This window comes from Aethalodelphis obliquidens, unplaced genomic scaffold (assembly GCF_003676395.1).
Source record: "Aethalodelphis obliquidens isolate GAN/ISIS:26980383/991018 unplaced genomic scaffold, ASM367639v1 scaffold42, whole genome shotgun sequence".
Lineage (NCBI taxonomy): Eukaryota > Metazoa > Chordata > Mammalia > Artiodactyla > Delphinidae > Aethalodelphis > Aethalodelphis obliquidens.
Window position 1 is genome coordinate 13,897,325 of NW_020837986.1, and position 141,460 is coordinate 14,038,784.

Below are 141,460 nucleotides of genomic sequence, written 5' to 3' on the forward strand. Positions count from 1 at the left end.
TTTTTTTTTTGCGGCACGCGGGCCTCTCACTGTTGTGGCCTCTCCCGTTGCGGAGCACAGGCTCCGGACGCGCAGGCTCAGCGGCCATGGCTCACGAGCCCAGCTGCTCCGCGGCATGTGGGAGCCTCCCGGACCGGGGCACGAACGCGTGTCCCCTGCATCGGCAGGCGGACTCTCAACCGCTGCGCCACCAGGGAAGCCCTGTTTATCTATTTTATATACAGTAGTGTGTATCCTCCTTGTCCTTTGTAAATGACACTCAAAGTATCCCTTAGCACACTGACTCTCTACTGAATAAGGGCTTATTCATTCATCTTCAAAAAGCAAATTCAAATTTTGGGATTAACAGATACACACTACTATATATAAAATAGATAGACAACAAGGACCTACTGTATAGTACTGGGAACTATATTCAATAACTTGTAATAACCTACAATGGAAAAGAATCTGAAAAAGTTATATACATAACTGAATCACCTTGCTATACACCTGAATCACGGTAAATCAACAATACTTCAATTAAAAAATAATAATAATTTTTTTTTTTAAAAATCGAATTCACTCCTTCAGTCTTCTCACTTTTGTTAAGGGTTTCCTTCAGCCTGGAGGTCAGGCCCATCCTCCCCTATTCCTCTGAGGGCATATCGCTGAGACTTAGCCTGCATGTCCCCCACACTGTGAGGCACAGTGGATTGTGAATGCCTAGCTTCAACAAAACACTCCCTTATCCCTGGCAAGAGTAGCTCTGGCCCTGAGCCCTGCCCCTCCTCAGGGGGTGGGGTGGGAATCTGTAGGCACAAGAGGAACTGCCCACCCAGAGTCTGTGCCCTCCCTTTCCAGACCATTCTCTGAAACCCCAGAATTCCCTTCCAAAATACCTCTAAGCTCAATTAGAACCTTCGTGGCCTCAACCCTGGGTTCATCTCAGCTGAGGGCAGGTTGCACTGCCTGATGCACCCCTTACAGACCTGAGGCTTAGGTCTGTATTGCAAGAGACAGCTGGATGTGGCGGTTGGGGTGTCCACTCATACGTGCTGGGTCCCTCACTGATGGGATAGGAGGTAGCTGGACTGGGGTTGGATGCAGGATCCAGGGGGCAGCCCTCGCTGGGCCAACACACCCTGGCACAGACCTCCAAGGGTCCTGGAATTCTAATTCGAACCTGGCTTTTCCAGGTTGTTGTGAAAGTAGATCCGTCAAGGAGGAGAAGATAACATATTTCATTTAACACCTTAGACTGATGATGGATGTATCACTTCTAACTACAGAGACGTGTGGTATATGGGCCTCCAGCTGAACTCTTGTCCTGGGCACTGCAAATGCCCCTGTTTGGTTGTACCATTTCTTAGCTCAGACAAGAAATGTAAGCTCTCTGGGACTGTTTCCTTACCAGAAAAATGTGTTTAATGGTAACTGCCTTATCAGGGCTGATGAGAAAATGAAATAAAAATTCATGTAAAGGGCTTGGCAGAGTGCCAGACCCTCAGTAAACAGTAGCTCTCATCGTTAGTTTTTCCTTTTTGTCCTCTGGCTATCATCTCCCATGATTTTCTATATGACATCCGAACTGGTCTCTTTTGTAAGATTTCCACACTGCTCCTCCCTTCTCACCCACATAAGGATAACCCCCTATTCCCTCCACCTAGTCAAATCCTACTCTGTCTTAACAATTAAGGTAATAGCTGCTGGTGACTGCAGTTTACTGTGTTTCAGGCATCGTATTAAGAGGTTGACATGCATTATCTCAACTCAGTTCTGACACCAACACAACGAGGTGGGTACTGTTTATCATTCCCCAAATACAAGGACACTGGTATCTGGAGAGTTGAAGCACTGTCATCTGGGGCCATTGGGAATGTGAACCCGGTCTTACTACAGAGATAGGTCTCCCAAATGCCTAGTCCCGATCCTGTTTGCCGCCTCCTCCGTCCTTCCAGTGTGCCGGCGAGACCTCTCTCCTTCAAGCCCCCATACTGAAGGCTGTCATACCCCGTCAGGTCTGTCTGCGGACTTTCGGCCTCAAAGGGCGGGCACTTGTCTCAAGCCACGTTGCCCACATCAGGGATCCTCCCTCCTTCTCTCCTCTTTCTTCCTCCCTTCCTCCCTCCCACTAAGTATCTCGTTCCTACTCTGTGCTAGGCTTTGTGTTAGTTCACATGCAAAATGTTACCAATGGAGAGGTCAAGGGAGGATGGAATTATATGTCATTTTTCTCTTTCGTCTTTAACGCCTTTCTGTTTGTCTGATTTTTTTCCAGTGAGCACGCAGGCCAGGTTTCTCGAACCCAGTTCAGATGCTGCTTTGCTAGGTTGGTTTGGTCGGAGGAAAGCCCTGTCCCCTTAACTCCCAGCCCCCACGCCTCCTCCACCAGCCCTCAAATCCAGGCCGCCCATCCCCCCTCCGGAAGGGGGGAGTTGGGAACGAACGCCGAAATCTGAGTGGCTCTTTCAAGCCTCCGTTGCCGTGGAAACCGGCAGCACAGGCCTTGGCGGTCCTTTACACCATCCTCCAGCGACGCAACCAATGGGCTATGAGCTCCATCCCAGGCGTCCCCGCCCCACAGCTGCCCGGCAGCCCACCAATGGGTAGGGCCCTAAGCTTAGAGTCCTGCCTTCCGCTCAGTGACACCGCCAGTGAGCTTCGGTCCTGCTCTCCCTCCAGCTTCAATGAAGCAACAAGACTCGATTTTTCAAAAAAAGGAATTCTCCAAATTAGAAGGAACTAGCAGTAAAGCCTCTGTCAGTTGCAGCCTGAATAATCTTTGGCTGGTATTTTATTTAAGACAGCAAAACTGTTCCAATTAGACAACAATATATGTCGTTCTCTACTAAAAAAATTTTAGGCAATGAAAATTTAGGCAAAGGGGTTGATATCTGCTCTACGTGGATTTCTTTCAATATAGGTATTTTCATTTAATTTTAAATGATCAAGAAGCTAGTCATCTTTCTTTGTTTGTATTTCAAATGCATACAAAAGAAAGACGCTGAGTCATTGAGACATTGACCTAAGCAATTGGTAGCTGACTTTTATTGGACAAAACATATTAAAACTATAGGATAAATGAATATTTTTCTTAATCCATTGAAGAAGTTCCATTTTTAAGGCAGACTATGTAATTGCTTTAACACTCTACAGTCTAAATAAACTAAATGTGTTTTTAAAATCCTGCCATCTTTTTAAAAATGAACTTTATTTTTTAGAACAGTTTTAGATTTACAGAAAAATTGCAAAGATAATACAAAGTTCCTATATCCCCCACCCATCCTGTTTCCTCTATTATCAACATCTTACCTTAATATGGTGCATTCGTTACCATTAATAGTTTATTCTGATTTCCTTAGTGTTTACTTAATGTCCTTTTTCTATCCCGGGATTCCATCCGGGATGCCACATTGCATTTATCTCATGTCTCCTAGATTCTTCTTGGCTGTGGCAGTTTCTCAGACATCAACAGGACTGATCACTGTTGGTGTTGACCTTGATCACCTGGCTGAGGTAGTACCTGTCAGGTTTCTCCTCTGTAAAGCTGCTCTTCTTTTACCCCTTTTCGTGTTCTCCTCTTTGGAAGGAAGTAACTATGCTTAGCCCACACTTAAGGAGTGGGGAGTAATGTTCTATCCCCTTGAGGGTGGAGTATCTGTGTAAGTTATTTGGAGTTTTTCTGCACTGAAGATGTGTTTCTTTTCCTCTATTTATTTAGTCATTTATTTACATCAATGGACTCATAGATACTTATTTCATACTTTCAGTTATAATCCAGTACTGCTTAATTTTGTTACTCAAATTGGTCCAGATTTGGCCTTTGGCAGGCAGCTCTTTTAGTTGCCTCCTGTGTCCCTTTGACATATTCCCTTCTTTGTGTGTCTTTTGTTGTTCTTGAGCACTTCCTTACCTTCTGGCACTATATGTTGCCCCAGACTCATCTTGTATATCCCCTGCCCCAGTCCTAGAATTAGCTGTTTCTCAAAAGTCCAGATTCCTCCTATTTCAACTAACAGAACAAAGAAATATATGTGCATATGCTAACCTGTGTACATAAACATATCTAAGAATATTTCTGTATGTAACCATCTGCATCTATATTAAACTAAAGGTAAGGTCCTATTTATATTTCCAGCTCTAATCCATTACCACATGAATCACTCTAGCCTCCTCCCCTTGCTCATCAGTAAATTCCCACTCCACCGAGAAACCTGGCTCCCACCATTCACCAGTAAAAATGTATAGCAGCATCAGCATTGTTAACCCATACCCCTGTGGGAAACGTTATCAACTTTATGTACACTTTCTTTTGCTTTTAGTTTTACAGACCCCGCTCGTTTCTAAAGTTGCTTAAGTCAAGCTCCTTTCCCCCACCGCCTTTAATGAGGCTGTTTCATACATTTGTAATACAGTTTGTTTTGTCGCATTCTTCATTCCATTTTGGGATCCTCCCCAGTCATAAATGATTTTTTAATTTTTCATGCATTAAGATTTGCTCTTTCTAATGTATAGTTCTATGGGTTTTGACAAATGCATAAGGTCTTGTTTCCACCATTATAATATACAGAAGAGTTTCACTGTCCTGAAAAGTCCCCTGTGCTTCACCTATTCAACCCTCTCCCCACCCCAAACCCTGACAACCATTAGATCTTTTTGTTGTCTCTATAGTTTTGCCTTTTTGTACATTTTCTTTTAAAGAGAATACACACAATAGAGTACTTTTGTTGTTGCTCTTGTTACAAGTCATTGACTTTTTTTTTTTTAATTTATTTTTTTGGGCGGTGCCACGCAGCATGTGGGATCTCTCTTCCCCCACCAGGGATCGAACCAGCACTCCCTGCAGTGCAAGCGCAGAGTCTTAGCCAGTGGACTGCCAGGGAAGTCCCACAACTCATTGACTCTTTACCATGCTCCATGTCCTGAAATATGCTCTCCCAATTTGCAGATGAGAAAACCGAGGCAAATCAGTTGAAGTAACTCCCTAAAAACTCATGACATTGAACAAAGTTTGACTTCAAATCCTGAGTGCTTTGATTGTTTAAAGTCCCAGTATTTCCATGCTTGACTTCTGAGTCACCTATGGGAGTCCTCTATATTTAGCCAATAAGGTGGGAATGACTTATTTCCCAGTTTCCCCAGGCAGTCCCAGTTTATTACTGTTGTTCCAGCATAATTATTAATAGTGTCCCCTTTCATGATAAAGAATAGGGTCACCTCCAAAGGAAAAGTCTAATGAATTTCAGAGTCAGGTTGTGGGAATTGTACTCTAGGAAATGTGGAGATGTACCGATGGGGTGTGATGTGAGACACCAGATGGAACCCACTGTCCAGGTAAAATCAGTTCCTCCATCTAGTCACCGTCCCCTTCCTTCCCCCAGTCTGATTATTCCCCAATTCCATCAGCCCTGCTGGTGCTGCTAAAATACCCCTGATGCTGTCCTCTTCTCCCCATGAACATGCCTCCAGTTCTGGCCTCTCCTTGCTGCCCTGTGCTTCTCTGAGTCTCAAGCTACATCTTATGGACTGGCAACCCAGAATTCCGTCAGGATCTTTAAGACTTTGGGATTTCACAGAGAAGTTTAAAAAAACTCCTCTTACCCCTGAAAAAAACTATTCATTTGAAAATTTGGAGATGGACAAAAATTGCCAACTTTTTATTTTGCCAAGTAAGGATGAGGAAAACCTCCATCTTCTCTATTAGTACTGCCTCTTAGAAATATAATGCAAGCAAAGTAAAAAAAAAAAAAAAAAAAAAAAAAATTAAATAAGAGAAACAGGTGAAACTAATTTTAACATATTTTATTTAACCCAATATATCCAAAACGTTACAATCTCAAAACTATTAATGCGATATTTTAATTTTTTTTGCTAAGTATTTGAAAACCAGTGAGAATTTTGCACTGTAGCACATTTCAATTTGCAGTAGCCATACTTAAGTGCTCACGAGCTCCATGTGCAGTTCTATACCATTATTCAGTAAAAGAGCCCTGTAATGTACACACACACACACACACACACACACACACACACACACACACACACGATCATAATCTTTGAATTTTTCAAAGAAGACATTTAGATGAATCAAGAAATGAATTACCTTGTTCTTATTGCTCTCCCTCTTTATTATGAATGTCTTTGAGGACCGTGCTGGTTCAAAGACTGATGTTTTAGAGCTAGACACAGTTGGGGTGGGTGGAGTTGCATGATGGTGTCTGTGACAGCCACGCCCACACCCAATTTGGCTCCTTCCTCCCTTCACTGAACAGGTATTGAGAGTCTGTGTTGTGCCAAGGTCTGCTAAGTGCTGGGGAGAGTGGAAATTAGGTGGGTCCTTTGATCCCATGGAGCTTCTGCTCTGCTGTGGTGTACCAAGTGGGGCTCTGCAGGCAATGAAAGGGTGTATTGTCTGCGGAGAATTTGAGAACAATAAAACTGATTGAACATCTCTCTGCATTTTATTATTACCATGTGCCCGCCATTCTAAACCATGTCAGTGTAAGACACTCCTCTCTGAAAATCAAGTTGTTGGTCTACCTTGAGTCCTAATGATATATTTGTAAGCTTCGAATCAGCATATTTTAATCACTTGTACACTAATAAACATAATCGCCTACAAGGAAGATAATTCAGAGCACTCCCAGCTATACATTCAGCCCCTAACACACACCAAGCCAGACACAGCTACACGCGTTAGTTTTGAGAATAAGTTCGTAACAGTCCAGAATTGTTCAAGCTCGCTTCCTGAGTACTTGTGTCTCCAGCCCCTTTGGTACAACATATGGCTGTGTTTAAACAATAGATTCAAAATAAACAATGATAGCACAGTGATTAGGAAGCTGAAGAACCAGAACTTGAGTTGCTTCAATTCTGTCATTCTATGTGACCACTTGAAGCTGTTGTATTTAAAATTTAACACAGTGAAACAAAGAGTGAACGGCCAAGCGTGGTAACTGCAAATTTTATTATTTAGTAAAATAGTATATATAATATTATTATTATTTAGTAAAATTGTGTTTTACCGAATTTGAAATATATTTTTTATAGATTAATTTAATTTAATTAATTAATTTATTTATTGGCTGCGTTGGGTCTTCTGTTGCTGTGCCCCGTCTTTCTCTAGTTGCCACGAGCTGCGGGTGGCGGGGGCTACTATTCGTTGCGGTGAGCGGGCTTCTCATTGCGGTGGCTTCTCTTGTTGTGGAGCATGGGCTCTAGGCGCGCAGGCTTCAGTAGTTGTGGCACACCGGCTTCAGTAGTTGTGGCTCGCGGGTTCTAGAGCGCGGGCTCAGTAGTTGTGGCGCATGGGCTTAGTTGCTCCGCGGCACATGGGATCTTCCCGGACCAGGGCTCGAACCCATGTTCCCTGCACTGGCAGGCGGATTCTTAACCATTGCGCCACCAGGGAAGCCCCTAGAATCATATATTTAATATTAAAATCGATTCTTATATTTAAAGTGATTTCTTATTTGTTTTTAAACTGTAATGTAATTAATGGAATGGAATGGAATTATTATTGCAACAGACCACTGTGTGGGTGTGTTTTTTTCTTTTATTTTTCAAAGAAATATAGTAATATAATTGAAAAGTATGGATCAAATGCTCTTTTCCTTTTTTGTACTGTAATATTTATTTTTACCGACATGATTATGTATACAAAGTTCAATAAAAGAGTATTGTCACCATCTGCATTTCTTTTCTGGCCATTATCATTAGTATTATTCATTGTATTTCATGACTGCTGCTGAAAATAATGTCATTTAAGGGAGCCATCTGTTCTGAGTGTCAAATGAGCTAGGCAGGTCACTGTGCACTGAAGAAAAGGAACATGGGGTCAGGAGAGCTCTAAGGAGGCAGACAGAGGCAGGAGTGCTGGAAAGGGTGAGGGAATGGACTTCACAACACCCTGTGTGGGGAGGCTTGGTTTGTTCCACAAACTGAAATGAGACTTTTGTGACTAGAGAGTGGATCAAGACTGAGAAATTGGGAGAGGAGGTCAGATAGGTGAGCAGGGGTCAGACCAAGCTTGGCCTAGTGGGTCAGGTGAAAGTCTGGTGTTTATCTTGAGAGTAATGGGGAAACCACTGGTGGGTTTTAACAAGGGAAGACGCACGATCAGATTTTTGACTGAAAGACACCATCACTCTGGCTTCAGGGAGGAGAATGGAATGGAAGGAGATATGGTGGGTTCAGGGACCAGAAAGGAGGCTGGGCAGGTACCCAGATAAGAGATGATGGTGGCCTGGACCAGTGGGGCAGCAGTGGTCAGCATCTCTCCAAGAACCTTACCATCTATCTACCACAGTCTGGATTGAACAGCTCAGTGGTCAGCCCAGCCTTGAACTCCTGTGGCCTGAAAGGTTTAGACTCTGGGGCACCCATCTGAAAGGACTCAGGATAGCCTGTGTGCACTGATAAATATCACATCCCAGTGGCAGACTGGAGTTTTGGGTTTTGGGTTCCAAAATTTCACTTCCTTCTCTGGGCTCCCGGAGGAATTTGAGCACACTTACGATAGAGCACTGACTTTCATTTAATAAATAATTATTGAGCACCCACTGTGTGCCAGGCACTCTCCTAGGGACAGAGCAGGAAAAAAACCAGACAAAAATCTCTGCCCTCTTTGAGCTGGCATTCCAGTGGAGGGGAGATGGGCAAAAAACAAGTGAACAAATAAAATAATTGCGGAATGTGGTGAGTGCTATGAAGCAAATAGAAAGGGTGATGAGTTAGAAGAATGCAAGCAAAAATTAAGATACCTAACAATGCAAAACTTTGGACAGGATATAGACGAAGGGGATCTCTTCTGTGTTGCTTGTGGAAAAGTAAATTGATACAACTTGGAAGTTTCGAATCAGCTTATAAAAGTTAGCACTCACATATCCTCAGATGCAGCTACCACACTTCCCATAAAATACCTGGGAGACCTTCTTGCACTTGAGCACCAGGAACACATTTAGGATTGTTAACAGGAACACTGCTCATAAGAGCAAAAACCTGGCGATAATACAAATGTCCAGGGACAGGACACTAGATAGAAAAATTGTGGTACATTCCTGCAGTGGAAAATGAATGAACCCCACACGGGTGCAATAATTTAGATGAATTTTGCCACTATAATATTGAGTGAGAAAGTAAATACCAGAGTATTACATACAGCATGATACCCTTTTTTAAAGCTAGAGGCAAGGGAATATATTTTGTTGGGGTTTTTTTTAATGTTTATTTATTCATTTGGCTGCACTGGGTCTTAGCTGCGGGATCTTTGTTGCTGCATGCAGGATCTAGTTCCCTGACCAGGGATCAAACCCAGGCTTCCTGCATTGGGACCACAGAGTATTAATTACTGGACCACCAGGGAAGTCCCAATGAAAATATTCTAAAATTGATTGTGGTGATGGTTGCACAGCTCCCTTAATATGTCATTGAATTTTATACTTTAAATGAATGAATACTCTGGTATTTCAATAAAGCTGCTAAGCTTTTTATAAGTGTAAAGGAAGACTCAGGATAGACATTACATCAGGTGAGGGAAAGCAGGGGATGGGATGGGAGAGAAGTTCATAGGGAAAGGTGGGTTATTATCCATGTTCCAGTTCCTGTGTTGGGTTGCTGATTTCACTGGTTTGTTTTCGTTTTTTTGTTTTTCTTTTTGTAGTATGCGGGCCTCTCACTGTTGTGGCCTCTCCCGTTGCGGAGCACAGGCTCCGGACGCACAGGTTCAGTGGCCATGGCTCACGGGCCCAGCCGCTCCCGCGGCATGTGGGATCTTCCCGGACCGGGGCACGAACCCGTGTCCCCTGCATCGGCAGGCGGACTCTCAACCACTGTGCCACCAGGGAAGCCCTGATTTCACTGGTTTTTACTATATTATATATAAATAAATATATACAAACATGAACTGAACCAATCATGGACAATGATAACAATGTCACAGACCAACAATTCTGTGTACCTGAGATGCAGGGGAATGTGGGTGGGTGGCAGCAGAGAGTGGTCAGGGCAGGCGTCTCTGGAGAGTCCATGTTAACTGAGGCTAGAATGAGATGGACCAGCCATGTGGGGATGGGGGTGAAGAGTTTACCAGGCTGAGGTGACAGCATGTACAAAGGCCCTGAGGTGGTTCGAAGCCTTCTGTGTTTGAGGAATATCCAGGAGGCCAGTACTTCAAACTCTAATATAGTAATGGCAGCAGCTACAGGGCCACAGTAAGACCTTTGAGAGGCCCTAAGCACTGAAAAGACGGCAGTGCCCATCCTATGTAATTTAAAATAAGACAAATATTAAGTAGGAAAAGTGTAAAAGTGTTAGAAAAAATTTTTAAAGCTTTTATTTTTCCCAGGATCACTACTTTGATGCCTTTTTTTCTTATTATGTTGGTGTTTCTAGGTTGGTGGTGCCCTGAGTCTCTGATAACTAATATATGTTGTGCATTTACTAGATGTCAGGGATGTGTCTACATCCATTATCCCATTTAATCTGTAAAATAACCATATGAGGAAGAAACTGCTTTTTCCTATTTTAAGGACACGCAAAAAGAGGCACCCGGAATATGAATACAGAAATTCTGACTCCACTGAGCAATGAACCGTACAAGCTACCGTTGTTAAGATTCAAACTCGGGGGTCTCCAGATCTCAGCGTCCAATAAGTAAACGGAGAAACCATTTGGTCGGGAGCGGAGCCTTCTCCTTCCGAGTGCCCTGTGCCTTTAAGAGTCGCCCCCTCCCGCCGGCGAAGATCCAATTTCCCTCCCGGGCACCCAGAGCAATCACCCCGCCCCCAGCGTCTGCGGAGCCGCACGCAGGTCCTCCCTCCCCCACCCCACACCCTCCGGCTGGGCTCTCCGCACCCGCCCGCCCAGGGGTGGGTGAGGTCTACAGCCTGAGACACGCACCTTCCAATCCGGATACTGCCCACTATGCCCCAGCAGAATGCTACCATAGAGACCCCCATCCCGACCCCTCCCAGCTCCTGATTCCGTGGAGGGACGCTTCAGCGCCCCCACCCATCGCCCGGGCCCACTGCGCGGTGAAGGTGACCTCCCCCAAGGGGCAGCACACGCCCAGCAATGCCCGAGCCGGCTCACACGTGGTGAGATGGGAGCGCGCAGCCCCTCCCCGCCACGCGCCTCGAGCGTGCGCCTCGGACCCGCCCCTTGGCCTGGCTCCGCCCCCGTGCCCGCGCACGCTTCTCCAGACCCGGGAGGGGCATCGCTCCCTAGTCTGGCACCAGGCTGGTCTAGGTGTGGCGTGGGACCTGGGAATGGGGCACCCACGCATCTTCGAACCTCGCCTGAGACGTGTGAAAAACGGAGAGTTCGTCCTACTCAGGACCCTCGGCTGGTTAGGCGAGGTGCCCCGGCCCCTTCGTGCGCTGAGGGAAGAGAGCTGGGACCGCGAGCCTAGGATTCGAGCCCTAATCTGCAGATATTTGGTGTTTCCTACCTGGAAAGTGGGCGTCATGTGCCCTTCTTTCTCAGGTCCCTCGTGGTGCCTCAAAAGAGAAGAAAAATATAAAAGGGATTCGGTTCATTGGGCCCATAAACATTTGTTGAGCGCCTATATGGCTGGATACTAGGCAGGGGCTACATCAATGATACGATGAGGTTTTTGTCCCCTTAAGGAGCTTTCCTGAGCCTAGGTCTCCTCACCTTCAGTTCTGGGGCGGCTAAAAAAGACGCCCCCGAAAGAGGAGGGAGCGGAGGTCCTACCTGGCGGCAGGTGTCACTGAGTAAGCTAAAATTTCAAAGGCAACGCGGGGCGGGGACAGGCTTTCTGGAGCCAGAAGGGAAGCACGCTCGGCGTCCACCCCCCGCCCCCCACTCTCCCGCTAGTCCCCAGCCTAAGAAAAGAAACCGACTTCATCCGACACCCCCAATCCCAGCCACAAGACCGCCCAGCCCCGCAGCGCGAGCCCCGCCCCACTTCGGCAGCCAGCGATTGGGAGATGCAAATACCAGGTTCTCTGCCCAGCAACGGGTGACGCGGCGCCCGAGCGCGAGGCGTGGCCCGGCCGCAGCCCAAGCGGGCACCTCGGTGTTTACACGGGGCGGCCCCGCGCGCGCCGCAGCGGCCCGCAGACGGAGAGGGGGAGGGGTGGCGCGCGCGCCGGCGGGGCCGCGCGGGGAGAAAGACACTGGAAGGCGGCGGGGCGGAGAGAGGCGCGCGCGGGCCGCGGCCGAGCAGGAGGCTGCAAGGAGAGCCCGCGGGGGTCCTGGGAGTGCAGTTCCTCAGCCCCCGCAAAACAATGTGTGGCGTGCTGCGGGGTGCAACTTGCCGGAGGCGGCGGGGGCGCGCCGAACCCGCCTGAGACCGCGCCGCTGACCTTCTCCCCCCGCCGTCCGTTGGGCCCGAGCGCCCAGCTTCTCGCTCCCCAGCTCGCGGGGGCCGGGCCGAGCTGCAGGGCGGGGCCGCCCCTCCGTCGCTGCTGCCTCCTCCCCCACCCCCAGCCGCTGAGGATGCGGACGGCCCCCGGCGGCGTCTAGCGGCCCCGGGCCCAGGCGCGATGGTGCAGCAGAGGGGCGCGAGGGCCAAGCGGGACGGCGGGCCGCCGCCCCCGGGGCCCGGGCCGGCCGAGGAGGGGGCGCGTGAGCCCGGCTGGTGCAAGACCCCGAGCGGCCACATTAAGAGACCGATGAACGCGTTCATGGTGTGGTCGCAGCACGAACGGCGGAAGATCATGGACCAGTGGCCCGACATGCACAACGCCGAGATCTCCAAGCGCCTGGGCCGCCGCTGGCAGCTGCTGCAGGACTCGGAGAAGATCCCGTTCGTGCGGGAGGCGGAGCGGCTGCGCCTCAAGCACATGGCGGATTACCCGGACTACAAGTACCGGCCGCGCAAAAAGAGCAAGGGGGCGCCCGCCAAGGCGCGGCCCCGCCCCCCCGGCGGCGGCGGCAGCCGGCTCAAGCCCGGGTCGCAGCTGCCTAGCCGCGGGGGCCGCCGAGCGGCTGGAGGGCCTTTGGGGGGCGGCGCGGCGGCGCCCGAGGACGACGACGAGGACGACGACGAGGAGCTGCTGGAAGTGCGCCTGGTCGAGACCCCTGGGCGGGAGCTGTGGAGGATGGTCCCGGCGGGGCGGGCCGCCCGGGGACAAGCGGAGCGTTCCCAGGGGCCGTCGGGCGAGGGGGCGGCTGTCACCGCCGCCTCCCCGACTCCGTCGGAGGACGAGGAGCCGGAGGAAGAGGAGGAGGAGGCGGCGGCGACGGAGGAAGGCGAAGAGGAGACGGTGGCGTCGGGGGAGGAGCCGCTGGGCTTTCTGTCCAGACTGCCCCCCGGTCCTGCCGGCCTAGACTGCAGCGCCCTGGACCGCGACCCAGACCTGCCGCCCCCCTCGGGCACGTCGCACTTCGAGTTCCCGGACTACTGCACCCCCGAGGTTACCGAGATGATCGCAGGGGACTGGCGCCCGTCTAGCATCGCCGACCTGGTTTTCACCTACTGAGCCCACCGTCAGCGGGGCGCGCACGCCCCCTAAACCAGCTGTTTACATACAGGAATCAGGTATTGGGGCCCCTCGGAGGCCGAGGCTGGCATCCCATCTCCCGCACAGCCTCCCCCCTCCTAGACGTGCCCAACCCCCTTCAAATCCAGACATGCCCTTCCCCCGCAGACACACCCCAAGGCAGCCCAACCCCCACCCTTTCTCCGACATCCAAGCCCCTCCCCATCTTACCCCCTCCCGCACAGCCACCAGCAGCCAGCCCCCCCTCCGATACACCTCCCGTCCTCTCCAAGAGACCTGTACCCCTCCCCCATTTTGCACACGCCCTTCCTCACGGCCGGAGGACACGCCCCTGCCCTTGCTCCGGACTCCCTCCGCCTTAGCCTGGCCCGCCTCCTGTCTTGTTTGGGGGGGCGCTGCAGCTGGGCGGCCCCGCGCCCTCCTCCCTTGCCCCTCCCTCCCAGGGAGGGGGAGGGGCCCGTTCCTTTTCCCCGGGAACACTGGGATCCGCCCCCTTCTCGCGCATGCTTAATGCTTCTTGGGAGGAGGGAGCTGGTCCCAGTCGAACCTCACGCCCCTGTCAGATCCAGGAAGAAGGGGGGCGGATATAGAGCGATCCTGAGAAATCTTTTGATCCAGGAGCCACGGCTTCCGTTCAACCCGACGGGGCGTCACTGCCTTAAATGGGAGGAGCACTCGGAAGGGGGAGAAAGAGACTAGCCGGCCCGGAAGGGTTGGTGTGGAGCTTGGAACTCCCAAGTGGCATAGCCCCTTTTCCCTTACGGGATCGCCCAACCCACGTGCACCCACCCCTCACCGACTGCATGACTGCCTCTACAGCTTGTTTTGGTTCCAAGAAGCCTACCTTTCTTTCCCCCACCTGGGAATTGGGGGCAGGGTCTTTCTCTGGAAATCCTTCAGGAGAGAAAAAGAAAACTCAGAACCAAGACACGTAACAGTTTGTTTGGGGACAGGGTCCTTATGCTTCACACGCCCCCCCCCCAAGTGCCCTTATCACCTCAGGGCACACTCTCAGCCTGGGCTCCTTCCTAAGCCCACCGCCCCTTCCTGTCATCCAGGTCCCTCTGCCTACAGTATTCAGTGGGAGAAACTGAGACACGTTGGTACTAGGGGGTTGAGACTGAGGCGTAATAGCAGATGAAGTGGCAAGAAGAGCCCCACTTTTCAGCAGCTGGCTTCAGAGAGACCATCGACTGGGCCAGTGAGACTGAAGGGAGGGTCAGAGTAGTCTTGGGCCGTTTGCGCCTAGCGCTGCTGCATCCAGTTCGGGTGCCCTCGGAAACCCTGCCCCTGATGCTGTTACCCCTGTTACTCCAGCTCCCCGCTCAAGCCCCGCCCCTCCGGCCTCCCCACGCCCCATTTGCCCTCACTACCTGTATCTCACCGGCGTGTGTTCACCCTCCTGGGTGTGCACACACTCTCATTCACACACACAAATCTCAGGAACAAACGGTCCCAGAGTCCTCCGGGACCCCTGCCCAGGGTCTCTGCAGGTCTCTGCCCCACGCGTTCCCGTCGCTGACAAAGCCACCAGCTGCCTCCTTTAAGCTTGGTGCTCCGGCTCTGGGCCTTTTTGCGCGCGCTCTCTTTCTCTCTTTTTCTCTCTCTCTCTTTTTTTTTTTTTTTTTAAGAAAAACAACAACAAAAAAGACAATGAAAAATCCCAGAAAACGTCATGTGAGTGAAGAGATGTCACTGTCTGTGGTCTTGGAGAACTAGTCTCATAGCTGAGGGGAGGGGGCACTGGCACCCACAGCAGGACTTCTGCCAGGACTGAATAAAGTGTATTTGCCCCATCTCGCCCTGTGCTTCTACATGTCTTTGCCTTTCCTCAACCCTCCCCAAACAGTTTGGCAGATTCAAGTCCATGTGACTTAGCACCATGCAGGAAGAGCTGGGGGTTCCAGGGCAAGGAGGCACCTGGCCCCTCTAGGCCTCTCTGCTCCCTCTATCTCAGGACTCCTGGTCTTCATTAAGGATGGCAGACTCATCCCTGCAGAGGCCAGGCAGGTGACATGAATGAGAGAGTCTGGGTGGACACTGGCTTCATGACCCACTTCAAAGGGAGCAACTGCTCACTTCCTGCCGGTTGTGACCCTGTGGGAATGCAGCCCACTGTGGCCAGGGGGCTAGATTTTTCAAGAGAAGATGGCAATCTGGATGTTTCTGTGAACATCTCAATTTCAAAATGAAAGCTGAGTGAAATATTTTTAAATCCTTGTGGACCAAGTGAAACACGTGTGCAGGCACACCTAGCCCAAGGGGGCCAGTTTGACCCTGCCCTTAAGATTAAGAATCAGGGTTGAGCCTGGTACCACCACTGAGCACCTGTGTGACCTTGAGCATGTTAACTTCACCCTGACTCTTCTTTCCACATGTGTAACGCAGGGATGATAATACCTGCTTCACAGGGTAAAATGAAGTTCGAGGTGAGAAGCATTTAACGTGGTCCTCCATAAATTGTGTTATTCCATTGTCCAGAGGAGGAAACTTAGGGTCAAGGTGCAGAAGCAACTTGTAAAGGGGCTTCAAGCAGCCAAGGTCAGGGCCCCAAATTTTGGTTTCCGTCTCCTGGTGAAGTGTTACTTCAGGGTACTTGCCTCTCCCTCCCTGTTTGAATCTGCAGATGGTGTTAGGCTGGCGGTTCAGGGTGTGGAGTAGTGGGGTTCGTCCCCATGCCTAGCACGTAACTGGCCCCCAGTGTAGATGTTTTGAATGACTGAAGAACAGCAGCAGAAGCCACAGTGATTCCTGCCCATGAGATTCTTACCAGTGTGTTTTGGGAACTGAGATGAAGGCTTTTCAAAACTTTGTCCCCCTACACCTGTCCGCCTAATTCTTCCTCTACCAGATTCAATGAATTCCTAAGGTTGGACAAAGCCTGTTTCCCCAGTAAGAACCAAGGCCAAGTGTGCAAGTCTCATTCACAGAGGGTATTTGGGGACTGGGATACCCATAGATGCTTTAAAAGAGGACTAAAGCAGGTTTGGGAGGGCTGGGCACCTATAGAAAGGGGGCTTGGGGCCTCAGGAGTTACAGTGAGCGCTTCCTCTTGGCCTCTGATTGGAAGCGAGATTGACCACAAATCAAAACAAAACCTTTAAGAAAGAAAAGGTGGAAGAGAGCCACTTCACCCAGGGCAGCCTGCATCTGGTGTCCGAATGAGCACAGGTGTAAAAGCCTGCCACTTCAGTGCAAGGTGGGACAGACACAGGGAGTACCTGCCCCCCACCCCACCAGGTCCTCACCCCAGGGCCCCTCCAGGGTGGCTGAGGCTTTGCCTGGTCAGCAGCGCAGTTTGGCTTCCTGAACCCAATTCTGTCTCCTCCCTCTTCTTTTCACAGGTGTTTATCCCTAATAAATATCTTGCACCCCAAACTCAGTCTCCGTGTCTGCTTCTGGACAACCCATTCTGCAGCGGATGGTGGAAGGGGCTGGACAAAGGGAAGGGGATCACTGGCCCAGCAGTTGCAGCTGGGCACCTCTGATACCCACTCCCTCAGGAGGAGTCTCGTTTCCACCAACACTGCCAGCCCCAACCTCGGGGCTGCACGCTTTCCACCCTTTCCAGTCGGCCTCAATTAGAAACTCCGGCCTCAGCCCACAAGTCACTCAGGGCCCTCTGCTGACGCCATTCTCATTCGCAGTCCCTCCCCTGGCCTAAGCTGGAGAGAAAGGCTAAAAGTCTGTGTTTGCCCTTCACGATGCCCTGGGAGGGAGAGGGCAGGGGGCGTGTAAAACGCCAGGCCCGAGACGGTGCTAGAGTACTGCGGCCCTTGGGCAAGCGCCTCCCTTCGTAGGCCTTAGTTTCCCCCGGGTGATGTGGGGGAGGAGGAAATACGAATAGAAGTGAGACCATTTATTGCTATTTTGTTTCCTTCCATTTCTGAAGGAAATGGATTCTGACCTGTGAAAGGTGGGGGCGAGACCTGCTTATGTGGACTTTGGGGACGCCTAGTGGCTGAGAGGAGTAGGAAGCATTGCGGGCGCGCGGTGGAGAGGTTGCAGGGTGTGTCCCACTCTAATCCCCCTCCATTCATGCTCTCGGATTCATCTCTGGGTCAGGTTCCTGGCCGGGGCTATTTGAGCTATCTTGGTTCCAGGGCTTTAAAAACGCCTATACGCTGATGTATTGGCCATCTATTCCTATGTAATGAAACGCCACAAAGTTAACCGCTTAAAGCAGCATGCATTTATTATTTCATAATCTCTGTGGGCCCAGAGTCCAGGCATGCCCAGCAGAGAATCCTGGGTTCTTTGCTCAGGATCTCTCAAAGCTGCAGTCACGCTGTTGTCTGGGCTGCATTCCTTTCTGGAGCTCAGTGTCCTCTTGCAGAATCACGGGGTGGCGGGCTGAACTCAGTTCCTTGTGGTTAAAGGACTGAGGCCCCCATTTTCTTCCTGGCTGTCAGCTGGTACCACTCTGGATTCCTAAAAGCCACTCAGTTATTTTCTTCACAGGCCCTCTATCAGTGTGGAGGCTTATTTTGTCAAGGAGCAGCAGGAGAATCTTTCTGCACCTTCAAGTCACTTGGCTCAAGGAAGGCTTTCTTTTAAAGGGCTCACCCAGGGAAATGGTCCTTTTGATTCACTAAATATCAACTAATTTAATCACATTTACCTTGATCACATTTATGAAGTCCCTTCACCCTTGCCGATAATGTAAGCTAATCACAAGAGTGACATCCATCATGCTCCCGGGTCTTACCCACACAGAGAGGAAGAGGTTATGTTGGGCACGCACACCAGGGAGTGGGAATCTTGGGGGCCATCTTAGAATTCTGCTTATCATAGCCGTAGCTTCTTAAGCTTATAGCTCCATCCCGACACTGCCAGACTCATTATGTTTAGCCGCCTTCTTGTCGTCTTCACTGGGATATCTAATTGGCACCTGAAACTTGGCATGTCTAAAAATGAAGTGTGTTTCCCCAATCCTCCCAAGCCTGCTCCCCCACCCACATCTTCACTTCTTCACATATTACTTTAGTTGGCCTTTCAAGGCCAGCAAACTTGACTCTTCTTTTCCTCATAGCTTCATATCCCTTATAGCCTATTGGTTCTATCTTCAAAATGTGTCCTGTGTCCTATCACCTCTCACCTTTTCCATGGCCACCCTCCTGGTCCTGGCCCCCATCATCTCTTGCCCAGTATCCTTTACCTCGCTGAATTCAGCCACCTCGCTGAATTCCTTGCTTTCTCCTTTGCCCCATTCAGTCTTGTTACCCACAGAGCAGCCAGAGGAATGTGTTTAAGCTATAAATCAGACCATATACCGTCTCTGCTCGAAACTCTCCAATGGCCCCCATCTCATTCAGACTAAAAGCAAAAGTCCTCAACAAGGCCTGTGAAACCCTGTGTGATCTGGCATGTGGCCCACCCTGGGACTCATCCTTGCTACTTTGTCCTTCTCTCACCATGCTCCAGCCACCCTGGCTTCCTTGCTGTTCCTCAAAACTGCCAAGCACACACCCACTACAGGCCCTTTGCACATGCTGTTCATTCTGCTTGAAATGCTTTTCTCCCAGGCTTGCTCTCTCACTTCCTTCAGGTCTCAGCTCCAGTGTCACTAACTCAAAAAGTCTTCCCTGACAGTTCATATAAAGTATCACCTCCCCTTACGCTATCCCCTTACTTTGCTTTATTTTTCATAATAGCATTTATCACTATCTGGCATTTATCATATAAAGTTTTATTTTGTATGTATCTCTCCAATTAGTATGTAAGCTTCATGAGGAAGGAATGGCCTCTGCACTGGGCTCCATGCCTTAGCTCATTCAATCACTCATTTGCTCACCAATGCAACAAACATTTATTAAGGGCCTGCTTTGCCACGCTCTGTGCTAGGTGCTGGGTGTACAAAGGTGAAAAAAAACAGACATGGTCCATCCTCACTGAATCCTCAGGTCTGGGGAGCAGAAAGACCCATAAACACAGGGGTGGAAATACATTGATGGAGATGGACAGTGGGGCTGGGGGGACACAGAGGAGGCCCTTAATCCAGACATGGAGCAGGGTGTGGTCAGGTCACCTCCTGGAGGAGGTGATGTTTAAGCTGTGACTGAGACCTCAGTGCATTGTTGTGGTTTTAGGACACGGCTACAAGTTCTTTGACATTCCTCCCATAAATTTCCTCCCTCTTGAATCTGGGCTGGTCTTCGTGATCTACTTGTAACTACTAGAATGCAGGAATGAGGCTGTAGGTTTCCAAGGCTAGGTCACACTGAACCACCCTAAGAAGTCCAACAACCCTAAGACTGTCACATGATCAAGAAACCCCAAAACACGTGGAGGGACCACACGCAGGTGCTCCAGGTAATACAGGCACTGCCAAGGCTCCAGACACGTGAGTGAAGAAGCCTTCAGAGGATTCCATCCCCTAGTCATTCAAGTCTTCCCAGGTGAGGCTCGGCCACCATGGAACGGAGACAAACTGCCCCCTCTTGCGCTGCCTGAATTCCTGACCCACAGAGTCCATGAGCAAAATGAAATGACAGTTATTTGCACTATTCAGTTTTGGGGACAGTTTGTTATGCAGCAATTAAAACTAGAATAGTAGGATGAGGCAGGTACGGGGGAAGGATGAAGCTTTCCAGACACCAGTGAGAGCAAGTGGGAAACTCGGCAAGAGAGGCTGACATGGAAGGAAGTCGGTTGTGGCTGGAGGGGTTGGGAGGAGAGAGGAGATAGACTGGCAAGAGCCTGAAGGGCCTTGAAGGCATTTAGACTTTATCCTGGGTCTCCAGACTGCAGCTCAAGGGATCATCTGAACACATAAATCTGACCACTGCTGCAAACTTTTCAGTGGTTCCCTATCACCTTCAGGATAAAGTCTAAAGTTCGTGGCCTGGCATTCAAGGCTCTTTGCGGTTGACTACTGTCTTATAGACTCTTCTTCAGCTATCAGCTCTACCCAGTGAAAATGCCCTATCGTGCCATTTGTCTTTGCTCTTCTTGAGAAATTGGAGGGACTTTGGGCTAATCACTTTGCCTTTTGAGGACTCAGTTTCCCCATCTGTACAGTTAGGTGGTTGGGCTAGAAGTGTTTAAGAGCATATCCAGCCTGGCTTTCCAGAAGCCTATGGAACCTGCCTGTCTAGCTTCTTCCAGGTTGCCTAGCAATGAACATCAATACTCTCCCCCTTCCTCAGAGGTTTCTTAGCAACCCAATTTCTCACCCTCAATTGTTTTCAGGGTTTCCTACTAACTAAATGAATGTCAAGTTCTGCTTTTTCTCCTCCAAAAAAATCTGAGACCAAGGAATCTCTTTGGAGACCTGGATACAAACCCAGAATGGCAAGAAGCCTGGGTTTGAGTCAGTGGATGATTTGCTGTAACACTTAAAGAAGCTACCTGACATCTCTGGCTTTTATTTCAGATTATGAATACCTATCAGGCACTTTCCCTGTTCTCTTGTGTGTGTTTGAGTCAACTACTAAATTTATTCACTCTTTCAACAGATCTTTACTGAGTGCCTACTCTGTGCCAGGCACTGTCCTAAGAACTGGGAATTCATCAATGAGCAAAACAGACATAATCCCTGCCTTCATGGAGCTTACACTCCAGTGGATGGAAACACACAATCAAGAAACTGATAAATCTATACAATAATGTCATGTAATGAAGGTGGTAAAGTATGAGGAGAGGCTACTATTTCAGACGAGGTGGTTGCATCAGTCAAGAGAGGCTAGGAAAGCCAGGAGAGGAAGGGCAGAAAAACCCTAGCTTCTCCCTTTTTCCCACCCACCTCTGCCTCCCATTGGCTGAGCTCAGCTGGAGGCCAGCTGGCAAGGGAGGCTGTGAAATGCAGCCTCCAGGGGTCAGCTCTCCAGAGCAGGGAAAGAACAAGGAATGGACTGGAAGACAAAAAGGTCCAGAGCTGCCTTGTGACCCTTGGGAGGTCCACAGGTTTTTTCAGTTCACTTCCTGCCTATAAGCTGTTGGGGACCCTAGGATCTTTTTTTTTTTTTTTTTAACATTTTGATATTTTAACAAAAATTGTGGTAAGATATACATAACATAAAATTTACCATCTTAATCATTTTTTAGGTGTACTGCTCAGTGGCATTAAGTAGCCACATTGTTGAGTAACCACCACCACTGTCAAAACTAAAACTCTCTGCTCAGGAATCCGATAACTGCCCATTTACCCCTCTCTCCAGCCCCAGGCAACCACCATTCTCCTTTCCGAATCTATGAATTTGACTACGTACCTCATATAAGTGGAATCATACAGTATTTGTCTTTTTGTGACTGGTTTACTTCACTTAACAAAATGTCCTCAAGGTTCATCCATGTTGTAGCATGTGTCAGAACTTTCTTCTTTTTTAAGACTGAATAATATTCCATTGTATGCATATACCACATTTTGTTTATCCATTCATTCGTGGACAGGCACGTGGGTTGCTTCCTCCTTTTGGCTACTGCTATGAACGGGTGTGCAAATACCCCTTCAAGACACCCTGCTTTCAGTTCTTTTAGGCATATATCCAGAAGTGGAGTTGCTAGATCATAGGGTAATTCTATTTTTAATTTTCAAATTATTGCCATACCGTTTTCCATAGCAGCTACACCACTTTACATTCTCACCAACATTGCATAAGGGTTCCAGTTCCTCCACATCCTCGCCAACCCTTGTCATTTTCTGGTTTTGCTTTTGTTTTTTTTTTGATAGTAGCCATGCTAATGGATATAGGTTCCTAGGATTATTTTGGGATTTGAACAGTCATGGGCTTTTTATCCCAGGCTTGTGATTTTTTTCGGCAGACAGTTAACTCAAAAACTTAGGCTTCAGGACTTCCCTGGTGGTCCAGTGGTGAAGAATCTGCCTTATAATGCGGGGGACGCGGGTTCGATTCCTGGCCAGGGAACTAAGATCCCACATGCCGCGGGGCAGCTAAGCCCATGTGCCACAACTACAGAGCCCACGGACCCTGGAGTCTGCACGCCACAACTAGAGAGAAGTCCTCACACCGCATCGAAAGATTCCCGCATGCCTCAATGAAGATGCTGCATGCCATAACTAAAAACCTGACACAGCCAAAAATAAATAAAAATAAATAAATAATAAATAAATCTTAAAAAAAAAAAACCACTTAGGCTTCTTATCCATTTGACGATAGCCAGTTTCATGTACAAAACCATACCCACAGTATGTTTCAACACATAGTCCTTAGGTTTGCTTTGTTTCTCTTTCTTACCCCAAAGAGCTCTTTTTTTTTGGAGGGGGGCTTGTGTGGGGTTTTTAAAAAATATTTATTTATTTATTTGTTTATTTTGGCTGCGCTGGGTCTTAGTTGCAGCACGTGCAATCTTTTAGTGGCAGCATGCAGGATTTTTAGTTGTGGAATGCGGACTCTTAGTTGTGGCATGCATGTGGGATTTAGTTTCCCAACCAGGGATTGAACACAGGCCCTCTGCGTTGGGAGTGCGGAGCCTTACCCACTGGCTCACCAGGGAAGTCTGTATGTGTTTGGATTTTTTTAAATTTAATTTTTAGTTTTTATTGGAGTAGCAGTGTTTGCGGTACGCGGGCCTCTCACTGCTGTGGCCTCTCCTGTTGCGGAGCACAGGCTCCGGGCGCGCAGACTCAGAGGCCGTGGCTCACGGGCCCAGCCGCTCCGCGGCATGTGGGATCTTCCCAGACCGGGGCACGAACCCACGTCCCCTGCATCGGCAGGCGAACTCTCAACCACTGCGCCACCAGGAAAGCCCTGTGTGTATCTTTTTTATTGGAGTAGCAGTGATATACAATGTTTGTGAGAATCTTTTTCACTTATACATATACATATATATATATATTCATCTTAGGATTCTTTTCTTATATAGGTTATTACAGACTGTTGAGTAGACCTCCCTTGTTATACAGTAGTTCCTTGTTGATTACCTATTTTACTTTATTTTATTTATTCTTATTGGAGTATAGTTGCTTTACAATAGTGTGTTTATACTGTACAACAAAGTGAATCAGCTATATGTGTACATATATCCCCTCTTTTTTGGATTTCCTGCTCATTTAGGTCACCACAGAGCACTGAGTAGAGTTCCCTGTGCTATACAGTAGGTTCATTAGTTATCTGCTTCATACATAGTGTCAATCCCAATCTCCCAGTTCATCCCACCCCCACCCCCCCAACCCCTTGGTATCCATACGTTTGTTCTCTACGTCTGTGTCTCTGTTTCCAAAGAGCTCTCTTGATTGAATGGCAGCTCTCAGGAATAATTAGGTGGTAAAGCCACACCCTTTATATGATCTTGGCCCTCAACCATGTTGTCCATCGGAGAAGTTTTACAGAGTATGTTCATCCAAACACTTTTAAAATTCAATCTCTTAAAAAAAAAAAAGAAAAATTCAATCTCTTACTCTAATTAACTTTAGTCCAAGATACTTTAATCAACAGAGAAGTTTTTTTAAATGGGTGAGAAGGCCCTTAACTTAATCTATGCCCTGAAACATTTTAATGAATTAATAGATTCTACTGTGCTCAACACCTCTTTAAAGCTCATTTCTTTCCATTTGGGGTCTAGAAGCATTAGAATTTTCCAACTCTGCAAGAATCTAAATTTCTGAACTCTGTTTCCTTTTATTTCTGCTTGCAAATCAGCCTATTCTCTTCTTTTTTTAAAAATAGATGGCACTTTCTCTTATATAAATTTATTTATTTATTCAATTATTTAATTTCTGGCTGCATTGGGTCTTCACTGCTGCATGTGGGTTTCCTCTAGTTGCTGAGACTGGAGGCTACTCTTTGTTGCGGCACGAGGGCTTCTCATTGTGGTGGCTTCTCTTGTTGCAGAGCACAGGCTCTAGGCGCACGGGCTTCAGTAGTTGTGGCACGCGGGCTCAGCAGCTGTGGCACGTGGGCTCAGTAGTTGTGGTTCATGGGCTCTAGAGTGCAGGCTCAGTAGTTGTGGTGTATGGGCTTAGTTGCTCCGCGGCATGTGGGATCTTCCTGGACGAAGGCTCGAACCCGTGTCCCCTGCATTGGCAGGCGGATTCTTAACCACTGCTCCACCAGGGAAGCCCAGCCCATTCTCTTCTGAGCTCATCTCACTCTTGAATATTCAAATAAATGCAGCCAAAGGCACCCCTGTAGTCAGCTTCCCAAGTTACTGCAGTAAAAGTGTTACTAAATGTTTTGGTTCTGTAGAACAAGGATTGCCAGCTCCCCCGCCTGTGGCCCCAACCACTAAGGCAGTGACACACAGTTTGGTTTTGGTAAGTACCCTACTTCTGGTACCAATTTCTTAATCAGTCAGAATAGGCTGGACTATGACATAGTAACAAATTAACTCTGAAATATCAGCAGGTTGACATAGTAAAGGCTTATTTTTTACTTAAACATATTCTGATATTGTGACTCTCCAAAGCAGCTTTCTCCACTGAGACTCAGCAATCCCGTCTACCTCCATCTTCTGATGCTACCATGTCAACATGTAGCCTCCACAATCGTCACGGCAGGAGGAAAGATAACTGGAGGGTCATGCACCAGCTCTTAAATGGTCTAGCGGTTCTAAAACACGGCCCCCACATTATTTAACATTTCTCCTACTGAGAGTGGGGATATGTCTCCTCTTCTTAAATCTGGCCTCTGTGACTGAAAGAATACAGTAGAAGTGACACTGAGCCACCTTCTAGACTCTAGCCTTGAGAAACTTGCAGCTCTCACCTCTTCTTTCCTGGAATACTCATTCTTGGGATCCAGCCACCAGGCTGCAAGGAAGCTGGAGAAACTGTGCAAAGTCCTACAAGGAGAAGAACTGAGGCCCCCGGTCCTCAGACACAGGTGAGCTCCCACCTGGCAGCCATTACCAGCTTGCCAGCAATGTCAGCAAGCCATCCTGGGAGTGGCTCTTTCCAGCCCCCAGTCAAGTCACCCCAGGCGATGCTAAGTGGTGCAGACTTCCCACTGAGGCCTGCCAGTTGCAGATTTGTGAGCAAAATAATGATCATTGTTGTTTTAAGTCACTAAGTTTTGGGTTGGTTTGTTATATAATAACAACCAGAACAAATGCTTTGGCCCAGAAGTGACATGCATCACTCACTCTGCTCATGGCTCATTGGCCAGAACAAATCCTATGGCTTTGTCTAACCTCCAGTGTGAAGCACATAGAAATTTGGTGAGCAGTGTATGTCTCTATCACAGTGATGCAATAAAACCTCTTTGATAAGGTGACATATGGGCAGAGATCTGAATAAAGCCAGAAACTAGCTATACAGATATCTAGAGAAAAGAAAGAGAGGCAGAGAAGCAAACACGTGCAAAGGCTCCAAAGCCTTGAGGTAGGAGTTTGCCCACTGTGCTGTGTTCATTCAAAGAAAAGCAAGGGGGCCAGTGTGGCTGGAGTCCAGCAAGTGAGGGAAAGGAAGAGATGAGATCAAGGAGGGAAGTAAGGTTGTGGGGGAAGGGCAATTAGAGGCCACAGTAAGGACTGGTTTAGCATACCTACTGCTGCATAGCGAACAATCTCACAACGTATACCTTATAACAACACCATTTTATTGTCTTGCAAGATTCTGTGGGTTTATGGGATTCAGTGGGATGGGTCTTCTGTTCATGTGATGTCACCTGGGGGCTCAAGTGGGCTGGAACATTCAAGATGACTCACTCACATGATGCTGCCCAATACAATAGCTGGTGCTAGCCGTGAGCCGCAAGTTTGGCTGGGGCTGTCGACTGGAGCATCTACATGTGGCCTCTCCGTGTGTCCCGGGCTGCTTCTGCATGGGGACTGGGGTCCAAGAGAGAGAATTCCACAAGTGAGTGTTCCACAGTGCGGGGAAAGCTGGTCCTCTTGAAAGCCAGGTCCAGAGCTGGCAGAGCATTACTTTCACCCCATTCTATTGGTTAAAGCCGTTGCTGGGTCAGCTCAGATGAGGAGGAGCAGAGTGACAAAGAGTGTGTGGCCATCTTTTTTTTTTTTTTTTTTTTTTTTTTTGCGGTACGCGGGTCTCTCATTGCTGTGGCCTCTCCCGTTGCGGAGCACAGGCTCCGGACGGGCAGGCTCAGCGGCCATGGCTCACGAGCCTAGCCGCTCCGCGGCATGTGGGATCTTCCCGGACCAGGGTGCGAACCCGTGTCCCCTGCATCGGCAAGCGGACTCTCAACCACTGCGCCACCAGGGAAGTCCCTTGTGGCCATCTTTAACCCACCAGTCTTTCCCTTTTACCTGGAGTAAGATGAGATGCCATGGAGGGTTTTGAGCAGAGGAATGAGAGAATCTGACTCACAGTTTAAAGGATCATCGTGGCTGCCATGTAGAGAAGAGACCACTAGGGGCAGGGCAAAAGCACTGGGGGGATGGGGATGGATGTGGGGGTCTGAGATGGCAGTAGTCATGCCCAAAGTAGGGCCCTGGCAACAAGATTTGTACCACTGACACTTGGTTGACCAATATGGTGACCCCCTAGTCACATGTGGCTATTTCAAATTAAATTTAGAGTAATTAAAATTATATAAAATTTAGAATTCGGTTCCTTAGTTGCAATAGCCACATTTCTTTCTTTTTCTTTTCTTTTCTTTTTTTTTTTTTGGCCACGCTGTGTGGCATGAGGGATCCTAGTTCCCCGACCAGGGATTGAACCCGTGCCCCCTACATTGGGAGCCCAGAGTCTTAACCACTGGACCCCCAGGGAAGTCCCTCTAGCCACATTTCAAATGCTTAATAGCCAAATGTGGCGAGTGGCGCCAGTATAGGCAACGCAGATATAGAACACTTCCATCTTTGCAGAAACTTCTATTGGATGGTACTGGCTTAGACCTCATCTCTTACGAGTTTGCACATCTAAAATCTTTAACTACAGGATCCCACATTCTGACCTCAGACTACCTTCCTTCCCATCCACTTATTTTTAGACTGCATTGAGCTCTTCAGTCTGGATTCCCTGAGTCTTCTCCAGATCCATCTGCTCCCCTCCTGGGCTGCCTTGGCATCCTTCCCCAACAAGCCAGGATCCATCGTGAGGTCCATCATGGGAACTGCTCTCTCCCTTGCTCTCTGCATCACCCATCACCCTCTCCTCTGCCTCACCAGGAGCTGGGGTACCAGAAGCCTTCTTCTTCTCTCCCAGGTCTCCTGACACTGCCAAAAAAAAATCACAGCTATGCAGACCCCTGTCTCCACAGATCATGGCCTCAGAGCCATCAGAGCAAATTCAGCTTCTGTCACATTGTGGCAGGCCTTGGGCAAGTGACTTACCTTCCCAAACCCAGGGTTTGTCATCTGTAAAATGGGGATTATCAGAGCTCCTATCTCATAAGATTATTGAGAAGTCAAATTATCCTGGCACATAATAAATTCTCAATAAGTGATATCCATCACCATCCTCATCATCATTATTACTGAGTGTTCCAAAGCTTTACCACTCTTTAAAAAATTATGGTAAAATATACGTAACATGAAATTGATCATTAGCAACATTTGGTACATTCATAATGTTATGCAACTATCACCCCCATCTAGTGCTGGAACACCTTCATCACCCCAAAAGGAAGCCCGTTAAGCCGTCACTCCCCATTCCTCCCTTAACGCAGCCCCGGGAACTGCTAGTCTGCCTTCTGTCTTTATGGATTTTCTGAGTCTGGGTATTTCATATATATGGAATCATAGAATATGTGGCCTTTGTGTCTGCTTCACCACCCTTTGAAAGGGTGTTGAACTAAAACCTTTCTATTTTGGTGGTCAAATGCTCTACCCTGGAGCTATACCCCCCCTAAACCTTCCTCTTTCTTAATTGATAATGCTTCTTGTTTTCCTCAAGAACATTCAATTTAATACGTTTTCTGTCACTCAACTTCCTACCCTCCTCACCCATAAACAATAAAAATAGTAGTAACAATAATAGTAGTAACGATGACAATAGTGAATTGAGTTCTTATTCTGTTCCGGGTGCTTTGCTAAGTGTTTTATATACACACCTCATTTCACTCTTATAACCCCTTTGAGACACAATTGCTGATATTATCTCCATTTTACAGTTAGGGAAACTGAGGCTCAGAGCATTGACGTCATGTAAGCACAGAGTGGCAGAACCAGGGATTCAAATCTGGATCTGTCTAACTCCAGAGTTCAGCTCACAAACACCAACCTGCATCTCTTCTTGGTGGCCCTCCTCCTCTCCTTGCCCGGGTCTCAGAGGGTACTGGATCCTTCCTATGCTGCTGGCTCAATGCCAGACCATCTACCTATACATTTGACCTCATCCCTTCCCATCACCTCCCCAACCTCAGCCATCCCCTCTCTCATATCATCGGAGCTGAAGCTGATTCTCACAGATGTGGAGTAGAATCATCTGGTTGCTTCTCTGTTCACTTGTCTGATGCTGGAACTGGGATGACTCAAAGGCCAAGCTCAGTTGGGAGGGTGGTGACTTCTGTGGGTTCTCCATGTCATTTTGGCTTTCTTTTAGCATGGCAGCCTCAAGGCAGGCAGACTTCTTGCATTAGCACCTCAGGTCTCCAAGAGCTAGAGTTCCAGGAGGAGTGCCTGTCCTTTTATGTCCTGGCCTCGGAAGTCAGAGCATCACTTCCACCATACTCTGTTGGTTGAAGCAGTCTTCAGCTCACCCGAGATACGAAAAGAGGGTACCTAGATCCCACCTTGCTGCAGGAGAAGTGCTAAGGAATTTGCAGCCATGTTTTAAAACTGCTGCAGGTTGTTTCCAATCTTTTGCTGTTCCTGCACTTCATTTTACCCCCCTCCCCCGCAACAACTCTTGAATCCATTCATTTCTGTGCAAGCCCACTAGGCCAAGACATCGTCATCTCTGACATGGAGTCTCCTTACGGATTTCTTTCCTACCTCGCTTGGGCTTTTTATCCTGTTCTTCCCAGGGATCGACAGCCAGAGGGATCTTTTCAGAGTGCAGATCAGATCACACCCCTCCCCTCTTTACAACGCTTCCATGGCTCCCTACTACTCTTGGGTTGAAGTCCAGACTCCTTACCTTGGCTTGTGAGGCCCTGAAGGGTCTCACATCTGCCTGCCTCTTCAGGTTCATCTCCTGTCACATGGGAGGACTTCAGTCTTGAGCTCTAGGAATTCCTCTCTCCCTCTCTCTCTCTCTCTCTCTCTCACACACACACACACACACACACAGTTAAATGGGTGTAGTACATATATAGCACTTAGAGAAGTACTTTGCTCACACTCAGCATCATATATTCGCTGTTTTTATTAGTCTGTGTTCAGTAGATGTTTATTGAGCTGCCTGCTCAATGCCAAGGGCCCTGTGAGGCTCGGGGGTACAACAGTGAAGGAACAGGATGTGTCTCCACCTTGCAGAGTTTATGCATCCCTGTGTCCCCGGCCCACAGCCCAAGGAGAGACGGAACGGACACTCAGGGCATGAAAGCCCGTGTGCACAATGGTGCCTGAAGAAGCTTGGAGAGGTGTGGTGACTTTGCCAAGCCCATAGAGTGAACGTGGGACAAAGCCAAGGCTGTGGGTGGGCACACGACAAGGAATGAGGTAGACTCAGCTGCCTGGCAAGGGCTGGCTCTCCAGGGAGATGGGCCAGAGGACACACTGTCCAGGACGGAGCTAGGGGTAGGTTGGGAGAGAGAACAAGGGAGGATCCTTCCAGAAGGGAAAGGACTTGTCTCTCCCAGCAGCTTCTCTCCAACCCCAGCTCCCTTCTCAAGATAAGGGGCGCTGATCCTCAGCAAGGGGTAGGGGCTCGAAGAGGGAGAGAATGGAGAGAGGATGGGGGACTCAGTGAGAGTGTGAGGACTGCAGTCAGATAAGGGGCTCCTGATGGAGGCAGGAGGGGACTTCCTGGTAGGGACCCGGCGGGAGAGAGGTGGGGCTCAACGAGAGAGCCAGGAGTCTGTGAAGAGGATGGGGGCGCAGCCAGTAGGTGAGCGTTTGTACATTGGGGTGAGGGCTTCATGAGGGGGATGGAGGCCCAGAGAGGAACAGAGGATACAGTGCAGAAATGAAGGCTCAATGAAGTCAAGGGTCTTCAGTCAGGGGGTTGGGAGATTGAGGGAGTGATGGGACAGTCAGACGAGGAGTTTGAGGGACTGCATGAGGGGGTGGGGTCGAGGGATATGATGGGGTCCCCGCGAGGGGCCTGGGGTCTCAGAGAGAGAAGAGAACTCTTGGAAGGGGACCAGGGCTCGCAATCCTGCAGGGGTCCGAAATCTGCAGAGCCAGCCCTCAGGGCGCGCCGGCGCCCCCCCACCCGTGTCACCCCCGCCCCCCAACTGCGGCGCAGGCGCCAACACAACCTGCTTCTGCTCTGCTCGCGTTCCCGCTCCCGCTCGGCGGAGACTGCGGACGGAGAGGTGAGCTCAGCCCTGCCCCACGCTCGGCCCGACCCCCACCCCGCCTCCTCCCAGGATCTGGAGAACCCCCACCCCTGCCGCATCCCCAGCCCGGCCGTGTCCCGCCTCGGGCGGGACGGCGGCGCCCCAGCCCTGGTGTGCCTCGGGCTTTGCGAGGTAGGGTCTCGGGGAAGTAGCAGGGGCAGAGGTCTCGCCAGCCCAAAGCCCGGAGACACTTCAGGGTTGGTAGGCTGGGAGGAGGCCTCAGAGGACAAGACCCCACCCACCTCTGCAGAAAACCCATTCCCGCCCCTCTTTGCCTCAGTTTCCCTCTAGGGGAAAGGATGCACTTAATCTCAACTGGGGAACTGGTGGTCGGCTCAGAAACAGTGTGCGGTGGGGGCGGGGGAAGTTGGCCTGATTTCTCTGGCCTCACCCCCCAAGACAGCGTCCCTTCCGCCTGAGCTACGCTGGACGCTGCAGTGCGCGGGTCCGGGGGTCTGGGAAGGAGAACTGAGAGAGGCCCCATAAATACGAGAGATTCCACCCATCTTCGGGCCCTCGTGGCTGTCACCGCTCGCCTCCTCGCCGCAGCCTCCACCCCTCGGACCCAGTAGCTCCGTCCTCTTCCCTCTCCCTTCTCACGGAGCTCCTCCCCCATCCCGCCTAAGGACAGCTCCCCAGCAGTTCCTTGGCAACCCTGGTCCTGGGCTCTCAGCATCCTCTCCCACCCTCCCCCAGACCGCCAGTCCGCCTCCCGGCAACCCTAAAAGGAGGGGGAGGGACCCGGTCGAGGGGGAGGCAGCGTCAAGGTCACCTTCCCGCTCCGATGCCAGCAGGATCGGGTGATGTATATTTGGAGGAGAGGGACAGTGAGCTGCACGAGAGGAGGAGCTAACCCTGGCCTATAATCCCTGAGCTCCCTCCCCGCCCCGTCCCCTAGGATCTTCGGTTAATGGTCTTTGCACTGATGCCCACCGCCCCGCCGGCCGGGATGAGGAAGCTGAAATCTCCTGGGGCGGTGCCCGCTCTGGCCACACCTTCTGCAGAGCCCCACCCCTCCCCCTCCCCTATTCCCTCGAGCGCCGGCTCTTCACCTCACCACTCGCCCTCTTCTTTCTGTCTTTGGCTTTTGATCTCTGCCTTTCCCCATTGTATGTCAGTGGGGGTGGGGGGTGTTGTCTCTTACCCCTTTTCCCTTCTTTCCCCTGAGTTTTGGGTGAGGGCTGTGGAGAGCTGTGATTTATAGACAGGCTTTAACGCAGCACTTCTGTGTGCTGGTGTGGGTCCATAGAACCACCTCCAACACACACTGTGGCTGTGTGTGTGTGTGTGTGTGTGTGTGTGTGTGGTGTGTCTGAGTGTCTGTGTCTTTGTGCTGTGTGTCTAGCTCTGTGTGTCTCTGTGTGGTATATGTGTGCCTGTCTGTATATGTCTGTGGTGTTGTGTGTGTGTATGTACATCTATCCGTGTATGTCTCTGGTGTGTGTGTGTGTTTCTCTGTGCTGTGTGTTTGTGTGCTGGTGAGTCTTTCTCCACAGGGATTTGAGGATCACATCTGGAAATGAGAGGGGACTAGAAATTTGTCTTATCCTTCAGTGTAAGCACATTGCTTCATTTTGTTTGAAACTGCTCAGAGGGACTGAGGGCCATCATGGCATGGGGGGGAGCCCAGTCCTTCCCCAGCAACCCCCACCCCCTTTGCTTTTAGTCCTAAGGATGTTTGGATACACAAGGACCTTCCATTCCCTAGGCCTCAGTGTCTCCATTTGTGAAAAGAAAAGTCCTTAGATAGGTTTCTTTAGAAATCTAATGTTGAGCCTAAGAACACCTAAGCCTGAGGACCCCTGACTTTCACCTTCTGTGGAGTCAAGATTCCTTGGGACTTGGAGATTGTTGCCTTCTGAGGGGCAGCCCTGGGGAGGGATCTTTTAGGACCTTGCAGCTTGGGGAGCTCCACCCGATTGGACGAGTGTCAACCGTGACACTTTCAGCCCAGAATACCTTGAAAGGCGGGAAATTAAGGGGAAGAGATTTGGAGAGGAGATGGGGATAAGAAGCTCTCACTCTAGACATGGGGCTCTAGAAGTTCAGGATAAAATAATAATGAAGAAATTACAGTAATAATAGTCACAGAAGCTATCATTTCTTGGCACCGGACACAAAACTGTATAAAGCAGGTATGATTATCAGCTGTGTTTTACAGATGAGGAAACTGAGGCTTAGAGAGGTGAAAGCACTTGTCTGACATCACACAGCCGGGAAGTGGTGATCCTGGATTCCAATCCAGACAGTCCCGGCTCCAGAACCCACAGTTCCAGCCACTGGGTGGCCTCCACAGGAAACATGCAAATTTATTGCCACCTACGAAGGCTGTGGGCTAAGCACTCAGTGCCTTGGCCCATTCGCACTCTACTCAGACCAGGATTCCAGAAGGACAGGCTCTGCTGTGAGTGTGAGCTCTCTAAAATGGGTGGAGAGGTGAACGTAGCACAAAGATTCCGGGGGCCTTGGAGAGTCACCATGGGCAACCCTCACTGCCCCCTCCCTCTGTCCACTGCACCTGGCCTACCCCACAGGAACCCAGGATGCCAAGCTGCGAGCGTCCCTGTGGCTGCAGCCGAGGCCCCAACGTGGAAGATGGCAAGTGGTATGGGGTCCGCTCCTATCTGCACCTCTTCTACGAGGACTGTGCAGGTACCCCCCTCAGCGATGACCCTGAGGGGCCTCCTGTACTGTGCCGTCACCGACGTTGGCCCTCACTGTGCTGGAAGGTAAGGTGGAAGGAGGAGCAATTCCTGTGATTTCCTGTGGTTTCAGGGAGGAGGTGGGATCAGTGGATAGAAAGAAAAGGGGCTGCGTAGCAATTAGGGGTCTTGCATGTTCAAACAAGAGGAAACCCAACTCAAATGAGTTTCAACAATAAAGGGAAAATATTGCTCATTTTATGGAAGAGACCAGAGGTTGGGGGCCTTCAGGCAAAGTTCGCTCCAGCAGTTCAAAGCATCACACTGAGGATTCAAGATTTCCTTCAGGCTCCCCATGGTACCCCCATCCTTGCAGCCCATTAGTTTGAGGCTCTCCCCATGTGTTCTCCAAACGACTGCTCCCAAGCTGACCCTCAGTCTCTCACTCCACACCTTCCAAGGGAAATCAGAATTTCAACCAGTATTTCTTTCAGAAAAGAAACAATGCTTTTCACTTCCAGAAGTCCTGGCAAGTATTGCATTGGCTCTGACTGGGTCACTTGCCCAGCCCTGAGCTAATTACTGTGGCCAGAGAGATGGTATATGCTGACTGGCAGGAAGAAGGGTTCACCTCACTTAAATCTTCCTGTGGCTTCCCAAAGATCTACTGGGGGACTGTTGCCAGGACAGTAGAAAATGTGAGAGAAACGAACAGTCAATGTCCATACCAGCCATGGAGGGTGGTCAGTTAGGGAGCACCATGTGAGTAAAGGCATGGAAGTGGCAGTGAGCTGGGTCCCTACAATGCTCTTTGATAAATACTATAGGAAGCCTGAGACAGAGGGTCCCTCCTCTCTGCTTTCAAAAGTCTTCGCTCTAGTGGGAAGGCGAGGTGCCAACCTGCACAGAGAATGCACAGCCTCAGGCCAGGTGTGCAGAGGATGGCAGGAGAGGAAATGCCCTCAGTGTCTGGGGTGATCAGGGAAGACTTCCAGGAGAAAGTACGTATTTTAAGTTTTTGAGCATCTTCTTATTGCCAAGCAGTGTGCTAGGATCTTGGGGACACAGAATTTAAGACGATGTGGTCCCTGTCTTTGAGGAGCTCCTAGCTGTGGTTCATTTAGTCATTCTGCAAACATTCGCTCAGCTACTGCTGGATACCAGCACCGTGCTAGGCATGGAAGACACCTTGGGAGCCAAAACAGGCAGTCTCTAATCTCATGGCTTTCCCAGCTCTCAGTCCAGTGTAGCAGGCAGACAGACATCACTTACATAGTAACCAAGGTACACGTCCAGGTGTGCACCAAGGTGAGTGCACTGAAGAGCAAATGGGCACAGCGTTTGCATGAGTGCAGAGCTGGGGACTTGACCCAGTCCAGGGGCATCCTGGAAGGCTTCCCTGAGGAGGTGAGGTTTGAGATGCATGTGATCTGAGGGATGTGTAGAAGTTAACCCGACAGAGGAATAGAGGTAGAGGGTAGATGGGACAGGGGGATAAGATGGGACCCAAATGATGATTCAGGGGGACTCAAGGCTGGCAGAAGAAGTCCACTGCCAGGTGGGAGCTGAAAGGGAAATTAATTCAGAGGCCTCAAGATTTCAAATAGAACGTGATAGTTTGTGCCCTTGTCAATTAGACCTAACAGGTGTGTCTATGATCCCATCTTTTAAGGTTGGACCAAGGGGTTACCTTTAAGTCCAGTTGGGATCCAAGGTGATCCCTTGGCCTGGGGCCCCAGCTGACCCTGACTGCCTCCCAATCTGTCTGCTTCTCTCCAGATCAGCTTATCCTCAGGTACCCTGCTTCTGCTACTGGGTTTGGCAGCCCTGACCACTGGCTATGCAGTGCCCCCCAAGTTGGAGGGCATCGGAGAGGGCGAGTTCCTGGTGTTGGATCAGCGGGCAGCCGACTACAACAAGGCCCTGGGCACCTGCCGCCTGGCTGGCACAGTGCTCTGCGGGGCAGCCGGGATCTTGCTGGCCATCTGCATGTTCTGGGCCACGACTGGCTGGCTGAGCCAGGACCCCAAGGCAGAACCCTTGGACACTGAAACCGATGGCCACATGGAGGTCTTCGGGGATGAGCTGGAGCAGCAGTTGTCCCCCATTTTCCATGACACCAGTGGCCGGTCTTGGTTCTCACCACCCGCCAGCCACTTTGGGCAATCCTCTGTGCAGACCATCCAGCCCAAGAGGGACTTTTGAGCCACCCTCACGGCCAGAGGAGGAGCCAGGCCTGGGGTCTGGACCCTTCCTCCGCCCCACCGCATCCCACCTTCCCATTGTCTCCCTAACTTCTCCCTTTCAATGGGGCCCCTTCCATCTAAGCCCCCAGAAAGCCCAACTCCAGGTCAGAAAGTCTGGAGCTCACATCTCTGTGTCCCCTTCCCAGGGGTAGGGCTCTAAGTCCTCCAAGATGCCAGCCTTCCCCGAGTCACCCCAAAACTTCCCACCCATTCCTCCTTTCCAAAGCCATTCAGGGGCAGAAAACTCCCTCAACCTATCCCCGCTCTTTCCTCTGTATGACCTTGGGCAAGCCCCTTACCCTTTCAGACCATCAGTTCCTGTCTCTGCACTAATGAAGGGTTTAGACCAGATTCTAGAGTTCCATGACTTTCTTTTTCTCCCCAGGATATAAGTATGGTAATAGGCATATCTTTGCCTATGCCTTTGGTAATAGGCATATCTTTGCCTTTCCATAGGCAAAGATAAGGGGAGGGGTAGTGGGGTCATTCTTATCCACTGACCCCTCCCTCTGTCAGCTGCACCAGGAGGCCTCAGGATGGGTCCAAGATGCTCACTTGGACCAGGATGGTGCAAAAACATTTCCTCCTTACAGTATGTTTTCTATACATCTTGGCATCAGAGCCCCCAGTCCACCCCATCCTGAACGATTACTAACCCCAGTTTACAGATGAGGTGGCGGAGGGAGGCTGACAGTCTGCAGGAACTCGGACCCACGTCTGTAGACTCCTGGAACAGATCTTGTTCCACAGTGGGAGCAGGACCCCACACCTTCCTGGCTTCCAGGGGACCCGCAGGGGTGGCACAGGTTCGGCCCAGAGAGACTAGCTGATGCCTAAAGGACCCAGGTGGCTCAGAAGATACTTTGGACATGCATTTAAATGGTCTCTAAGAGCCAGGGGGCAGGAGTACTGGGATGTATTTGCCCCTCCGAGTCCACCCACCTAGAAACCATCACCCACAGGTCCTGACCTCACCCTGTACAAATGTGCCCTCCTGGAGGCACCAACCCCTCCATCCTTCAGGCTCCCCAGCCAGATGCATCATCTCTGTTCTCTACCACTAGGGGGAGCTCCAAGACAGCTGGAGAGAGATGCCCAAGGCTCATGCCTCTACCCTCCCCCTTTAGTCTCAAGGTGGGGGGTGGGGTGGGGGGGGCAGCCCTCCTGGGAGGGTCCTCAGTCCTCCTCCACAAAGCAGGCCCTACTGCCCCTCCCCATTCTGCACCCTTCCACCGCCCCGCCCCCACCCCTTGCCTTTCAATAAACAGCTGGGATGGATACTGACTTTGCTTCTCTTCTCCCTGACCACCAGGGCCTGGGGAGGGAAGAAAGAAACTGCTGTGAGCACCTACTGTGTGCTGGGCACTTAAATCCATTATTTCTCGTTTGCGCCTCACGATAATCCTTTGAGAAAGTGGATGATTTGAGAAAGTGGATCATTTTACAGATGAGATGAGAAATTTCTCAGCCATCTTGACAAATTTCTGTCTCCATCCCTGAGAGGGATGTGAGGAGGGGGTTCTGAGGGCCGGAGCTGGAGCCAAAGGTGGGATCTTTTCCAGGAAGATAAGAACAGGTAACCTCCACTAGCACTCACTGGGGGCCAGGCCTTGTTCTCAGGGCCTCACAGACATGAGCTCGGTGAACCTTCACAACCACCTAGGTGGGGACTGTTATTCCCAAATCTCACTCCCAGGCTCCAGATTTCCACCTGAATTCACCTACATGTTGAATCTCAACTCAACTTTGCTGAACTGTTCTCCTTTCCACCCCTCCCCTTCCAGACCTGCCCCTCCTATGCTGCCCACTCCTGAGAGAGTGGCAGCTCCGCCCAAAGCCTTGAAGTCATCCTTGACTCCTCTCTTTCCTCACAGCCTGAATCCAAGCCACCAGCCAGTCCTGTCAATTCACCCTTGGAAATGCACCCGCCATCAGTGCTTCTCGCCATCCTCAAGGCCAGCTCCCTGGCTCTCATCTGGATTATCGCACAAGCTTCTCCCCGGTCTCCCGGCACCTTGCTTCTGTGCGCACACATGCACGCACACACACACACACACACAGACTCTAATCTTTACAGAGCAGTAGCAGAGATCCTGGATGACATAGGTTAGACAGTGTCCCCTCTCTGCTTGGAACCCTCCCGTGGCTCCCACCTTACCCAGAGTAAAAGCCAAAATCCTCCCTGTGGCCTACAAGGCCTGACGTGATCTGCTGACACCCTTCTCCCACTTTCTTCCCCTGTGGCCTCGGCTCCCACCACTCTCCCCGCTCCTGTCTCCTCTCCAGCCAGACCGGCCTCCTGGCTGTTCCTTCAGCATCAAGCACAGCTCCCGCCTGAAGCCTTTGCCTAGCCGTTCCCTGCTGGTGTGTTCTTCCTGAGTTCAGCACCTGGTCAATCCCCCCACTTCCTTCAAGTCTTTGTGCAAATGTCACCTTCTCAGTGGGGCCTTCCCTGAGCAGCCTATTTTTGGGGGGGGCTGTGGGATCTTATTTCCCTGACCAGGGATCGAACTTGGGCTCTCCACAGTGAGAGCAAGGAGTCCTAACCATTGGACCACCAGGGAATTCCTGCTGAGCAGCCTATCTTAGAAGGTGACTGTGCCCCCATTCCCTGTTCCCTGTGTACTTTGGGTTGGGTTTTTTTTAACTTTTTATTTTATATTGGAGTACAGTTGATGAACAATGTTGTGTTAGTTTCAGATGTACAACAAAGTGATTCAGTTATACATATACATGTATCGATTCTTTTTCAAATTCTTTTCCCAATTAGGTTGTTACAGAATATTGAGCAGAGTTCCGTGTGCTATACAGTAGGTCCTTGTTGGTTATCCACTTTAAATCTAGTAGTGTGTACATGTCAATCCCAAACTCCCTAACTCTCCCTCCCCCCCACCCTTCTCTCGGTAAATATAAGTTCCTTCTCTAAGTCTGTGAGTCTGTTTCTGCTTTGTAAATAAGTTCATTTGTATCCATTTTTTTTAGATTCCGCATATAAGCAATATCGTATTTCTCTTGCTCTGTCTGACTTACTTCACTCAGTATGACAATCTCTAGGTCCATCCATGTTGCTGCAAATGGCATTATTTCATCCTTTTTAATGGCTGAATAACATTCTACTTTGGTTTTTTGCTTTCCTATAGCATTTACCACTTTTCAAATACCAGATCATTTACTTATGTGTTATAGCATCATTTGTTACCTGTCTACCCTTGCCACAGTACGTGCTCCACAAGGGCAAGGATCTTTGCTTGCTTTGTTTACTGACATATCCCAAGTGCCTACAACAGTGCCTGCCACGTAGTAGATGCTCGATAGAAATGTGTTGAATAAATCAACCCTAATTTTATAGACGAGGACAGTGAGACTCAGAGACATTAAGCCATTTGCCCAAGGTCAGCAAGTAAATGCATAGCTGGGATTCAAATGCAGCTTGGGCCCCCTGCACTATGTTGCCTCTTGGTTTGAAGGCCCAGAGCTGGGGTCACAATATTAAGTGCCCACAAATGTATCCAGATGTTCGTCGCTCTGTGGAAATACGAGCATAGTGTTAATAGATTTTTTTTTCAGAGAAGTTAGGAATCCAAAATTTTATATGAGTTGTATCCAATTTTTTTTTTTTTTTGCGGTACGCGGGCCTCTCACTGTTGTGGCATCTCCCGTTGCGGAGCACAGGCTCCGGACGCGCAGGCTCAGCGGCCATGGCTTACGGACCCAGCCGCTCCGCGGCATGTGGGATCTTCCCAGACCGGGGCACGAACCTGTGTCACCTGCATCGGCAGGCGGACTCTCAACCACTGCGCCACCAGGGAAGCCCGAGTCGTATCCCTTTTTAAACATTAGTATCTGTTTCAAAATATGACTGAGCACTGCTCACAACAAATATTCCCGGGGACAGCTACAACCCATGAGCTGCTGTGTGTGACCTCTGACCTAGACGTTCTGGGTTAGCTCTCACAGCTAATCAGAACCAGGGAGAGAATTTCACACTGACAAAATGGCCCAGAAATCGGAGGTAGCTCCACTCCAGAATATCTATGTCACATAAGCTTTCCTCTCCAGCTGCCACATGGGAAGCCAACCCTTGTCTGTAACCCCAATAAATCTCAGACCTCCCCACAGCCTTGTCCCCATAGAGCATCCCGTTTTGGAGAAGCAGAATCCAATCACCAAAATTAATTCCCAATAATGCCAAATGTCACTGCAATCCTTGAAGAGTGTTGAAGGAGGTTCACTCTCATACTCTGCTAGTGGGGATGTGTACTGAGTTGAATAGTGTTTTCCAAAAGTTCATATCCGCCTGGAATCTGTGAATATGACCTTATTTGGAAATAAAGTCTTTGGAGCTATAATAAAGTTAAAATGAGGCCATATTGGATTAAGATGGGCCCTAATCCAATAAACAGTGTCCTAATAAGAAGAGGGAAACTTGGATATGACACAGACAGAGGGAAGACAGCCACATGAAGATGGAAGCAGAGGCTGGAGTTGCATCTACAAGCCAGGGAACATCTAGGGCTGCTGGTTAACAGCCGGAAGCTAGAAGAGGCGAGGAAGGATGCTTTCCTCGAGGCCTCAGAGGGAGCATGGCTTGCTGACCCCTTGATTTCAGGCTTCTAGCCTCCAGAACTGGGAAACGATACATTTTTGTTGTTTTAGTTTATGGTACTTTGTACAGCAGCCCTAGGAATCTAATACAGGATGTAAACTGGTGTGACGTACAAGAGAGGCAGCTTGGCAGCATCAAAATGGGAAGTACACATGCCCTTTGACCCCTCCCTCTTGTGCAGATAGAGCTGTAGGTTTAATTCCACATGTTGGAACACTGCAGCATTGTAACAGAAAACATTTGGAAACAACCCACATGTTTACTGATAGGGGACTAGTCAATCAATCATGGTGGATTTACATACTGGGATACTACGTAAACGAATGAGAAAGCGTTTTATGTACTGATCTGAACCGATCTCCAAGTTAAATTGCCAGGTGAAAAGGTGCAAGGTGCACGACATTATGACTTCCTTTAAAGCACTTGTGTAAAAAGAAGAATACTTACAGACATTGCTGGTATATGCGTCAAATCTCTCTTGGCTTCGGTTACCTTTGGGGAGGGCACTGGGGACTGGGTGGGTGGGTGGGGGTGGGAGGGACCCTGGCACCACATGCTCTTTCACCCATTTTGAATTTTGAACAGTGTGAATTATTACATTTTTAAAAATAATTAATCTTAAAAACTTTTAAATAATATAATTGATTGAATACCCTTAATAAATAGGGGAGAAGAGACAAATCTCCCTTGCAGAAGAATTTTTAATTAATAAATATGGAAGGATTGAGAGAAAGAGGGAAATCTCCCTAAACACACTTCAGTAATCATTGCTGCAGTTGAAACCCACCTATGAACGCTAAAATGAGCCGGTGAAACTTTAAGGTGAAACAGTAGATTTGTGTCGTTTCAAAGTATCTCCCCTCCAGATAGTTATTAACTTCCAGTGGGGGGTTAACACATGCCCACAGCTCCTTTGATGTTCCACCCTCCGGGCGGTGAAGCTTAGTTCTCCTCCCCTTGAGTGTGAGCTGGACTTGGCAACTCGCTTTCTGAATGTGGAAAGGGAAGAAGAGTGACTTCACAGTGGAGAAATCTGGCAGGCACTACCTTAAGCAAATGATCAAGTTTCGCATCTCCAATAACAAGTTTAGTTGATTTTCTGGCCCCCTGAAATGATGTGATGAGAAGCACACTTGACCTGCGTGGTGTTCTTCCTCCAAATCCGTAACCTCAGCCTAATCACGGGAAAACCCAAATTGACGGACATTCTACAAAACCTGTGACAAGCACTCTTCAAAAGTGTCAAGGTCACAAAAACAAGGAAAGGCCAAGAAACTGTCACCGATTGCAAGAGAGCAAGGAGACATGGCTAAAGTGTATATAGAAACTTTCAGTTCTGTCTTTCTATAAATCTCTTTTAGAAAGAGATTTCTATAAATCTTCTTTCTATAAATCTAAAATTATTTTCTTTAAAAAGTTACCAAAATAATACAATTGTTCTGGTCAAGATGGAGTAACAGGAATGAGGTTCACCCTTCCACCTGGAAGAACTAAGGAATGGACCAGGAAACCAATGCAGAGAGGAGTGCTACGATCACCCCAGCTGACCTCACTGAGAGAGTTTCCAGGCCACGGCATAGATTTCCATTCTCTGTCTCTATAAGTGAAGAAACAATTAGACAGAAAATCAGTAAGGGTATGGAAGACTTGAACAACACTATCAACCACCTTGACCTGATTGACATTTGTAGGCTGCGCCACCCAACAACACCAGAATACACAAGGCTTTGGGCTTCAGGGGCTCCTGAAGCCCAAGGGACACACGGGGACCCAAAATAGCCTCAGAGCCACAGCTGCCTCAAGGGTGCCTTCTAGTGTTCCTGCAAGGAGATGGCAAGCTCAGCTGCTCTACCTGAGGGAAGCTGTTTCCACCAGCCTGCATGCCCTCTCCTCTCTGAGGAGAGGAGACCTGGGAGAGGGAGGGAAGCTCATGGGCAGGGTCCACGCCTTTTTAGCCCAGAGCCTGAGCACCCAATGCATCGCCACCCCGAGGCTGCCCCTCCCTCCTGTGGGCTTGCCTCCCCTCCCCCATCCCCGCTGGGGGTGGGCGGGTGTCTAGGTTATTTCTCAAGCCCAGATTCAAGGGAGCTCCTCCACCTGACACCCTACTGGATCAAAGAAGGGGTGACCTGGGGACACAGCCTGCCTCTGGCAGCGCTGTGCCAGGGCAGGGAGCTGAGATGCCCCAGGGTGAGAGAGGGAAACAAAGGGATATTCATATCAATGGGGAGGTGTTAGCGGATGTGGGATGAGAGAGAGCCCGCCGTGGGGCGTCCAGAACACCGCGCTGCGGGCGCTCAGCAGCAGTCATGCCCCAAACTCTTCATCCCAAGTCGAGAGCGGGCTGCGAGTGAGGCAGCCTGCTGGGGTTCAGGTCTCTGTGTGCGCCTGCGCCTTTCTTAACCTCTAGGGTTCTTTGTCTCTAAAATAGGGACAAGGATACCAATCCCTTGAGATTGTTTGAAGACTCAAGGAGCTTACAGTCGTGCCTGGCACCTAGAAGTGCCCAATAAGTGCTAGCTGTCGTCAGGGAAGAGGACAAATCTGAGATTTAGAGCTAGCTGGCAATGCGCAGGTTCTAATTAGGGATGACTCAGACATGGTCCTGTCCTCCAGGGACTCATAATCTAGAGGACAGGACAGTCTTTGTAGGCAGACAATGGCAGTATAATAGAACTAGTGCTGTAACTGAAGGACGAGGAATGTATCACAGGACAGACGCAGGGAGATTCAAAGAACAGCACACACTGCACTTGTCTGTGCCAGGCTCTGTGCTCACCACTTCACATTAACTAACTCTTTTGGTCCTCAGACCTCTCTAAGGTGCTTGCCATGACCTCCAATTCCCAGAAAAGGAAACCAGGCGCAGAGAGTTGAAGCATCCCGCCCAAGGTCGCACAGGTGAGATTTGAACCCCAACAGCCCAGCTCCACAATGCCCCATAACACTGACATCCATAGTTGCAGAAGTGACCCAATCCCCACAGACAGCTAACCAACCTGGTAAGGGATGGGCTTGTACTCATAACCCCTTACAGGTCCACACAGACGCAGGCAAGCATGTGCGTGTCTACCCAGATAAACACCAATTCCTGCCGTGACGGGTACTCAGAAAATCCTCTGAAAACCGCCCAGAAATGGTGTGCATTATTGGAAAAAATAATCAGCCCAAATGGCCTCACAGACACATGTGTCCATGTGTACATTGGTGGGCCCATACACAAGCCCTTGAATAAACATGTTGCATGAGTGGGTACACACCAATCTACACTCACGTGCACTCCCAACAGGCTGTCAGTTATTACGATGACATCCTGTAGATACACTGACACACTCAGTGTGTATATGCACGTATTCTACTATTGAGTTTTTTTAGCTGCCATGTCTATTGAGCATCTACTATGTGTAAGTAAGTAAAGATAAGGCTCAGAGAAGTGAGGTGTCTTGCCCAAGGTCACACAGCTACTAAATAGCTGGGATTCAAACCCTGGTCCTGTGACACTAGGAAGTGCAGTTTCTTGCCACTGCTGTGCAGATGTGTTCATGAGTGAACAGATGTGCCGTGGTGGTATTCCTACATGGACACTCCCTGTGACCTTGGACGCGTCACGTTCTGTTCCAGGGCACACCGTCACACGTCTGTTCACAGGTGTGCTCCCTGGGTGTGTGTGGTGATGGGCCCAGTGACGCTGGTCCTGCTCCAGGTCTCAGCCTGGGTTGATGTCAATGGAGGGCTGTGAGCTTCCAGTCTGAGCTTCGCCAAGCCCCAGAGCACATGAATCAAAGCCAAACCCTGGGCATCAGGCCTTCAGGAGCCTGATGATGGAAGAACTTATAGGGTTTCATAAACATCTGGCCTGGGACGTGCGGTCAGGGCAGGAAGAAGGAGGGAGGAAAACAGAATGTCCACTGGGGGTGCACCCAGGCAGGGTCCAGGACTGGGTTTGGCAGGAGAAGAGCTGCCAGGACTTGGCATCTAACGGCCACTTCGTGGATGCAGGCCATGAGAGGGAGGGGTGAGGGAGGGAGCAGTACTGCCCCATCCTGGAGGCCCTGAATGAGTGAGTGAGCGAGTGAGTGAGTGAAGGAAAGGGTAAAAAGTTAATGATGGAAGGAGGAAGGGAATGAATCTATCATCTCCACAATTCTTGAGTGCCTCCCCTGGGCTGGGCTTGGGCTGGACACTGGGATGGTCGGTGAACAGCACGGACGCAGTCCTGCCTTGCCAAGCTGAGAGCTCCCGTGAGGCCAGTCAGGCCAGGGGACTAGGAGGACCCTTGATCCTCAGAGTGGCTCAGCCAGTGTGAGCAGTGCTCAGCGTGCTGGGGGAGCAAGAGCGTGCAAGAGAGCTCATGTGTGTGTGTGCGCGCGCGCACGCGCATATGCACCAGCGCCCAGAAGCCTGGTGTCTGCCAGTGCGTGTGTCCCATGAGCACAAGTGCAGCTTCCTCCTTCTTCCCCTCCCAGGCCTCCACCTGCCCCTGTCCTGCCTGCACCCTGGGCCCCAGGGCTAAAGACCTCCCGGCAGAGAGACCCCCAGTGGCCCTCAGCGCCAACCTCTCTACCAGGAGCCCCAGAGTTGTGAGGAACACGTGCAGCCCAAAACCACCTCTCTAGTGCCATGTGCAAGGGGTGTGCCCAGGCGTGTGGCCCGCATCCCAAGCACCGGAAGCGCTCCAGGGAGGCCCAAGCAGGTGTGCGAATGACACCTTGGCCACTGAGCCCCCATTCTTGGCACAGGCACTGTGCTAGGTGCTTTGGAGACACACTGACCAGCCGGGTGACCTTAGGCGTGTCGGACTCTGCTTCTAATCTAAAAAATGGGTTGATAATAACCACTTCCAGTCTTGTCTCAATACATGATGATTATTTTTCCTCGGTCCTTGTCTTCCCGGCTATATTGTCTATTCCTCAACAGCATCCACTGGGTCTCATGTCCCTGTTTCTCTCATGATGCAGCATCACACGGGACTCAAGTAAATAGTCACTGTAAGGATTGCTGAATGAAGTTGTTTATTCCTCATAAATAACCATGTTAGCCCCTAGCGTTTATATGATGATAATAACCAGCAATATTGAGTTTTATTATGTCAGGCATTGTACTTGAGCACTTTGCATTCGTTCATTCAATAGTTATTAATTGAACACCTAGTAGGTGCCAGGTTGTGTGCTAGACACGGGGGTGCGGCATCCCTGACCTCGGGGTTCTTCCTTTCTGGTGGGGGCAGGAGGGACAGACAATTTAATACACAGAGATCATTTCAAACCTTGACAAATGCTATGAATAAAATAAGACGGAGTTATGGCTTAGAGACAGACCACGGGAACTGGGGTGGGGCGCGATACTTTGTGAGTGGCCAGGGAGGGCCTCTCGAGGAGGTGACATTTGACCTGAGACCTGAAGGAGGAGAAGTAGGAGCCTGGGAAAGTTCCAGGCAAATGGAGCAGGCAAGGCAAAGGCCCCAAGGCAGGAAAAATTTGGTTTGTTCAAGGACTAGAATAAAAGGAAAGTGGCTGGAGGGAAGGAGTGAGGTGGGAGGAGGAGGTGACTCAGCAAGGCGGGTAGGGGGTCTGCTCCTGAGAACAGGAGCAGGGGGGTGATTAGAGGCTGAGCAGGGGTTCCAGCCCAGGTCTGTCTGCACCGCCACAGAGACATATCCAGGCGATTCACACCAACGTATGCACATCCGCACACACTCACTCTGCACTCTGACCCACAATGAGGGGTGTGAGCTTGACCATCACTGAGTGCCCGACTAGTGGAGATAGCCTGAGATTCTAATGTTTTCCCTGGTGTCTTGAGGGACCAGGTAGGAGGGCTGTTTGTCACCTTCCCCCAGCCTTCCAGAAGCTCTAGGCCAAGGAAAGGCTAAATGGCGGGAAGAGGGAAAGGGCTTCCTAAGGAAGGGGGCGGGGACTCTGGGGTGGCCTGTTGGGGTGCAGAGATGGGGGAAGTGATGGAGACAGCGCACACCTGGGAGGAGGTGGGGAGCCAGAAGCAGAGGAAGCAGAGGGAGCTGAAACTGTTCGCGGCAGCACAGCCCCTGCCAGGCGGATGGCCGGGCCCCCTTGCACCTCCCCTGGGTCACCTCCCCAGAGATGGGGCACTCACTGCCCACCACCTAGACAGCCTGGGTGGTGCCAACCCTGAGAAGTGCCTCTTCCACATCTGCTGCCTAAGTGGCTGTAAAAGGGGAAAAGATTCATCCCTCAGCCCAAGAGAAACATAGAAAAGCTGCCTGAAGACACTTCCAGTGTCCGCCCCACACCACCATCAGATCAGTAAAGATCAAAACTGTGCTGTCGAACTCGTGGGGAAACAGTCCTCACAAGCTCTGCCGCAGGAGGTAGATTGGCACAATCTTGATGGAGGATCATCCAGAAATTTCCATCAAAAGGGCAAATGCACACACATTCGATTTAGCCATTCTGCTTCTAGGAAATTAGCTCAGAGTTTCTCGCTACTCCCCCGTGTATGAACGTCACAGCACTTCTTGTTACAGCAAAAGACTGGAAATAATGACATGTTCATTCACAAGGGACGGTTGCAGTAAACTAGTACATCCCCACAACAGAATATTACAAAGCTGAAAAAAAAAAAAACAAAAACAAGAACGACTTTCTGAACTGATGAGGAATAATCCCCAAGACAAATTTTTAAACAGGAAGAAAAAAAGTAATCTGAAGGACTGAATGTATGCTCCCATCTGTGTAAAAAGGGGAAAATAGTCATAACTTATGTCTTAAAGGAAACAAGAAAATTGGTTGCCTCCAAAAACAGGAGACAGGAATGGGAGGGAGACTTTTCAAGTACGACACCTTGTACCTTTTGAATTTTGAGCCAAAATGTAAATAAATAAAAATATTTTCAAATCCGTCCTCTTGAAAATGCCATGTTCTCACACATTTCCTTCTCCCAGTTAAATTCCATCCCCCAGACAGATCCTGGAAGAGAAAAACCTGTCTCAACCTGTCTGCCAAGACAGGAAGCCCGGATGTGAATCCTGGTTCCCTTGCTGGCCCATCGAGTGACCTCAGGCAAGACACCTCCTCTCTCTGGTTTATATTAGATGACACCCAGATATTGCCCCAGCTCTGGCATTCTGTGTCCTCCTGCTAGACCAAGCACCTGGAGAGCAGGCACCCTGTCTTCTTGCTCTTTAACCCATTCAATGAACTTAAACTGAGTAGCTACCGTCGCCAGATTCTGGGTTCTGCATTTCTTTCCCTCCACCCCACATTCCAGTGTCTGGCATGGGAGCTGGTACCCTGTAGGGGTTCAGGACAAACTTCTTAGCTTATGAATAAGGAATGGATGTTTGGGCAGATGCACGGTGAATGGTGGATGGACAAGTAGATGGTAGATGGTGGTTGAATGGACTTATGAATAAATGGTAGATGAATTGGTCTTTAGGACAACAGCCTTCCCTTGATCCTTCAGTCTTCCCCACAGCTACTGTTCATTTTTTACTCTACTTTGTAGCAAAGGTCTTTTTGAAAAAATTGTCTGTACTCACTGTCTCTGATTCCTCTTCTCTCTTAAATCTATTTGGATCGTACTTCTACCTGCCCACCCCATCCCCATTGAAACTGCTCTTGGCATGGTCACCTCGTTGCCAAATTCAATGCTCAATTCTCAACCTTCATCTTCTTGACTGCTCAATAGCTTCTGACACAGTTGAACACTCCCTGCTCCTTGATACACCTTCTCTCTTCACTTAGCATCCAGGCCTCTACACTCTCCTGGCTGTCAGAAGGACACTCCTCACGGGTCACTCCTTGGCTTCTCCCCAACCCTGCCTGCTGGAGTGGTCCAGCACTCAGTCGCTGCTGCTCTCATCCAGCCTCATGTCCATGACTCCAGATCTGTATCTTCAGCTCATATGTCTCCCCTGAACTCCAGTGCGTACATCCAACTGCCTATCCGACGGCTCCTCTACAATGTCTAAAAGACATCTCAAACTCAGCACAACCAAAGCTGAATCTCTGGTTTTCCCCCAAACACCTTGCTCATCTCACCTGATGGCAGCTCCATACCTGCAGTTGCTGAGGCCAACAAAGCTTGGGGGCAGCCTTGACAAACCATTTCCCCTCACATTCCACATCTGAAACAACAGCAAGCCTGTTGCTTTAAAATATACCCAGAATCAAATCACATCTCACCACCTGCATAGCTACTGCCTTGCTCTGAGCCACCAGAGTTCTTCAGCTGATTTATCGCAACACTGCTCCTCTCTCTCCAGTCTTTTCAAAGGCCTCCAAAGCCCCAGATGGTCTGAACCCCCATTTACCTCTCTGACCTCATCTACCACCACCTCCCTTCACTTGCTCCACTCCAGCCATACCAAACAGGCTTCCCCTTGGAGACTTTGCATAAGCCACGCCCCCTGCCTGAACAATGTGTCCTCCAGACAGTCTCATGGCATCCACTGGACTGCCCTACCTCCTACCTGCCTCCACCCACCCTCTTGATTCTCTCCACACTCTTTTTTTTTTTTTTTTTTTTACTTTTTCCCTCTAGCACCTATCACCCTCTAACATACCCTAATACTTTAAGTATTTCTTATGTTAATTATTTCTTGCATATTTTCTATCTACTGGGATGTAAGCACTTTTTTATTACATCATCTGTTACATCAGATATATACATGTTATTTTCTCTGCAGTATTTCCAGCCTCTAGAACAGTGTTTGACAGGTAATTGGTACTCAATAAATATTTGTTGAATGAATATATAAATGGTTTGATTGATGCTGGAGAGATATATAGGTGGTGGGAGTTTGGATGGGTGATGGTTGAATGGAGCGTAGATGGAAGAATGGAGAGATGGTAGGAGAAAGTTGAATGGATAAACGGTGGGGAATGGGTTACACGTGAATGGTAAATGGATGGATGAGGGATGAATAGTTACCATGTGTCAGGCACTATACCAAGTACTGGAGATATGCTGGTGAGCCAAACCAGCAGGTGCCTACCCTAAGGGGGCTTACAGCTGAGTGGGGGAGACAGATATACATATAATCAATATATAATAATTATGTATAATAAAATATATCTATAATTCCAAATTCTAATATGTGCTCTGAAGGGAAAGAACAGGATGCTCTGAGAAAGAAAACTATGGATGAGCGATGGAAAAATGGTCAATAAATGGGAAGATGGAGGTAGATAGGACTTGAGCTGAGGTGCTTTATATTAATGGTCCCAGCCTGCCACGCACACCATCTGTTTCCAGACCCAGGGCCTCCCCACAATCCACCAGTATCTCTAACCTCAGAGACACTGTCCTCTCTCTCCCCGCACTGACTCAGCACCTGCCCAGCACCTCCCCAGTAGCCCTGCCTGACTCCACATCCAGCCCCCACCCTGCTGAGTCACAGCCTTGGGCTAGTCAGAGGACAACTCCATGGGGCCCTCCGTTCAACCCAGCCCCTGGGCCATCCTCATCCTCGGAGGGGGTAAGATGCCCACAAGGGAGGCCGGCAGGTGCCAAGCTCTTGATGCCCGGGCCTGAGCGCAGCTCCTGATTCTCAGGAGAGAATCTGACCAAGCCTGAGGTGAGAGTTGGGCTTATCTGGGGACTGGGGTCAAGGGTAGTGGATTAGAGCCGAGTCTGTCTGCAGGACTATCCCTCAGTCAGGAGCTGGCCTTGGAATTTAGGTCAGGGGTCAAGATGGGAGAAGGTGGGTGCCCCGTCAACGACCAAGTCAGCACTCAGCCTGGGACCAGGGTCAGGACCTAGCCATGGCTGTGGGCAGTGATCAGGGCTCAGGACCTAGCCATGGCTGTGCGCAGTGATCAGGGTCAGGATCTAGCCATGGCTGTGCGCAGTGATCAGGGTCAGGATCTAGCCATGGCTGTGCGCAGTGATCAGGGCTCAGGCTACATCTGAAGGTTCAGGTCAGGGTTTAGTCAGAGTCCCCAGTCAGGGAATAGGGCTCAGTCTATGACCAGCAAGGATCGGGGCTCAGTCAGTGTCCAGGGCACTGGCCTAATCTCCTCTTTCTCCAGGGAGGGGCTGAGCGGGTGGGTTGACCTGGACTGGTTGAGGAGCAGTTTCCAGCCTAATTTCCATCACCCAGAGAGATGAGCAGCACCTGCCCCAAACCCTCCCCTTCGTCCTCTGGCCCTGGCTAGGTCAGGCCCCAGGGGCCAAGTCGGGCTCAGTGTCTCCAACAAGCCCTAACCATCCTCACTCTGGTACCCCGGGGGGCCCGGGCTAGGGGTGGGGTGGGGGTAGGGCTGTGGGGCAGGGCCCTATGCCTGACCCAGGAGGGCGCCTTGCGCAAGGCTTTCTGAGGCAACTGGCTGCTGGCTGAACACCTCAGCACCCCCCACTCCACACCCTGCAAGCTTTTCGCAGAAAGGGAAGGGGCAGGCGGTAGCCTGGATTGAACACACATAATCCCTTTCCTTTCCTGGCCCCGGTGGCCTCAGGACAGGAAGGAGGCAGGTCAAAAAGAAGGCAGGGCAGGGGTCAGATGATTCGGCGACCCAACTCGGCAGGACTCCAGTATCAGGAGCGGGTGGATCCGGGGCTCTCTCCTCCCTGCAGCGGGAAGGTAAAGGAGGGAGTCAGGATCCCTGGAAGTTCCAAGAGTGCCACCCCCAACACACACAAAACAGTAATAATTCCGTGGCTGAGCCCAGAGCAGAACTGGTGGCTGCCCAATGTCACCCAACAGTCAGAGGCAAGGTCAGAACCAGAAACCAGCTTTTGTCCTGGGTTTCCAGCTCCTCCCACCACAACTGGGGGTTAGGACCCCTCACACTTGAGGAGGGCATGGGACTTCCCCAGGAACTTTCAATCATTCTCGTTGAGACTCCTGAATGAGTGGACCAACATGGGCTTTGGAGCCATACAGACCTGGGTTCAACACCCCTGCCTTACTGTGTGATCCTGGGCAGGCTGCTTCCTCTCTCTGACACCTGGTTTCCTCACTTGTAAAATGGGCATAAATTCACTCTTAGCTCACAGGGTTGTGGCCAGGATTACATGAGAAAGCAGATGGAGGGCACAGCCTAGGCGTGCCACGCGGGGGGTGCTCAGCTCTCAAGGGGTGTGTGCTTGGGGGTGGAGGTAGAAGCCCGGGCCCCCCGGAAGTAATGTTAATCACTTATCATCAAGTGCTTACCGTGTGCCAGGAACTCTTCTAAGCTCTTTACTTGTAATTAACTCATATAACTCTCCATTTAATCCAATAATAGTTCCCCATAACACTAAGCAGTTCAGTAACCCTATCAGGAGGAATCTATCCTCAATTCCATTGGTAGATGAGGGCTCTGGGTCTCCGAGTAACTAAGTGACTTGCTCAGTGTCATGCAGCTAGGACAGGCCAAGGAGGCGGTGTACCCGAAGACCACCCAGGGTTTCAGCCAGACCTGGCGCGAAATCCCACTGCCTACCCGCCTCCTTAGGCAGTGATTTCACCTCTCTGAGCCCCAGTTTCCTCATCTGCCTCCAGGGATGAAAACAGCAACTTGGTGAGGAAGTTTGTGGAGGCATCAGGTGATGTAAGGGAGGCACCCACACAGGGCCATGCTGGATCCATGGGCACAAGAATCACATTCTTCATGAAGAAAACCCAGGCCCACGGGCCAGAGCTGGATCACCCAACACAGCCGTGCCTGCAACGGGACCACCACCGGGCTGGTGCTGTGCCCAAACACTGGCCTTCCTGCCTTTTCTGCGGCCCAGCCTGAACCAGATTCGGATGCTGAGGGATCTCTGCCAAGCCCCTGGAAAACCCCAGAGACGGGGGAGGTGCCCGGTCTCCTAATAAATGCTCCCCAAGAGGAGTACAGGTCCAGAGCTGCAACTCTTGAATCACCCACCGTTTTTCCCAAATTGATTGGCCCAAATCCATCTACCCACCTGTATTATGAGTTCCGTAGTGTTTTTCTTTCAATCAGCTCATTTTTTAAAACTTAGGTAAATTCATCTAAAAGCGAAAAAAATTTAAATCACTGACCACTATCATTTACCATAAAGAGGAAGTAACTGTAAAATTAAATACGAGGAAAACAAAATTCTTTTTTTTTACATCTTTATTGGAGTATAATTGCTTTACAATGGTGTGTTAGTTTCTGCTTTATAACGAAGTGAATCAGTTATACATATACATATGTTCCCATATCTCTTCCCTCTGCGTCTCCCTCCCTCCCACCCTCCCTATCCCACCCCTCTAGGTGGTCACAAACCACCGAGCTGATCTCCCTGTGCTATGCGATGGGTGCTTCCCACTAGCTATCTATTTTACGTTTGGTAGTGTATATATGTCCATGTCACTCTCTCACTTAAAACAAAATTCTTAAATCCTGTTTCTAGCTGAGCTCTGCTCTCCCTTCCTTAACACTGAGGTGTTAAGAACACAGACACTGTTAAATGAGACTTTCTCCCCCAGTAATTGCAGGAACTGGAAGAAAATCAAAAGGAAATACGTGTGTCACAATATGATTCAATGTTATTTAATAGAGTCTTGAGACCCTAAAACCATCTGGCATCCTACTACTGCTGTATGCAACATATTTGGGAAAACCCTGACCTAATCCAACTCTCTTCCTAGTTTACACATAAGAAAATTAAGGCTCCCAAAGAGGAGAAGACTTGCCCACAATCTCACAGGGTGAGTGGCTTCAGCCAGATCTGGAATGCAACCAGAACTCTTTTTAAGCCATCGTTTCACTTTTGTGGGGGAAAACCTAAAGATGAAAGTTTTGAGGACACCAGTGGTGGAATTTCAGGCATACAGCAGGCACCTGGGTGGAGAGGAAGTTAAGCACAGCAGTCCCCAGACCTCACCTCCTCTCCTCCTTCTGAGTTCCTCCCGGCATTGCTGAGGGTCCTCAGAACTACAGCAAATAGAAATGCAGCCTGCTTGGCTCAGGGACTTGGGCAGAGGGATGTTCTGAGCCTGGAGAGAAGGAAATTCATGAAAGCTGAACTCTCTCTTCAGGGAAGTGCACATTTTTGCATTTAATTTGAGGGGGGAGTGTTGGTCTCCTTTTATTTTCTCACTTTTAAACAAATGCTTATATAGCATTTATTTTATTTGTTTTTTTAAAAGAATAAATGTATTCATTTTTGGCTGCGTTGGGTCTTCGTTGCAGTGCATGTGCTTCTCATTGCGGTGGCTTCTCTTGTTGCGGAGCACGGGCTCTAGGTGCGCGGGCTTCAGTAGTTGTGGCTCGCGGGCTCTAGAGCACAGGTTCAGTAGTTGTGGCGCACGGACTTAGCTGCTCTGCGGCATGTGGGATCTTCCTGGACCAGGGCTTGAACCCGTGTCCCCTGCATTGGCAGGCGTATTCTTAACCACTGCACCATCACGGAAGTCCCATTATATAGCATTTATATTCCAGGCACTTCACAAACATTGTCATTTAATCCTCATGACAAACCAATGAAGTAGATACTATTAAAATCTCCATTTTACAGATGAGGAAACTGAGGCACAGAGAGCTTAAGTAAATTACCCAAAATCTCCCTACTCGGCAGTGGTAAGATTTGAACCCAGGAAATGTGGTTTGACTATGACATAAGGATGTTTCAGTACATTTAATCATTTAATCCTGAAGACTACAATGCAAGGAAGGTATAATTAATCCCATTTTATAGATGCAGAAGCTGAGGCTCAAGGCTATTTGGCAGCTTTGTTGTAGACCCAACAGGCTCTTCACTTCTTTGCTATACTTGCTGGACCCTGTGCCGGAGATTCTTGGTCTAGGGTGGTGCTACTCCGTATGGTAGCCATTTGCCGCAGGTAGCTATTGACCATTTAAAAGTGTGTCTAGGGTGACTGAGGAACTGAATTTTTCATTTTTTTTAATTTTAATTTTAAAACAGGTAAAACATTTTCTCCATTAAACAAACCTTAATTGTTTTGATACTTTAACATTCTTTACCCACTGACAATTTTACTTTAACCACTGACAATTTCGCTTCCATGCTGATTTGTGTCCAAACTAAGCATAAAATATATGCCGGATTTTGAAGATATTAGTATGAAAAAAATTTAGGTTATCTCATTAACAATTTTTTACTATCTGTTGAAATTATAAGATGCTATATATATTGGATTAAATAAACTATATTATTAAAATTAATTTCACCTGTTTCCTTTTATGCTTCTTTAATGCATAACTAGAAAATCTGAAACTACATATTTGGTTTTGTTATGTTCTATTGAAAAGTGCTGGTCTAGAGAATTGGGATTTGATACCCCTAACAGTGATAAGGTCCCCAAACCTGGGGTCCATGCCCAAGGTACAGTTCCAGTGACCATACCCACAAGTCTTGGAGGAGGCTTCTGGGTTGCAAAGATTGTGAAATGTCCCTGGACATTGTGGGCACTGGAGTCAGCTGCCCCAGTTTCAAATCTCAAATCTGCTTCATATACTAAGCTGGGTGGTCGTGGGTAAGCCCCTCACCTTGACTCATCTATAGAATAGAAGTGACATTGCCCTTTTCACAGTTCCTTAAGTGCCCCAGGGCCTTTGCACTTACTCTTTCCTCCGTCTCCTCTCACATCTTTGCACTCCTCACCCCTTCTCTTCCTTAAGATCTTAGTTTAAACATCAACTTCCTGATGAGCCCTACTGAAAATAGCCAGCCCTCAGTCATATCTGATAGAGAATAAATTTATGCTATTCAAGAAAATACATGACACATGACCTATTTTAAATGATCTTGGTTTATTGATTTTATTTTCCTGAGAATGGTCTGTCTCCCCACTGATTTATAAGATCCGTGAGGGCAGGGATGAGTCAGTCTTGTTACTGCTGAGTTCCCAGCACTTAGAACAGGGTCTGACACAGCATGAAACAAAGTTAGGAATGTATAAGCAAACGCAGCCACAGTCTGGCTTCAGAGAGGTGCTGGGAAAACAACATCCCAGCCTTTCCTCGCCCCCTACAGCTGTGGGAGGGTCCAGCTGAGTCTAGGTCCTGGTGTAGAAAATGAGTTCATTCATCCCTCCCAGGCATGGGAGTCTCCAGGGTTAAATGAGATCCCAGAACCCCTTGGTGTGCCCTGAAGGCTCTGAGACACAGGTGAGCTGGTCGCTGGAGTTCTGCAACCAAGGAAACAAAGGTGATTCCACCTGCCTCCCATCAACCTCTGCCTGGAGGAGTTATTTTTCGACACTGGCGAATTCAGACATCAAGGCCTTAAAGGGATTGGACCCCCGGGGCTGCAGAGGGATGCTTCACCAAACAGTGAGTGGCACCTGGGCTTCCCACACCTGGGGTGCAAGTCCTGTTACAGGTGCCGTCCCTCTCTGAGCCTCCACTGTCTCCACTCTGTTTACTGAGCATCTACCATGTGCCACGCATTCTAAGCATTTAACATTTGTTAACTTATTTAATCCATTTCCTGAGGTAGCACAGTGGGTCTGGGCACAGTGGGTCTGGGCACACTTAGGCAGGCCGGTTCCAGGGGACTTGCTCTTAACTACCAGGCTGCACTGCCTCTATTAAATGAGTGCTGTGAAGCCCACCAGAGCCCAGGCCTCCCCAGGGCACCACAGTGGTTCTGTTGAGCCCAGAGTCAGCTCCTAAGTCTGTGGTCTTTGCAAAGCTCCTGGGTTGCTTTCCCATAGCTGGGCCTCAGGCTGCCCCTTGGCAGAATGCGGGAGAATGGAGCTTCCTGCCTGCCCAGGGTTCTCCTAAACGCTTAATAAAGCAATGGTGGGCAAGTGCTTTATTACCGCGGGGGGGGGGGCACCCAGAAAACTGTCACGGTTTGCTCTTTTTCTCCTCCGCCCCATCCTGAGAAGGATGTTCTTCTATTTCACAGATGGGAAAACTGAGACTCAGAAAAGCAAAATGCTTTTTCCAAGGTGATAGGGATAGCCAGCCACCGGCATCGCTTTGAATCTTCGAGTACGGGGCGGGAGGGGTAGGCAGGGGGCGGGGGTGGAAACAAGACACCCCTAGAGGGCCGGGAGGGGTTCCGGGACCGCAAGCGGACCGCATGGAAGGGGTGGGGCGGGGCGCCCACGGAGGTGACCCCGGGGGGCGGGGCTCAGGGGATGGTGCAATCCCGGGCCTGAGGGCATCAGGCAGTGGCTTGATTAGCTCAGGTTTACATCACCCGGGTCGGAGCTGTAGCCTGGCGCTCGGCGTCCCCGAGACATTCGCGGCGGAAGCGGCGGCGGCTCCGCACGCGTCCGGCTGCTGGGGACCGAAGCCAGAGCCCGACCCGGAGCCGAGCTCAGCCACGACGGAGCAGCGCGGGCCACCCGGGGGTGCCTGGGGACTCTGAGCTTGGCCGGCACCAGGACTCCGTCGCGCGCGAGGGCAGGGTACCCGGCGGGGGCGGGAGGCTGCGGCCGGAGGGGCTGAGGGGCGGCCGGGAGCCTCGGGGCGGCTGGGGTTGTCTCGTGTCACACGTACACACACACACACACACACACACACACACACACACACACACAACTTTTAAGGAAACCCACGGTCCGGGGAGCGACCTGGGCTGAGTGTTCCCGCCGGGCCCAGGTGACGCGGCCCCACAGGGCGTGGGGTCGCCGAGCGTGGCCGATCAGGCTGGCGGGAGGATGCGTGCCCACGGGACGTGGCAGCATGTCCCGGGGGCGGAGGGTGTGTAGTGTCCGCATTTGTGTGAGTGTGGGGCGGGCAGGGGAGTTGTGTGGCTGGGTGCGGGGAGGTCTGTGGGGGTCACTGGGGGCCGGGGGGAGCCTGTCTACCTGTGGAATGTGCCCTTGCGGATCTGCTGGGGTCCACGTAGGCCAGTGGGGTCCGGGTGGGGCTGTGTCTCCGGGGACCTTGCGAGCTATGCGGAGGGCTGAGCACCGGGCGGCAGGTGCGGGCCCTGCGGGGACGGCGGTGCCCGTGGTGGGCGGGGGGGGGGGCGGCGCAGGGTCAAGGGCAGCCAGGACGCGGCGTGAGGGCATGGGCCACGGGTGTGACGGGCCTGACGGCTACCGGTTTGCGAGGTGTAGGATGCGCGCGTATTCTGTTGTTGCCGACTGTGTGTGTTGTACCTGTTGATTCTGGGGTGTGGGGGCGAGGCCTCTTATCTCAGCCCAGGGGCCCAGCCTCCTTGCCTTTGCCCGCCCCTCCCAGGCCCCTCGCCGGCCCTCGGTTTCCGCTGAACCTTCTGCTCCGGGACCCCCGCCCCTCCGCCGCTTCCTCTCCCACGGCTTCCGATCCCGGCTGCCGAGGACGGGGCGAGGCCGCCCACTGCCTTCGCTGTGGGGGCGGGGTGGGCGGGGGGTCAGACTGAGCGTGTGGCCTTGTTGGTATCCGTCCTGCAGTCGTGAGTATGATAGTTGGGAGAGCTCTGTGTGCGTGTGCGTGCAAGCTTGCCGGTGGAGGGCGAGGTGTGTGTCTCTTAATAATGTGGGTGCCCCTCTCTGCCTTGGCTGGCTGGCTTGGACAGAGTGTGTTTTGGGGGGGCGTGTGTACACCCGTCTGCCCTGGGTTGTGTGAGTGTGTGTGTTTGGTATGACCCGCCCTTATTCCCCTGGGAGTGTCAGGGAACAGCAAGAGGTAGAAATTAGGGGCTGCCTCCATCCTACTGCAGAGATTTTAATCTTGCCCTGTGGCATGCAAATTCCCTTGTTCACCTATAGACTCAGTTACCCCATCTGTCCAATGGAGCTCATCCCAGGCCCTACCAGGCTCTGAGCCCTGGATAGGGCAAAAGCAGCCTGGGGTGCCGATGTGGCCACGGGAGAGCCACTCCAGGGAGTCTCAGGCTTTGCAGGGCGCAAAGCATCTACACAGACAGGGATCATCTTGCTTTACTCTCTGAACAGCCAGTGCAGTAAGGAGTGTCATCCTAACCTCATCCCTGCAGAAGTTTCTGAGACTCCCAAGGGTAGCACTTCAGCATCTTCAGCTTTGAGTAATAATGATAATAATAATAACAAACCAACAGTAGTGACCATTTCCTGACACCTACCCTGCAACAGGGCCATGTTAATTTATTTGTATTTTCATTTCATCATTACAAAAATCTTATGGGGTTTGCATCTACTTTACAGATGAGGGAATGGAGGCTCAGGAATTTTGAAGAACTTGCCTAGGGCTCTCGAGCCAGGAAGGGTCTGAGCCAGGATGACATCCAGGGAATATCTGATTACAGTCACCCCCTAATGCATTCTTACCAAGATGGGATTATGGTCTTTCATTCGAGATGGGGGCTCCCTCCCTCCCAAGGCAGCCCATGCATTTGGGAGCCCATGCATTTGGCATGATTGGAGAGATGGGCTTCAGTCAGAGAACTGACTGAGTGATGTTTCCCCCTAATCCTGCCTAGGACTGTTGGGAAGGTCTTCACGTGGCTGAAGTCTATCTCCCTCTCACACCTCATACCTGGGCCTCCTTGTTCCTCATCTGGAGCCTGGATGGGTGGGCAGACGGGTCCTGGAGAGAACCTTTCCTCCCTGACATGCCTTTGCCCTCTCCTCCACCCACCACACACACAGTGACACAGCTGTACCCGGGGTGGGGGTGCGGGGTGCTTCCTCTGAAGTTGAATGAGTGAATCTTGGGGCTTTGAGAGACCTCCCCTCCCTGCCTCATTCTCACCTGATGGTAAAACTGAGCTGGCTGGTGGACTAACTCTGCATGTAAACAAAGTTCACATTTTAAAAAAGAAATACACCTCATCTGTTTTGAAATACTCAAGCACTAAGTGAATGTGGAATCTTTATTTTAAATTACTGAAATTGAAAATTCCCTTGCCTCCCTACCAAATCCCTTCCTCTTCTGGAGTCTCTCAGGAGGCCAGAAGCTACTGTGGCCAATTTAGTCTGGGTCCTTCCAGACCTTTTCCTGTGCATTTACACACCTATATATACAAATATGCAGATACATCATGTTACATGCTGGTGGGTTTTTTTACATAAATGAGATCATCTTGGGTACACTGTTCAGCAGCTAGCTTTGTTCACTTGACAATAAGTATATTCATTCCAGAACATCCATTCATATGTAAGTTCAGTATACACTTCATTGATTCATCATCCTTCATCATCCCTACTCCCCCTCCCCCTCCTTGCATCCCTCCCTACCTTTCAGAGGTAATAGTTGCCTGTACTACAGCACTCAACAGATACAGTGCAAAGTCTCTCTTCCTCCCTCTCACCAACCATCAAATCTACCTCTCCACTGTGCTTTTTTTTCACTTAACATTTCACTCTGGAGATCTTTCCAATTAGCACATAAAGAATTTCCTCAGTCTTTTATATGGCTACAACTGTTCCACATATAGAGAAATATAATGTATTTAACCAGTCTCCTAATGATGGGCATTTAATTGTTTCTATCACATGGGCTGTAGGGATAACCTTGTACTTGCATCATTGCATCAGTATGTAGAGAGTTCCTGGTCTTTTTCAGAGCTGTATAGTATTCCACTGTGTGGCTGTACTGTGATGTTTTAACCAGTCCTCTACTGCTGGACATCTGGGGGAATTTCCTGCTTTTTGCTGGTAGACGCAAGGCTCTGATTAGCAGCCTTTCACATATTTAATTTTTTGGTAGGCATTTCAATTGGAGGATAAATTCCCGGAAGTGGGCCACCCGGTCAAGGGCATACGCATTTGTCCATTTAATGCATACCGCCAAGTCACCCTTCATAAAGGCTGTGCCAGTGTATCCTCCCACCAGCAGACGAAAAGAGGGGACACCGAGCAGCCTTATTTTAGTGCTTTTCTCCCCTTCTTTCTAGATGCAAGCCACCTCTCTGGCTGTTCCTGAGGGTGCCCCCTCCAGGAAGAAGCGGTTGGAGTTGGATGATGACCTAGACACTGAGTGTCCCACCCAGAAACATGCTCGATGTGGGCCCCAGCCCGGGCTGCCCTCCTGCCAACTGCCCCTGAGCCCACCCCCTGCTCCAGTTCACACCCCTGCTGTGACCACTGCCTCCAGGCTTGGACCCTATGTTCTCCTGGAGCCTGAGGAGGGCAGCTGGACCTACCGCACCCTGCACTGCCCCACAGGCACGGAGTACATCTGCAAGGTACATGCCCCAGGGACCACTGTCCCCAAGCATCACAGCGGGCTGGGAAAGGATTGCCAGGGCTGAGGGACCCTTATATTAATTTAGTTCTGTTTTTGTTGGGGAAGCAACCAGTGAATCCCCAGCTCTCTGTCAAGCTCCAGGCTGGGCTGAAACCGAGAGGTAAACCAGATGGTCCCAGCCCTGGGGGAATTCACAGCTTAGGCCCCATAGTATGATAAATGTTGCTGGGGTGGAGCTTAGGGGCCATGAGAGCACAGAGAAGCCTCTAGTGTATTCAAAGGCAGAGTCAGAAAAGGCTGAGTAGGAGTCAGCCAGGGAAAAGTGGGAGAAGGGAGTTCCAGGCAGGGGAAACAGAGGCCTACAGGATTGAGGGCAAGGCACTTCAGAGAATTAAAAGGACTTCATTGTGGCCGGAGTGGAGAGGGGGTGCAGACAGGGCCAGCAGATGACAGCTCGCAGCCACTGGTTGTGAAAGCATTAGGAAGAAGCCCCCACTAGGCTGTGGGGAGCCATTTAAAGTATTTGCACAGAGTAAGATGAGATATGGTAGACATCAGAACTCCTGGGAACCTGGAGGTCATTGGGCCTACCAGTGGCCATTTTACAGATGGAAAGACTGAGGTCAAGAGGAGAAGGGCCATGCATGAAGCCACATGGCATCAAGCCTGGATCCTAGGGCACAGTCCAGGGTTCCCGACAGAAATCAGAGTTCTTGGCAGAATTCAGGCAACAGGCAGGGCCAAGTGACCCATACAGGACACTGCCAGGTCTCAGCTCACAAGGACAGAGATGAAAGCATAATCGTAGGTATTTACTGTGCACCAGGTACTATGTTGATTGTCTAGTCTGCATCACTCCTCTAATCTTCACATAGTCTATGAGGTAGTTACTATTATTGGGCCCATTCTATAGATAGAGGACAGGCTCAGGTTCAGAAAGCTGTGGTTACTTGCCACCTCACAAAGCCAAGAGGTGTCAGAGCTGAGATTGGGCCCAAGCAGGTTAAGCCCAGAGCCGTGGGCCTCATGCTAGGACAGGTGGTTCACACACAAGCAGGGCAGGTTTGCTCTGGTGGGCAGGGGTAAGGAGGATAGGGAGACCCAGGTACACAGGGAGGGGTAGAAGGGGGCTGGGTCCCCTTGGGAAGGCACAGAGAGGCAGAGGGACTGAAGCCTCCATCCAACTGGGAGGAGCAGCAACGGTGGCTCCAGCTCCTGTTGATGGGGGTGCAGCGGGCGGGGCCAGATCTGGACATCACACTGGGCTCTGGGCTGCCTGATGCTGGTCCCCAGGGCTACCCCAGGTGCTCTAAGGAACCCCTGAACTCTGGGTCCCCTTCCTGCAGCACCACAGGTTTTTTTCTGTTCCCCTGGGGAGGGAGGTCCATGCTGAGAGGAACGACCATGGCAAGCTGGAGCCAGAAGCACCATGCTTTCACATGGCCCCGGACATTCAGGAACATTTAAAGAAATCTTCTGGGATGTGCCTGTTCCTATGTCCAGCGTGAGCTGTGGGGGCCGCCCTGCCGTTTCCACATTGCCTAGGCTTTTCTGGTCGGTGTGTAGAAAGATCTACATCCTGTCTTCCTAGATTATTGCCTTATTCATTAATTCAGCAAACTCTCAGTGAGCACTTGTACGTGCCGTGCACCATGCGCCATGTACCATGCTGTGGCTCAAAAGTAGACCAAGCTCTGCCCCCACAGTTCGCGCTGGGGGTGAATGAGTAAAATATACATCAGGTGATCTTAACTGCTATGGAGAAAAACTAGGAGCTGGGAGAGAGGGAGTGGGGAGGGGAGGGGGTGAAGGTGATCTTAGCTGGGAAGTCCAGAAAGACCTCTTTGAGGAGGTGACTTTGAGCAGTGACTAGTGCACTGGGGGAGCCAGCCCTGTGGGTATCTAGAGGAGAACATTCAGGTGGCAGGAAAAGCAAGTGCAAATGCTCAGAGGCAGGGATGTGCTTGCCCTGACTTTTAAAAAAGTCTCCGTTTTTGGATTATTGCCTCCATTTTTTCATGGATTAAATATGTATATGCTTTATTTATTTATTTTTATTTTCTGTGTGTCACAGACAAAATAACAAGCAAAGGGTTTAAAGGCAGATAAACCAAAGTGAGTAGACTGCTCTACCACTGATTAGCTGTGTGGCTTCCAAGTCACCTTCCTCTGAACATCCTTTCAGGAATATGGCAAGGTTTCCATCTAATGTCCATAAAGCCCCTAGCATCTTTCCCCACAACCTCCCCACTCTCACCACGGGCCCCACCCTCCTCCCCCACCCCATTCTAGCCATACTGATCTTTGGCTGGGTTTCTAGAGCAGCTCAGGTTCTTTCCTGCCTCAGGGCCTTTGCACTTCCTGTGCCTCCCACCTAGAAAGCTTATCCCTTGGGCACCTCAGTCATTCAGGTCACTTCCTCAGAGTCCCTTCCAGACTACACTTTCTAAAATAGGTGCCTCCTGCCAGAATACTCTTCATTCCAGCATTCCTTTGCAATTCTTATCAGAATTTGTAAGCATTTAGTTTTTTTGGCCTGTTTACTGTCTCATGTATTGGACTACGGGCACCAGGAGGGCGGGGACCATGGCTGTCAGTCAAGTTAGCGCCCCAGTGGCTGGTACAGGTAGGCATTCAATGCCTGCTTGTGGAATAAAGGAAAGGGTGGGTGGGCAGTGAATCCTAGAGAATGGTAGCCATGTTGATGATGAGGGGAAGGATGAGTTACTTGTGCATGATCTCCTCTTTTGGACGCCCTCTGTTTGGGGGGGTTATTTTTGTTCAGGTTACCTGTCATTTTAAATTATCTGAGGTTTAAGGCCATATGAGCTCGCAGCTAAGAGCCCAGATGATGGAGAACAGGGATTCAGTCGCAGCTCTGTCCCTTGCTGGCCGTGTGGCCCTCCGCTTGGTCAGGATTGAGTGACCTGCTGCTGAAGTGCTGGGGCACAAGGCCCAGCACACAGTAGTTGGCTGTGACTGGCTGCAAGGCCGACCTGGGCCCCACGGGGTCCCCACCCGTGTTCACACCATGCTCCCACAGGTGTACCCGGCCTGCGAGGCCCTGGCGGTGCTGGAGCCATACTTGCGGCTGCCCCACCACTGCCATGTGGCCCGGCCGGTGGAGGTCCTGACAGGCACGCGGCACCTCTACGCCTTCTTCCCACGGCCGCATGGGGACATGCACAGCCTGGTGCGTCGCCGGCGTTGCCTCCTGGAGCCCGAGGCCGCAGCGCTCTTCCGCCAGATGGCCACCATCCTGGCACACTGCCACCAGCACGGGCTGGTCCTGCGCGACCTCAAGCTGCAGCGCTTCATCTTTGCTGACCCGGAGAGGTGAGCGTGGCCACGGATAAGGCCTTGACTGATGTTCTGGTCACAGTTAGATTGAGGTTATGCATTTTTGGCAAGAATACCACAGAAGCCATAGGGTCTTCTCAGCCCATCCTATCAGGAGATATGGGCTGCTGATACGGATTGCTGTGATGTTAACCTCAATCTTTGGTTAAGGTGGCTTCTACCAAGTTTCTCCACTGGAAGTTTCCTAATTTACCATCTATAATTAATAAATACCTTGGGGGCTTCCCTGGTGGCGCAGTGGTTGAGAGTCCGCCTGCCAATGCAGGGGACACTGGTTCGTGCCCCAGTCCGGGAAGATCCCACATGCCTTGGAGCGACTGGGCCTGTGAGCCATGACCACTGAGCCTGCACGTCCAGAGACTGTGCTCCACAACAGGAGAGGTCACAACAGTGAGAGGCCCGCGTACCGCCAAAAAAAAATTAAAATTAAAAAAAATAATAATAAATACCTTGGGCAATACCTTGTAATTAATCTGTACTATGAGGTTCTTTCGGGCTCTGCATGTAAATATCCTGTTTCTCCTTAAACTTTCACCCGCTAATTTCAGCCACCCTCCATTCTGCCTGTAGCAGTTATTCCTAGGATGTTTGCCTAAGGGTGGTTTTCTAATTCCTTTTACATTCTATACTGAAATGAACATGCTTTTAGTAAGAAGTAGAATGTAAATTTTATCATGATTTTTAAGCTAATACACAGCTTCAAATAATTTTGAGCTTAGGGTGAGTACAACACCCCCAGACCACCCAGAAGTGAGAAAAGTACTTTCTTCCCTTTTCAAGGCAATAGTTTGAGAAGCACCATCAGAAGAGGGATGGTGGAATCAAACAAACCTGGGTTCAAATTCTGGTTCTACTTTTTAACTTGCAATTTGTCCTTGAGCAATGGCTTCACCTGACTGAAGCTTGACTTTTTTTTTTTTTTTTTTTTGCGGTACGCGGGCCTCTCACTGTTGGGGCCTCTCCCGTTGCAGAGCACAGGCTCCGGACGCGCAGGCTCAGCGGCCATGGCTCACGGGCCCAGGCGCTCCGCGGCATGTGGGATCTTCCCGGACCGGGGCACGAACCCGTGTACCCTGCATCGGCAGGCGGACTCTCAATCACTGTGCCACCAGGGAAGCCCCGAACCTTGACTTCTTTATCTGAAAAATGGGCCAATAATGCTAACACCTCAGCCCACCCCCTGTGCAGTGATTCACAGGACTAGTCAGCATTTTCAGACAGGCACCCAGGAAGTGGTGGCATGGGAACAAGATTAAAGCAGTGGTAATAGTATGCTTCCTATTAAAGTAGTCTAGAGTGCTCGGTGGGAGTTATTTATTTATTTATAATTAATTAATTTATTTATTTATGGCTGCGTTGGGTCTTCATTGCTGCACACGGGCTTTCTCTAGTTGTGGCTAGCGGGGGCTACTATTTGTTGCGGTGCGTGGGCTCCTCATTGTGGTGGCTTCTCTTGTTGCCAAGCACAGGCTCTAGGCACGTGGGCTTCAGTAGTTGTGGCACACAGGCTCAGTAGTTATGGCACACGGGCTTAGTTGCTCTTCAGCATGTGGGATCGTCCCAGACCAGGGCTCGAACCCATGTCCCCTGCAGTGGCAGGCGGATTCTTAACCACGGTGCCACCAGGGAAGCCCCGTGGGAGTTATTTAAAGCAGAAGTTGCAAATGGTGGTCTACACACCCTTTTTTTTTTTGCCCCACATTCCTGTTCGTTTGTGGTTTTATTTTATTTATTTATTTTTTTGCGGTACGCAGGCCCCTCACCACTGTGGCCTCTCCCGTTGTGGAGCACAGGCTCCAGACGCGCAGGCTCAGTGGCCATGGCTCACGGGCCCAGCCGCTTTGCAGCATGTGGGATCCTCCCGGACTGGGGCACGAACCCGTGTCCCCTGCATCGGCAGATGGACTCCAGACCGCTGCACCACCAGGGAAGCCCTTGTGTTTTTAATTAAAATTGGTTGCGGGAATCCACTGGTGGTCCAGTGGTTGGGACTCTAGGCTTCCACTGCGGGGGCCCCAAGTTTGATCCCTGGTCAGGGAACTGGGATCCCACAGGACACGCGGCATGGCCAAAAAATTAAAAAAAAAAAGGGACTTTCCTAGTGGTCCAGTGGTTATCCACGCTCCCAATGCAGGGGCCCCCCGTTCGATCCCTGGTCAGGGAACTGAGATCCTACATACCTCAACTAAGCCCGCGTGCCGCAACTACTGAGCCTGCACCACAACTAGAGAGCCCATGCACCACAATGAAGACCCAGTGCAGCCAAAATTAATTAGTTAAAAAAATAAATAAAATTGGTTGCTAACTTTTTAAAAGCTGGGATTTTTTTCATTAAAATATGATCTCTGACTTCTCTTGTGGAAAAGGGGACCATGGAGCCACCTGGGAACTACATAAGCAGCTCATAGCGCTGGCTCTGGGCTGGAGAGAGCCAGGATTCAATCCCAGCCCTGCTTCCCGTGGCTGCAAAATGGCCTCTTCCTCATCGGTTGTATGAGGGTGAAATGACATACACCAGGTCGAAGCTCAGCCCAGGGTCAGGTTCGCAGTGGACACTCCAAATACTGACTGTAATGTTGTTAGTGGTGCCCTTTTTAGGCAGGGTTTGTGCTGAGATAGTTGGCACAGTCCCCACTTCCTACTTCTAATTTTGTTACCTGCCTAGACCCTAAGTTTGCCTCTGGCTTAATAGAGGCTTAATGCCCTCAGCCACCTGAGTACGCACCTCCCCACACCAGGCCCCCGCCCCACAGACAGTTGGGAAATGTGTTCCTCTCAGAGTCCTAGTTCAAATTTAATTTCTCTGTGACCTTAAGACATGACTTAATCTCTCTGAGCCTAGACTTCCTCATCTGTAATACGGGATTAATCAATCATCCAGCCTCACAGGACTGGCTCATGTCTGGCAAATGCCAGCAGGCCCTTGGGAAATGGATGCCATTAAGTGTGACAGTGTGGGGTGGTGGCGTGGGGGGTCCCACTATCTGACCCCCTGTCTCTCCCCCTGCACAGGACAAAGCTGGTGCTGGAGAACCTGGAGGATGCCTGTGTGCTGACCGGGCCTGACGACTCCTTGTGGGACAAGCACGCGTGCCCAGCCTATGTGGGCCCTGAGATCCTCAGTTCCCAGCCATCCTACTCCGGCAAGGCGGCAGACATCTGGAGCCTGGGCGTGGCCCTCTTCACCATGCTGGCTGGCCACTACCCCTTCCAGGACTCAGAGCCTGCTCTGCTCTTCGGCAAGATCCGCCGTGGGGCCTTCGCCCTGCCCGAGGGCCTCTCGGCCCCGGCCCGCTGCCTGGTCCGCTGCCTCCTCCGAAGGGAGCCAGCTGAGCGGCTCACGGCCTCAGGCATCCTGCTGCACCCTTGGCTGCGGGAGAATGTGATCCCTACACCCCCCTCGCGATCCAGCCTCTGCGAGGCTGACCAGGTGGTCCCAGAAGGGCTGGGGCTGGAGGAGGCGGAGGAGGAGGGAGAGAGAGATGTGTGTCTCTACGGCTAACGCGACCCTACTGGACTCTCAGCCCCAGACTGCCAGTTGAGGCTGGGGTATCTCTAAGCTCTCTCCTGCCTCTTTGAACTGAGCCGAACCTTAAGTGCCTTCTGGGAGGGAGAGAGGAAGAGGTGTGTGTGGAGCGTGCTGGACGCACACACCTGTGCACATGAGCTCGTGCCTCACCGAGTCCTCGGGAGCTCACTGTGCCAAGTGCCACTCCCAGTGCTGGGAACACAGCAGTGAACGACAGAGACAAAACTCCTGCTCACAGAGTTGACAACACTTTCCAGGCCCACTGGGCAGTGTCTACACTGAGCACCCACAGTGCAGGTATCAGCATCCACTCATGCTGATGCCCAGGTACCTCTGACATGGGACAGTCCCTTACACAAACAACCGAGCTGCCTTTGTATCTTGCACCTTTTCAGAGAAAGGGAAGCATCCCTGTGCCAAAGGCTCCAGGCCCCTCCCCTGTAACTCAGGACTCTAGAGCCCAGACCATGCTGGGAATTGTGCCCCCAGCAGCTCTGTCCTCTTGGTCAAGGGCTTCTCCATCCAGGCCTGAGCCAAGGATTTGGGCTGGAAGATCAAGAGTGCAAATGGTGAGGCTGGTCTTCATCTAACTCAAAGAGTAGTTTGGAGTGAAGGGCCAGGCCTGTCCACCTCAGTGGCCCCTGACCTGAGCACCAGAGTTGGGGGCCGGGATCAGGCAGGTTCTGTCCCCTGACCTCCTGAAAAGTCCCAAGCTCTGTTCTGGGGACACTTGGGGTCCAGGACCCTATGTCAACACTGTGGGATTTGGATGCCATGAGTATATGTTTTTATCTTGTGCCTAATAAAGGAATTATGAAGTACTGTCATTTCTCCTGGTTATTTCATCCATCTTCTCCCCATCTCTTGTGAGTTTTGTCTGCCTCCAAACCAGCCCCAGGGTGAAAGGCCAGAGGCCTTGTGTGTCAATCTCAGCTTGAGTGGTTCATGAGAACAGAAGACCCAGTAGGTCTTCCCTCATTCCCTCTGTTCCTTCTGGATGTCTTGGTGTCTCAGGATACTTTTTGGCTGCATGTAACTAAACCGTGAGTTAAAGTGGCTTTGAAAAGAAGAAAACGTATTTCACACAAAGCAAGAGGTCGACAGGCGGGGAATGGGCTTCACGCTGGTTGATTCGGCTCTCAGAGCTGTTAGCAAGGACCTGGCTCCCTAGGCTCATTCTGTCTCTTTGCTCTGTTGTCCCAGGTAACTGCTCGTACAATGGCTACAGCAGTCCCAGGTGTCACATAAGAGAGACCCATGACCAGAGGAAGAAGGAGGGTGGCGTGGTAGTACTTGAGAACTCAGTACTCTGGAGTCAGGTTACCTGGAATTAAATCCTGGCTCCAACACTCACTAGCTGTTTGACCCTCGGCAAGTTTCTGAATCACTCTATACCTCAGATTCTTAATCTGTAAAATGAGGGATAATAATACCTAACTCAGGAGAATCAAATGGGTTATTTTAGCTAAAGCACTTCGAATAAACAGTGGCTGGCATAACAAGTCCTCAGTCAGAGTTAGTTGTTCTCTCTCTAGCTTTTCCATGGGATGGGGAGGTCTTTCCCAGGAGCACTCCTAATAGACGTTTTGGCCAGAACTGGGCCACTGTGACCTCCTGGCCAATCACCAGCAAGGGAAATGCAGTTATGTTAATTAATCATGCCGGTTCCCCAGCTGTAGGTGGGAGCAGCCTCCCTGAGGTTCATGCTACGTGTGGGGGGTTGGGAGGGTGGGGTAGTGATAAATGAACAAAATCAAATTCTGAGAAGGAGGAGGTAGCGGGAGAAAGCACGAGGAAGAGAACTGCGGTAGCTCGGCCAATAGCCTGCTAACTGCAGACAGGTGAAGGAAGCTATCCTAGATCCTCCAGCCACCAGTTGAGCCCCCAGCTGACTACAAATGCAGAGTTCAGTCAGGCTGACCCAGACCAGAAGAATTCCCCAACTGACCCACAGGATCATGGGCTAAATAAAATGATCATCGTTTTAAGCCATTAAGTTTTAGGATGTTTTGTTACACAGCAAATGCTAACTAATATAGACAGGGACAAGTCAGGCTCCTCTCTGTGCACCCAGCATCACCCAGAACAGGGCCTAGCTCTGTCTAGGGTCTCGTGGAGCAGTCCCCAACTTTCACCCTTCCCCCAAACCCTCCCATAGATCCTGCCCCAGCTCCCTCACAAGCTGTGTTCTCCCTGGTGCCTGTGGAACAAGGGCAAGGGGGGACAGCTTATAGAAAACGGGGGCTGCCAAGTGGCAGGTCTTTATCTACATTACACGGAGAGACTCATCCAAGCCTCCCGACAACTCTATGAGGCAGATGCTCTTGTCATTTCACAGATAAGAAAAATGAGGTTTACTATTTATTTATCTTGGCCACACCACGTGGCTTGCGGGGTCTTAGTTCCCCGACCAGGGATTGAACCCAGGCCCATGGCAGTGAAAGCATGGAGTCCTGACCACTGGACAGCCACTGAATTCCTGAAAAATGAGGTTTCGAGAGAGCAAAAGATTCATCCAAAACCACACAACAGAGAGAACAACTCACCTGGTTTTGCCTTGAAGCAGGAACTCTTGCCAAGGCCACGCTGAGGCAGCCACAAGAAAACTGTCACATAAAAGTGCAAATCAAAAAAAAAAAAAATACACATCCACTCTCACCAAGCAATACAGTGCACATAACCACACCCCTGACTGCAATTAGTGGGGACTTTCATGTTCTCTTTGTATTCGTTGAATGATCGCTGTATAAGAGTTTTACAATATCAAAGGTAATACATATATATTACTTTATATATTACAGGGAGAGAGGGACTGTTAGAAATTTAATTGGGGATTTTACATGCAATTGGGAGCTCAACACAAAATATCACACTGTGTGGCCTGCCCGATTATTCATTCACCTAGCAATTCAACAACTATTCCCAATGCCAACCAACGGTAGAGCAGGTCCCGTGCAAGACGGATGCAACGTGGTCCCTGCCCTCATGGACTTCAGTCTAACAGAGGAGACAGATGTTAAACAGATAACCACACAAATGAAGAAATTAATTATACCTGGTATGTTCTTTGTGGCAAAGACAAGCGTCACCAATAAGTCCCATGCTCCCCTACATGCCCTAGCCTCCCTTACAGTCACAGGACTAGTTCTGACCAATGGTATGTGTGTAGAAGTGACATAGGGGTGGTCACTTCTGGGCTAAAGCAACTGAAAGCTGATGGGCCTCAATCCCTGTCTTTCCCTTCCACAACTACTTGAGGCCATGCGTTCCCTTAGCTACAAGATAGAGGAGGACCACCAGATCCACGCTGGATTTTACTGAGCAAGAAATGAAGCTTCCTATGTTAAGTCTTTGCAATTTGCAGTTTGTCTGTTGGGCAGTTAGTGTTAATTACCATGACTAAGAAAAACTTGCCGCAAGAGAAGGAAGGAAAATTCTCTTCCCCAGTAACTAGGCCGTATCAGTCTTTGCTGCATTACAAACCCCCAAACATAGTGGTTCGTGATTGTCTGTGTCAGCAGTTTGGGCTGGGCTCAGCTGGTCACTCATGCGGCTGCAGGTAAAGGGTGGCTCACCAGGACAGCTCAGCTTCACTCACTTGTCTGCCGACTGGCAGGCTCCAGGGAGCCTCGGCTAGGACGGCTCATCTTGGCTCTACGTGGTCTCAGCCTCCAACAGACTCAGCGCTGGCTCCTTCCTGTGGTGGTCTTGGGGTTTCAAAAAGCAACAAGAACAAATCCCAGTGCCCAAGCTGTGCTTCTGCCACATTGGCATGTCCCACAGACAGAGCCAGGAGGTGGGGAAATTAATTCTCCCTCTCAGTGGGAGGACCTGAATATAATATGTGGCCTTTTTTTTTTCTTCAATATACTACACGAGGTATACTTGATCAAGTGAGTTGACTACAGTGCACCTAAAACTGAACCTGCAGGTAGTAGATCCCTGGGCCAACTGCTTGGTGTCTCTCAGACTGTTCCCTTCCTTTTGTGTAGTTAAGCCCTGCCCTTCCCTTGAGGCTGGACCTAGAGACTCTTCAGAGCGGGCATGCCCTCCCCTACACGCTGAAGCCCGAAGAACAGGGTTCTCAGAGGTGGTCAGTCAGTCCCCTAGGGTGCTTGTTTAAAATGCAGATCCCTGGACACTGCCCAGACCTAGTGAGTTAGAACACTTGGGGTTCTGCCTCTTAACAATCACCCTGGGTGACGCTGCTGAGCATCTGAGTTGGAGAACCTCTGTGTTTGGAGAAATCCTGCCTCCTTGGGGACTCAGAGAGCTCATGTTAGCGCCTCTCTGGTTTGTTTGCAAATGGGTGTAAAGAGGGCATAAATTCTACCTGCCTGTGATGCTAGGATGTGCTCACAGATGTGGGGGGGCTTTATCAGGTCAAAATCTCAGCCACCACCTAAGTTGTACCAGCATCCTGGGGAGAGACATGTAGCCCTCTTTCCCTCCTTGTTCTCTCTCCCCTCACCTGGCCTTGTGGCTCTGCACAGCACTTAGCACCACCTGGCAGGACGTTCTCTATCATTTGTTTGCGTGAGTTTCATAAGTCCAAGGATATGCTCTGTTTACAACTGTCTCCCTGGCTCCAAGAACAGCGCCTGGCACACAGAGCTGCTCAATAAATGTTTGTAAATTAAAGTGGTTGCTGTGTAGACCCTACATGCCTAGAGCAGAGCCAGGACACTTATGAGGGATGGTTAATGTTTACGGGCACATACTACATGCCAGGCATGCTTCTAAGTGCTTTACATGCACTATCTCATTTGATACATGATAGTCAGATGGCCCTTGATGATCTGCAACACCTGGTATCCATGCCCTTGTATACAGTTCCCTCCTACCCTGAGCTGGGCTGACAGTGTAACTAATAGGAAACTGTGAAAATAAACGAGTATGACTTTAAGTACAGGCCATAAAATATATTATGGCTTCTGCCTTATTCTTCTGGATCATCTGTTCTGGGAAAAGCCAGCTGCCATGTTGCTAGGACACTCAAGTACCCTATGGAGACATACATGTGGTAAGGAACTTACACATTCTGCAAATAACCAGCACCACCCAGGCCTATGAGTGGGCTTTCTTGAACATCAATCCTCCAGCCTCAGTCAGGCCTTCAGATAACTGAAGCTCCAGCCAACATCTTAACTGCAACCTCTGAGAGACCTTGAGCCAAAAACTACCTAAGAAACTGTTCCTGAATTCCTAACCCATAGAAACTCTGTGAGATCTACATGTTTATATCGTTTTAAGATGCGAAGTTTTGGGGTAATTTGCTATGTATCAATAACCAATAACTGATACAGATCCTAAAAACAGCCCTATGAGGGAGGGACAATGATGATCACCATTGTACAGAGGGAGAAACTGAGGCCCAGAGAGGGGAAATCTTTTGTCCAGGGCCACACAGATAGTGTAACTATGGGACTGAACCCAGGTTTGAATGACTACAGAGTCTACCCACTGGAATGAAAAACGTCCAAAGTGAATGCCAGCTCTGCCCTTGAAGGACGAAGGCTAAGACCAGAACACTGAAAGAACGTATCTGCCTCCAGTACAAATTTGTGCTGGTGAATTCAGGGCTCAGGTGAATGTGACCATTATAAAACGGCAGGCTCAGAAGAAGAAAACAAGGCAATAGGAGTGAAAACCAGCAGAAACAGACACTCAGAGTTCAGACAGCAATACTATCAGATAGACATTATAAAACAGAAACGTTTAATGTGCTTAAATAAATATATAACAAGTTTGAAACTATGGCCAAAGTATAGGAAACTATATCAAGTAACAAAGTGGATTTGAAAACCTAAAAGAACTTCTAAAATGAAAAATACAATAAACAAAATAAAAAATTCAACAGATGGGTTAAACCACAGATTAGATGTGGCTAAAGAGGGAACTAGTGAGATAGAAAGCTGACATTAATCACAGAGACAAGAGACTCCATAAATTTTTATACACAGACACATCATAGTGAAAATGTGAAAAGACAAAGAAAAAAATCTTAAAAGCAGTCAGAGGGAAAAAAACCAGAGAGATTACTTTCAAGAGAACAATAGTACAACATGGATGAACCTCAAAAACATTATGCTAAATGGAAGAAATCAATCACAAAGAACCACATATTGTAAGACTAAATTTATATAAAGTGTCCAGAATAGGAAAATCTATAGAGACCAAAAGTAGACTGGTGCAGAGGGGGTTAGAGAGTAGGAGATAGTGTCTGCTATGGGTACAGGGTTTCTTTGGGGGGTGGTAAAAATGTTCTAAAATTAGGGACTTCCCTGGTGGTCCCGTGGTTTGAATCTGCTTTCCAGTGCAGGGGAAGTGGGTTCAACCCCTGTTCGGGGAATTAAGATCCCACATGCCGCAGGGCAACTAAGCTCAAAAGCTCTAGAGCCCGTGCGCCACAACTAGAAAGTCCATGTGCCGAAACTACTAAGCCTGCATGCCAAAACTAGAGAGCCCACGTGCCGCAACAAAGAGCCCGTGCGCCGCAACGAAAGATCCCGCATGCTGCAACAAAGATCCCGCATGCCGCAACTAAGACTCGATGCAGCCAAACAAATAAAAATAAATATTTTTTAAAAATGTTCTAAAATTAGATCATGGTGATAGTTGCACAACTGTACTAAAAACTATTAAATTGTACACTTTAAATGGGTGGATCTTACAGTATATAAATTATTTCTCAATAAAGCTATTTAAAGAAAGAACAGCAGTTAGATTGACAGGTGAAGATGTTTTAACAGCAACAATGGAAGCCAGAAGACAATGGAATGCTGTCTTTAAGGTGCTGAAATGCCAGCTAGAATTCTATACCCAGCAAAAACGTCTCTCAAGAGTGAGGTCTAAATAAAGATTTTTCAAACAAAAACCAAGAAAGTTTGTCACAAGAAGACTCACCCTACAGGGACTTCTAATACAACAGTTCTCAAACTTGGCTTCTCATTACACTCACCAAAGAGCTTAAAAACTCCTGATACCTGTACCCACCCCAGATACTCCGAATCAATTGATCTGAGATGTGATCTGGGCATAGGATTTTTAAAAGTTCCCCAGGTGATTCAAACATACAGCTCAGGCTGAGAACCTCTGCCTTATGGGATATATTTCAGGCAAAAAGAAATTGATCCCAGATGAAAGTCTGAGATTCCTTCATTCATTTAACGTAATCCATGGGCAACTATTATGTGTTCGAAACTGTTCTAGACACGAGGAACACAGCAATGAGCAAAACACACAAAAGTCCCCACCCTCTGGAAGAGGGAAACAGCCAAAAGATAACCAAGATAAAGAAGTAAAATATGCTGTTAGATAGTAATACATGCTTTGGGAAAAAATGAAGCCAGGAAGGAGAATATAAAATGCTAGATTTAGGTGCGTGTGTGTGAAATTTCAGATAGAGTGGACAGGGAAGACTTTTGGCTAAAGCCCAAAATAAAGGGCAAGAGCAATCCATGAAGATATCTGGGCTATGGCAAGTGCAAAGGCCCTGAGGTGGGAGTGTGTCTGCCTTGTTCCAGGATCTGGAGGCCAACGGGTCTTGAGTGGAGTGAGCCAAGAGGATAGTATTCAGAGAAGGAGTGGCGGCAGTTGCAGGCCTTGGGGGGACCTCAGCTTTTTCTTTGAGTGAGATGGGAGCTATTGGGAGTGTTTTGAGGAGTGGCATGGCTTGATCCTAACAGGGCCCTCTGGCAGCTGGGTGGAAAATGGATTGTAGTGACCAAAAGGGGAAGCCAGGAGCCCAATGAGGAGGCTGGTGCAGTACACCGGAGGAGAAAGGATGGAGGTGGATTGGGATGGGGTGTGGAGGAGGTGAGAGGTGACAGATTCTGGAACTATCGTGCAGGCCGAGCCCATAGGATCTGTTGATCTATGGGATGAGAGGTGGGAGAAAAGTTCAGGGGTGGGAAGACTGGAGGATGCAAAGAGCTTCCAGCCTGTGCCCGGAGAAAATAAACTTCATTAGTGGCCCAATCAAAAGGTGGAGAGTGACCGCCGAGAGGCAGCGTCCGGCTGCCTAAGGGTGGGTTCCTGAGGCCGTCCGGCCTGGATTTAAATCCGGCTGCGTGGCCTCGGACAGATCAGAAACAAACAGAGCCTCTATTTCTTCTGCAAAAGGAGCAAGGACCGGCCTGCCCGCCGCAGACCTGGCAGCTGGACTGAGCAGGGGCGGTCTCCACATCGCTCCCCGCCCCTCCCGGCCCCGCCCACTCCCCCACTCCTCCCGCGGCGCTGCTGGCTAAGCTGCTCCGGTGAGTGAGGGTCTAGGAGTCCGGGTCCGGCCGGGGGAGGGGTGGGAACGCCTCGGACTGCAGGACAGAGCGCCCCGGACCGCCGAGATCCGGAGCAGGGGCCGCCGCCGGGTCGCCGGAACGGCGGGGAGACCCGGATCCCGCGAGACTCTTCCGCCCCACTTCCGGGGCCGCCACTTTCACTTTCTTTTTCGTGGAGGCTGCTCCCCTCCCTCTCCTGACTGACAGGGGCCGCGGCGCCGGGGAGGGAGTTGGGCTGAAATCCCGCGCCCCGGAGGGCGCTTTTCCCCAGCAGGGAAAAGGGGAGGCCCTCCTCGGGGACTCGCAGCGCCGCGGCTGTGCGTCGTCCCTCCCCGCAGCCAGGCCTGTCCCGTTTCCTCTGTTGCCCTTTGCGGGCTTGCCTTGGTGCCCCCTTTCACCTCCCACGCGGGGTCCCGGCCCGTTCCCTACCCCAGGCCCCATCCCCGGTCCTCGGGTAGTGTGATGCTACCCGACTGCCACCGGGGACACCGAGGCACAAAGAAGGCTTGGGCCGCGCCAGAGGTCACCGGCCTGGACTGAGTTGCTCGTGGTCGCCCGTCCTCTAGCAAGTGACCGGGAGGTGGCATTTCCCCGGAGCTGCAGCCCCTGCCTGGGGGGATGGGCACAACCACGCCAGATGGACGAGAAGATCAAGAAAGGTGGGCACAGCCTGGAGGCGACTGAGAAACTTCGGGGGTGGGGAGGGGGGAGGGGCATTAACCCTGTCGTCCCTCTACCCACCTGCCCCTCAGTTTCCTCCCTTGGGGCTTGGTTCCTTCCAGGGGCCTCTTGTCATTCATTTATTTGATGACCCTGAGGCCTCAGTGGGCCAGCTCTGCTGGGAAGGGTGTAGGCAGCTCCCAGAGGACACAGGAGACCACCCAGGCTGGTGAGGGAGCAGACCTCAAGGGTCATTGCCTTCCCCCTGGCCCCTTCCACCCAGCGTGGGAGAACTTAAGTTGGGTCATGTCACCAACCTGCTCACATACCCTCCTGTGCTCCTTGTTCTTAGAACAAAGCCCAGAGCAGTTGGGTAGCCCACAGGCCTGCTGGCTTCGCTGACCTCTGCCTTCCCGCATTGGGCCCCTTGGTCATTCTGCTTGGAGCCCCCACAGGTTTCTGTTCTAATCCAGCCATTTCTTGCCCAAGGCCTTTCCCTTTCCCTTTCTCTGTACCTGGAACACTTTTGCCCAACCAGGTCTTGACATACCCAACTTCTCCTTCACTTCTCAGCTTCAATGTCACCTCCTCCTAGAGGCTTTCCTGATTTCCTTACCCTGTTCATTTCCTTGGCAGCGTGGATCACAACCTGAATCTTTTTCTTTTGTTAAATTTGTTAATTGTCTTCTTACTGGGCTGGGAGGTCCATGAGAAGAGGGACCCTGTTTATCTTATTCACTGTTGAAGACCAGTTTCTGAGACAGTGATTGGCACACAGTAAGAATTCAGTAAATGTTTGTTGTATAAATGAGCGGAAGTATGGGGGGACCTGGGAGTATGAAGGGAAAACAGAACCAAATGAGCAGGGAGGGGGAGTGGGGAGTGGGAGTGGGGAGTGACAGAGAAGGCCTCCCAGAGAAAAGGGACTTTTAAGCTGGGTGCTGAAAGATATGTAGGAGTTCACCAGGAAGACAGAGAGGAAGCAGCATGTACAAAGGATCACCTCCTTCCTCACCCCCTTAACCCCAGCTCCTGAAAAATAAACCCTGTGCTAACCTGCTTCCACTGTGGATTTCAGCTGAGGAGGTGGCCCAGAGACTCACCCGAGCAGTGGCTGGCGGGGATGAACAGGTGGCTATGCAGTGTGCCATATGGCTGGCAGAGCAACGGGTGCCCCTGAACGTGCAACTGAAGCCTGAGGTCTCCCTGACACAGGATATCAGGTGAGGAGTACGTAGCTGACCAGGGACTTAGGGCTTCCTGAACCCCAGTGGACCGCGATATAGTCTTGCCTATAGAACAGTTAAGTTATTCTTTTTTTTTTTTTTTTTTTTTTTGTGGTACACGGGCCTCTCACTGTTGTGGCTTCTCCCGTTGCGGAGCACAGGCTCTGGACGCGCAGGCTCAGCGGCCATGGCTCACGGGCCCAGCCGCTCCGCGGCATGTGGGATCTTCCCGGACCAGGGCACGAACCCGTGTCCCCTGCGTCGGCAGGCGGACTCTCAACCACTGTGCCACCAGGGAAGCCCGTTAAGTTATTCTTAATGGCAGGTTCTGGTGTCAGGAGACCTAGCTTCAAACCCCAGCTCTGTTACAAATCAACTCTGAGATCTAGGGCAGGTCACGTCACCTCTCAGAGTTAGTTTTTTTCATTTAAAAAATGGGGCAGGGCTTCCCTGGTGGCGCAGTGGTTGAGAGTCCGCCTGCCGATGCAGGGGACACGAGTTCGTGCCCCGGTCTGGGAAGATCCCACATGCCGTGGAGCGGCTGGGCCCGTGAGCCATGGCCGCTGAGCCTGTGCATCTGGAGCCTGTGCTCCGCAACGGGAGAGGCCACAACAGTGAGAGGCCCGAATATCGCAAAAAATAAATAAATAAATAAAAATAAAAAATGGGGCAATATCAGTAGCTGTTCTTAGAATTGTTAGGAGGTGTATTAGGGTGTTAGGTCTCATATAACAGAAAGAGACATATTAACAGTGGTATCAACAAGTTTGATGGTACACAGTCCAGATGTGGAGGCTCTGCTCCCTGCAGTCCTCAGAGACTCATGCTTTTGTCTTGTTATGCCATTCATGGCCTCCATTCTGAGGTTCACCTTATGGTCCAAAATGGCTGTTCCGGTTCTAGCCATTGCATCAGCATTCTTGTCAGCAGGAAGGAAGAAGGGAAGAAGGGCACCCCCTCCCACTCTCCTCTTAAGAACAGAGCTCAGAAAGTTGCACACACTTCTTCCACTTAACTCCCAAGGCCAGAACTTATTCTCACAGCCACACTCAGCTTGAAGGGAGGCTGTGAAATACAGCCAGGTATTGCACTAGAATTCAAGGCAAGGGTTAATGGATACTGTTAGTCTGCCCCAGGAGGCGTAAACTTGATGCTGAAATGCTTAGCGCAGTGCCTGGCACATGTTAATCACTCAATAAACATTGTTTTTTCCTGCTTTTTTCCTGCTGTGTAGTAAGACAATAGTTTTACAGTTTCTAATTTTCAGTGGTGGATCCCATTTGATTTTGTTTTATTGAGATATAATTAACAGACCATATTCAAGAATTTAAACAGTTCACCAATTTAAAGTTTATAGTTCAAGGCTTTTAGTATATTCACAGTTGTGCAACCATCACTGTAACCAATTCTAGAACATTTTTTAAGAAACCCTGTATTCGTACTTTTTAAAAAAATTTTTTGGCTGCTCTGTGCCCTTTGAACCCATGCCCCTTGCAGTGGAAGCTTGGAGTCTCAACCACTGGCCACCAGGGAAGTCCCAAAACCCCATACCTGCTAATAGTCACTCCTTATCTCCCTACCTTTTTTTCCCCAATCCCCCCAACCTTAGGCAAACACTAATTTACTTTCTATCTCTAGCAATTTGCCTATTCTGGAAATTTCATATAAGTGGAGTCATAACACTATATAACCTTTTGTGTCTGGCTTCTTTCACTTAGCATCATGTTTTCTAGATTCATCCATGTTGTAGCACGTATCAAAACTTCATTCCTCTTTATGACTGAATAATAATCCAGTGTATGGATATACCATATTTTCTTTATTAATCAGTTGATGGACATCTGGGTTGTTTCTACTTTTTCGGCTAACATGTACAACGCTGCTATGAACATTTGTGTCCAAGTTTTTATATGGACATATTTTTTCCCCAGTTTTTTATGGCTGTGTTGGGTCTTCGTTGCTGTACCTGGGCTTCTCATTGTGGTGGCTGCTTGTGTTGCGGAGTATGGGCTCTAGGCGTGCGGACTTCAGTAGTTGTGGCTCGAAGGCTGTAGAGCTCAGGCTCAGTAGTTGTGGCGCACAGGCTTAGTTGCTCTGTGGCATGTGGGATCTTTCCGGACCAGGGCTCGAACCCGTGTCCCTTGCGTTGGCAGGCGGCTTCTTAACCACTGCGTCACCAGGGAAGCCCTCCCCAGTTTTACTGAGATATAATTGACATATATAGTTAGTTTAAGGTATTGTGACTTTTATAATAAGAAATATATATTTGTCTTCTTCCTGTTCTTGGTACAGAACTCCTAAAACACTTGGAATTTCTTAAGTGATGAGAATGATAAAGGTGCCTTTTGTTATGTTAGTGAGGTGACTCTTGGACTGCCCCTAGATCACCTAAGGATGGGGGCTGGTCATCAGAGGAACCAATCCTGTGATTAGAGGATTGGAACCTTCAGTCCCATCACCCTGATCTCGGGGGAGAGGAAAAGGGCTGGAGGTTGAATCGATCATCAGTGGCCAATGGATTAATCAATCATGCCCATGTAATGAAGCCTCCATAAACACTCAAAAAGGGTTTGAAGAGCTTCCTGGTTGGAGATTTGGAGAGAATTGCACCCCTTCTCACATACCTTGCCTATGCGTCTCTTCTATCTGGCTGTTACAGGCTTTTATAATAAACCAGTAATATAGAAAGTAAATATTTCTCTGAGTTCTGTGAGCTGCTCTAGCAAAATAATCAAACCCAAGGAGGAGGTCGTTGGGATCCCTAACCTGTAACCAGTCAGCCAGAGAACAGGTGACAGCTTGGGCTTTCAATTGGTGTGTGAAGTGGTGGGGCAGTCTTGTAGGACTGAGCCCTCAACCTGTGGAAGCTGATGCTGTCTCTGGGTAGAGAGTGCCAGAATCGAGCCCTGCTGCTGTCTGAAAATTGCTTAGTGGTGTGTGGGAAGCCTTCCCCCTCCTCCCCCTTCCACAGGTTGGAAATTGAGCCTCAGAACCATTTTAGGTGTATGACATAATGATTTAATATATGTATGTATTGTGGAATGATTACCACAGTAAGTTTAGTTAACATCCATTGCCTCACATAGTGATAAATTATTTTTTCTTGTGATGACAACTTTTAAGATTTACTCTCTTAGCAATTTTCAAATGTACGATACAATATTGTTAACTATGGTTACCATGCTGTACATCACTTCCCCAGAACTTATTTATCTTAAAACAGGAAGTTGTACCTTTTGACCACCTTCACCCCCCTCCCTGCCAACCAGTCTATCCTTTTTCTCTGACATCGGTTTTTTTTAAATTCCACATATAAGTGAGATCATACAGTATTTGTCTTTCTCTGTCTGACTTATTTCACTTAGCATAATGACCTCAAGGCCCATGTTGTTGCAAAGGGAAGGATTTCCTTCTTTTTATGGCTGAATAATATTCCATTGTGTATATATACTGTACATGGAAACAACCTAAGTAACCATGAATGAATAAAGAAAATGTGGTGTATATGTATACAATGGACACATATTTTCATTTCCCATTCTGTGGGTTGTCTTTTCACTGTATCGATAGTGTCCTTTGAAGCACAAGTTTTTAATTTTGACGAAGGACTGTTTATCTGTTTTCTTTTGTTGTTTGCGCTTTTGACGTCATCTAAGAAACCACTGCCTCATACATGGTCATAAAGGTGTATCCCTATTTATTTTTTTAAGATGTTTATAGTTATAGCTCTTACATTTAAGTCTTTGATCCCTTTTGAGTTAATTTTAGTATATGGTGTGAGGTCCAACTTCATTTTTTTGCTTGTGAATATCTAGTTATCACAGCATTATTTTTTTTAATTAATTAATTTATTTATTTATTTTTGGTTGCATTGGGTCTTTGTTGCTGCACACAGGCTTTCTCTAGTTGCGGTGAGCGGGGGCTGCTCTTCGTTGCGGTGCATGGGCTTAATTGCGGTGCGCGGGCTTCTCTTTGTGGTACGCAGGCTTCTCATTGCGGTGGCTTCTCTTGTTGCGGAGCACGGGCTCTAGGCTCTAGGCACTTGGGCTTCAGTAGTTGCGGCTCAGTAGTTGTGGCTTGTGGGCTCTAGAGCACAGGCTTAGTAGCTGTGGCACACGAGCATGTGCTCCGCAACGGGAGAGGCCACAACAGTGAAAGACGCCCGCGTACCACACACACAAAACAACAATAACAAAAAAAACCCATACCACTACACACAGCTTGTTTACATCAGTTATACTTGTTACTGCCACAGCATAATTTAATTAGCTGTTACATCAGTCAATAAAACATGAGTGCTAAAAGAGAATTGTGTCTATGAAAACTAAGTTGATTGCTTTAGAAAGACAAGATAGAGATGAGGCACCAAAAAAAACTGTTATCATTTTAGGGTGGGACAGTTGTAAAAAAATATGGTAAAAATCCAGAAGGGCTCTGTACTCAGATGCTTTGAGAGTGTAAGTTTTTGCTCCACTTTAAAGAAGCTGATACTGGAAGTCATAGACCATGTATAATGCGTGTGGTTCATACAAAAAGAAACAATCATGGGGAACTCCAGTAGCAGATTTGTACTCAAGAAAAGCCATTGGCCTTTTACCTAGAGATTGGCCATTGAATGTGCATTTGTATCCTGTAAGGTAAAATTGTTAAAGTCTGCAGCTGTTTTTGCAGTTCTCTGCTTTAACGATTTTTCTGACTAACTGATCACCACTGATCCTGATGACATTAGATATAAGGGTTCCAACTGTATTTTTCTGTTATTGGTGTTAAGGTTATAGCTTTTAGATTTTGTTTCCTAAGTAAAATTCAGGCTTCTATGCTTTGCCACTAGGTTGATTCTAAAAATGTAAACCCACTAAAATAGCATTTATAGTATTTTGATTATGGAAATATTACTCAGTGTAGAATAAGTAGTGCAGTTGAAACTTTATGCACTTTCATGTTTCAAAACCCCTGTTGCTTGAAGAAGAATGTCTTGAAGGTTAAGATCTCGTCCTTCTTTAAATTTCCTTTTACTTTTCTTCCATTCTCCTGCATCAGACTCAGCTATTCTTTTTTTTTTTTTCTTGTATTTCAAAAACTTTTCACGTGGAGAGGTGGATGGTAAACTTTTGGCGTCTATACATGTCTAAAAATTTCTTATTTCCCTGTTAGTTGGCTGGGTGTTGAAAATCATTATCCTGAGGAATTTTGAGGTATTTTCTGGAGTATTTTTAAAGCAAGTCTCAGATTTTAGTTCATTCATAAGTAATTTGATATGTCTTTAAAAAATGACTTAAAAAAACCCCTCAATACCATTATTACACCTAAAAAATTAACAATAATTACTTAAAATTCCCTAATACTGTATTTATATTCAACTTTCCTTGACTATCTTGTTAGTGTTTTTTTTGTTTTTTTTTTTGGCCATACCACATGGCTTGCAGGATCTAGTTCCCCAACCAGGGATTAAACCTGGGTCCCCAGAGTCCTGACCACTTGTAACTCCCTCGTTAGTGTTTGTTATAGTTGGTTTGTTCCAGTCAGGAGCCAAACGAGATCAAATAGCATTTCTTAATGTTGTCTGAGTCTCTTTTATTCACTTTCTCTATTTTTAGTGCCATTAATTTTTTTTTAAGAAACCTGGTCTTTGACCTCCAGAATTCTCCCACATTCTGAGTTTATGAATTGCCTCCTCATGGTGTAATTTAATATCTCTCATTTTCCTTGGGAACTTGTAGTTTGACCTGAAGGTTAGGATAGTAAGGAGTCACTGTTACATTCAAAGGAATTCTTCCTCATTTTCTGATTGTTTCTTGCTGTTCTTGCTTTAAGGATGCGGCGTTTTCCCAAATCACTCTGGAGGTTCTAAGTGGGCTTTCCTGTTATTGTTCTACACCCTAATCTTTCTGTGTCTTGGGATCAGTTCTGTTTTTTTTGTCTTAGCCCTCCCTTTTCATGCTTTTGGTCTTCCAAAAAAGTTTGAGCATCTTTGAGAAGGTTGGTGTTTAAAACCGCTTTCTGTGGAATAATACTGTTTGGGTTGAAATCCTGCCTCTAACAGTTATTAATTGTTTACTTGGCAGAGCCACTGTAACCTATCTGTGCCTCCTGTTTTCATCTCTAAAATAGGGGTGACAACAGTACCTGCCTCATGTGTTCACTGAGAGGATTACATGAGTTAATACATGTTAAGTGCTTTGAAGAGTCTTGGCATACAGTTAATAACTGTTGTGGTTTGGCTAAGGAGCCAATAATAGCCAATAACAGAAGAGGTTGGAGAGCTTGGGAGGGGCCAGAGCATGGAGGCCCTTGCCATGCCACAGTGAGTTTGGATTTTATTCTGAGAGCCATGTGGAGCCATTGCAGGGGCCTAAGCAGCGAGTTCTGACACAGGAATCACAGGGGAGTGGGAATCCAGGAGCTGGCTGGCGGCTGAGGTTGGACCTGCGGCCCCTTGCCCTCCCCGCAGGCTGTGGGTGAGCGTGGAGGATGCGCAGTTGCACACGGTCACTATCTGGCTCACGGTGCGGCCTGACATGACGGTGGCCTCCCTCAAGGACATGGTGAGTGAGGGGGCACAAGGAAGATGCGTCAGGGCGGAGGTCCCCCTTTTGCCCTGCCTCTCTCTACTCTGCGCCTCCCTCCCCACACTCCCTCTGCATCCTCCCTGCCAGGTGTTCCTGGACTATGGCTTTCCGCCAACCCTGCAGCAGTGGGTGATTGGGCAGCGCTTGGCCCGGGACCAGGAGACCCTGCACTCCCACGGGGTGCGGCGGAACGGGGCCAGTGCCTACCTCTATCTGCTGTCAGCCTGCAACACCTCACTCAACCCTCAGGAGCTGCAGCGGGAGCGGCAGCTGCGGATGCTGGAGGGTGAGGCTCTGCTCCAGAGCGCATGCACTCTCCTGAGGTTGTAGGGGAGAGGGAGCAGGGAGCAGAGCCCAGGGGCTTTCGTCAGGAACGTGCCTGGAAGACCTTATCCGTAGTGGGGAAGAGAGGACAAAGCACACCCCAGGAAGGAGCCATTTGGGGAACCATTTAGAGAACAGCTGGTCTAGGGGAGAGGGGCTGAGTTCAGTCCCCGCCCTGGCATTTATCAGCTGTGTGACCTCAGGCAAGTCTCTTCTCATCTCTGCTCTTCAGTTTTCTAAATCTGTAAATTGGATATGATAATAGCTAGTTTTTATTCTAAATTTTTTACTTCTTATTCTGAAATATTTCAGACCTAGAGAAAAGTTGCAAAATTGTATAAAGAATTGTATAACGAATTCCCATGTGCTTTTCATGTGGATTCCCCAGATATTAACATTTGACTATATTTGTTTTGCTTTATCATTCTCTCAGTATTTATTTATGCATAAGTAATTTTTTGGAACTGTTATGAGAGTAAGTTGCAGACACGTTGTCCCTTTCCCCCAAATACTTGTGTGTATTTCCTTTAAAAAAAAAAAAGGCTCATTTTCTCACTACATACACCTATCAAACTTAGGAAATTAACATTGATACGGTCCATTGATCTAATGGACAGATCTTGCTCAAATTTTACCAGTTGTCTCACTAATGTCCTTTATAGTGAAAGACCTGGCCCTTGGCCTCGGTGTCTCACAGTCTTTTTCAATCTTTGGTCTCCTGTCTTCCCTTGGCTCTCCTGTTGTTTGAAGAGTCCAGGCCAGTTTTGGTTTTTGTTTTTCTGTCCCATGTGCCCTCATGAATGGACTCAGATTCAGTATTTTGGCAGGACTACCTCAGAAGTGGTGTTCGACCCTCTAGGTGCTACACTTAGGAGCACAGGAGATCAGTTTTCAAACAGGGTTTTTAAGCTGGGAGGCCCCAGGAGCAGTCGTGGGTGGAGGAGGGGCTCTGACCCCTGGGAGCCAGGACACTCGGCCAGGTCTGGACCCACCCGGCAGGACCACCGAGCTGGAGACTCCTCCGGAAGGAGGGAGATAGAAGGGGGCGGGGTAGGGGGGTGGTCAGTGCAGAGCCCGGGGTTCCTGGCTGGCCCAGGGTGTGGATGAAATGGGCTGCAGGGATCCGCCACCCCTGAACCCTCCTCCCCAGATCTGGGCTTCAAGGACCTCACGCTGCAGCCACGGGGCCCCCTGGAACCAGTCCCCCCGAAGCCCGGGGGCCCCCAGGACCCGGGGCGGGGTCAGAACGACGCCGCGCCAGAGCCCCCGCCGGTAAGCTGCCCAATGCGCGCCCCTGCGCCCCTGACCTGCCTGTCTCGTCTCCCTGCGCTCACCGCCCCTCTGCCCCCAGGTGGGCTGGCAGTGCCCTGGCTGCACTTTCATCAACAAGCCCACGCGGCCCGGCTGCGAGATGTGCTGCCGGGCGCGGCCCGAGGCCTACCAGGTCCCTGCCTCGTACCAGCCGGACGAGGAGGAGCGAGCGCGTCTGGCCGGTGAGGAGGAGGCGCTGCGCCAGTACCAGCAGGTGGGCGCGGACCCCGGACAGACACCTGCAGACTGGACGGGGGAGGCGTAGGCCAGGAAGGGAGGCACCTCCACATTGCCGCTCCTCCCCCTGTTGCTGCCCCCTCCTGATAACACCACTGGTGGTGACCCTGCACTTGACTGTGACCGGCCTCTCCCTGAGCTCATCCTGTCGCTAGGACTCTGCTCCCCGGCTGTGATGCACATCCAAGCTTATCTGACCCCCCCCCCCCCCAACAGTGGGCTGTGGCGCTGCCCCTGGCTTTGACTTACACTCTCACTGTGCACACGAGAGTACCGGGCTCTGACCCCAACATCCTAGCTGAGACCCTGACCACTCCCCCATCCGCCGCCCCTTTGTCCGCCTGTGACCTCGCTCTTGCTCCACTCAGCCCTGACCTCATTCTGAATCCTACTATTCCTGACCTCCCCTTCCTCCCTGGCTGTGGCCCACCCAGACTTCCTAGGATCTTGGACCTAGCCCTTCACCGCTCCCTGGGAGGTTGACCCAGCCCTCCGTCCTGCTCCTCCCACAGTCCCACCCCCATCATGTTACGCACGCATTGATTACACAGATACCTAACCCTGAGCGTTCGCCCATTCTGATCGGATGCTCCCATCCCCCACTTGGACCCAGTCTGCCCTTGTCCCACCCCGGCCATGACCTCACTGCTGGTCCCATCTACAGCTTTGGCCCGGACCCTGTTCTCTCTCCCACCTTGCTCAGCTCCCTCGCTTTGTCACCACCTCCCATACCCCTGACCTATTCTGTGGCCTCGACCCGGCTCTGCCTTCACCCCCCTGGCCCTAGCCCTGCCCTGCTTCTTGGCAGAGATGGGAGCCCTGCTACTCCTGAGTCCCCGCTCAGACCCTGGCCCCTTCCTTTCCAAACGCCATCGCTCCCTGGCTTGACACTAGGTTGCAGCCTTAACCTGCCAGTGCCTGGCCCGCCTCCTGCCCCACCCCCACCCCACCCCCCTGTTTCCTCGCCTCCCGCCCCGCCCTGCTCCCGGCCCCTCCCTTCCCAGCATCGCCTGCGCCTAACCTCAGTCTGCCCAGTCCCCCCCCCCCCGCAGGATTCTGCTTCCCCCCCCCCCCCCCCCACCCTCCCCGCCGGCCGGCAGGTTTGACCCATCCCCTGGTCCTGCGCCCTTCTGGCCCGCCCCTGAGACCCTGACCCGCCCCGCGGCCCCACCCCCGTGTGCCCAGCGGAAGCAGCAGCAGCAGGAGGGGAACTACCTACAGCACGTGCAACTGGATCAGCGGAGCCTGGTGCTGAACACCGAGCCTACCGAGTGTCCCGTATGCTACTCGGTGCTGGCGCCCGGCGAGGCCGTGGTGCTGCGTGAGTGTCTGCACACCTTCTGCAGGTGCGGCCCTGACCCCACCCCCAGCGATGTAGTTCCTCACGGCTGCGCAGTACCCATGGCTGAAAGGGGGTGGGGCGCAGTGCTCTTACATCTCCTTGGACGCCCACAGAAACCTGCGAGGTAGGCACTCTCTCCCCTTTTTGCAGAGGAGGAATGTGAGGTACAGAGAGGCCAGCAACTTGCTCGAGGCCACACAGCTCAGGCATTCTGTCGCCAGAGCATGCGACCTTCCACACAACCGCCAGGCCCATGTAAGGCCTGGGTTCTGGCCTGGCAGCCCGTGCCAACCCCGCCCTGACCCTCGCTGGTGGACAGTCTGCCCTCTGAGGCTCCACACCTGGCCCTGGGCTGTGGAGAACGTGTCCCTCTTCACAGCACACATTTGATGAGCTTTCCTGGGTGCCAGGGACTGGGCTAGGCCTGGGGATCCAGGAGTGAACAAAAAAGCTCATTTTCCGCCTCCTGAAGCTTACATTCCTGTGGGCAGGCCGATGTTAATCAAATAATCACTGATATAATTGTAAATTGTGCCAAATGCTAAGTACCAGTGGATTATGGTAAAAGTAACAGAGGCCCTGCCCTACAAGAGGTCTGGGAAGCCCCTAGGGAGGCTGCACTTGAGCAGACCAGGGGGTCCAAAGTGGGTATGTGCCTGGCCTGCCTGTGGCAGCAAGGGGTCAGTGTAGCTGGAGCAGAGGGATGGAGGGGGTTAGGGGATGGGGACAGAGAGGTATTAGGGAGGGTGAGTCACCGGAGCTCTCAGGTTTGCTCTGGGTGGGATGGGATGGGAGGCTGCGGGGAGGGACATGGTAGACCCAGGGAGCCCAGTGAGGAGGCTCCTGCAGTCCTGCAGGTGAGGTGATGGGACCTGGGCCAGAGTGATAAGGGTGGCAGTTGGGGGGACAGAAGTGATGGGTTGGTGGAAGGGATCGGAAGGAAGGGAGGTATTGAGGAGAAGCCCGCCTGGGGTCAGGCCTCACCATGTGAGGGCTGGAGTTCTGGGGGCTGGAGTCCTGGGGGATGGGGTTCAGATGACCCCTAACCTCCCCACCCTTTCATACCTCTCCCAGGGAGTGTCTACAGGGCACCATCCGCAACAGCCAGGAGGCTGAGGTTGCCTGCCCCTTCATTGACAACACCTACTCATGCTCGGGCAAGCTGCTGGAGAGGGAGATCCGGGCGGTAAGACCTGGGGGAGGAAGGGGCACACCCCCTGTCCCAGGGAACTGGGCCCTGAGCTGGCAGGTGGGAACTGGTTTGAGAGTCCCAGTCTCAGGCACCAGTCATTTATCAAGAGCCTTTTCTATGTGGGATGCTGGAAGCCCAAGGGGTGGGCAGGACAGGAACTAGGGGAAATACCTAGTAAAGAAAACACCCTTATGAAGAAAAGACAGCAGAGCAGTTAGCAGGGGGGAATTCTGGGGCCAGATGGCCTGGTGACCTCAGGTCAGATACGCAGCCTCTCTGTGCCTCAGTTTTCTCATCTTGGTTGGGGTCAGAGACTTAGTTTCTATTTTAAGGGTTGTGAAGATTATAGTGGAAGACACGTGTAAAGAATTTGGAGTAGTGCTTGATACGTGGTATCAGTTAGCCCTTGTATCAGTTAGCTTCTGCTGTGTAACAGATTACTCCAGACTCAAAACAACCGCCATTTATTTAGCCTATAAATCTGCAAGTTAGCAATTTGGGTTGGGCTTAGCTGGATGATTCATCTGGTCCAGGCTGGGCCTCGCAGCGCTCAACTGGGCTTAGCTGGACTGGTGTGATCGTCTTATCTGTGATGGCTGGGATGACAGGGCCTCTTTCCACTTTGGTCTCATCCACCCCAGGCCGGCCAGGGCCTGCTCATGTGCTGGTGTCTCAAGGATCCAAGAGCAGCCAGTGCAGGGGCGCTTTCCAAGGCTGCTCACTTGCTCCTGTCCCTTTGGCCAAAGCAGGTCACGTGCTCAAGCCCAGAGTTTGTGTGGGAGGGAACCACCCAAGGGTGTGGAGTTGGGGAAACATGAACAAATAGGGGCCACTCCTCCAGCAACCTTTCACAGGGCTGTATGTGTCTGCATGTGTGTGTTTTCTATTATTATTAATGTTATTATTATCGAGTTATGCCCCTGACTGCTGGTCATCTTGAACAAGTGCTCTCCCTTCTCTGCGCCTCCATTTACCCATCTGTAAAGTGGACTGTTGGACTTGATCATTGGTTTTTAAACTGCTGGGGAATGGCCTTCCCAGAATTGGGCGTCTTGGAATTCCCAGGCCAACATGGAGGCAGGGCCAAAGGTGGCTGAGGTCCAAATGAGAGACCCCCATCACCGCATATACAAGACCCCGTTTCTCCACATCACTTTTGCCTGTTTCCCACGATGCTGCTTCTCAGAACCCCCTAAACTTTACCGAGTATTTCCTGGCACCTAAGGGGTTCTGCCTCAGGGGAAAGAGGGCAAACAGAAGGGGTGGACCTTTGGGAACTCCCAGCCTTTACACTAAGAGAAGCCCCATTTTTAACTGTTGTTTGTGGGGCAGCTGAGAAGGGCAGCTCTGGCTTCCTTACTCTTGCCTGGAGAGGCCCCAAGACATAGATCATTCCATATGTCCTGGCACCCACAGTCGCTGCCCAGAGGCTTTCCCTATAAAACCCACCTCTTCCAAGGGGCATTGTGATGGGGCCAGAGTTCATGCCAAGGAGCTGCAGGGCTCATGCTTCCCTGGAGCCCCTGGACGTTGACCGAAGCCTCAGAGAATAGTCAAGTGTGGCAGAGAAAGAGGAAGGGGCAGGGATCAGCAGGGTAATGCAGTGGAGGTTGTTTTACAAAAAACATGCCTAAACCACAAGAACCAGAACAGAAATCAAAGAGGAAAATCACCCACCGACTCTTGCCATCCCAGAGAATCTCTGATGGCATTTTCTCCCGTTTCCTTTGGTGTCTCTGGATAGACATGTTTTTTTTTTTTTTCTTTTTAAATTAACTATTAAGGTATACCTTGCACACAATAAAATTTGTCCGTTGTAAGGATGCAGTTAGATGAGTTTTGACAAATGTAACTCTTAAGACTATCACTCAGTGAAGATATAGAACATAGGCATGATTTTTACCTCATTGTAACCAGTGTAGGGACAACAGCTTTTGCTATTTTGCTACAAAACCTTCCTAAAGATTATTATAAATCTCTATGGCATACATCCTGTTTAGTTCTCCTCTCTTAATAATTCCAGTTTCTGGAATTATTAATAATTAATATCAATAATTGTTAATATTAATTATTAATAGTTCCTTCCAGTTTGTAAGGAATGCTTCAGGGAACATTTTGCATGGTGTCTCTTCCTTCTTATGTATTATTTTCTTAGGATAAACTTGTAGAAGTAGAATAAGTCTCAAAGGGTCAGAAAAGTTTGGGATGGTTGAAACATTATTGCCACGTGGCTTTCTGAGTGCTGTGTACCAGGATGCTAGTTTAACCACATCTTCCTGGAATTGCTTGTTATTGTTTTTGTCCACTTTTTCCCCTTTTTAAAAGATTGTGGTAAAATATGTATAACATTTACCATTTAACCATTTTTTAAGTGTACAGTTCTGTGGCACTGGGTGTAGCCACATTGCTGTGCAATCATCCATCTCCAGAACTTTTAACCTACTTTTTTTTTTCCTTTTTTTTTTTTGGCTGAGCCATTCGGCTTGCGGGATCGAACCCATGCCCCATGCAGTGGAAGCACAGAGTCCTAACCACTGGACTGCCAGGGAATTCCCTTAACCCACTTTTTGAATGGAGTTTTTAACACTGCTGTGTTGGACTTTATGGGTTGGGGGCTTCCTGAGGGATATTTGGTGGCCAGGAGGGCACATTGTCAGGTGTTCTGAACCCAGAGCACCAAGGTTGTGGTCTGCTGGCAGCTCCTGAGCCCTGAGGATTACCAGCGATTTCTGGACCTGGGCATCTCCATTGCGGAAAACCGCAGTGCCTTCAGCTACCACTGCAAGACCCCGGACTGCAAAGGATGGTGCTTCTTTGAGGATGACGTCAACGAGTTCACCTGCCCTGTGTGTTTCCACATCAACTGCCTGCTTTGCAAGGTGGGGACAGGGACCCACACTGCCCAGTCACTCTGGTCCTGCCAGGAGCTCACTGCCATTCCGAGTTTGTTCTCCTGGGAAGGGAGCTGGGATACCGACCTGGTTGCAATGACTTAGAGCTGTGTGTCAGTGGCCAGGCTTGGCTTGGGCCCTGATCTGAGCCTAAGCCTTAGACTGAGCCCTGAATCCGGACTGAGCCTCTGAATAATCCTGGCCCCAGACTGAGCCCCGATCCTGGCCTCTGATGAACGCCGATCCGTCACAGACCAACCCCAGCCCTAGCCCCAGACCGAGTGTCAACTCCTGTCCTGAACTGAGCCCTGCCTGACCCTCACCTCAGGCCGTCCCTGCCCTCATCCTCTCAACAGGTGACCACAGTAGAGACTGGTCTTGGGCGAGTAGGCAGGGCTGAGCCTGCTCGCAGCCCTGCAAGCTCACTCTCAGAGCATTAGGCCTACAGCCAGGGCAGAGCACAGCCGGCGACGAGGGGCTGCGGTTTAGGGATTTCTGTGCCTGTCAGGACTTAAAATAAATAGGTATATATGATTATTATCATATGTGCTGACCCTGGCTTCACCTCCCTGGCCTCAGGGTGTGTGTGGTTTACAAAGGAAGGCTCTGTCGCTGACACCACGTAGAAGCATTAAGTGCTTATGTGGATGCCTGCTCCGGCCCTCACCTCTCTAACTCCCTGGGGAACTTTCTCACCTCGAGCCCCTCATCCTGCTGCAGGCCATCCACGAGCAGATGAACTGCAAGGAGTACCAAGACGACCTGGCCCTGCGGGCTCAGAACGACGTGGCTGCCTGGCAGACGACGGAGATGCTGAGGGTGAGCCTGGGTCAAGGCTGAGGGCCGGGGATTTGAGTTTTGGGGAGGGATGGGGACTTCTCTGAAAGGACTGTGGTTCATCCAGCCCTGGAGGCTTGAGCTCCTGCTGGCATCACTCCCATCCAGAGATGGAACTCAGGACAAGTGGCGAGCAGCAGGGAGTGTCCGGGTGGAGAGAGGAGACTGCAGACGCATGGGAGAGGAGGCTGCATGCAGCCGGGCCTGGGTGGAGCAGCATGGGAGAGTGATTCTGCGACTCGGGGGTGGCCGGTTTCTCTCTGCAGTGGGGCGGGGGCCAGGGAGCGGGGCTGGGCCTAAGGTCAGCACCTGCTCTGCTGCAGACCATGCTGCAGCAGGGCGAGGCCATGCACTGCCCACAGTGCCAGATCGTGGTGCAGAAGAAGGATGGCTGTGACTGGATCCGCTGCACTGTCTGCCACACCGAGATCTGCTGGGTCACCAAGGGTCCTCGCTGGGGCCCCGGGGTGAGTCCCCAGGGAGCAGAGGTCTTGGGGTGCTGTGGGAGAGTGCCTGAGAGTAGAGATTGGACAGGTCAGCCCATGGGCCAGTTCTAACCCCACTGCCTGCATTTGTGTAGCTCGTGAACTAAGAACGTTTTTTACATCTTTTAAAGTGGTTGAACATATCAAAAGAAGAATATTTCATGACATGTAAAAATTATATGAAAGCCGAATTTTAGTGTCCATAAGTAAAGTTTTGTGGGAGCGCCGCTCATTCGTTTGCATACTGTCTGTGGCTGCTTTGGCACTACAAAGGCAGAGACCGACTGGCCGGCAAAAACTCAGGGAACTGTCTTGCCCTTTACAGAAATGTTGGCCCAGCCCAGCCCTAGAGGACAGCGACCAAGGGTGCGGGTGGGAGTCGGAGGTAGAGGGGTGGGTCCCTGGCTCTGGCACACACTGACCATGTGGTTAGGCTGTTACTCCCTTCTCTGAGTCACAGTCTCTTCGTCTGTGAAGTGGAGATGATAGCTGGGCCTCAGATTTATTGTCAGAATCAAATGAAAAAATGCAAGAGCAGTGCCTAGCGCGGGGCATCTGTCACATGGTGAACACGCGCATGGTGGCTCCTGGTGGCTGTCGTTGGGAGGAGTGTGCCTGGAATTGGGGCTCGGCGTTATCCGTACAGGCAGACAGTGATACAGGTGGAGGCTGAAGGAACACACTCTCATGCTGCCAGTGTGCTGACCCACCCCGAATATGCAAAAATCCATCAAGTCCTCTCTGGCTCCAGGTCTAGGGGTGGGTAGCCAGACCACAGAATTGAGGCTGCTACGGGAGCCCAGAAAGGCCGCCCAGAAAGGCCTTAACGGCTGCCTCCATCCGGTAGCTGGGGCTGAGAGGGTCATCTTAGCAGGGGTGTGTGCCCGACCCAAGGCCCAGGGTGGGAGTCTGTGCTTTGGGGGTGTGATGGAGTGCATGGCGGAGGGGGGGGCCCGCTGTCTTCACTGTCCTGACCTTTTCTCCTCTCCCCGCTCATCCTCTAGGGCCCGGGAGACACCAGCGGGGGCTGCCGCTGCCGGGTGAATGGGTCTCCATGCCACCCCAGCTGTCAGAACTGCCACTGAGCTGAGGATGGCCTGGTCCCCATGCTGACCCAGCCCCACATCTGCAAGCTGCTGTGGGACAGGGCTGGTGCTTTGGCTCTGATTTCTGGCCTGGGAGATGCCTTTGTGCTTGGCTGAGACAGGGGCCCTGAAGAGGCCAAGGCCTCAGAGCTGTGTGGATGGACTTGTTTGCTGTGGGCATTGCAGAGGCCCTGCCTGAGCTGGCCATTGTCCGCGGCTGTATCTGCCCCAGTGCCTTTGCCCTTCCTCTGGGGCTTGCCAGCCAGACCTTTCATCTCCTCTCTGTGGCTCCCATCTCTGCCTAACCCAGCTTTAAACACAGCCCTGGCCGGAGGCCTTGCTGGATGGAGCCTCAGAGCCCCGTGTGAGTCCACACTTCCCTCATCCACCTCCCTCGTCTGCAGGACGCTGAGCACTCACAGCTTCCCACCTCCCCTGTTGGCTTTCTGGGGGTGACTTTTCTCTGGCTTTGCTGTTGGAGGCCTGGGGCTTCTTAGAATTGCTGCTAATTCTGCTCAGAGCCAAGAGGGAGACCTGGCAGTTTCTAAAGACAGCCCAGCCGGCCCAGCTTCCGTATCTCCCTCTTTGCCGCCTGTGTAAACTAATTAAAATGGTTTCCCAGGAAGGGATGAGTGTGATGTCGTGAGAGGGAGCAAAAGGGTCATGGGCTGTGACTCTACACGGAGACAGGCAGGATCCCAAGCTCTCTGGGAATTGCAGCCAAAAGTTGATGTGTTGGCCCCTGTCGGTGTAGAACGAAGGTGCGGCTGAGCACTGGGATACCTGCACTGGACTGAGCACCCCTGCGCCCACTCGAGGGGCAGGATGCTCTGGGTCAGCGTTGGCCTGGACAGGCAGCTTGCAGTGTTGAGAGTCCACAAGGCGGGGTCTGCAGGTCAGCGTGGGCTTCAGGGGGAGGGAGGGAGGGGCCGAGGCAGCAGCTACAGGCTGGCAGGAAATTCTTGCTGCAAACTTCTGACCTCTCAGTGGGCACCCAGTGTTGGAGAAGAGAGATTTCAGGAAGAGGTGAACCTGCAGTTGCGGGTGAGATTGTGATCCTAATTTTTAACATCTCAGACAAGATGGCACAGTATTGGTCCAGTGCTGTTTACTATGCCCACTCCGCTGGTCAGAGATTAATAAAACACGGTTCTGGGCATCCATTCTGTTTTTACCTCATCCTCTGACCCCTCCAACACCCCTCCCACCCCCCACTTTGAAGGCCAGCACACTGTCTGAGCCGGGATGTGGACCATCATTACAACAGGCGGAGGGCGTCTCTGCGACTCAAGGTGTGGACTCCAGGTTCCAGGAGCTGGGGCATGTCATTGGGGCGGGGCGGAAAGGGCTTATTCTAGACCCTGGAAAGGCACCCTGTCGTTGGGTGCCAAGGCTCAAGAGTTGACCCCAGGCTCTGTGAGCAGAGAGGTGAGAGAACGTGAGTGCCTTCCTGCTCTGCATTGGCTGATGAGGGGCACCCCCGCCCCGGGAGCAGGAAAGTCAGGCAGAGCCACGACTGGAGGAAACGGCAAGCTGAGCAGAGCTGCCAGAGCTGTGATGCAGGAGAGCACGGGGCCCAGGTCAGGGCTAACCGCTTGCTCTCACCGGCTCCTCCCTCCTCCCTCTCCTGCCAGGGCCTGTAGGGGAAGAAAGCAGACCATTCTTTTGGTGCACAGGTATAAACCAGCAAGCCACAGTATTGTTTTAGAAATTTGAATTGGTTGTATTTTTAAATTGGAGATGCTACATTAAAATCTAGATGCCCAAGTTCTCTTGCAAAAGTCGAAGCTTGGTAATCCTGGCTTCTCATTTCCACATGGCAGGTCCAGGGTCACGTGATGTTCCTGATCTAGTTCACCACAGTCCTCGTCACACCCAGCTCTCCTCACACGGCCTTTCCTGTGCCCTTGCACCATTCTTTCTCCCATGAGTACTAAGAAGTGTTAATGAGACATTTCTTTACCCATGGCTGTATCAACTGAGGCTGGCAGAGGGGGGGGGACCACATGGGCTGCGTGTGTCTTTCACTTGGCCCACTCCATCTACACCAAGGCGGGCATCGAGTTTATGTCTGCTGCAGCCAAATGGGTCAGGAGGGCAAATGGAGGGGCGCAGGGCTGTCCCGGGGTTCTAACCTTCAGCGCCATACTTCACATGCCAGTGGGTGAAGGATCTAAGATGGGCAGGCTCACAAGTGCTCCCTACTGCAGGGTCAAGTGGAGGTGCCTCCCCCTCCCAAGGGGTCACCCCAAACTGGGCCCCAGCACCAACTCTCCAGGGCGGACTTGAAACCAAACCCCACAGGCTCTGGACTCAGACCATCTACCTGAGGAAGCAGCCGGAGGTCCCAAATGTGCTTGTGTGACACAATCTTTTTCTCCAGGGATGGGGAAGGCAAGGGGAAGCACGTTGCTCAGATAAAGAGCAGCTGCTAATGTGGGCAGGAAGTGGTGGATGGGCCCCACAGCCCATGCCAGAGTAACATGTGTCTTCTAGTGTCCGGGGCTGCCGTGAAAGCCACTCACTTAAAAAGCAGGAAGCTGGAGGCAAGCCCACAGCCTTGCCAGCTCACAAAAGCTGCTCGGCAGGGCTTCCCTGGTGGCGCAGTGCTTGAGAGTCCGCCTGCCGATGCAGGGGACACGGGTTTGTGCCCCGGTCCGGGAGGATCCCACATGCCGCGGAGTGGCTGGGCCCGTGAGCCATGGCCACTAAGCCTGCGCGTCCGGAGCCTGTGTTCCGCTGCAGGAGAGGCCACAACAGTGAGAGGCCCGCGTACCGCAAAAAAAAAAAAAAAAAAAAAAAAAAGCTGCTTGGCAAATTCCAACCAAATGTAAATCTGCAGAAAAGACAACTAGCAAGTAAAGGGCCTTTGTGAGGAAAAGGCAGCAGGGAGTTACCAGCAGCAAAAGGAAGAAAGCAAGCAGGCTGAGCCTCAGGCCCCATCATCTTTCAGTTGGATTTGGCAAAAGCCTCTGGCCTATTCTTCCTTTCAGTCACCACTTAATCCGGGGATGAGCTCCCCGGGCCCAAGTGCAGGGCTGGCTTAAGGCATTTATTGATCCATTAATGTTCCCTGAAATGGAATCAAAACACTTGCACAACTTCAGTTTGTAAAGCATTTTCACAAACATCAGTTCATTAAAGCGTCCATGTGGGATGGGACCATCCCTATTTTACTGTCATTGACAGTGAGTTCTAGAGATGTAGTGACTTGAAGAAGCTCATATAACCAGGAAGGAACACACTTGCCATCATGTCACCAGGAACTCTCTCCAAACCCAGTTTTGGTCATGGCCCATCCTCATCCCCCAAATTGCCTACAGAGTCCCAACTCCCTTCCACAGAGCTCAAAGCTCTCCCTGGCCTGACCCCCAAGTACCCTTCCATTGCCATTGCCCACTCCATCTTTCTACAAAACACCCACACTTGTTATTCAGCTTTTTTTTTTTTTTTTTTTTTTGAGGTACGCGGGCCTCTCGCTGTTGTGGCCTCTTCCGTTGCGGAGCACAGGCTCTGGACGCGCAGGCTCAGCGGCCATGGCTCACGGGCCCAGCCGCTCTGCAGCACACGGGATCCTCCCAGACCAGGGCACGAACCCGTGTCCCCTGCATCAGCAGGCAGACCCCCAACCACTGCGCCACCAGGGAAGCCCTTCAGCTATTATTTTTACACTAATTTCCCCTCAGCCTTGCGTGTTGTGCAGTATTTTCTGACACCACTTCTCTGATTTCCAACACCAACTGAGTGTCCAACAATTCAATTCAGTTCTGACACTAACTACCTGGAATTAGCATCTGATGCCACAAGTTAAAGGGCTCAGTCCCACAAGACTGTCCCACTTCAGACCCAGCTGCAAATGCGGTGCCCAGACTACTCACACTTCTGCCTGGCCAACTACAAGTTCAGTGGTTTCTACAAAACCCTCTCAGTTTCAGTAATTTGCTATAAGTACTGACAGAACTCAAGAGAACACTTTACTTACATGTACTGATTTATTATAAAGGACACAACTCAGGAACAGCCAAATAAAAGAGATGAATAGGGCAAGGAACGGGGGGGAAGAGGGTGCAGTGTTCCCAAGCCCTCTCGGGCCATGCCACCCTCCCAGCACCTTGACGTGTGTGCCAACCCAGCGGCTCTCCCGATCTCTGAATCAGGAGTTTTTGCAGTGCTCAATGTCCAGCCTCCCCTCCCCTCCCAGGAGGTCAGTGGTGGGGCTCAAAGTTCTCACGCTCTAATCACTTGGTCTTTCCGGTGACCTGTGCCATCCAGGGGTCCCACCTTAAGTCACTTCATTAGCATAAACTCAGGTGGGATCAAAAGGAAATCATTATGAACAAAAGACACTCCTATCACTCAGAAAATTCTAAGGGTTTCAGGGGAAGTGGGGACAAAACCCAAATATTTATTTCACCACACATACCCTTCCTTCAGTTTTCTATTTATCAAAATTCTCTTTACATTCAATCAACTATGAAACTGCCACTGAAAACCAATTGCTCCTTCAATGCAGTTCTCTGGTGAGGTCCCAGAGGCAGGGCGGTGTCCTGGCCAGCCCTGTGTCCTCCACAAGTCAAATCAAAGGACAGCATGGGCAGCTGGCCTACGGTGATGGGACACGGTCGGGGAGCTGAGTGATGCCTGCTCAGCCTTCAGCCCCCTTACGTCTCCCCTCTGGGCCAAGGAAACAGTGGACCCAGGCAACGTGGGTTCTTGCCTCGGGAAAAACAGAAACAGGACTGCAGGTACTGTCCAAGCTCTCCGGGCAAGTCAAGGCCAACCAGGAGTCCACAGATACAGCACATCTCCAGGTCAGGGGTGGAAGGGAGGGAGCATCAAGGCCAGATGTCTAAAGCTAAAGCCACTCCAACAAGGAAAGAATGACAGAAGCGATTAGTAGCCACATATGGCTGTTTATTTCATACAGGGCTCTGTACAAAATATTTACACATATTCCTTACAGAATAGTAAACCACTTGAAGGTAAAAAGATAATGCTTTCTTCTCATTGGCAGGGGATAATCCTGATGTCAGAAAAGCTATAAAACAAATGAACTTCCTCCTTCCTAGGCCACAACAAAAGTCAATGCCACCTGCTTCCTGGGATCCAAAAAGCCATGGCCTTGGGACCCTGATCACATGCACCTCCCTTCCTCTTCCCCATCAATTCCTTCAGTATTTACAGACAGGTCCAAGGGCCTGTGGCAGGAGGGGCCGATGCTGCCCATTTGGAAAGATGACAAGAGGACAAATTTGTTGCGGGAGAAGACTGGGAACTTCTGTCACGTCATCTGGATCCTGGAAGACTTTCCTTTGTCTTGATAAATCTACCACTTTCTAGACTCATCCATCCACATCACGCTAACCCCAGGTGGGACTCCTGCTATGAGAATGACCTGCCACTTCGAGCTTGTTTTGGTTGTAAAGTGCTTAGTGAACTCAGTGTGGACAGATGCCTCTCCTAACCGCTCTGCACACCGTGGGCATACGGGGAGGACGTGGAGGGCTGGGTGGGGTGGGGTGGAGTGCTTCTGGCATGTTTACTCTAAGAAAACACCTGCCAAGAGAGAACAGTGCCTGCAACAGACCAGGAAAATAAAAATACACGGCTGCTTCACACTATACACCCCAGTTCTTCAGAGCAGCAAAAGGCACTTTTTTTCAAGCCACAGTTAATCTAAAACAAACCTGGCTTCGCTTATAGGAAAAGCTGTACCAGAGGAAGTGAATATCCACCTTGTTCTTGAGACCTGGAGAGTCCTTAGGAAGCCTCGAGCTGGCTGTCCCAGGCTCCCGCCACACGCTTCAGGATGCAGCTTGTCCCCTTCTGGGTGCGGACGAGTTCCCAGTGACATTTCCTACCAGGAAGGAGAGACCAGCAGCTGAGGAGATAAGTTAAACCCAAAAAACAAAGCCAAGGTTGTGAGTGGATGCCTATTTGGGAGTAGAAGGGTGACTGGAGGAAAACAGGAGGGAAGGAAGGGGAGCTGGAGAAGAAGAGGGCACTACGGAAGTGTGGGGCTGCTTACAAATAGCAACTCTGACTAAAGTGAAATGTTAAATAATTGAGTAGAAAGGAAACTGCAGGGTTTTAGAAGCTTATCCTTCTGACGAGAACGATTTTTTTTTTCCATGAAGGAACTATTACTTTAAAAGTGAGGGTACTTTACATGTTGGGTGTATGTAATTCTAAAAATAGTAGTAAAAGTGTCTTTTATATGCATTGTCATGTGGCTTGTGGAAGAGAATAAGGAGAAAAAAAAAAAAAAAAGGCAGGCAAAAACCAGCCTATGTCTGCGCCCTAAAATGTAACATTCCTTCCTGTTTGACTGGAAATGCCCAAGTGATTTCTAGCCTGAAAATAGGTAGGATTTACCTAGTAACCTAGTTCACATGTGTCTCTTAGATTTCTGACCAGCTAATGGAGCTGTTCTTAAAAGGGGGCCAATCTTGCTCCCAGGCTGGCCTTCTCTGCCCCTTCGCCTTCATTCCAAGGTCTGACTTCTTTAGCAGCAGCTTCGTCCTTCTTTGTCTGGCTGAAGCAGTCAGAACGGGAGGAGCTGCCAGGAGGGCATTCAGTGGTCCAGCTTACTACGAGCAGCCAAGATGCTCCCCAGTGACCAGGCCCAGCGGGTTCCTAAGGCAGCCGGGAGCTGCAGAAACCCACTTCCCTCAACACAAGAGGGGGCAGCAGAGAGCCCACTCAGAAGCCCACTGTGAGGCAGAAAGAGTTCTGTGCTCAGGATCCGAGTGCCCAGCGTCACGCAGGCTCTGCTACCGGCCTCTGAGGCAAAGGCATCCACGGACGGGGGGAAGGGTGCAGAAATAGAAAACCCTTGACAGAAACCCTTTTAATAAAGGAAATTCCACCCCCTCCCAATCTGTCCATGGAAGGGTGAGACCTTGATGTCATGTAAGAGGAAGTGTCTTCTCAGGCATTTAGGGAAACAGCTGCAGCTGAAACTTTGGGGCCCACTCCAGGGCACTTTTCACCACAGCCAGAGCGGCTGCTCCAAGTGCCACCGTCAGTCCCATCACTGCCAGCTTCACAAAGCGGTTGGTCCTTGGTTTGGTCAGGACATCTTTTGTTCGCTCCTCAGGCCGCAGAAGTCCCCGAAACCGCTGCCGAAGTACCATGTCAGGCCTCTGCTGGGCTGATGCCAGCTCAAAGTCTTTGAAGGTAGAGGCTGCCGTTCTGCAGAGGAGAAGGAGACAGAAGGGAATGGGATGAGAGAAGGAGGGAAAAAACTAGATTAAATAGGCTGAGGGCAGAGACATCCATTGCTCAGAAAATTCTTCTTATAAAGACCCATGAAGTCTCAAGTGGGGATTCCACTAGCATAAGCATAGGTCTCTGGAAACACCACTCCCAGCCCCGTCCCCACCAGACACAGTCTTCCATCATTTCTGCTCACTAATGAACACCCCTGTTCAACCGGTGCCGTGGCCCCACTCACTTCTCAGCTTGCTGTTGGGCAGCTGCCTCCCGAGCAAGTTCGGACGGGGGGAACTGAACAAAGAGGTCTCCTGCTCTACTGATCAGTGTCTCATAGGGCAGGTCCTGAGGGATCTGGGACAACAGGTGGTGGACTGAGGCCATGTCGCAGTCACAATCCAGGACTTCCTGCTCTCGATACAACACGATCTGTGGGGAGCAAGGCCTTGCATCAGAGACCAGAACATACAGGGCCTTGGCCACTTCATTCCATTCTCCTTAGAGGTGAATTTCAATTGGTACCAAACAGGGCTCACCCCAAAGGTTCAGCAAATTCTTGTATTCATCTAGGAAATAATGATGTACACATCTGAGCACTTTTCCCACTGGGCAAACCCTTCCTGCTGAGGCAAACTTCCACCCCATGACGTGAAAGGCTGACCAATTAAATGAAGGAGGTTCTTTTAGGAGGAAGGAAAGAAGAAGGATTACTGGAGATTCCTAGCTCCAGCACAGAAGAAATGGTTCAAAACAGCAGAAAGAATGGTCTTGCTCTCTTTAAAGGACAATGAAGAGTGCTGTGAGTGCCCACCTCCACCCTCACGCCGGATGGTTCAGGCCCCTCTGATAACTGGGGCCCCTCAACCCCGACTAAAAGCCATCTCAACTTTCTATCATAATGCCACACTTCTGCTTTTCTTAAACCCGGAGTTGGGGTTGTACGAGCTCCAGGAGTTGTCAACAGAAACCCTGATAATTCACAATGCACACGAGCATTTTAAAGGTTCGGAAGAATCAAGCAGTAAACAAATCTAACAATTCTGTTTAACTAGCAGTTCCCAAACTTACTGTTACACAGAACATTTTTTTCTCCCATGACTCTCCCATTAACATTCCACAGAACAGTGTCCAGAGACGCCAGCCTGGGGAAGTGCTGTCTTTGGCATCTTTCCATAATCACCAGGTTTCCCTTTAGGGAACGTGATCACGCTGGATTTGAGGATGCACACCAAGCTGCTGGCTCATGGTCTATACCTACCACAGCTGCAAAGTAAATGGGCATCAGTGGGTGGCAGGCCAGGAAGAAGTCGTATAACCGCACGACGTGCCTGAAGTCAGACAGGACGTGCCCAAACCAGGTGATGAGCCAGCTGAGCGCAAAGATGGTCCCCACCTCGGCACTAGGAGCAAGGAAGTCCAGATGTTAGGTTCCCTGCTGAGTCATCCCTTCCCCCTCCCTGGGCCTTCTTTGTCCTCAGTGCTGTGTGAAGAAAGCATTTGAGAAACATGCTTTTTGGAAAATTCAGCCACCTACAAATTCAGCATCTTCTCCTCACAACACAGAAAGTCCTTACAATATACCCAACATCATGACACTAATACCACAATAGGGTCCTGGTGGCCTTATCTCCCTGGGTGCTCTCCTAATGGCCAACAAACGTCAACTAAAGCAACAAGAATTAGCTGTTTTCAGAGAACTACACCACCATTTTCCTTCTGAGAAAGTCCATCCTTTGGGGGGGCACAGGCACATATTCTCAGGCTTGAAAACACAACTGTATTAATTTTACAGTTAACATGAGGTGACTGAAACACCTTAAGACACAGCCTTTTTTTTTTCTTTTTTAAAGAGAGGCAGGCATTGGCCAAGGACACATTTCCAACTAAACAGAAGAGAAAAATAACATGAGAACTGCAAAGTGTATTTCTTCTCCTTGGTATATGGTGAATAAAGCAACCCACAGATGGCCTTGCCTTTCTCGCCTCTGGATCCTACAGAACTCTGTACTTCTGTTGCAGCAGTAACCTCAAAGTCTACCTTGGCGTACTTACCTTGTCCACCTCCCTCCACTAGAGGTAAGCTCCTCAAGGGCATGGGCTGTGACCTCTCTTCTATCCCCCCAAGAGGCACAGCACCCAAAGAGTGTTCCAAGACTGTGCACAGAACTGAATTATCCAGACTGCTGATGACTGGAAAGGACAACTCGGAAGAACGTAACACTAATCGACATAAGATGATGATGCAACTGAGCTACACTTGTGAAGAATAAACAAAGGCTAGGAGAAAGCTGAAGAGGGGTGTGTGTGTACGTACACACATAAATGTAGACACATATATACCTCTGCATGAAGTCATGGAGGTCTGGATTCACCTGGTCAATGATGGGCATCAGATAGTTTAATATATGCTTGGTGTTGTCCATTGTTGGATCCATGAAATCCCTAGAAGGAGACAATTCAATGAGCTTGGTCAGACCAAATACTGGGATCAGGGTTTGGGGGCAGTAAGGTGGAGTGGGGTTCAAACCACTGAAAACACTGACTAGGAAATGGGCTGAGGAGTTATCCCCAGGGGGACTTGAGGAGTGATACCCATCCTCTTATGCTGCTTTGTGCTGGTACCTGAGGTGATGGGTAGACAATTTTTCTACCAGGGATGTTGCCAGCTTCTCGCCTACCACCAGCAAAAATGTGACCACGATGTCGTGGTAGCCCTGGTAGTAGTGCAGCTGAGGGTTGCGCTCCAAGATGAGGAGGATGATGTCGATCAGTTCTTCCTGGAGCCCTTCTCTCTGTTCTTCTGGCATGCCTGGGGAGGGGAGGGCAGGGGAGATGCACTTGAACATGGCAAGCAGCCTAGTAACACAGAGGTTAGGAAGACGGTCAGCAGTGGATTAGCAGAGAAAGGGTTTAATAAAAGAAAATTAATTACAACAATCTGGCAACACATTCAAGATACACACACTGTTGATACTGCCTGACATGTAGGAAAGAGCCACAGACTGGCTACCTTACAGTGGGGGAACCCAACCAACACCATCTTAAAACCCGGGTCACCACAGGTCATGCTACCAACAGTGTGACTAGTGGACAGCACGTGCCTCCCGATGTGCTGCAGGGAAAACTCAGCACCACTTTGGTGGAATTCCTACCAAGAGTTCATCACCTGAACCTTAAAAGGAGGAAACACCAGATAAACCGAAACTGAGAGAGATTTTATAAAATAACTGGCCTGTCATAAAATACAAAGGGACTATTCCAGAATAAAGGAAGCTAAAGAGATATGAAGACTGAATGGAAAATGCATGAATTTGTATCTCCTTTTCCTATAAAGAACATTATTGGAATAAATGGTGAAATCTGAATAAAATCTGTATTAGCAGTAAATACTGTCAATGTGATACTGATTTTAAGTGTGATTATGTAATAAGAGCCGTGTTTTAAAAAAATATACCCTGAAATATTTAGGGATAAAGGGGCACCATGTGTGTAATTTATTCTTAATAGTTCAGAAAAAAATTTGCGTGTATGTACCACAAAGGAGAGAGAGAAAGCAATACTAAGGTAAATATAGTAAAAGGTTGACATGTAAGAAAATCTGTGTAAAAGCCACCTGGGGAATTCCTTGTCCTACTTTTGCAACTTTTCTGTAGGTATGAAATTATATAAAAACAAAAAATGTAAGAGATGCATGTTGCCCTCAGAAACAAACTAAATATCACAGGAAGTACTGATGTCCTTGATCCAAAGACACAGCTGGAAACAGAAAAGGCTGTCTCGGGAGACCTTCTGGCGCGCGCGCCTAGTTCTGGCAGCGGTCAGTGTGGCTCCTCGGCTCATCTGGCTTTTAGTATAAAAATGCCAACCCTTGGCCTCATGACCTGTTTTAGAAGAACGGCACACAGCACAGCTTTCCTACACCATTAGGTTTTCCAGTCAAAAACAGATCTTACGAGAGAAAACAGCTAATACAAGAGCCCAGACTAAACCGAACAAAGGTTTTTAGGTGAGAGTGAAGCTCATCTCTTGCCCGTTTCTACCTACCCCTTCTCAAAAAGGCACACTCTAAAAGATAAAAAAGAACATGGAGTAAACCAACTACTATGGATAGGTAAAGTAATGAAAGTAGCGAGAGAAAAAAAGTAAACCTTATTTGAATTTTCAGTATAAAAGAGGTCAGCTAAGCTCAGAAGAACGTGAATGTAAAAAAATATGAAACCACATGGAAAGTTCAGCCTACAAGAATAATATCATAGACTGATGTCACATAAGTGGAAGAGGAATAAAGGGCTCAGAGGAAAAACAGGTTACCTAGGGAAAAATATGGAATGCATCTGTCTATGTGGTCTCCTCAAGACCAGCAGGATAGGAAAAGAGCCTTTCCAGGAACCAAGGGTGCAAGCAGGAAAGAGGCCCTTTAACAGACAAAATCCAATGCCAGAGCATGGGTTCTAAAGAGTGAGAAAATGGGTTTAGAGGTTCTTGTTCCCTCCAGCAATTCTCCTCTCTTCATGGACCTAAGGTGGAGTTGCCAAAGGAAGAGAAATAGATGAGGTTTGCTGGCCAGTTTCCTTCATGGTGAAACTGGAGACAATGGTTATTCTTCTCATTATTCCTGGGAATGGGAAGACAATTTTAGGAACAGACTCTTTAAACATGTAGTGATTGGCCTTCCTTCCAGTCCAAGGGCCCCAATATACGTATATGCAAGATACCGCTATGTATAAATGAAGATATTAATAGTTCTTGTTATAGTGACCACTTCCAAACCAATCGGCTCTTTAAAGCCAGACCGATGGCTCTAGCAATCCCTATAAAGTCTCCTCTAAGGCTCTGAAGGGGGAAAAACCCTCTTCTCTCATCTACCACCTCTAGGCCAAAAGACATTATTTTAGGCTCAGGCCTTCACAGTGCGGTTCTGAACTGACTGAGACAGTGAAAGAATGACGCGGCAGATGAGGAGCACAATGGGTCCCTGAGGAGGTAGGGTCCTGCATGCGGTCACGCTCTGTGCTGGGATGGAAGCTTCCTGGGACAAGCAAGCACCAACACAAGAAAGTAAGTGCAACTGGGACAGAAGCCACCCCGCCACCCCCGACCCAGGAAGACCGAGAGCGCGTCTCACCAGGAGGGAACCTCCGTAAAGACCGCCTGACATCCAGGAGCACTTGTTGGTAGTCCTTGCTCATCTGTCGTAGGTCGTTCCCTATTGAAGGAAAAAGAACATGTTATTGCAAGAACGTCTGGGAAGCCACATCAGGAGCAAAACATCCTGGCATGACATAAAAGGCCTGAAAGACATACTCGGGCTTTTCTTGAAGGGGACATGACTCAAGATACAACATTTGGAGAGGAATCCCTGGTTTAGTTCCAAACACGCTGTTTCCCGCAAGTCATGATGACCATAAGAGGAGGGAACACAGATTATCCAGGAGGCTACAGGGTGCAAAGAGCAGCAGAGGAGAAGTCAGGAGGCCAGGAGTTGCATGCAGGCTGCTACTGTGTGTCACCGGGAGTTGCTCTGAATTTCAAAGCCCACATCTGTACAATGGGGATTACTCCCTTCCGTGTGTACCTCTCAGATTACTGTAAGGATCAAATAAGATCATGATTGTGGAAACCACAGACCACTGGAAAAACTCTAACATCTGTAAAGTCTAGGGAACACTGAGCTGTTCAGAAAGGAGTATTAAGATAAACTCACATAAAAAAGAACCTAACCTCTCTTGACCCTGCAATTCTAAAACTAAGACACTGCAAGCAGGAGACAGTACTTGTGTTCAGTTGTTAAGCCCAACTGAAAGTAAGGAGGCAGTCTCTAGCTGTTATATATATAAAAGTGTACATTTCCTTCATAACCGAAATCAAAACTTACTAGAGGAGCCTGTACAATACTTCCGCATACACAGACTTCATCTTATAAAGATATGGGAAATCTGGAATCTGATGGAACACCATCTCAGGATTTAGAGTGTGAATACAGCAATGCCTTTTCCTTCCAACAAAAAGATCACTGCTCTGAGGCAGCCCGGTTCCAAAGATAATAACAAGGGGCAACTTAAAACATCTACTCAGGAGGCTTCCCTGGTGGCGCAGTGGTTGAGAGTCCGCCTGCCGATGCAGGGGACACGGGTTCGTGCCCTGGTCCGGGAGGATCCCACATGCCACGGAGCAGCTGGGCCCGTGAGCCATGGCCACTGAGCCTGCGTGTCTGAAGCCTGTGCTCCACAACGGGAGAGACCACAACAGTGAGAGGCCCGCATACCGCAAAAACAAAACAAAAAAACATCTACTCAGGGACTTCCCTGATGGTCCAGTGTTAAAGAATCCACCTTCCAGTGCAGGGGATGTGGGTTTGATCCCTGGTCGGGGAGCTAAGATCCCACATGCTGTGGGGCAACTAAGCCCACACACTACAACTACCAAGCCCGCGTGCCTCAACTAGGGAGCCTGAGTGCCGCAAACTAGAGCCCTCACCCTCTGGAGCCCACGTACCACAACCAGAATGAGAAAACCTGTACGCCACAACTAGAGAGAAGGCTGCATGCTGAAACAGAGCCTGTGTGATGCAATGAAGAAGAAACCAGCGCTGCAACAAAAGATCCTGCGTGCCGCAACTAAGACTCGACGCAGCCATAAATAAATAAATAAAATTTAAAAACCCATAAAATAAATAGGTATACTAAAAAATAAAACAAAAATACCATCTACTCGGCTGTACCACAACACTGTGAACTTTTTTCAGCAGAGGCTGTTTTAATCATCTCTAGTACCTGGCTCACATTAGGAGCACAAATAGTACCTGCCAAATGAATGAAAGAATCCCCAGCACCTGGACTTTTGCCAAACATAGCAGGAAAGCAATAAATTTTTGTGGAGTGAATAAATGACAAAGTGGATTCACTGTTTTGCTGTACTTTCTTTTGTATTCTGCGGAAGTTTTTTTTTTTTTTTACTACACGGGCCTTGCAAATAAGTACAGTTGCCCCTCAGTATTCAAGGCGGATTGGCTCCAGGACCCCCAAGGATACCAAAATCCACAGATGCTCAAGTCCCATGTATTAAGTGGTCTAATATTTGCATATAACCCATGCACATCCTCCCATATACTTTTTAATTAATTATTATTTTTTTTTAATTGGGGTATAGTTGTTTTACAACTCCCGTATATTTTAAATCACCTCTAGATTACTTATAAAACCTAATACAGGACTTCCCTGGTGGCACAGTGGTTAAGAATCCGCCTACCAATGCAGGGGACATGGGTTTGATCCCTGGTCCAGGAAGATCCCACATGCCATGGAGCAACTAAGCCCGTGTGCCACAACTACTGAGCCTGTGCTCTAAAGCCCGCGAGCCACAACTACTGAGCCCATGCACCACAACTACTGAAGCCCACATGCCTAGAGCCCATTCTCCGCAACAAGAGAAGCCACTGCAATGAGAAGCATGCACACCATAGCAGAGTAGTCCCTGCTAGCAGCAACTAGAGAAAGCCCGTGCGGAGCAACGAAGAACCAACGTGGCCAAAAATAAATAAATTAAATATAAATAAATTTTAAAAAAAAACCTAATACAATGTAAATGCTATGTAAATAGTTGGAGAGCACAGCAAATTCAAGTTTTGCTTTTGGAAATTTCTGGAGGTTTTTTTTTTTTTTTTTTACAGAATATATTTGATCCATGGTTGGTTGAATCCTTGGACTTGGAGGGGCCAACTGTAACAGTTTTTCATAGAATTACAGAATTTTAGAATTCAAAATGGTCTTAGTAATTCCTCATAAAAAGTTTTTTTGTTTTTATAAGGACCGTAGAGGTATTACCTCTTCCTATAGCCCCACGTTTCTCAAAATGCAGTCCATGTGTGTCAGAATTAGGTGGGATTCTTGTTAAAATACATATTCCTACAACCCACTTCTAAGTGAATGTAAACTGGAATATACATTTTTGTTTGTTTGTTTCTTGGCCATGCCGTGCAGCTTGTGGGATCTTAGTTCTCTGACCAGGGATCGAACCCGGGCCCTCGGCAGTGAAAGCATGGAGTCCTAACCACTGGACCACCAGGGAATTCCCAGAATATACATTTTTTTTTTTTTTTTTTTTTTTGCTGTATGCAGGCCTCTCACTGTTGTGGCCTCTTCCGTTGCAGAGCACAGGCTCCTGACGCGCGGGCTCAGTGGCCATGGCTCACGGGCCCAGCCGCTCCGCTGCATGTGGGATCTTCCCGGACCGGGGCCCGAACCCGTGTCCCCTGCATCGGCAGGCGGACTCTCAACCACTGTGCCACCAGGGAAGCCCCAGAATATACATTTTTAATAAACTCCCCTAACTAGCCAGTAATAGCTAGCTACCTACCTACCTAATAAAAACTCATTCCATTTTTTATTAAAATTCTACTTACCAGTTTGGTCTTATTTTCAGAGTAGGCTCAAGCATATCCTAAAATGCTTTAGGTGTTTACTCATCTACTCTTGGTTTGAAATGAGCATAAAAATCAAAGACCCTGGCATTCTTTTTCCCTGCCTCCTAGACAAGCTCCCCTTCACAGCACCTCACCCCTAATTACCTGATATAGGAGGTGGATCATTGGTGTTGACATTGAGGAGCTTGGGCCACACTTTCCGCCTGATCTCATCAGTCAGGAGCCCTCCTTCACTGATAGCCATACGTCTAAGGGCAGCCACATCAGTGGGATCACTGTTCAGAGCCTGGTAGATCTCTGCCACTTTCTTTTTCCTTTTGGCATTAAAGTCTGCAAAACAGAAGGGAAAAGGGCATTAGGCACATATTCAGCATTTGTACATTTTCTCTTCAGGGCTCAATCTCCTTGCTTGGTTTGAGGTAAGGTAGGTATATTTGAAGTCAATCTACCGATATTTCACTAGCACATAGTGTACAAAACACTAAGGAGATATGCCATATAAGTAACAAAAAAGGACATACAATTATAATAAATGCCCAGTACATTCAGATATATCTAACAGTTTTTCCTAATAGAATGACTGTGCTTTCTTAATGCTAAACTTTACAGAGCATACATCTCTCTCTCTCTTTTTAAAATAAATTTATTTATTTATTTTTGGCTGCGTTGGATCTTCGTTGCTGCCCACAGGTTTTCTCTAGTTGTGGAGAACGGGGGCTACTCTTCATTGCGGTGTGTGGGCTTCTCATTGCAGTGGCTTCTCTTGTTGCAGAGAATGGGCTCTGGCACGTGGGCTTCAGTAGTTGTGGCACATGGGCTCAGTAGTTGTGGCATACGGGCTTAGTTGCTCCACAGCATGCGGGATCTTCCCAGACCAGGGCTCGAACCCATGTCCCCTGCATTGGCAGGGGAATTCTTAACCACTGCGCTACCAGGGAAGTCCTCAATTTTACTTTTTTAAACAAAACCACACGTGGAAAAAGTCTCCGGTTACACACTAATACAACTGGTAAAACATCAGAATCACATGGAGATATTTTCAAAAGTAGAATGTCAAAGGGTATACTTGGGTCTCCAGTGTGGCTAGTGGTAAGAGAGGCATGATACTGCATACAAAGCAACGGTTTCTCAAGAACCATATTAATTACTGATGATCAGGAAGTACTGTTTTAAGGATCTTATATCCTTATGTGGTAGTCTCTTATTTATACACAGGCATTTTGCTGTGTTTAAATTACTTTTTTAGGAGACTGGTCGAGAGTTTGTGGTTAATGTGCATCAAATTATAATGTTTCTATCTAAAATAATGGGGTAATAATAGGCTGTCAGAGTTTTCACCAGAATGGCTGATTTTAGGAACAGCAAACACAAGAAAAGTTAAACTAGACAACACCAAAGAGATGTCACAAAGCAGTGCACTATAATTGCCCAAAAAAGGTATGTGCAGACACCAAGAGTTCAGACAGCTGTGGGTCAGGCTAATCTGAGAATGCATTACTGAAGAGTGCAATTTAAAAAGAAAGGGGAGGATTCTGAGAGGCTGGGAGGAGAGCTGAAAAGGCGTGGAGACAGAAGCACAGGCCCTTTCATTTAACAGTAAATGAACTCATTAAAAAATATTTATGGGGACTTCCCTGGTGGTCCAGTGGATAAGGCTCCATGCTCCCAATGCAGGGGGATGGGGTTCAATCCCTGGTCGGGGAACTAGATCCTGCACGCATGCTGCAACGAAGAGTCCTCATGCCACAACTAAGAAGCCCACATGATACAACTAAAAGAGCCCGCATGCCTCAACTAAAGATCCCGCATGCTGCAATGAAGATCCCGTGTGCTGTAACTAAGACCCAGAGCAGCCAAAATAAATAAACAAATAATTTTTAAAATAAAAATAATAAGTATTTATGTAGCATATACTAGGTACAGGGCACTGGAGTTAATGTAAAGTGGAAGATAACACTGGAAGGTAGGTTAGGCTTTAGAGAGGAATAACAGTGGAAGTAGGTTAGGCTTTAGAAGGGACTAACATCAGAAGGTAGATGTCTGTTTTAGAACAGACACTAAGCGGCTTTCCTCAATACTGTTCTATTCTGAGGCAACAGTCTACAAATTGTTTCCATGATAACAAAACAAAAAACAAACAAACAAACAAATTGTTTCCATGATAAAGCTGCACATTATTAACGCAAATGAAAGTTGGTACTAATGGCCCTGGTTACCTATCTATGAGAACTGTGACATAAACCATATAAACAGAGGCACCAACTGGTTTGGAGTTAACGTGCAATTGGAGGTGCAGACAGGACCAGGTGCTTTTTCACCCCAGCAAACCTGTTCTCCTGGCTAGACTGTTATTTTCCTTGGTGACCTAGTAGGGGACCATCTGTTCCAGTTTGTCTGAGAGATTTCTGGTTTACACCTATAGTCCTGGCATAACTGTTCATAGCAAACTCTTCTTCCCATCCACACTCTCAAAAATGTCCCAGGTTGGATGCTAAATTAAATAGTTACTCTACCTAGAAATCATGAAAAATCAAGTCTCAATTTCCTGTCAGCACAGCACCTAACTAGTCAAATGTTTATTTACAAAGTGCTTCAAGTTCTTGGCTTGGGCATGTCTTACCAGCCATCCATCTGTCCATTGATCTATCCATTCATTTATCAGTCGATCATTTAATGAGCAACTACTTGTAGTAAGCACCATACTGGGATAAAAACATGAATATGACTCTCTCCCAGCCCTTGAGAGGCTCACAGTAGGGAGCGACATAATTATTACACATGATATAACAGAACCATGAAGAATCATGAAAACCCAGAGGAAAGAATAACTACTTCTGAGGCAATCAGGAAAGGCTTCACCAAGAATATATTGTGGTACCTCCTTAAAGAAAAGTTTGCACATGGAAGAGTGTGCTGAAGGGAGAGCATTCCAGGGAGTATGTGCAAAGACCTTGTCACATGAAAGAAACATCATGCCCTGAAAACAGAAAAATTCCAAGTGGCTGAAGTGTTAGGTAAAGGAAGAGAGGCTGGAAGGACTGCAGTAAATGCAGCTAATAGAAGAGTCTGGACTGGATTTATCCTCCACTGAAGGGGAAGACAGGGAGGGATTTTACTTTGGGTCAAAGGGCCATCCTTTGGAAGAGAAGGCTCTATGTTCCCAAAGAGGGATCACTGAGACACAGAAAACAGAAAAGACTTTATATAACAACATAGGCTGAGACAAAATATGTGCAGGAATTGAATTAATTTCCAACAAAGAAAAAAATCAGATATTAAAAAATTTTTTTAACTTAGAGTGCTCTTGTACTTTCTACACATCACAAATTAAGAACACTTAAATGGTAATACTAAACATTTACCAAGACAGCTGACATTTAGAAACCTTGTTAACCTATTTTCTAAGAGTATGGAAAATTTTCCTCAATTTTTCAAGACATATATCCACCCTACCCCTCTTTCCACTTAAGCTATTCAGCAATCTGGGGGAAAAGGAAAATCACTGTTTATATCTTGGAGGAAATAAAACTGTTTGCAATCAGCTGGATTTCCAGTAGGTTTTGGTAAATAATATGCCAAAATTTTAACTAATTCTGAACCCAAACCACAGCTCCAATACTTATTTCTCTAAAAACTCTGTTTGGATTCTACTTAAATCCTGCATTTCAAAATTTACTGCTATCATCTTGATTCTGATGCTCTGTGGGAACTCAACACATACGAGCGGAACAGAACAAATAATTTAGCTTAGCTACTGTTCCTCTGGAAAAACTGGCCTATAGTAAATGGCATTATTTTCCCCATATTACTGTTAAGAATATCCACACCAGAAAACTCTACATAGATTTGTAGGCACTTTGACCTTTTTCTAAAGCTATTGGTGATTCCCAGAGTAGAATGCTGCTCAATTGTGGATTTTAGTGGCTGTCTGTTCAGACCCCAATATCGCCTTTCTCAATCCCGTATTCTAGCAATTAAATGTTAGTGGCAGATGAAGAAGGCACTCCTACGTGTGCCACACCCACAGACAAATATTTCATTGCACCTAACGTACATACAGGCTTTGACTGTGACATAAAGAGAGAGGAGAAAACAGCAAACTCAAGTGAGCTAGAGATGTATAAATTACAAAGTGATGAATTCAACTGCTAGACTACACAATGAGGGAGAAGAGGTTCTGCAGAGTCTCAAATGCACAACTAATTTACACATCATATCCTCTTCACCTCAGAAAGAGGAAAGTCAGAGCTGTTCTTGGGATGCTTGGAAAAAGGTTAAAATTAATGTCTAACTATTTTAAGATAAATTTTACATATGGATTTTGGGGTAGGACACATTGCTGGACTTGAGAATGCGATATTTGGGCTTGGGATAAAAGCCCACATTTTCAAATCCCCTTGAATCCTTTCTTCTCCAATTTTTTAATTGCTCCCCTTATAAGGGAGATGTATTATATATTCCAAAGCTGCTATCTTCCAAATTTCTTTATAATAAAGGTCTTGGCTTTCGTAACCACGACAGAATGAAGTGACTATTCTAGAGCCGGCTGCAAAATATAAGACGCTGCTATAAATAAATCCCTGCTGCCTGAAAAGTAATTCATTCAACAAAGGAAAAAGGAATGACATTGGTACTACTTGGCCTGCTCCCTATTAAAACGATCATTTAAATAAGGAGCACTGAAACAGTAGTTCTTAACAACTCAGATAAAGATGGCTGAGTCTGTTATTGTCTCAAACCTCTCCCTACTCTGGCTACGGAACTCAGGTAGAGATTTCTCCTTCCTTAGAGCAACAGGTATCTTCAAAAGCATCTGGCTTGGGGAACTTAATACACAGGAAAGGGCAATGGCTAAAAATGAGCACTAGCTATGCTTCCTCTAAAAGTTTTTCCATACCAGCAAAATACACATCAGTGACTTAGATCGGGTAAATGATCTACACGCTTAATAAATGAATCTTATGTGCAAGAATAAAATTCCATAATGATTATTTGGTTTAAGTTTGCATGTCAAGAAAGCTTTACAGACTTTAAACAGAAGTTAAACTTAAAAGGCAGAGCTAGCCTTAATCAAAACCATGAAAGAGCAAGTCAGAAAGAGATCCTCCCAGACAGACACCCCCTGCTCCACCCTTGAACTCCTGATGTTGACATTGGAAATTAACTTAAAAATTTATGCTTGAAAAAAAAATTTATGCCTGAACTTCATATCTGTATCAGAGAAATACAGTGGGAGAGGAAAACCTTACCTTATTCTGAGTAAGGTTCCTATTAAAAACAAAATAAAAGAAACTCTGTTTTTGGAGGTACTAATTAGTTTCAACAAACAGTACCCAAATTATCAGAGATTCATTAACTACCTGAAAAATAAAGACATGCACATTATGAAGAAAGACTACCCCCAAAATGGAGAAAAATATTCTAGACAGTAAACCAATCTAATCGTAACCTCTACAAAAGAGAGTTAATAGTATTAGTAACTTTGTCAATTCTCCTATGATTAAAAACAAAACAAAAACAAACAAGAAAAACAGAAAAACAAACTCCTCTCATCTCTAAATTCCTCCCACTTATCCAAAGAAGCAAAATCAAGGAAACAAGGATAAAGTCTCGCAACCTAGGCACAGCTGCACTACATCATGTCACAAGACCCATACCACTTGAGGCAATGACTATTATGCCATGAGGACAGATGTTATATAAACATCAGCAAAGGGTTACAAGGCCAAAGGGCCTAGAGGAGTAATACGAGGAATGAGCTCCATTTCCAAATGCAGCATTAGAATAGGAGAAAAGGGCAATAACAAAATGAACCCAGAGAAACAAAATGTGAAGAACCAGGTGCTTCATCAAAACGTGGGTTGAATATGTGGTTGGTTCTATTATGGGCACCACCCACCAGAAGATGGAAAAGTGGGAAAGTTACCTTAGTCTTCTCCATTTATTAACTGTATGTAAAAGATATTTGAAAACAGCGCACAACGAAACCATGATTTCATGGAAATTAGTATAAGACAGTATAAAAAAATAGAGAGACTCGTTTTTTACACAATTAAACATTAAAATAGGTGGCACAGGATGAGACAGTAGATTGGTACTTGCCAGGAGCTGTGGAGAATGGGGCCTGGGAAATGATGGCCTTTCTTTTTGGCATTAGAAATGCTCTGGAATTAAGACAGTGCGATGGTTGCCCCACCTTGTAAAAATGTACTAAGAACCACTGAACTGTACACTTTAAAGAGTGAATTTCGAGGTAATTAAAAGAAATATGTGGTCCACGGTCACCGCGTCACTCCAGACTGCGACCGATGAATGAAGTTTGGGAAACCGGCCTGACCACTACTAGGGAGGCGGCCCCCGGAGCCTGCGGACGTGGCCGGACAGTCTCGGTCGGGGGCGAGGCTTGGCCTCGGTTCTCAGGGAGACCCAATTCTCCTCTCCAGATGCGACGAGGTGGGACGCGGGGCCCCCGCCCGCCCCGTCCTTCCCACTGGGGGTGCGGGTCTGCAGCCAGGGTTCCTCCGGTCCCCTCAGCATCCGCTAACCCCCAATTCCAGGATCTCTTCCACTTCAGACGTGACCCGGGTCTTCAGCCTTTTCCTCTCTCGCACCTCGCGCGGTCGTCCCGGGTCCCCCGGCCCCCTCCTCCGGCAGCTGTCCCCTGACCCTAAGGCCGCCCCTGTCCCTCAGGCCGTCCTCGCAGGCCGCTTCCCGGCGCCCCGGCCGGCTTCCGTACCTGCCTTCCCCGCGCCGCCGTCCCAGCGGCTGGAGGTGGGGCCATCATCCTGCGCACTCCGGACGGCCATGTCCCGGGGGCCCGGGCCCGGGCCCGAGCCCCGGCTGGCGGCGGAGCCGACAGAAGACGAGGCAGCGGCCGCGGGATCCAGCGCCGGCTCCGCAGGGTAAGCTCGGCTTGGTCAGCCCGCGGCGCGCAGGCGTCCCCGCGCGGGCTCCGCCCCGTGCCAGCACGTGACCCCGCTACGCCGGGCGGGCGGCGGCGGCGGCGGCGGCGGCGGCGGCGGGGGCAGCCGGCGGTCACCCGGGCCCGCGCGCAGGCGCCCTAAGCGGTGAGAGGAAGAGCGCGGGGAGCGCGCCTCGGAGAGTTAGTTGCAACTGAATTTGCAGAGCGTGGCACTCTTGAAGAAATGTGTTCAGGAGCAGATTTTATCATTTCTTTTGTTTTTCTTATCTGTAAAATGATACTGATGATAATAAAACTACTGAACTCACAAGAGTTCTTGGGAAGTGCTCAGAACACTACCAAGCATATAGTAAGTACTCCATAATTGTTCACTCTGTTTTTGCTTACCAAGAATTTTACCTGCTGTCTCATTCCCCACAGGTACTCCTGTCATCGTACTTGGTGACTTCAGGGTTTAGCAGAACCATCGCATACGGTTATGCAGATTGTGCACCGCACAATGCCAAAGACGCTGTTCACATAGACGGTTATGTAAGCAGTATTCCCTTTGAGTTATACAAAACTGGCCATTCATCCAAAAGGAGCGTCTGTCTTATCAGGTCGTTGACCGCCTCGTCTCCAATGACAGTCCTTTCTCTTCAATAGGCCACTCATTCCCTTGGTCACACCCCTATCGTTGTGGCCAGAAACTGCCCCATCTCTTAAATCTCCAGTGCTAGGCCTCCCTCACTGAAACTCCCGTGATTCTGGTTGCTGGATGACCCCTACCATGACAATTCTTTATTCTGAGGCGTCTAGCACATGGAACCCATTACTCCTGGCCCGTCTTGGTTTCATTCAGGTTGCATGGTCCACCATCACATTTTAAGTCTTCTTTTATGTCCTCTGGGTAGCATTCATGAGCAGAAATTACTCTGAAGTTCATTTGATTTTTAAAACTAATACTCAATGTATTAAATTTAGAAATCCCCAAACCTTGTTTTTCCTTCAACTGACAAATTTTACAATTCCATTCATAAATCTAGTAAATTTTAACCATCACTTTGGTACTGTAACTGAGCAGGACCCTATGGGGCCTTCCCAGGACAGACTCCCCCACCATCCCCAACCCACCAACCACGTCCTCTGCCTGCCCCTTGTCTGTAGAAAAACTTTAGCCTCCTAGGCCTTCCTCAAGTTCCAAAAAACAAATTTAATCTGAGAAGTGAGAAAAATACAGAAAGAAAGGAAAACAGTCAAACGAGGCAAAATAATAATAGTTTAGCCATTGAACAAAGTCAAGGCCCTTTAGTTCCTCCTCAAGGGCTGTAGATAATATTGAGCCATATCCTTTGAGATGTTTTGCAGATACTGAAACCCCCACGAGGTGGAAGAAGTTAACTGTATGCTGTCCATAGACCAGTTGGAACTAAAAGGTTGATGATGTTGACTCCCGATCATCTCACCACCAACCAATCAGAAGAATGTCCATGAGCTGATCAAGCACTGCACAACCCCCCTCCCTCACCCTGTCTTTAAAAACCTTTCCCTGAAACCCATCAGGGCATTTGTCTTTTAAGCACCAGCTGCCTGGATTCCTTGCTTGGCACCCTGCAATAAATGCTGCACTTTCTTTCACCACAACTTGGTGTCAGTAGATTGGCTTTACTGTGCATGGGCAAGCAGACCCAAGTTTGGGTTGGTAACAGTACCATTAATAAACTTAGTCAATTAAGTTCCTTTGAACATTTGTAGTCAGTTGATGTAGGTCAGTTGATGTAGGGAAGAGCATTCTAGTCTGAGAAAATAGCACAGGCACCATCTTGAAGCTAACAGAAAGCAAATCATAGTCTAGAAACTACAAGTGGTTTAGTGTTCTTATAGCACAGCATGAAAGACAAAGTGAACTTTGACACTAGTGAGGGCAGAGAAGTGTGCAGGGACAAGTTAGACAGAACCTCTTAAACCATATTCAAAGAGTTTGGACTGGATGGAGTCAGCAGGGTGAATTAACGAATTTTTTAGCATTGAATGTGGTCTTTGATGTCATCTAGATTAATCCTTATCTCCAATAAGAATCACCTCCACTTATCCATACAATGTTTATGGCCCAAACCAGTGCTAGGCTATGAGGTGGGCCGTAGAGTGACAAATGTTGAGTTGCTCAACTTCTAAAGGGGAAGAGACAAGTAACCAGGCAATTGCAAAGCCAAGTGAAAAGAGGTCAGACAGAGGCAACCTAGAAATCTGGGAGAACATGGAAAATCCCAGAAACCAAGAGATTCATGATTGAGTACAGGGCACAGGGGCATCTTAGGTCACTCTGGCAGGCAGGATTCTAAGATGGTCCCTAAGATTCCCACCCCATGGTATACGTGCCTAATTAATTCCCTCCCCTTGAGTGTGGGCAGGTCTCGTGACTATCACAGGATCTCAGTCTCATGATTCCAGTGATGTTATACGGCAAAGATGAAAGGATTCTGCAGAGGTAATGAAGGTCTCAAATCAGTTGACCCTGTAGTCAAAAGAAAGATTGGCCTGGGTGGACCTAATCGATCAAGTCCTTTGAACAGGGGTCCCCAACCTTCGGGCCACGGACGGGTACTGGTCCATGGCCTGTTAGGAAGCGGGCCGCACAGCAGGAGGTGATCAGTGGGTGAGCGAGCGAAGCTTCATCTGTATTTACAGCTGCTCCCGATCGCTCACATTACCGCCTGAGCTCTGCCTCCTGTCAGCATTATGGTGAGTTGTATAATTATTTTATTATTTCTATTATTACACTGTAATATATAAAGCGCACAATAAATTTAATGTGCTTGAATCATCCCCAAACCATCCCTCCCCACTGGTCCGTGGAAAAATTGTCTTCCATGAAACCGGTCCCTGGTGCCAAAAAGGTTGGGGACCGCTGCTTTAAAAGAAGGTGCAGGCCTTACCTGGAGAAATTCAAAGCAGCAGATATTCTCCTGTAGGCCTTTAATCAATTTGTGGTATTTTGTTAAACAGCAAGTGACGGGAAATTTTACCCCCCCCACCCCCCAAAAAAAGCACAGGCAAAAAGATTTACTGGCTCAAGTAACTGAAAAGTTCTTGCCCTTCTGCGTCCCCTCTCTCTCTCTCTCTCTCAGCTGCCCATTTCTTCATGTTGACTGCATTCTCCCACAGGCCCTGGGTTCATGACTCTGGCAGCCCCAGCTCTCACATACTTTCTGCATCTGACCCTGTGAAATATAGCTGAATCGTCTTTGTCTCAGAATTTCCAAGAAAAGTCCCCAGACCCTGGGACTGAGAGTAGGCAAGAGGTGGAGATTAATTTGTGATTGCCCTAGGGTTTACAATACACATTTTAAATTAACCAATTTGCCTTCAAATATCCTGCTTTCATGGATAGTATAAAGACCTTACAACTGTAGATTCCCATTTCCTCCCTTCTGTTCTCCATGCTGTTGTCACATGCTTTGCTTCACTTCTGAAATCCTTCCTTCTCTTCCCCTTCTACCCGGAACCCCGCCTCACCTCACACTTGCAGACAACCGCTTAACTACATTCTGTCACTAGTTAGTTTGCATTATCTAGAATATTATATGGATGGAATGTATGTAGTCTTTTTTGTCTGGTATTCACTCAGCATAATTATTTTAAGATTGACCCATGTTGTTGCACTTATCAAGTTTATTACTTTTTATTGTTTAGTATTTCATCATATGGATATATCAATTCATTTATTCACATTTAAAAAATTTAACGTACACTATAAATACACAATTCATTGCTAGTTTTTTTGCTTTAGACCTGGGGCCAGCAAAGGATGACCCACATGCATGCCAAAACCAGCTCACTGACTGCTTTTGTATGGCCCCTGAGCTAAGAATGGCTTTTACAATTTTAAATTATTGGCAAAAAAATCAAAGTAGAATACTTTGCGGCACATAAAAATTATATGAAATCCAAATCTGAGTCCATAGTTTTACTGAAACACAACCATGCTCACTTACCTATTGTCTAAGACTGCTTTCATGCCACAAACAGTAGATTGCTTGCAAGAGATCATATAACCTGCAAAACCTAAACTATTTATCTGTTCCTTTACAGAAAGTTTGATGACCTCCTACTTTAGACTTCAATTATTTTTTTAAGGCAATTAATTTTTTTAAAAAAATTTACTTTCATTTATTCCATTTCCAGTACTCTTAATTTCACTGTGTAGATGCAAGTTTCTGTCTGGCATCATATTCCGTCTGTCTGAAGAACTTCCTCTAATATTTAATATTCCTTTAATATTTCTTCTGGCAATATATTCCCTCAGTTTTTCTTTGAGAAAAAGCTTTATTTCTTCTTCATTTTGAGAGATATTTTCAGTGGGTATAGGATTCTAAATTGACTGTTTTGTTTTTCTTTCAGCCCTAAAGTCACTCCATTGTCTTCTAGCTTGCATGGTCTCTGATAATTCTTAGCTTCCTCTGTAGGCAATGTCATTTTTTTCTCTGAGCTGCCTTTAAGATTTTTGTCTTCTGTTTTAGCATTTTGAATAGGATATGCCTAGTTGTGTATAAGTTTGCTTGGTCTTCTTAGAGCTTCTTGGATTTCTCTCTGGCTTGGTGTCTGTCCTTTGGCCTCTTGTGCCCCAGCAATCCACCAGAACGTGCCCTGGGTAGCTGCCGCAACTTCGGCATGGGACCCAGAAGGAACTACATGGAGCAAACCTGAAACCAATCAACACAGGAGCCCAGTCCAGTCCAGTCAATCCTCAACCTGAAGCAGAGCTGCTTGGCTGAACCAGTTTAGGTCAGTTGAACTATAGCTGACCTAGAGATCTGTGTGAGGATAAATGTGTTTTTTGTTGAAAGGACCAGAGAGCAAAAAGCAAGAGAAAGAAAGTTTATCTATAATGATTTGTTAGAAACCTGGACAGGGATTCCTGGAAGCACAGCTATGAAAAGGCAGTCCAAGAAGCAGAACTAAGCAAGAGACGTGGGTTCTGATGGCAAGTGCGGGCTCTGGCAGCTCGAACCTGCTAAGGCTGGACCTCTCTCAAGCCAGCTCCAGCAGTCCCTCCTCTGGGAAGGCTTTCCTGACCATTCTTCCTCCCCCAAGAGTTCAGGACTTCTTTCTTCCTAAGGAGTTTTTGTACAACATCACAAACTCCCTTCCCAGAAGCAACTACAGCTAATATTTTGTTTTCCTCTAATCTTTTTCCCAGAAGCAGCCTTTTCTTTCAAGTGCCAGGGGATTCTTTGTTTTTACCTTCAGAGGCACTGAGGCTGTCTCCTATCTCCCTGGGGGCATTCAAACCTTAGCCCCTATGCTCTGAGGCCCATCTGTATCCAAGCCTTGTGTTGGGGGCTCACTGTGACTTCAATACCCACTTACCTTCAGGATGAATGCTGTCTTCCTTTCTGCCACCTGGGAATTTCCACTTTTTTCTTTGAAATTGGCTATTTATTTGAAAGTAAATTATGTCAGTCAGCATCCTCACATATTTGGAGCAGGAGGTGGGTACTTACGAGTTAGCTCAATCCACCATGCTGACTAGCAATATGATTTTTTCCTGGGGAACAATTTGTTTCCTGCCTTTCTGCTTGCGTCTCATCTCTCCCAATCTCCAGTGTTTAGCGTAGGACCAGGCTCGCAGACATCAACACGTTTGTTGAGCGGCATATTTTATAAACGAATTCTGGAAAGACCAGTCAAGAAAATGAGTCCATAAGAAACTCTGATTCTGGGCTGAGGGGACAGAGCTGAGTGGGTGAGCAGGGAAAAGAATGAGGTGTGGAGAGCTGTGGGTATTTAGGTTTCTTCATAGGAAGTTCACCATGGAGTTCCCAGAACTGTTCAACACAGAGGAGCAAAGTGCTCCCTTTCTAGATAAGTCTACAAATGTTTAGCTGTAGCCGAGACTCTGACTCACAGGGTGAAATCAGGAAACCAGCTGCCAGCTGCTGCTGCTTTTCCTTTTCATCATTAGAGGAGCCAAGAAAATTCTGTCCAAGCAGATGATGCAAGAGTAAAGCCGACTCAGAAATACCCAATCCCCTCGGGAACTTCCCTAAGAAAGGGACTGTCCATCCTATAAACTCCCATCTGGAGGTGCCTGGGGAAGAGCTTCTTACATTGAGACCACTAAGAATCTCTGGTGATTATGACCACAGGGAGGCAAATCCAGACTGTAATTTGCTATAGTGCAAAAATATTTGGCTTTCAGTAGAGAAATTAAAAATTCAGAGGAGATAAGAGTGATAGACTCTTAGAGGAGAAGAGTGAGAGGGGGTGAGAACAGGGCAATGCTGGCCTTCATGGAAATTAGAAACAACCTGCATCTGTTGAAAACCTGTCATTTAATGCATGGATTTTTTTCTTCTAGAACCAGGTATTTTACTGCCATCTACTGTAAAACTGTAGAAATAAATGCACAAGTCTATGGCATTCCTATAGACATGGAATCTTTTTCTGCACGTAACCTGCACAACTATACAGTTCAGAGTGGAAGTGAATATTTAGCCCAACTCTACTGTGTGCCAGGCACTTTCCAAACATTATCATCTAATCTTATAACCACCTTGTAAAATAGGTATTAACACCCCAATTTTACATATGAAGAAGATATTAGAACCTCTGGGGCAGGGAGGAAGAGAAGAGGGGCAAAAGGGGCTTCGTCTGTATTGGTAATATAGACTTAACGGGCAGTGGGTTCATGGGTGTGTTACAGCCTCTTTACAACTTGGTACATCTAAAATGTTTTACAATAATAATTTAAGTCAGTTTTGAAGATTCAGAGAGGTTAAATTACTGAGCCAGAACTACACAGCCAGCCATAACTCTTCTCAGAACCAGGGCATTTATAGTTCTACGACGTTGCTTCTCTGAAGTGGTAAATTTAGCACATAATCATAGTAGAGTTATGAAATCTAGAAAGCACTCGTCCACATTGACTCCAGAACCAGACTACCTTGTGACACCCTCTATGTATCTGTTCTACTTGGAGAACAGCCTGAATTTCACATTGTTATATACCAATGGTGGAAAGCAGGGGATATTGTAGCACCTAATTCTACTAAATTGGTCAGGATCGTTGCTCAACCTTCAGCCACTCAAGGTTTCACCAAGGGCTCATTAAATTATTAAATAATTAAAATAAATTAGTAAACATTAAATAAACATTTTGTCATGTTAATCCAGTCTGGCCTGTGGCTCATAATTATAGCTGCACATCTACGAACAAGGCTCTTCTCATCTTGAGATGTCCTTTATTCAACAACACTCCCACTAATTTATTGTGTGTGGAGGAGGGGGAAGGTGGAACTGGGAGTGGAGGATGGAATTACTATTTATTGAGCATCTATTATTAAGCTGGTATGATGCTAAGCATTTTCCTCGTGCTACTCCATTTGATCCTCTTCAATTCTGAAGGATATTAACACACTTAAAAGTTTTTTATGAGGATGCACAGATTAGTAAGACATACAAGGTCATCAGGGACTTTACATGCAGGTGGGGAGAGAGACAAAAATAACATAAGGTCAGGTGTTATAAGGAAAAAGGGTGCAGGGGTAGTGACAGCACTGGGGGAAGCAGAGAGAGCTGACTTTTACATAGGATGGAGCATCAATCAGCACAAGGGAGGAGGAAATTACCAGCAGGGAAGTACAGGCAAGGACTGTTACGATTAAACAACTACTCAAACCCAGTTCTAATCTCAGGAGAGAAATCTGCTAGTGGGAGTGGTGACAAAACTAGATGTTTTCAAGAGATACGCAAAAGGTCAGTTCTAATTGTAACCACACTTGACAACAGGTGAAACAAGATGAAATTTAAAGATTGAGAGGAAATAAAAATTTCCAAATCTGTCAACCAATCCACAATTTCTCTACTACTTTAGGACTACAGTAATTAGCCATACCCTGAAGATCTAATTTTACCAAATATATTCCTCTGTCTCTAACAGGCCCACTCTAACAACTTAATCTTCCTATCTGTCTCATGGATAAAATAAGAGTAAATGTGAGAAATTAATGTTCATGTAAGTTAGGCATTTCAGATATAAGATATTACACAATGGTTCCTTTTATCTAAACCACACTTCTCAACTCCCAATATTATTAACATACGGATGCACTGAACATTTAAAGGAAACTAAGAATTTGGGATAACGGCATTTCCTGATTTCAACTTTTCAACTGTTGTTAAATGATAAAGAATAAATGAAAATTCAAGTATATACTGTTGTAGAATTTACTCATTTGACATTAATAAGTAAACTCTGTTCACCTCTTTTACCAGCCCTTTTGGTAGTTTCTATTAAAGCTGCCAAGTATGTCCCCATTTGCTCACCAGCATATGCCTTCATTCCAGGCACCGAGACTGCACGTTGCCTCCTGCACTGGAGGTCTCTCCAAGGCTGACCTTCCACAGGGCTTACTGCCATTCACTGAGCACTGGCCTTTTCTGCTAACAAACCAACTGTCTCCATGTACCTCTGTATTTACGCACCAATTCAAACTTTCTAAAATCAGTGTCAGAGCTGAAAAGGAACTCAGAAGACATCTCATCCAGACTCCCCTGACTGAACACACATTGGTCCCAAGAGAGCCAGAGGAGAGATCATACTGTGAGTTACTTGCAAAGTCAGGGCCAAGGACTAATCCCCCATACCAGGGGCCAGGGGTATTAGGTTGAACAAGGGCATAAGAGGTGCCAGACACTTGACATTCACTCTCATTTAATCCCAAAGAAGCAGTGGCTCCATTTTATAGATGATGAAACAGATTCAGAAGTAACTTGCCAAGTAGCCAAGTGTGTGACGAGGGCAGGAATGAAACCAGTCCTGTTTAGCAACAACATCATGCTCTCTTCACTGTATCTCAATGTCAAAAACTCCTACACTTCAGTGCTCCTCAACCAACCTTAATTCATCCCATTTCACATCTCCATCAGCCCAGTATTAAATTCAAAGCACTTGAGAACTAAGCCATCTGTCACACACACGGTGTCGGTTGGAGAAGCATATTGCTCAGGCTGCAGGGACATTTCATTTGTTTAAATGTTTTTATTAAAAAAAAATTAAAGACCTTCATGGCACAACTTCTTCCCAGCACAGTTATGTTTTAGTTATACCAAATACAATACAATTACAACCAATAAATCATCAAGGTGGGGAGGGGGAACTTATGACTTCAAACTTAAAAGGGGGGAGGGAGCACTTCAAACAAAGTTAAAAAAATACTTAAAGAACCTTTCAGAGTAATTGCCAACACAAGTGTCTTAGATTGGCTTTCCATTTCCTGCCATCTAATCAATGCAGACACAGGTAGTGCTGAGAAATGAAGTGTCCCAATACAAGGTATACAGATGAGGTAATTTACAACAACACAGAAGTTGTTCCTCTGTAAACCCTTGCCCCCCACCCACCCACCCAATTGGGTCTTTTTTTTTTTTTTTCATGCTTCTGCAGTGACTCCTTAAGTAGCATTTTAAATACTTCTATTTCTTTTAAAAGGCTCTTGGGTGGCATTTCAGAGTCCTCTGCATTCACCTTACGTTTCTTGCAAGGTCTGATGCATGTTAGGAGGTCCAGCTGTTTGCAGCTCCCCACATCAGCCTCAGCTACACCTAGGTTCTCTGAGCTACAAGGGTGGGATGTGAAGTCTTGATTTCCAGCCCTCCTCCCCACCTCAAAAGAAATAATTCATCAGTCATAAGTGTCCTGTTCAAATCACAATCCAGTGCAAACGTAATCTCAAACTGCATCTCTGGCACATCTGGTGCTTTGAGGTTCTGCACAAATTCAACATGGTAACCCCCACAGCATTCTAGGGCATAAAAGGGTCGAGAACAATAAATATCCACTGTAAGTGGCCACGAAGAAGATCACCCTGCCACATAGAATGTTTTCCCTATGGTTGAGAAGCACTATAAAAGGAGGCTTTAGCTTCCTCTAAAGTTTACCATTATATTCACTAAAGCCACCACCTCTGATAAAGTTACTAGAGCTAAGATGGGTTACAAAGTTAGATAAGTTCATTAAATTCAACTCCTCAAACAATTATGTTTATCTATGACGCCCAGGTGAGAAAGACTTGTGAATCTATAAAGGTAGGAGAATGGGGAACTAAGACTTCAGGCCTTAAAATATGTTGGAAGAATTTTTCCTAGTCCCCACAAGCAGCTACGGTAATGAAGCAACAGGAGAAAATACAGAGCTGATGGTTTTGCTATTGTGCTTAAAAAACTAGGCTTCCTCAGTGAAGCACCTGATAAACTTAGGTGGCTGGATTACAGTGGAAAATCCACTTTACACACACAAACACACAAAAACTGGCGACTCTTCCCATCCCCAATCCCTGCACTGCTGAGACACAAAATGAATTTATGGCAAAGGATCCTTAATCCCCAGAGACGCTTTGGCTTGTGGAGCTTTTTTAAGGCCTCTCTGCCTGCCCGGTACCATGGGTTGAACGAGGGTTGTATAAAAATGGGGGCCTTGGGAAGCCTCCACGGTACAGGGCTGCAGGCCCCTCAGATGTGAACGTGAGCCACCCACCCAGCGAGACCTTTACACAGGGAACTTAAATCTAACCTTGATAAATAAAACCAAACGTTTATTTACACCAAAGAATTCCAACACTGGATCTTTCACATATGAAGGACAAAGTATTATATATATACACACAGCAAGGGGTGGCAGGGCTGTAACAAGAGAGTTTAGTTTTCCCACAATTACAGGTCTACCATTTCAGTTTCACTGGAGATAGTGGCTCTGCTCCTACCTCTCAGGTACATTTACAAGACTGAGGGGCAGGTCTTCTCAATGGATGGCATGTGAGGGAAGGGGAAGGTAGGAGGAAAAGGTAGAAAGCTTAAAATAAAATGCAGTGGCCACATCTCTCACTAGCTCTTCAAGAGTTACTAGCATGAAACCAACATAGACAATGTTTTTTTCTTTTGTAAAAAGCAATAATTATACCCAGTAACTAACTGAATTCAAAAGGGCCAAGTCAAAGAAAATTGAAAAAGACTTTGCCTTCCCCCTCCTACCAGCTATAGAGCATGTTGGGAGATGAAAGGGGAAGAGGACCAAGGTAAGGAGCCTGGGAGGGACAGTATTAAAGTTTTAAACTGAACTGAAACTAAATTATAAGTGAGTTGGATTTAGGTTAGGTCAATAAGACATGATTCATACTGAACAGACGTTTTCAGGACCTGTCTGCACTTTGGGTAGATTTTCAGCATCTCAGTGTAACTAAGACATATTTCCACTAGATTCACCAGTATAACCCCACTGAAGCACTTTTGGAGTAAAGTGATATAAGTGACTAGCAGTACACTGCTCTTATAGGTTGGGTCCTTCCTTCCTCCTTCCTTCCCACCTCCCTTCAAGAAGCTACATTTTTGTAATCTCTGGAGGAGAGCATGAAATACAAACCCCTCGAAGTGTGGGATGGTAGGAGAGCAATGGTGGGCATGGGAAGAGATCTCCACCCAAGCGCAGCAGCCAGATTGAGGCTGGTTTATCTTTGTTCTTTAGTGGTGAGGAACTGAATTTGGAAGGGGAGAAAAAAATTTGTCCGTGAAATATTCCACCTGCAGATAATTTTTCAGGGAATCCCCTGAGTTATGAAAAGTTCGAGTTAAAAAAAAAAGAAAGAAAAAAAAAGAAAATCAGCCTATTATAATTTTTTTTTTTTTTATGACTGAACTACTATAAATCCACAAGCAACGGTTCAGACACGGTGCTTCTGAAGTCTTTCACCCTCCCCCCCCGCAGGCGCAAGCTGCATCGAGGGAGTGAGTGACTCCCCAGCCTCTGCTCAGGCATCAGGAGACAGAAGGGCCATTACTGCTGAGCGCCAGCGGCAGCTGGAACAGGCATCCCGAGGGGGTTGGCAGCAGCAATCACTGGTGAGCCTGCCAGAGGTCCAAGGGGTGAAGGGGTTGGCACTGAAGAAATCCCTGAAAGACAACAGCTGACAGTGAGCTAGAGACACCATGGAAATCTTAAGTCACCAGTTTTTCAGAGCACCTATCGCAAAAGTGACACAAATTCTCATTTTATTAAAGGCCTCTCCTTAGATTTTTACAAAGTAAATCTAATTTCAAATTAAATCTTCACAAATTAAAATGACAAGGTCCAATAAATTTAGTAGACAGGTAAAGAAATCTAAGTTTGGAGAGTTTAAGCGGTTTGTCCAAGGTGCATGGCTAGTAAGTGGCATCTATGCTTGGATTCCAACCCAAGCCTGTCTAGGGCAGCATGTCCAACCAAACTTTATGCTCTGTAATCTGTACTAATGGCCACTAGCCATATGTGACTACTGAGCACTTGCAATGTGGCTAGTGTAGCTAAGCAACTGATTTTACAATTTTATTTGATTTCAGTTAATATAAATAGCCATATGTGGCTAGTCACTATGAACTGAACAGTAGAAGGCTGGAGTCAAAGTTCATGCTCATGACCACATTCCCTTGTTAGCCAGCATTTTCAGTGCAGAAAGGATCATTTCTCATCTGTAAGCTAAAATAGTGTTTTAGGATTGACTTGCATTTAGTTTCTTCCACCCATGATCAGATTACCTGTTAGACTGCCCTCAATCAGCTAGTTCTTTACATTTTCAAAATGTTGTATATTTTCTGAATAGCCAATATAGTTACATGACTTAAAAATAGCTGAAAAGAGTACACAGTGAGAATTCTCCCTTGCCCTGTCACTTGGCCAACTTACGGCACCACTTTTGGGGTGTATCCTTCCAGAAATATTTTATGCATATACTTAAATATAATTTTATAAAAATATGCATATAAGAATCACATATAAGAATGTGATTATATATTCTTGCCCATTCCTGGTCTTGGACATGGTCCTGCATCTTGCTTTCTTCATTTCACATTACTACTTTGGAGTTGAAACTAGACAAGAACACGAAACACTCATTCTTTTCTCTAGCCATATAGGATTCCACTGAATGGATGCCCTGTAATTCATTTTATCAGTTCCCTACTCTACACGGAGCTGTTTTTAATGTTCTTTGATTACAGATAAGGCTAGAATGAGTAAACTTGGACATATATCATTTTGCACGTTGGCATGATACCCAGAGGATAAACTCTAGAAGGCAGCTAGTTCTTTAAAAAAAGAATTCAGACAACAGCAATTCTTTGAGGGTGTCTAAGTACCCTCACGATCACGAGTATATCCATGTGGACGCTGCCTACATATATAATTCTTAGGGGACAGGCCTATGGCTTCTTTTGGGTAACTGGTTTCTTCTGGGTAAAAACTCGCTCTAAATCATAATGACTCAACAACATTAAAGATAATTTCATATAAAACATTATAATTTACTAGGTACACTGTAGTTGCTCTGGAAAAACTCAGAGAACCATTCTTTTTTTAATTAATTAATTTTATTTATTTTATTTTTGGCTGTGTTGGGTCTTTGCTGCTGCGCGCGGCCTTTTCTCTAGTTGCAGCAAGCGGAGGCTACTCTTCGTTGCGGTGCGCGGGCTTCTCATTGCAATGGCTTCTCTTGTTGCGGAGCACGGGCTCTAGGCGCACAGGCTTCAGTAGTTGTGGCTCGCGGGCTCTAGAGTGCAGGCTCAGTAGTTGTGGCACACGGGCTTAGTTGCTCTGCAGCATGTGGGATCTTCCTGGACCAGGGCTCGAACCCATGTCCTCTGCATTGGCAGGCAGATTCTTAGCCACTGCGCCACCAGGGAAGCCCGAGAACCATTCTTATACGCATATATACCCATGTACAAACCCCATCTCTACTCGCCCTCATTTTCTTAATCTTGTTTCTGAGGACAGCATCACCTACTGTCACTCTAACCTGTGAGATGAAAGGATCTCTTTACTCCTCATGGCTTGTTGAGACTTTCAAGTCCCAAATAATTTTTGTGATTCTGGCCTAGAAGAGACTGTTGATACTCTTACTCAAGGCAGGGCCATTAAGGTATACCAGGTTTCAAAAGCATCCTGAAACCCGGTGGGGAGAGCCATACAGGGCAGTATGTCAATAAGGTAATCATTATAGAGAAGAGGGAGGGCCACAGAAATCAGGTCATAAAGAGGGAGCAAAATTAAGAATGATAACTGACTTCTATCTTTTCTTAAAAAAATAAATTTACCAATGAACTGACCTGACATCATATTGGCGCTGCTGACAGGCGTACTGCCCCCTGGCATGCTAGATGAGCCCATTCGAGCCTGGTCCTTCACAACAGTGTCTAGAAAAGAGACAAAAAGGTTAGATTCTGTTATGCTTCAAGGATTAAACTAATGGGCTGGGGCCTTAAAGCAGTCATCCTCATCCTTTACATTTTATTTGTATTCCATATTATTCCCTTAGTAATAGAATTAAGGTGTCAACTGCCTTCACTATGAATTGAACAAGTAATACAAAATAAAACTATCTTTCCTGTCAAACTGTGGTAAAGGCCAACTACTGAACTAAATAGTAGGAAAAGGAGGTAATTATCCATAGTAGAGCTAATTTAAAACAAAACCAATCCTGTTAGAATTTAATGACATAATACAATTTACCCTTACCCAAACAGAAATATATTATCAGAGTGAATTGGTTTTACTGCGGTTTACAGCTTGGTGCCAAACAGGCCAAAACTACAGGCTTGTGCAAATTAGTGCTATGACCACAGACTTCACTCTACATCTCCATCAGCCTTTCAGTCTGCTTCAGGTACAGGAGACTGAGCAAGAGTGTAATTGATTCACTAAAATACCACCCAACCACTCCCCAAGGAACAACCCAACACAGTGAGGATGGGGTGCAGCTAAGTGGCATTTTCATTCATGACAACAGTTAGCTATACTCACAAACCTAGGTCAAGGTGTTCCTACAGTAAAGTTTTCAAGCCTTTTTGGCTCTCTCCAACAAATGATTAACAAGAGACGGGACAGATATAGGGCTGTATGTTCTAATCCAACCACTCCAGACTAGCCACTGAGAAGTGTCACCCACACAGTAAGAAAAGCAATGTATTTAGGAGTGATCATGAGTCAGGTACTCTGTGTTAGATAAGAATCCTCTCAACAATCATGGTCCCCACTGAAGAAACCAAGGCTCACTGTGGGTGAAGTAACCTTGCAGCAAGCTAAGTACAGGAGGTTGGAATTCCAATTCTGTTCTGTAGGGCTCTGGGCCCAGGGCTTTCTTCACAGCATATATTCTCCCCTGCCTGGTACAATCTACTGGGCAGGCCTGCACAGGCTCTGTGGACTGAACAGCTGGACTCACAGAAATAGGGGTGCTCCATGGCCTCTCTTGCAGTGAGCCGTGACTGGTGGTCGTACCGCAGCAGCTTGTCCAGGAAATCCAAGGCCTCAGGGCTGACAAGGTGCTGGTTTTCACTGTGGACAAAGCGTTCCCATCGCTTACGGGAATGTCTGCAGAGCCAAAAGGGGGAATGAGAAATGGACCAAGGGGCAGAGAAGCCCAACATTTCACTCCTACATTTTCCTTAGTGGCTAGGATTCCAGCCAATCACAAGAGAAATAAAAACTCAAGAGACTAGTCTTATACCGCTCTGCCACTGCAGAGACAACAAAGCTAATTGGAGAGACTGGAAATAGCAGTGTCGCAGAAAAGAGAAATCTGGGTCCCCACAATTTTATGAAACATAATTCAGGTTACTTTACAGGACTGAATGCTCCTGCACAGCAAGGAGGGCCAGGTGGCTGGGCTAACCAGGCTTCCCTCCCCATCCCCCACATCCCCTTTCCTGGCATCTCTGCCACTTGGACAGGAAAAGCCTTTGTATCAAGAAAGTTCACCTCTTCCTGTTAAGTGGTGAATGAGTTAGTATTGTGTCTAGTCACTATTTTTAGAGTCTGTTGTCTGCACATCAGTCTTGAAGCATGTACTTATTCTATGACTATTTCTTTCTCTTAGAGACAATTCTGTCATTTAGAGAAGCAAGTTGAATCAGGAGATTTTGATTTCTGACTCAACTGTAACCCTTCTACTAGACTCTACATAGTCAGGAATCTTCTGACTACAACCTCCACACTCAGAATCCTGTAAGTGCATCTGGGGAAATGGCCATTCAATCCAATGCTTTTATCACAGGCCTGCCTATGCAGCATTCTGTAGCAGTGGACCAGAGATACCTCAGCAGTGCTGGCAAAGAGAACATAACTATTCTGGGGATCCAAAGTACCAGTTTACACCCAAACTGCTTAAGGCACAGATGCACAGATTTTATTTTGTGACTTACCTGCCCAAGATATCGTTAAAACGTGGATCTAATTCAATGTTGTATTTGTCAATATAGTCATATAAATCTTCTGTCCCCAGAACCTTGGCTATCCTCACCAACTAGGATTGAAGAAGACAAAACCCACACCAAAAGCATATTACATGATTAAATCAACAATTAACCATGACTGAATTAACAGAATGGATCATCATGGCTACAGGTATGAACGTTACAACCAATTTACTTCAATTTTTTTTGCACAACATGAATGGATTTCCACATAACGTTCCCTAAATTATTACTGATGTGAATGTATCAAACAGAAAAAGCAAACCACTTTATAACCTGCTTCCTTCCTTCTAGTGAAGTCTTATTTTTTTCCCCCTTACAACCCAGCTGAAGATGTCACTTCCTTTGGGAAGCTCCCCTCCAACCCCATATACTCAGACCACTCATTCCCATTACAACGGTCTTTTGTATCTTGTCTACACTTCTACTCTGACATTTACTACTGTAACTTACTTTCTTATATGTTTGGTTCCCTTGCTAGACAGACTATGAAGAACTTCTGAGATGAGGGGCTATTCTTTCTTTCTGTCTATATTCCTCAATTCTGCATGGCACCTGATAAAGAGTTGCTGATTTTAACTGAATTCACATGGTATTCTTCGACTCATGTGAAAAATGGTCATCATACGTATATAACATTCTCGAAATGATAAAATTGCAGAAATGGAGATTACAACAGAGAAGCATAAAAGAGGGGGAGGGGAACTTGGTGCGACTATAAAAGGGCAAATGAAGGATCCTTGAGGTGACAGAGATGTTCTGTACCTTGGTTATATTGATATCAACATCCTGGTTGTGATACTGTACATAGTTTTGCAAAAAGTTATGTTAGGGGGAAACTGGATAAAAGGCACACCATATTTCTCTGTATGAATTCTTACAACTTCACATGAATTTACATTACCTTAAAATAAAGTTTAATTAAAAAAAAAAGTCATTGTGATCAAACAAGGCAACAGTACCTTCCACAAGGCCCTAGAATCATTCCAGGTTCCCTTGAATGAAATGGCCCCTTGATCTACAAGGGGAAGTGCAGCTAGTATAAAAAATACCATCTATATTTCTACTGACATACATCAACTCAATCTGTATGACGAGACAAAAGGATCAAGAAATACCACATATAAACCAATATGTTGAAGAAAACATTCCTAACCCTAATAAAAGTTCACATTAGGAGATTCTAAGGTAATATCCTATATTTTAAACTATTATTCTTTGAATTGTAAAATATTTCCTAAAACATGTATATACAAGTATATCTCACAATTAAACAAGCAATGCAAAGGAAAAACTCTAATTTCAAAAGCTGAACCAATAGTTCCCAAGACACCAATCCGAGGATCAATGTCAGGTTGGCTGACAAGCAAATATTTGAAAATTATTCTAGGGTCCCACTCTCAGATTCTAACTTATTAATTTAATAGCTCTCAGGTGCGGGGGGCCAGGCATCTGTATTTTAGCAAGATCCACTGCAGTTTCTAATGGGTAAGCAGATCTGGCCGTCACTTGGTAAGACCAGTAAATTTCCTAATAGGAACAACATATATCACCTGATCATAATTGTCATGTCCATGGAAAAATGGCTCCTTCCGGAAGATCATACTTGCCAGCATACAACCCAAGCTCCACATATCCAAACTATAATCATACATCTGCATTAAAGAAAATGTCGTCATCACACATGAAATGACAAGAATGAATCCTGTCACTTCAAATTTTTTAAGAAAAGCTTTTTATTAAAAACAAACCACTCCACTGACTTAAAGTCCAAATACCAAAAACATGTTTTTCTTCTATGCATTCCCACCCATGCTCCCCCACCCTCATTTTAAATCTGTACATACTATTTTGAATTACTTTCTTCACTTACGTAAGAACAACCCAATTGTCAGCCTATGGAAACCTTCTAACGTGTACCATTTTTTTATTGCATGAATGCTTCAGAATTTAATCTTTAACTTCTCCTACAACAGGATAGTGTTCTGTTTTTCACCGTTATAAATAATGTTGTAAAGAATATTTTTATGTATAAAATGTTTTTTGAACTCAGGGTTATATCCTCAAGACCCCAGAAAAGGAATTTCTAGGACAGAGTCTGAACTTTTTAAGGTATCTGATAACACCTGGGAGGACTGGGGCAGGAAAGGTATTCCCAAGGATTTTGTTTCCGTGAGAAGAGTGCTTTCTTTTCTTTTTTGGTAGAGGGAAGGTCTTTATATCTAGATATAATTTAAGAAGAGAACATTTTTTTCAGTTTACTTTTAAGGTTGGTTAAATCTAGCTTACAATTCTCAAACTAGCTTTGTAATTTCTGATTAGAAAAAGTGTCTTTCTCTTCAGTTAGGATCAAATGCAGATCTATTCATATTCTACTGACATTATGACAATACAAACATAAGTTGTGGCAGATGAACTGAAGTGATTCATATTTTACATTCCTATAAAAGGGATAGCCATGGATGTGCATAAATGGCCTACTCAAAAGTGCAAAATGACATTTTTTGCAAATTATGTGCAAAATAAACACAAGGACCAAAATTTTATCTGCCCTCCTCTTCTCACCTGATAGTCTACAAGTAGCTCAGGACCTTTGAAATATCGGGAAGCAACTCGGACGTTATATTCTTGGCCAGGATGGTAAAACTCAGCCAAACCCCAGTCTATTAGCCGTAGCTGAAATAAGAAGATAATAAATAATGAGTGACTTCATCTTTTGAGTTACCCCTCACACTGCCATTAGAGCACTCTTTCTATTTGGCTGCGCTGTGCAGCTTGTAGGATTTTAGTTCCCTGACCAGGGATTAAACCCGGGCCCTCGGCAGCAAGAGCGCAGAGTCCTAACCACTGGACCACCAGGGAATTCCCCAGAGTAATCTTTTTAAAAATAACAGCCATGTCACTCTCTATTGAAACCCCGTCAGTGACCACCTATTGCATTTAGGATGGAAATAAAACTTCTTAGCTTGACATACAGGGTTCTCTCCGGGATCTAATTCCTTTGCTCTAGTGAGACTTACAGTTCCTGAAAAACACAATCTCATTCTGTGCTTCTGCAAATTTTTTTTTTTTAGTGATTTTTTAAAAAACATCTTTATTGGAGTATAATTGCTTTACAATGGTGTGTTAGTTTCTGCTTTATAACAAAGTGAATCAGTTATACATATACATATGTCCCCATATCTCTTCCCTCTTGTGTCTCCCTCTCTCCCACCCCTCTAGGTGGTCACAAAGCACTGAGCTGATCTCCCTGTGCTATGTGGCTGCTTGCAAATTTCTTAAACTGCTCATCTGACTAGAATGTCTCCACTATTCAATATAGACTCCTACTGTGATGAACACCTCATCTTTTGAGTTACTTAAGTTAGCTCCTTTAATGAAGTCTTTTCTAATTATGCAAATAGAAGCAACTATTGTCTTTGATATGCCCCCCTACCCAACCAACCTTAAAATTTCTTTAATAGAACCTACAGCTCTTTACTGAATATTTGTTTGCTACCTTTTAAAAAAAGATGGACTGGGGACTTCCCTGGCGGCACAGTGGTTAAGAATCTGCCTGCCAATGCAGGGGACATGGGTTTGATCCCTGGCCTGGGAAGATCCCACATGCCGCGGAGCAACTAAGCCCGTGTGCCACAACTACTGAGCCTGCACTCTAGAGCCCTCAAGCCACAACTACTGAGCCCGCATGCCACAACTACTGAAGCCCACGTGCCTAGAGCCCGTACTCTGCATCAAGAGAGGTCACCGCAATGTGAAGCCCGCACACCACAATGAAGAGTAGCCCCCGCCTGCCACAATTAGAGGAAGGCTGCGCATAACAACGAAGACCCAACACAGAGAAAAATAAATAAATAAATTTATTAAAAAAAAAAACAACTGAGTAAAGAAGAAAACTTTAAAAAAAAATATGGACAGTAAGATCCTTGAGGGTAGGGACTGTTTTATTCACCTTTGCTAATTTTTAGAATTCAATGTAATGCCCAGTACACAGGAGAAAACCTAAAAATATTTACTGAGTGAATGCAGTAAGAGAAAAGCCACACAAAACAGCTCTTACCAAAATGTATTCTGAAAGTGGAAACAGTAGTAGCAAGGACAAGAGGCAACCTTAGCAACTATACCCCAATTAAAAAAAAAAAAAAAAAAAAAAGGCAACCTTATTTGCCCTTTGTGTGCAAACCATGACCATGATTTGAAGTGTGAGCACTAGGGTCTGAGTAATGCCTGACTGCTCCAGTACTGTCTCCAGAAGTTCACAGTTAATTAGGTTCAGTGTCTTCTTTTAGTAAACAAAGGGAAATATAACAAAAGGTATGAAAGAAGATATAACTTTTTTATCATCTTTCTCTTCAACCTCTTAATATCAGTGCTCCAGAGCTGTCCCTGAGCTTCCTGTCTTATCAATAAGTATTCCCAGATGACCATTTCTGGTCTTGTGGCTTCACACACAGTATCTCTGCTTTTCCCACCTATACTCTCTAGCCCACACATATCACCAGCCATCTCTCTGTGATCACCTAACAGACATCTCAAAACTAAACCTCTGGTAATTCCCTGCAAAACCTGTTTCTCCCAGATTCCTCCTCCTCTGTTACCTTCCATTTATCCTGTCATTCAGGTCAAAAACTTTTCACCCTGGACTCTTGTCTCCCTTTCACCCCAAGTCTAATCTGTCAACAAATCCTGTTGGCTCTACCATATTCTAACCATATCATCACATCCACTGCCATTGCTCCGGTCCATGCCATCACCAATCTCTGATTTATTGCAAGAGCTGCTTTTCTTAACTGGCCTACCTTTCACTTTTACCCTCAATTCTCCACACAGGAACCAGAATGATCCTTTTAAAAAGTATTTTTATTTAAAAATGATTATAAATTCATAGGAATTTGGAGATGTTCTGTGTACCCTTCACCAGTTCCCCTGATGGTAATATCTTACATAACTATAGTACAATATCAAAACCAGGAAACTGACAATTCAGAGACCTTTCTTTTTCAGCAGTTTTACATGCATAAGTGTGTATAGTACTACACAATTTTATCACATGTGCAGCTTCATAAAGCTTACACCACAAGATAAAGGACATCACCACAGATGTCCTTTGTGCTATACCTTCCTCTCACTTTCTAACCCCTGGTAACCTCTCTGTTTTCTAACTATCGTTTTGAGAGTATTATAGAAATGGAACCATCAGTTTAACTTTTTGAGGCTGCTTTTTTTCACTTAGCATGAGACCCATCCAAGCTGTTACATTATCAATAGTTCTTACTAATCAGTAACAATACTACATGGTATGGATACACCAGAGTTTGATGAATCATTTATGCACTGAAGGTTTTTGTGTGGACCTAAGTCTTTCTTCAAAAATTTTACCAAAAATTTTACCATTTGTCCTTGTAAAGGAGTTTGCCAACTCCTGATTTATGACATCAAACCCAATTTGAAAACCATGTCTAAGTCTTTGTTTCTCTGGGATAAATGTCACTGCTGGATTGTTTATAGCTTTTAAAGAAACTGACAAAACTATAAAATAATAGTTTGACACTTTCCAAAATGAGTATGCCACTTGACATTCCCATCAGCAATGTATGAGAGACTGAGTTACCCTGCATCCTTGTCCGTATTTGGAACTGTCACTATTTTTTATTTTAGCTGTTCTAATAGATGCGTAGTGAACTTTTAAATACTCAAGTGAGAACTTACCAACCCTCTGCTCAAATCCTGCAAAACCCCTGTGTCTTCGGAGAAAAGGCCTGACAGTGATCTTCCAGGTTTTGCATGATCTGGTTCTATTTATCTCTCTGATCTCCTTTCCTTCCCCTCTTCCCCATGTTCATTCTATCCCAGCTCTATCCTTGTGCTGTTCCAACACGCCAGGCACATTTTTGTCTCAGGGGTTTGCATCTGCTATATCCTCTTCCTGAGACTGCATGGTTGATTCCCTTCAAGCGTTCTCCAAAACGTTACCTTCCTAATGAAACCTTCTCCTTACCACCTTGTTTAAAACTGCAACACCCTCTGCCACTCCCTATTCCTGTTTTATTTTTTCTTCCACATCACTTTTTTTTTTTTTTTTTTGCGGTATGCGGGCCTCTCACTGTTGTGGCCTCTCCCGTTGCGGAGCACAGGCTCCGGACGCGCAGGCTCAGCGGCCACGGCTCACGGGCCCAGCTGCTCCATGGCATGTGGGATCTTCCCGGACCAGGGCACGAACCCGTGTCCCCTGCATCGGCAGGTGGACTCTCAACCACTGTGCCACCAGGAAGCCCCTTCCACATCACTTTTAACTTTCTATCCTACCAGTCTCCCCCAGTTGTGAACTCCTATGGACAAGAATTTTTAATCTATTTTTGTCTCACACATATATCCCCAGCCTCCAGAACAATACCTATTACATAGTGTGTGCTTAAAAGAATACTAACTGAATGAACAAATCACCTATATCCCCAAAGCCTACAACAGAGAGCCATCACTGCATAAAAGGTGGGCTTGGGTCACCTTAAAAAACAGAAATGTAACACAGCAGCTTTCATTAAAAGTACTTGTAGAGCTCAGGGGCCTCATGATACTTGCTAATAAGCAGCAGCATTTTCTGAATATTTCATCCATTTCACAACTGTACACACTTAATTCTCACAATAACCTAGTGGCATGCAAGACAAATATTACTTGTATACTCACTGTATAGGTTAAAAAAAAAAAAAAAGAGGCAGATGAGGAGAAAGGCATTTCCCAAGAGAATAGTTTTTCAATAAATAAGACTAGAAACCAGGTTCCCTGCCAAAACTAATGCTTTACCCACTACACTAATCTGTTTTCTTTTTGATAGGAATATGAATGAATGAATAAAGTTTTAATCATTGTGATTTTTTAAAAAAATTTATTTTATTCTAGTTGATTGACAATGTTGTGTTAACTTCTGCTGTAAAGAAAAGTGATTCAGTCATACATATACATACATTCTTTTCCATTAGGGTTTATCACAGGATACTGAATATAGTTCCCTGTGTTATAGAGTAGGACCCTGTTGTTTATCTATTCTAGAAACTCCCAGTCCATCCTTCCCCCACCCCCCCTCCCCCTTGGCATCCACAGTTTGCTCTCTGTGTCTGTGAGTCTGTTTCATAGATAAGTTCATTAATGTCATATTGTAGATTCCACACTGATTTGTTCATTCATTCATTCATCAAATATTTATGAAGTGCCTAACAGGTACCACAGACTATGACAGATGTTAGGAATAAAATGTTGAAGATGGGTTGTTAACTCTATCATGTTGATAAATAAGACTTGTCCATCTACCACTTTACCTTTCTGTGCTCATGATCAATCATGACATTATGGGGCTTTACATCTCTGTGCATAATCCCCATGCTGTGACAATAATCCAGGGCCTGTGGGAGGAACAGGTGAGAAAGGAAAGCGTTAGCTTGTATAAGAGTGATTTTTTAGTTAAAGTCCCTTACCTTTTCCTCCACAGTTTTCCTTCTAGCCTCACAACATTCCTGAGAGTCAAAGCAAGGACAATCACTTCCGCAGGTACTTTTTAGAGACTTGTGCAAACCCATGCATGGCCTCTAAACTTCAAATCCTGTTCTTGCACAGTTGTTTCAACATCCTTTTTGTTAAAAAGACTCAAAGCGTACACCAATTACATGACTTCCAATCTCTCCCCCTTACCCAAAGCGTGGATTATTTTCACAAACACGAGCCCCTCAAAAGAAGAAAACTGATCTGTACTACAAACCTTGTATTCAAAGAACAGTAATTCTTTAGCAGCTAAGAGTATGCAGTAGAGGTCGGCAAACCATGGCCCATGGGCCACATACGGCCTGCTGCTTGTTTTTGTGAATGCTTAATCGGAACACAGCCACATCTATTTGTTTGCATGTTGCCTGTGGCTGCTTTAATGCTACAACATCAGAGGTGAGTAGTGTGAGAAAGACTCTATGGCCCACAAAGCCAAAAATTTTATCATTTGTCCTTGTAAAGGAGTTTGCCAACTCCTGATTTATGACATCAAACCCAATTTGAAAACCATGTCCAATCTCAAACTAGTGAGTGACATAACCTCTGGGGCTTGCTAATCCAGGCCTTCAAGTCAGCTGATGTCATTGGCCAAGTTCTTGTCCTTTCTGAAGGGCAACTTGGGTTCCTATGGTTCCCAGGGTTAGGCAAGCATATCCTTAACTTTCGGAAGTCCTGCTTGCCACAAGAATGCATGAGATCATTGAATGGAATGGAATGATCAAATATCATTGTATGAATGGAAAGATCAAACATTTCTGCTGGCATAGTCTCTTCAGGGTACTTCTAAGGTTCAAATGCAGGCTTTATGTCAATCCTCATTTAGTAAGACACTAGCCAACTCTTAGCAATCTTCTTATCTATAAAGCTGATCTTCTGACTACTGGAAGCAATATATTTGGTGATCCCACTTCAGGAATCAAAGTTCATTCTAAATCACCAATCTCTAAGCACAGATTTACATAATCTTTAGGACAATGGCCCTTTGAGGGCTGAGTTCAAGCTTACTGTTTTACTTGTTCAATTTTAAGTGAAATAAAGTACACCAGAAGCCATTACACCAGGAGTTATTTATTTTTTTTTACAAGTTTTGACAATTTAACTGTAACTTTCGTAAGATCAAGATAGAGATATCTGTTAAGGAGTCCCACCTCTCTTCTAAATACCCCTTCCAAAGCATTATAAATTATATTCTTACTAGACCCTTATTCCATAACCTTTACATCAGCATAAGAATTCTGATGCTACTAATTTATTAAAAATTTATATAAACAGACCGCCAAACCCCATATTTTACGAAGTTAACCCACTGGCTTTTCTACAGTCATTTCCATTATTTAACAAAGGGGAGATCTAAAGATATTTAGTATTCAAGGTTCTCTTACCTTCAGAATCTCATACATGTAAAATCGAATATCATAGTCTGTTAACGTCTGGTACAATTGCTGTTAAAGACAAATGCAACATTTGAGCCATGAAATAGTACTGAAAGGAAGGAAATTTCTCATCCTCATTTGTAGTAATTCAAATCAAGACTGGGCT

General features: G+C 47.9%; 6 protein-coding genes and 1 long non-coding RNA gene across 11 annotated transcripts in view; 5 read left to right on the forward strand and 2 right to left on the reverse strand.

Moving 5' to 3' along the window:
* The first annotated feature begins 12,038 nt into the window (after positions 1 to 12,038).
* SOX12 (SRY-box transcription factor 12) lies at positions 12,039 to 16,829 on the forward strand. The gene has a single exon (XM_027078661.1). It carries the CDS (start codon positions 12,492 to 12,494, stop codon positions 13,428 to 13,430), a length of 939 nt encoding a protein of 312 aa, XP_026934462.1. The 5' UTR covers positions 12,039 to 12,491; the 3' UTR covers positions 13,431 to 16,829.
* Positions 16,830 to 33,302: 16,473 nt separating this feature from the next.
* On the forward strand, positions 33,303 to 35,780 carry NRSN2 (neurensin 2). 2 transcript variants are annotated; one of them, XM_027078085.1, is made up of 3 exons: positions 33,303 to 33,489; positions 35,182 to 35,277; positions 35,410 to 35,780. In XM_027078085.1, exons 1-3 carry the CDS (start codon positions 33,304 to 33,306, stop codon positions 35,605 to 35,607), a joined length of 480 nt encoding a protein of 159 aa, XP_026933886.1. In that variant the 5' UTR covers position 33,303; the 3' UTR covers positions 35,608 to 35,780. The 2 variants fall into 2 exon arrangements, with proteins under 2 accessions (XP_026933886.1, XP_026933885.1); XM_027078084.1 differs by having other exon boundaries at positions 35,182 to 35,780.
* A 20,563-nt stretch (positions 35,781 to 56,343) lies between these two features.
* On the forward strand, positions 56,344 to 67,953 carry TRIB3 (tribbles pseudokinase 3). The gene is made up of 4 exons (XM_027078662.1): positions 56,344 to 56,554; positions 59,950 to 60,240; positions 63,286 to 63,578; positions 66,615 to 67,953. Exons 2-4 carry the CDS (start codon positions 59,950 to 59,952, stop codon positions 67,102 to 67,104), a joined length of 1,074 nt encoding a protein of 357 aa, XP_026934463.1. The 5' UTR covers positions 56,344 to 56,554; the 3' UTR covers positions 67,105 to 67,953.
* Positions 67,954 to 75,386: 7,433 nt separating this feature from the next.
* On the forward strand, positions 75,387 to 94,194 carry RBCK1 (RANBP2-type and C3HC4-type zinc finger containing 1). Of its 2 annotated transcripts, none has more exons than XM_027078663.1 (12): positions 75,387 to 76,069; positions 77,149 to 77,293; positions 83,748 to 83,841; positions 83,953 to 84,151; positions 85,340 to 85,461; positions 85,541 to 85,714; positions 86,923 to 87,203; positions 88,154 to 88,265; positions 90,971 to 91,150; positions 91,883 to 91,981; positions 92,323 to 92,466; positions 93,489 to 94,194. In XM_027078663.1, the coding sequence occupies exons 1-12, from the start codon at positions 76,048 to 76,050 to the stop codon at positions 93,567 to 93,569; spliced, it is 1,653 nt and encodes a 550-aa protein (XP_026934464.1). In that variant the 5' UTR covers positions 75,387 to 76,047; the 3' UTR covers positions 93,570 to 94,194. The 2 variants fall into 2 exon arrangements, with proteins under 2 accessions (XP_026934464.1, XP_026934465.1); XM_027078664.1 differs by having other exon boundaries at positions 75,390 to 76,069; positions 86,923 to 87,083.
* A 3,348-nt stretch (positions 94,195 to 97,542) lies between these two features.
* TBC1D20 (TBC1 domain family member 20) lies at positions 97,543 to 116,176 on the reverse strand. Of its 3 annotated transcripts, none has more exons than XR_003427180.1 (9): positions 115,943 to 116,176; positions 109,351 to 109,536; positions 105,910 to 105,990; positions 103,407 to 103,593; positions 103,125 to 103,226; positions 102,043 to 102,184; positions 101,026 to 101,213; positions 99,305 to 100,763; positions 97,543 to 98,424 (listed from the first exon to the last, which is right to left on the reverse strand). XR_003427180.1 is itself a non-coding variant. In XM_027078665.1 (8 exons), exons 1-8 carry the CDS (start codon positions 116,010 to 116,012, stop codon positions 100,508 to 100,510), a joined length of 1,212 nt encoding a protein of 403 aa, XP_026934466.1. In that variant the 5' UTR covers positions 116,013 to 116,176; the 3' UTR covers positions 98,463 to 100,507. The 3 variants fall into 3 exon arrangements, 1 of the variants encoding a protein (XP_026934466.1); XR_003427179.1 differs by having other exon boundaries at positions 97,543 to 98,433; XM_027078665.1 differs by lacking the exon at positions 97,543 to 98,424 and having other exon boundaries at positions 98,463 to 100,763.
* Positions 116,016 to 117,901, forward strand: LOC113605369 (uncharacterized). The gene is made up of 3 exons (XR_003427181.1): positions 116,016 to 116,108; positions 116,549 to 116,659; positions 117,476 to 117,901. It is a non-coding gene; the product is annotated as an uncharacterized LOC113605369 (long non-coding RNA).
* Positions 117,902 to 125,130: 7,229 nt separating this feature from the next.
* The window catches only part of CSNK2A1 (casein kinase 2 alpha 1), a 56,195-nt gene continuing 39,865 nt past the window's right edge, over positions 125,131 to 141,460 (reverse strand). The window contains 9 exon segments of the mRNA XM_027078666.1: positions 125,131 to 127,975; positions 127,977 to 128,053; positions 130,241 to 130,327; positions 131,356 to 131,504; positions 132,335 to 132,435; positions 133,939 to 134,040; positions 134,951 to 135,061; positions 139,702 to 139,785; positions 141,304 to 141,363. Of these exon segments, the coding sequence (XP_026934467.1) occupies positions 127,919 to 127,975; positions 127,977 to 128,053; positions 130,241 to 130,327; positions 131,356 to 131,504; positions 132,335 to 132,435; positions 133,939 to 134,040; positions 134,951 to 135,061; positions 139,702 to 139,785; positions 141,304 to 141,363 (828 nt within the window). The 3' untranslated portion in view covers positions 125,131 to 127,918.

Coding starts and splice junctions, on each gene's coding strand:
- SOX12 (XM_027078661.1), top strand. CDS start 12,492: ATGGTGCAGCAGAGGGGCGCGAGGGCCAAGCGGGACGGCGGGCCGCCG.
- NRSN2 (XM_027078084.1), top strand. CDS start 33,304: ATGCCAAGCTGCGAGCGTCCCTGTGGCTGCAGCCGAGGCCCCAACGTG. Junction 33,490..35,181: donor GGCCCTCACTGTGCTGGAAG/GTAAGGTGGAAG, acceptor GCTTCTCTCCAG/ATCAGCTTATCCTCAGGTAC.
- TRIB3 (XM_027078662.1), top strand. CDS start 59,950: ATGCAAGCCACCTCTCTGGCTGTTCCTGAGGGTGCCCCCTCCAGGAAG. Junction 60,241..63,285: donor GCACGGAGTACATCTGCAAG/GTACATGCCCCA, acceptor ATGCTCCCACAG/GTGTACCCGGCCTGCGAGGC. Junction 63,579..66,614: donor ATCTTTGCTGACCCGGAGAG/GTGAGCGTGGCC, acceptor CCCCCTGCACAG/GACAAAGCTGGTGCTGGAGA.
- RBCK1 (XM_027078663.1), top strand. CDS start 76,048: ATGGACGAGAAGATCAAGAAAG. Junction 84,152..85,339: donor GCAGCTGCGGATGCTGGAGG/GTGAGGCTCTGC, acceptor CCTCCTCCCCAG/ATCTGGGCTTCAAGGACCTC. Junction 85,715..86,922: donor CGCTGCGCCAGTACCAGCAG/GTGGGCGCGGAC, acceptor CCGTGTGCCCAG/CGGAAGCAGCAGCAGCAGGA.
- TBC1D20 (XM_027078665.1), bottom strand. CDS start 116,012: ATGGCCGTCCGGAGTGCGCAGGATGATGGCCCCACCTCCAGCCGCTGG. Junction 105,991..109,350: donor TGATCCACCTCCTATATCAG/GTAATTAGGGGT, acceptor TTCCTTCAATAG/GGAACGACCTACGACAGATG. Junction 103,594..105,909: donor TTTACGGAGGTTCCCTCCTG/GTGAGACGCGCT, acceptor TCCCCTCCCCAG/GCATGCCAGAAGAACAGAGA.